Raw genomic sequence first — 140566 nt, forward strand, 5'->3', positions numbered from 1 at the left:
CTAATTTTATATGACAGTGTGCAAGTTGTTCGCAAGGGCTGTTGTTATAGTCTCCTTGCCTGAACATAAGGCAGCCGAAGTTTGATATATCAGATTTATTCTGGCAGAGAGAATCTAAAGTTTTACTCGTTGAAATAAGCATTTCCTCTGTTCACTTGTTTGAAGGCATTCTACTGATTTTACACATAAAAGTCAGCTTACTTGTCATTATTGTCTCAGCAAAAGACATCTCCTGTGGCTCTGGAAGGAGCTTTCCAAAGGCAAAATGCTTACTTTTAAAAAATGGTTCTGTACAGTCTTAGAAGCAAATCTTTATGACTCTTGATTACTCTGTGAGCACCCCATATTTCTAGGGGTTCATTTCTAGGTTGAGAGAATTCATCAGATGGGCCTGGTCTGTGAAAGACCGATCATTCTCATGTGTTATCAAAATAGGGCATTACAGCTATACCTACTTAAATGCAGTTACGTTTTTAATCTGAATTAATGTGACTGGGCCTTTCTGTGTGGAGTTTGCATGTTCTCCCCGGCTTCCTCCTACCGTCCAAAGACATGCTAGTTAGTTTCATTGGTGATTCTAAATTGGCTGTAGGTGTGCATGTGAGTGTGAATGGTTGTCTGTCTCTCTGTGTTAGCCCTGTGATTGGCGACCTGTCCAGGGTGTACCCCGCCTCTCGCCCGATGACAGCTGGGATAGGCTCCAGCAGACCCCCGCGACCCCTCACAGGAACAAGCGGTTACAGAAGATGAATGAATGAATGTTATGGGCAACTAGACTAACATTTACAACACTGCACAGTATATGTATATATATGGGTTTGCCAACTTTCACATCTTTATAAGTCACCAGCTTTCAGTCTCCATCTCATGCTCTCACTCTTGCCAAATAAAAAATAACCTCTTCATGAAAAAATAAGTTAATCTGGGTTTCTCCTCTGCAAACAGGACAAAGACTTTGCCTCACTCACTGTTGCACTGCAGGATATGCACATGCATGCTTTCCATAACGATGTGCAGAATATTAAAGTACTTTAACAACTAAAGTAGGACAACCGACAGACTAGTAGGCCCAACAATCAAAACCCATTTCATTTGTCATATGTTTTTGTATCAGACTTTCATTACACTTAGATGTTAAGTTTAGAAAATCATCAGGTACTAAGAAGATGTTGTCCAAAGATTTTGACTGCTTGGCCTTAATCATAATATGGTAAACAGGACAATTGCATCAGTGTTCATTGACTGCTACTTACTGAATGACCCAGAGAAAAATAATGAGGCATTGTGATTAGGTGAGACAGCTACGCGCCACTTTTCCAACATTATTATTGAAAGTTAACTAATTGTAATACAATTTTTTCCTTTTAAATTTTGATTAAGATAATATTCTGTTTGTAGTTCTGCATATCAGTGGTTATTGTGTTGGCTTCCTCTCTTCATTAGTGACAAAAAGTCTCCATTTATTGATGTAAAACATTATTTAAAGCTCGTGGTGGCCTGGTAACAATGACGTTAAATTATTATAGTTTTATATAGTTTTGTAGTATTAACTTTTCCAAGTGCGACCCTATGTCAGTTCAGTGTCAGGGTTGTGCACATAAGAACAGCTGGGAATGAATGAAGGGATTGAACATGGATGGAGGTTATGAGCCTCTCCTCTCCAGACCCTTTCCTCTAATCTCCAAATTAAGTGCACATGCTCATGCCGGATGAAACTCAGTGAGTTATGTGATTTTCTAAATGGTTGCTCTGCGCCTCCTGGAGATATTTCTTGCTCTGCTGATCGTACGAGACCAACTTTAAAATGAATGGTAAAACAACCAGCCATTTGATTAAGCTTTGCTTTGATGTGATGCTTTTAAGTGCAAAAGTTACGATGTGGTTTTAAGAATTAGAATTTTTGCTTTGTTCCTGAGAAAAAAAGGTCACACACATGCACACACAAACGAACCTATACAGAGAGACAGTGTGATTTGTGTATAAACTGGAAGGCTTCCTGCTGCTCTGCCAAAATTGCATTCTGCAGGTGTAAAAATTTACTCTGTGAGAACTCTCTATGCAGCTTGATTTTGCGCCTGCTTGGCTATTTTACAGGTGCTATTCATGCTAGCAAGAATGGAGGCTTCCTCTAGGGGAGGATCCCTCCCCAGTCTCAAACCAATACGTTCTGCGCCTGCCAGCATGACAGAAAGCTCATCATGTTAATTCAAAAGCTAACTGGATCGGCAGTGGAATTGTATTTCTGCCAGGCAGGAGAGCTTCATTAACTTTCTCCAGTTTGGTTGCACTGGCAGGATTCTCACTATCATTTTTGCTTTCCTTGAAATGTGGTGAATAATTAAATTGGAAGGGTGAAATATCGAGTTTGGACTTTTCCAGAGAGGCATAAATATTTCTGTAGCATCAGTGAGGAAACAAATAGCTGCTGCAGCAGCATCAATTTGCTTATTTGCTGATGTACCATCTCGGTGGTACCACTTAATGTGTGCGCAGCGCAGAGATGACCCCACAGCAGTGCTAAAAGCCGGAAGTTTTAGCGACAAGATAATTAATTGAAATCCCTAGTCTGATGAGAACAGGGGCGGCACTGGTGGTTAGCACTGATGCCTCACAGCAAGAAGGTTCGAATCCAGGTTGCGGGTTCGTTATGTTCATTGGTGATTCTAAACTGGCCGTAGGTGTGCATATGAGTGTGAATGGTTGTCTCTCTGTGTTAGCCCTGAAGTAGACTGGAGACCTGTCCAGGGTGTACCCCACCTCTCGCCTGATGACAGCTGGGATAGGCTGTAAGCCCCCCTGCCTCTCCATTTCATCATCTCCAGCAGAAGATGATGGTATCCAAATTAGACTGCAAACAACAGATTTTGTTGAGAAAGCACTTTCACTGACATATGTAGAAAGCTGAGATTCACACTTTTTTTTATTATAATTATTTTAACTTGAATTTGTTTCTACATTGCAATTTTAATTCTTTTTAGGGTCCACATACATGAATGAGAAAAGACATCCGCACTCTAAATTGGTTTGATTAAACAGAGTTAGATCAGTATAAATAAAACATGCTCAGTGTGTTTACCCACGAATGGAATGACTTGTGAGGATAAGGGGCAAAAAAAAAAAAAAAAAATCTGAAGCAAAGTGATGACAAGTTTCAAACCCGGTTGCAAATTCAGTGCAGTTTTCTTCTAGTTTACTTTTGCGGACGTGTGTGTGTCTGCCGGTCCACTCGCCTTAATTACCATTCACTCACTTTGACAGCGTTTATTTTGGGATCTGTTTAAGCATCATGCCGTCCAGGCTGCACGCAGGTTAATGCCGGTCTTTTCCGATGGCCTAATGTAAAATGCATAACACTGACTCTGCTTGGGGCTTTGCCTTTGTCTCGGGCGTCCTTGTTGGATGTCAACGTCAGGAGGAATTGTTTTTTAATGCAGTGGCTTGAAAGAGGTACCAAACACCACATTAACTAGAACAAAGACATACTTGTTTGATGGTTTCTTTCACAGACCGTGTTTTGACAGCAGTCCTATAGAATTCTTTTTAGTTTGCTGTTTTCAGTTGTGCCAGTTGAAATGAACTGCCTCTAAGACCATAGCCATGGTGCACATTCGAGCTTGGAAAACCAAGCCCAGAATTTAAATTGTGTATTGCTGTTTTCGCTGTAAGTATTTGATGTGAACCTTACACTATAATAATACTGCTGCTATCCTGGATGTATTTAAAGTGTATTTCTCCACTGTTTCTAAAGCAGCACATGCCTCCCGACCCATATGACAGTAGTCTCATCTCCAGACACTGTTTTGTAAAAGAGATGGTGACTTGAGAGGCAGAGGCTGGTGAAATGATGGAGGGAATAAATGAGAATGGCCAGAGGCTCTGGGTTGTTAGCTAGCTGAGTGAAGCTGCTTTGCCGGACTAGTTTGCAGACCCCTGGGCTGCCAGTCCATGTAAACAGAATATTTATTTAATCGTGTTCTTGGCATGTGGGACTGTTCCAACTCAAGTAAAATGCTGCACATGGATTTATTTTACTCTCTCTCTGCTCGCAGAGCTAGGCTTCCGATGGCGTGTAAAGTTTTCCCTGCCTATTGATTCGTTGGTATATTGATTTAAGGGAGCATGTCAGTGGAAGATGCTGTTGTTAGTTTGATGATGAAAACATTTTGCTACTCAACCATTCAGCATGGATGAGCAATTTGAAATGTGTTCTTTCTGAATGCCGGAAAAAATTGCATTGTTTGTGTGTATCTTTGTGCCTGGTCCTATCTCGTGACAGCACATGTCCTGCCCCATGTTGTGAGCGCTCCCACTGAGCTGTAATAACACACCTCACTGCTGCCTGAAATATTCATAGCCAGGTAAGCCCATCACTCTGACTCAGTCACATGGATTCCTTATTATCACCCCCTTCTGCTCTCACCCCAGGTCACTTTATTTCACCTGCCTTTTTGCTGCATCCCACTCACCTCTCAGCTGCCGGCTCGCACAGCCACCAGTGCAGAGCCTTGAGCTCAAAATGTCACTGTCTCCCTCTTTATTGATTTCTTCCTTTTTTCTTTTTTCTTTTTTTTACGTTGGCGTTCACACAGGGTTAGCAGGTGTGACGATGCATGTTTTAATCCGCTTCATTGTTTAACTTTAAAGGCAAATCTGCAGGAGGCCCATTAAATTGCATTGTGCAGAGTGTGCGCCTTGTAGCTGTGTGCTGTATAGAAATGTATGAATAAACCGGGTAGAAGTATTAGCAAACAAATATCGTCTCAAGTCAAGTAACATAACCACAATAATACCATAATTCTGTTTTCACGTTATGTGGATATTATAGTGCAAGGACTGTCAGAGGACATTACATACAATGCACTCAGCATCGACGTAAATAAGTGAAATGTAGAGGATGCACCAACATAGCTGACGGCATGCAGACCTGTTTAGCATGTTGCAGTGAAGTCATGAATCACAATATTTTCTCTAGCGTACACTTATATACAATTTATGCTCTGCATTTTTCCTGGTAGAAGTTATTCAATGCCCCTCCCTGTTCAGTGGCTTTCATTCAGCAGGACGTTCAGGGGGCAGGAATCAAACTGTCTAACTTAACATATTGACAATGTGAGATGATTCGGCTGTTACATTTCATTTATTATAGATATGGTTTAGCCATATTTTATTTAGCTTCTCGCTTCTGTTTACCAGTCTTATTAAATTTTAAAAAAGTATAATGCCTTTCTTTTCCATGATAAAGTGAACAACATCAGTGCATGAAATGTGGGAGATTTAGTCCCTTTTTAAGGTATTGTTATAAGTTCTTGTGATTTGACTGTGATATAGAGTGGATACAGTGGGCCGACTAAATTATAAACCCAATATATACATTTTGGAATAATGGTACTGCAACCTTGCTTTAGACTTCAACACTGGTGCCCCAGTTTCTACATAGCTTTCTGAATCTGTTAGCTATTATCTGAAGATCTGCAGTGATTTTGTGTTGCCCTTTTGTGTTGCGTTTTCTTTAAGTTTCACATTCTCTCTTTGTTTGTTAATTATTTGTAGTTGTAAGGTTTATATTAGTTTTGGGGTAATTGGATAGTTTCATTAGGTAATGACATCACTTCCTGTTGCGTCACATCCTGTTAAGTCACTTCTTGTTTTGCTGCTTCCTGTTTGACCATCTCACCTGGCTCTGAAGACATGCGCATGCTTTCGAAGCAATCTGCTACCCCCTGCTATGAACCACCATGGACGCAATTCTGTGAGTTCACTGATTTGATTTTGGACATGTTAAAGAATATATCTTAGATATTATTAGATTAGATTATTAGATGAGGAAGTGTGACAGGAACTCAATATGACTCTGTTGTCATTGGAGAGTTTTTATACAGCCTGCATGAAAACGTTACAGATCTACATTGATCTATGGACGAGTCACTGCATATATGATCCTCTTGCCTGATGAATCATTCTTGAGCACCTTAAGTCACAGTTAAATTTAAGTCACCTTCAAATCTCCTGATGTGCCTCAACTAGCCTGGAAGAGCTAATGTAAACTGACCATTACAAACAATAATGAAGCAAGTTAAATTTTTGAGGAGGAACAGTCTCAGGATTCTAAATATTTCTTTTGGCGTTTCTGAGAACAGGTAAAGTAAAACACTGATGCATTCTTAAAAACCAAGTCTTGCCAAAGTCCCATAAGGTCAGGGCTACATATCTCCAGTTCTTCCAGCAGAAGTGAGGCTGGGCAAGAACACAGCTGTTGCTCATATAAGCAGCTTTTCCTTGCCAGATAGCACTCATCATTGCTCCACACCTGAGGCCACTCGGCGAGGTCAAAGTCAAGCTGACGGCCTCAGCCAGGCACCATCGGTGAGACTCAGACATAACACAGAAAAGCTTTTTTTCTTTCATAGTATATTCTTTTAAGATTACCTTCCTTGGAAAGATGCGCTGAGCCCTGCTGTCCTTTAACAACACAAAGATTCATACGATTTCGACGATAAGACTCTCTACATATAACTGGAGAAGTATGGTTTGCTCAAGGGCACGTACAAAGACTGGCCTCTGAGGGAGTAGTTTAAACCTTGGCCACTGTGTCTCCTATTACCACTGCACAATGCCGTTGTTGTTTGCCTTCATTAATAACTTACAAGTGATCTGAGTAATGTCATGTATCCAGCAATGAGACACAAACCTCTCTTTGGACACATCAGTCCTTGGAAATGTCAGGCAGCACACTGTATTTAATCTTTAGGCTTTTGCGGAGTTTATGCCTCTGCAAGACTAGATGGTGTAAACTAGATACGTAGCCTACACACGTAGCCATTTATACTACCATAAATACTAGTCGGGTTAATTTTTGTTTCACTTTTAGCAATTGGTGACTGAAATTTTTGCTGAAATTTCACAGAAGAAGAGTCATGCAAATGTTTGTATCTCCTAACCTCCTCAGTTAACCTCCTCGATGTGTTCCATCTTTATTGATCCAATACAATCAATTTTAAACTTGTGGAGATGGAGAAGCAGCCGGAAATACTAAAGCAGAAATATGCAACTACTGCTAAGCGGACCAATCATGGCTCTTGCAGTCTGCGTTGCTGCGGCGCATAATTACATTTCTGGGGAGGTGCACGTCAGGCTACAGTGTTAGGGTCTGCGTATGGTCTGGGCAGTCGCTGTAGCTACGACGTCAAATTGCTAAATTTGCCTTTTAGAGTCAGTTATTGTTAACATTGTTTTTTATGTATTTTAAGGTGTAGAGAAAGCAAAAACCATGTATGTGATCGTTTAATATAAAAACTACCACGAGGCTGAAAACTGCAGTTTCTCTAATAACCACTTGAGGCTGGCTCCGAAAACAGCGAGTCACTCATGTTTAAATGTATAACTTTACAGTAGTTTCCTTACAGATGTTAACAGCCTGATACAATTCACAATTTTGGTTTCTATATCTAATTTTCTGGTTCATGATAACTGTACAAGATGTGAATATTTGCCATCCCAGTTTAACTCGGTTAAAGGAGTTGGTGAGGAGTTAAGGCAGCTGAACCTTTGGACACTTTTGTACAATCCTGTAGTATCACGGAGGGTCCATCAGTGATGTTCACGCATGTCACTCACTTTCGCTGTTTTATCTTGCCACTCATCCAAGTTGCTTGTTCAGTTCTAAGTGACTGGTGGAGAGTTGAGGTTATACTAGGAACATGTGTGGTTGGTACCCACCTGAAACTCAAGTGTCTAGGATATGTTAACGATATGTTAATCTTTCATCCAGATTTCTCTCCCATGAATGGTACTCCAGCAACCTTGCTAGGAGTTGGATGAGTGGCAAATTATCTTCAGAAAAACCCTATCCAGTTGCCTTTGTTTTTAGCTTCATTTGGCTTTGTTGAGTCCTCATTTAAGCAAAGATGTAGCTTCTACATCGCTGCTGCAATCAGAAGAAATATTGTCTTTAACAGTGTTTACTCTGTGGTGTTGTGAATCTTCCCATGTCACCGTCGTGAGTAGAGGACAAGTATCCACTGTGGGAGCCTGAAATAAGACACGAATACATAAAGAAAAAGGGGTCCAGAGCCAGCTTCTGTTGACTGTCACATCGAGCCTAACGCAAGGAGGCCATTAAGAATCTGAGTACTCACACAGTGAAGGAACATTAAAGGAAATAGTGAAGCATGAAACAAAATGAATGCAGCTGGCAACACCAACTACACAGCACCACTACACAGAATGAGAAATTTTCTGCCAAGATGTCACAGAATGCATTTTTCAAGAAGGTCAGATTGTGAAGTATACAGAGTAACCCATGATAAAACTGAAAACATAAAGAATTCCCTACAATGGTCGCCAGCCCTGAGCTACTGCCGCGCAGCAGCTGTTTTATAGCCTTTGGTTCTGTAGACAGTTTACATTCAGTAAGGCTGACAAAGGTGAGAGGCATGCATCTGCAGAAAGATATGGTCTATCTGTAGATGCAAAAAAACAATGCAGAAATAACCTTGTGAGAGGGAAAAAAAGCTATTAAAAAGCATGTTTGGAAAGCAATGCATGTGGAGCAGATGTGGCAAACAAAACATCCTCGACGATTAAAAAAATAAAACTGCAATTTTATATATATGTTCTATGTTACAAACACAACAACAGTACATAAAGCTTATGAAGGTTAGAGAGAGGAAACTGCAAGCACGGAGAAAACAATTCAATGAAGGTATTTGAAGAAACTGCCATAAAAATCATCATACATCAATATTTTTAGTTCAAAACTACCACAATTTCAATCATTTTCAGGATTTTAATCCTTTAAATGCCAGTCAAATGATTCGAAATATTTCATTATTTTTTACAAAAAAAAACAAACAAAAAAAACCCAACTAAATTATTTTCCATAAAATAAACAGAAGGGAGATGAGGCTATGAATTGGAGTCTTGGATGTGTCAAAGATTAGCAATAAAATTAGCAAATAAATTTGATTGCTCTAGTATTTTTTATGCAGTGTCAGATTTAAAATTTTGCACCCTCTGGCACACGCAAAAAACAGCCATAAAATACACATACATCAGTATTTTTTTCTGCTTTTTTTTTCTTCCATAAATCACTTAAACAACTTCAAACCTGCTCAAAACTACCAACATTTCAATAGTTTTTAGGATTTTAAGCCCTTAAATGTCAGTCTGATTATATGAAGTATTAATTGTTTTTTTACAAAAAACGCACACACGCACACTTGGAGTATCACTAGAGTATAAATGACATGAGAGTAAAAAACAGTGGATTTCAAAAATTTGACTAAAAAGAAAAGTTCCTGTAGAAATTCATGCCGCAAACTGTAAAACAACCAAAATTATCACCAAATCAGAAAAAAAATTGAAAATAAAAATGTACAAAAGTGCCTGAGGAGGGTTAAACATCACACAAAAGACTACTGTAGAAGTACAAGTATCTTTTAAGTGGTAGTCTGACGTACAATGTATGCTCTGGTTAAAATCACCACACTGAGAATAAATTAATGTGTAAATTAATCCGTCTAGAGGTTTTCCTTCCTCAGCAACACTACTAGACAAGATTTGTTGAAATGGCAGCTCCTGGAGAAAAAGAAGAAAACATAATACAGTGACCATCCATCCTCCCGTCTGTTATTTCAGAAACACTTCAAGGTCCTTCTATTGCCTCGGTGCAGCCTCCCGCTCGGTGCAACATGCTCCTACTACAAGACATGAGGACGACAGAGTCATCTCAAACCCCATTCCATTGAGCTTTCCAATCTCAAGCAGCTGCCTTTACTAGTCACTATTACTAAAAATATGTAGCATCATTGGATAATTTAAAAATTGTTCTTTAGAACAACGTATCTTCTCGATTCTGCAAACATTGATTTGAAAATATAAACCATGCTACGTCTAATACAGTATACAGTACACTAAGAAAGAGTTGTAATGCATTATAGTCTTTTTGTACCCATCATGTAAACATATCGAAACCATAACTATTCTGGTATAGCAGCAATGTCTCAGCTGGTTTCCATCTGCCACAGAAAGGCCTGAATAAGTTGATAAAAACACAATAGGCAACAAATGTCACAGTACATCAGCGTGGATAAGTCATATAGCTCAGAGTATAAAAATGTCCTTTACATATTGGAAGGGTTGATTTAGACTTTGTGTGTGAATAAGAGAGAGAAACTAGAAAAGCAGAGCAAGAAGCATGTTTTAGTTGGAAGGAATAAAATAAATCAAACACTGTCAGCAGAGGGGGGAAAAAACCTTTTGTGCCTTTTCATTTAAAAATGAATATACTTTTAATTGTAACCAAACTTAATGGTGACTAGAAAGGAGCAGGGAGACAAAAATATAATGAAAGGAAAATAAAATCGCCCACTGCCTCCCATTAAAGCAATTGCTAATACCTTTTGAAGAAAATAACATAACTTCCCCGTCATCTTGGTTGTCAGTTTGAGTCGGAGAGCTGAGCAGTGATTGCCGGCTACAGTCAGACAGCACCTTTATGGCTGGGAGTGGGGAAAAAAAAGCTGTTGAATTGAGGAAAAGTGAGGTGAACAGTGGGCAAAGATGAAAGCCGGAGCTAAAGTGGCAAGACTTGTGCTTCTGTGACTCAGGGCCTGCGCGGCTTAACAGGATGTCGCTGAACTCTGACGCACACGGACACGAGCGCGGAGGAGGAGGCGCTCGCATGTGTCGGCGGGGGCTGATCTGTTATCATGTGCAATCCCCCCGCCCTCATCTGCACTTAACTTCTCATTAGGGGCTCTTGTGACATAAGGCGGCAACCTGTGACCAAATAGGCATGGTATATGGCCGGTGCTGGTGGGAGGAGGGGAGCTTGGGAGGAAAGGAGGTGCAGTTGTTTGTGTGACTAGTTGTCACTTGTCAGGTAGCGCGGCCGCTAGCCTTGAGATACTTGGCTGTTGTCTGGGAGTGCTTTATCATCTTGATAAATGCAGCCTTGGAGCAGTGCACTATCAGCATGCTCAGAGGCATGAGACACACTCTGACTAATGAAAAGAGAAGGTCAAGGAGAGGGAGGGGTTTACAGCCAGGGGATGAGGAGGAATGGTGAACAGAGATGTGGATGTAAAAGTACAGGACAACATGAAAGGTTTGTGTGCACGAGAGACGGAATGCAAATTTTCTAGCTCTGTATGAGCGTGTATGCAAGGTGTCCATTCTGCCTTCGAGTGTGTGTGTGTGTTACCTTATAAATGAATGGTTGCGTGTAGTACTCTACTCTAGAAACCCGGCACTCCATTATACCATACGTATAACGTATGCCTCTGCAAAGTCAAACTGAATACTGTTATCAGGGCGAAATAGAGTTTCTCACTGCGGCAGTCATTTCTTGCTTCACCCCTCCAAAACATTCCCTCCGTCATATCTGTGCCACTGTGGTTCTAATTACATTTGACAAGAGGGGTTACATTAATTTTCTTGTACTACCGAAGACACATTCCTTCTATCTTGAATGTTATTGCAGCAGGTGTGGAGAATTTCTCGCGCGGCGTTAATTTTGGAGTCATCAAAGTGACAGCGCGGGGCTTGGGAATCCTTTCAGGCTCATTACCATAGTCTGCTGAATCTATTGGCAGGGCCCCGCATGACTGGGCAGACGCCGCTGCAGCATAGCCGTCAGATAGGAGCAATGATGAGGGGGTTAACAAATGCTGCTCAGTCTTTGGGGGTCACATCCATTCTGTTCCCAGCGTTGGGGCCCAGACAGAGCAGAGGAAGCTCGGCAACTATCCACACTGCTTGTTGTGGAAACAAGAAAAAGGGTAGCTGAGAGGAATGTTTTCTCTTTCAGGCTGTCATACTGACTGTCTCCCAGCGCTCTTGTACCCAACAGTTACAAATCCATAAAGCAGTTTGTGGAATTCATCATTTGAGGTCAAAAGGTCACATACAGCCCGATGTAAAATCTTCCCTTGTTTCCTGCAGAAAATAGATGTGTACAGAAGGCTTTGAAAAAATAAATAAATAAATCGGTCTACTGTACAGCTGACTTGCTCAGAGGGAGCTCCCTTCCAATATATGCTAATGAGCAATGTGCAATTAAGTGGGCTCTGCAAGGAGGAAGTGCACAACAAAGGGGGAGGGGGAGACGAAGGAAGACAGAACAATGCTACAAACTACACTGAACTATTTATGATACGCAGGCTCGAGCTTGTTAAGGAGAAACTCGAAATTTATGGGGAAATCGGGTCAATGCACCAGCAACGACCAGCATGCACAGTTGACAAGAGAACAAGGGAAGCAATATATTAAAGACAAAACACAAATACAGCATATTTGAGATTTAAAAAACAACAACAAAACTCTTCATCATACCAAAGATGTGGGGCCACTAGAAATACTTTACATAGTCACACCAGCATTTTAAGATTTAGGTAATTGTCGCAACATAATACAGACTTTAGGGACAAAGAGTAAGAACTGGTCCTGGGAGCAAAGTTTTTGACTAATGAGGAAATGTAGGTGAGGTGGAAGAAGACCATGGACAACTATAAAATGAGAGTACACCAGTAGTTTGGGAGTATATGGGTGGGAAAGGCATTCAACAATAGTAGTAGATAGAATGGAAATAGAAATAGTGAGAAAAGGCTTACACAAAAGGAATGCACATTCATTGTTATACACCGATCAGGCGTAACATTATGACCACTGACAGTGGAAGTGAATAACACTGACCATCTTGTGACAATACAATGTTCTGCTGGGAAACTTTTGGAGCTGGCATTCATGTGGATGTTACTTAGACATGTAGCACCCACCTAGACCAGACCAGGCACCCCCACCCCATAGCAATGACACTCCTTGATGGCAGCAGCCATCCTCAGCAGGATGCAGCCTGACATGAAGAACAGCACAAGGTGTTGACCTGGCCTCCAAATTCACTAGATCCCAAATTGATCAAGTATCTGTGGGATGATCCACAGAGGCCCCTCCCCTCAACCCATAGGACCCAAAGGCCCCCACTAACCACATTCTGTTGCCAGACACCACAGGACACCCTCAGACGGCCCATGTCCATTCTCTGATGAGTCACAACTGCTTTGGAGGCACGAGGGAGACCTACACAATATTAGGAAGGTGGTCATAATGTTCTGCCTGATTGGTGTATATTACATTATGAAATGGTTTTATTTTTAAATGTATTTGTTAGACAGTGATCTGCCCTCTTGGCCCTGTTGAACATTTTCCAGGAGTGGACGCAGGTGTAATCTGTGCAACTGCTGTCACTGCCAGCGAGAGTCTGATGAACTAGGAACATCATCTCGAGGCTTTACTTTACTCACTGGGCATCGTCATCACTTGCCAGTGTTGTCCATTAAATATGTAAAAGCTGCAGAGGAAAGCGCTTTAATCTCGAAATGTCAGTTCCAGCGGAGGTTTAAGGAGCATGACAGAGAACGGAATGAGTCAGTTGCGCTTTGGCCTGTGTTCGTTTGCTCCTTGTCAGAGAACTGGATCACGTGCTTCAAACTCACCGCTTGTTTATCCCGTTCTGTCGGTTCAAGGGTGAGGTAAAATAGACCTGAGCATGTCATTAAAATCAAATCAAAGTTGTATTCAGAGATAACATTAAACAAATGATGACTTCAAACATGCAAAACAGAGCGCATGCGTGTTACAAACTGCATTTTAAGCCAAATGAAACAATTTAGTTACATAAGGAACTGAGCAAAGTTCAGATTCCTGCCATACATTCCATAGATAGGTTGACTAGTTCCTCTGCATTATTCTGTGATGTCTTTGTGCTCGTGGTTAAATGACAAAACTATTGACAGCACTGACACAATCCTTAAAACATTCAGTGTTGTGATTTAACAATATTGACACTGAGGGAGAAAAAAAATCATTGTGTCTTTTTATATATGAAAATACTTGAAAACAATCATTTTACTGTTTTGTAAAATTGTGTAATCCATTTCTTTGAATGGTGTAGAAAATTGCTAAAAAAAAAAAAAAAAAAAAAAATTCAAAATACACGTTTCAGCGAACATAACAAAAAAACTCTTGGAGGAAATCAATACTATTAGCCGTTCATGTCCCTGACAATCTTGAGCAGACAAAATGCACAATAACAACAGCTGTTCTGTCCTCTGTGATCTTCGAATCATCTCTGAAAGTTTGCTGTAGTTAAATGACTGTTTGCGGCACTCGAGTGGTAATGATGCATTTGTTTTCTGAAAACTCCTAAAAAAAGTTAAAAATCCACCAAAACTTTAGGTGGGAGAAGAAGAAAAAAAAAGAGCAGCTGAAAACAACAAACGGGAATAATCAACCGAGGACTGAGTTGCGTCAGATAAGGAAGTATGCTGTCGGTAACTGTGCTGATTCAGGTGTATTATTTTCTACTACAAAGTCTGATATTATCCCTCAGCTTCGAGCTCTAAATCTCTCACATTTCCAGGCAGCTGAAGTCTGATTGGCGTTGCCTAGTGCAAGACAAATAGCAGTAAATAACAGTGAACAGATTTTAGGAAGGTATTCTAATTGCGATTGTTGGCTGAAAGGGGTCACGGTTCTGCACTGTGACTGTAATGCATGATGATTATCCCTGTATGCATTTGTGAGTCATGTTACTGTGATATTGTTGCTGCCCGTGACTGTAAAACGGGCTGTAATTTGGAGGATGTAATGCTGCGTGGGCAGACACTCATTGATAGCATTTGGCACGCAGCCTTGCTTGGATGAAGCACTTAGCCAAGCCAGTCAATCTAAATATCACAGACAGTGCTCTGAGTCAATATGAGTGTGTTTGTTAGCTGAACACGCAGTGTAATAATCAGAGAGCCCTTAGCAATCTAATGAACAGTCATCATAAGATGTTTTTACATAATCCTGCCATCTAAGATTACCTTAATGCTTGTAAAAGCTCGCTGCCGATGTGTGCCTCATTACCTTGGGACATTGGTCATTTCATTTCAAGGGTCTGATTTTCATTAACTGCTCGGCCCCCCTACTCATTAGCAGAATGAAAGCTCGGCTGCGACCATCTGGCTGCCAACTAGACCTCGGGGCTGCTTTATGGCTCCATCGAGCTTCACTAAAGGGAAAGTTGCACTGTTAGAGCCTTTTCTGAGTCAGGCCAGAGGGAGCACGGGAGCGATGCACGGAGAGCGTCCCATGCTCGGGGAGGTGGGAGGGGAAACGGAGATAAATTTAGAAGAAAAAGAGAGACATTGGTGCAGAGACAGAGGAGACGGGGAAAGGCAAAGGAAAGGGCAAAGTCAAATAAAACCTGAAAGAGAAGCCAACTTAAAAAAAAAAAAGGAAAACAAATGAAAGAGACAGAGACTTAACGACAGAACAAAATGAGGCTTTCTGTGATGACATACACAATATTACAGAAATAACATTTCTGCTTATACCAGGCAGTCCCAGAGGAGTGACAGAAGAATGAGTCGTGTGATGACAGCGCATTGTGTTTAGCTTATGGCAGGGTGCTGCCTGTGTAGAGCCAGGTGTACATTTTATTGCTTCCAGTGGACACATTTATTTTTAGAAGAGGTTTTGAAATAGAATCTGCTTACACATACTATTTTAGCGTCCCCAGCAAAGACCGACTTGGGTTGTCTTCCAGTGCCTTTATTCCCCTGCCTCACCCCCGCCATCTCTATTCTTGTCTTATAATTGCTTTTATTTTGATGCTGTCTTGGTGTGCCTTGCCCAACAGACAGGCTGTGAATGCGCGTCAGCCCTCTGTTTCTTCTGCTGTTCAGGTGACAGAGTGAAATACGGCCGCACAGAAAAACATTCTGAATAGTAGCACGAGCTTTGTTTCTCATCGCTCTCTGTCACATGTGAACATTTCCGATCCATTATTGCAGAAGTTCCTGAGCGGATGCACCAAATGTGGGCACATAGCAATTATTTTACTTACTAAATTAAGCCTCTTTTGATATAACAAGCTAACATGACCTAGATAACTGAAGGGGGTGTAACGATAAGCACAGCAGATATTATCTACCAATACTTCTTGAATATTTATGTGTCGCAAGAGGACGGCATTTTATTCAACGAGCTTATCTAACTAGTCATTTCGGAGTCCTCTTTTGTCAGATGGGGTAATGAGATTATTGATGAATGAAAACACAGGGTACGGCGAGTCATTTGCCGTTTGTGATGATTACGCTTCTCTTATTAACTCGGGTCACAATAACAAAGATGCAATACTTTATTGATTTCATAGCTCCAACTCCACGCAGAGGTCAAAGGCCACACATCACCAGCCTATGCTTGAAGGAGTTTGACGTCTTGCTTCTGTATGATAGATTCACATTGCGGCTCTGGCTCTAGCAGCCACAGTTTCTTTTTCTTTTTCTTTTTAAATATATAAACACAAAGACAGTTTACCCTAGGTAAGCAATTTAGGAATGACGCTTTATTCATCTAGAAGGAAAAGTCTCCTGTGAGCACTGCGCAGACAAACAATATTGGCAAATATTTACAGCCCTGAGACATAGACTGCACCTGGAAAAGGGACAAAAAAAAAGTGACCTAAGAGACTCAGACTATGCCATGGTTATTTCCAGCACCCGAGCAACGTCTCACCTCAGGGGCTTGTCATGCACAGCGGAGTCCAAGCTTTACTGGGAATAGGACGGGGGAAAAAAATCACTCGGCTGCGGTCTTGACTGCTGTGGGCACAAAAAAAAAAATAGTAAAAAAAAGTAAATGCCAAAAAAAAAAAAAATAGCTCCATGAAGGAAAAGCAGTGCAACTGAATGGCAGCGCGGATGATGGAATACAAGTACATGGCTACTCCCTTTTAAGGCCCATGTGGAACACCTGATCATCAAGTTCCAAATTGTATTTTTGCAAAAAAGGCAGGTTGTTTAATCTACCGTTCTGTGATTTATGGTGATATTGGTCAGGCCTCTCATCCTTTCTCATCCTTAAAGCAGACGAGTCTGTATCACAGTACACTGCACTTTATCTCAGGTGATAAATTCCTCACTCATGGAAAAGGTGGGCTGGTCTTCTTGAACAGAAGGGAGTTGCTTCAGGTTCAGGCTTAAGTGACTTTGAACACCATGCTCATCCAAATGAAATGATGTGCGAAGAAGTCTGAGATATAAAACATCTCTGATTTCTTTTGAGGAGTTTACAGAGAGGATGTCCGGTGCAGTTTGTGTGGTTTTGCTGTGAAAAGATTTATCTTGAACAACCAGACAGACGCATAAATAAAACACGAGGAAACAGTTTGTTGGTGCCAGTTCTGATATGAGATCTTGACTGAAATACCTAAAAATGTCCCCTTCGTTTTCTCCACTTCAATTATTATTTTTTATTTATTATTTATAATAACTGTCATTGATGAAAATATCAGTCAATTCAATAAGAAATTGTACATAAAATGACGTTAATGAACCTGCGTAAAATGCGGAGAGGACGGCATTGTAAGTCCTCCAAGTAACTTCGAGGAGGCTGTTCCATCAGCTGACGCTAGGAGCTGTCCGCGGTGCTGAAGCCTCGGCTGCCTTTTTCTCTCCATGTGCCGACAGCTCACACAGACAGGAATCCGCTTACAGGGCGTCCAAATTAAAACAGGGACCTCCGCGTTTCACTTGATCGTCCTCGCCAGTCCTCACTCTTTAAATTATTAACCAACTCCGAGAGCAACCCGTTTATAGATGTTTGTGTTTTACAGACGTTAAAATCCTCGCTTTTTTTTTTTTTTTTTTTTTTGCCCTCTCGCTGGAAGTATTCTTCTTCTTTTTTTGTAACACAAGGACGAGCTCTGCGCGAAGAGCGACCTCGACTTTAGAAGACATGTGCGTGAGACGAGACTGCCAGTTTAAGACCCTCTTCGCGGTTTTGATTTTTGCCTCCGCCGTGGCCAAGATACGTGGGCAAGGTAAGAACTTGGCTCTTTTCACGCACTTTGTGGCGCTCGCTGTTCCGTGTCAAAGTGTACAAGGCGACGGCTGAGCTCGGTGCCGGCGAATCACACCTGGGTTCACGATTCTCAGACCTGCGAGAGTGAACGCATGCGTTTATTATTTCTGTTCAGTTTAAACTGGTCGGTGTGTGCCGAGCCGGAGAGAGAGCGCAATACTGTTATGCTAAAAGTTGCAGACTTTTAATCAGGATAGATTCCTTCATTTTCTAACACACACTCCAAAGTACTGCTTTGTAAAACTTTAAGATAAGGGATGAGTCAAATAGTGCTTAGAAGCAAGCAGCAAATGGAAGAAATCAGATATCCAAATGGCTCCAAATTGCACATGGAGCAGTTAGTTACATGTCAGTTATATAGGTGAAATGTGTTTAACAGTTACATAACAATCTACTGACAACAATCCTTTAGACTGCAATACCTACACATACACACATTTGGGTAAAGACAAACTATTGTCAATTTTCTAGCCCACAGTTTATGTATTTATAAACTGTTGGAGCCCAGAGTAAACAGTCAGGAAGTGACTTGTTTGGGCACTGTGGTCTGTGTGACAGACGGTCCCCGGTAATAAGACTCTAATCCTCGGGAATTGCTGAAGATTATTGACCAAGCTGTTTGACACAGTTGAGTGCTTGTGGGAAGCGGCAACGGATTCATGCACATTGGCCTTGTCCTAATTATTTCTCCAGTGCGCGTCTGCCCCCTTCATCACTGTGCTTCCAGTCTGGACTATTTGTGTTTCGGCTCGTCTACACAGTCCCGCCGCGTTCCACAGTTCGTGGAGGTGATGTGGATCTCTTCTTTTGTCAGGCGACTGGACACAGACATTAGCCTCCCTCAAAGAAGTAGTGCAGATACAGTTTGGCCGGTATGCAGCTTGTAAATCAAACTGATGAAAGAAAGACATATTTCACATCATTTTTATGCCTGCACTAGTGCTGAGAGCATTCAGACAGCTTTCCAGTGATCACTTACTTTCAAGTATAAAATTCTTTATCATTAGGTCAGGCAGATGCCAATAAATTGAAGGCCTTTGCATTGTTCTCCTTCTTTTAATGAAACCTTTCATGAAAGCAGTCTGCCTCCAGAAAGGAATGAACATATGAGGAAAAAGTGATTACTAAACAATGCAATAAGCGAGAAAATGAATTCCTATTTCCTTGGCTGGTTCAGTCATTACACCTCAGCCCATCGAAAACCGAGCAGCAATTCTGCACCGGTGACTGAAACAATATATAACACAATCAACAAAACATCAACTGATCTAGTATCTAGTAGAGGAAAGGTGCTGCATCATTATAGAATTTCATAACCTTCTATAAGCAAAGTGCCAATCCAGTTATTCGTGTCAAAGTCTGACACATCCCGAGGACATTAATATTGTTTGAATGTTAATGAACTTGTTTGAGTATACACACACTCAAGAGGGGGGCACAGTGCCGTAGTGCTTAGAAGATGTGTTAGTGTGTTTTTTTGTTTGTTTTGTTTTTTTCTCAGTCACAATTGCACATATCCCGAGAACACACCTTCCCTGTTCACTCGCTGCTTGGAGCTCTAGGGACAGGGGGAAAAAAAGAAAAAATGCACAGCGCGTTATGTTTAAAGCGAAACAAAATTTAACAGCTTCCATTAGTGGATTCTCTCCTCTTGCTTAGCCAGTGAATGTTCACATGACTGTAAAAGCTGGGACATTTCAATTTTTAATTCTGTAACATCACCGTCAAAGGGGCTGAATGTTTACTCATCCGCAGGGAAGACTGAGGTTGTAGTTTAGAAGGGGTCTTAATCTCTCATTTATGGCATTTCTGGTCGAAGTGAACTCGCCTCAGTGGAATACAAACATCCATCCATCTATGTCGGTGACAAATTTTGGGAACCGTGTCATTATTTTTCAAAAGTGCAACGTGGACATTTATTTTTTTTTTTTAATGATGGTGTAAAAAGAATAGTACATTTCGGTTAAAAAAAAAATCTGTAAGTTTATCAGGAATATTAGATTATTCCTTAACTGCTGCGTCATTTGCATTTTTTCCCCCCTTTACCATTCAATTTGCACTGCTTCTTGCAAGCAGGCTATATTTGTTATTTTGGAATAATTCTCTTAAAATAAAAATTTTATGGCGTACAATATATTTTCTGTATGTAGGTTGCAATTGTTATTCAGGCATTGGAAGGATTTTTTCTTAAAACTTGTTCCACAACTCATAGGTGCAATAATCAAGACTGTTTTGCTCCATGCATATAAAGCCTTCAGTGTGAATGCAGCTATCCAGAGCAACTGTTCCAAATGTCTTCATTTTCTTAATTGTTTTGACTTCTAACTTTTCATGCTTGCAGTGCAAATCCCCCAGTCAGTCGTGCAAGTCATTAATGCATTACAACAGCAAACTGAATATATTAATCTCATGGCCTTGGACTAAATATTTTGAATTAGCTACCTCTCTTATATTTGAAAGTTCAAATCAAAAGCAAACCCCCCCCCCCAAAAAAAGAAAGAAATTACCACCTACTCATTAAGTTAAATGGACCGATCGGTTGTGAGGAATAATGTTACTTGCAAGCTATCTCTTTAATGATTTCCTGTTAAAAGATCTCCTAACATTCTGATCTCAGTTCTTATGCACACCTTTAACTGCAAAAACAATACGGAAGATTAACCAGAGAGCCCCTGAATCTACAGTGTGCTTTTCATGAGGCACTTCCATTAAGTTCGTCGTCGATCCTTCGCTTGCCTTTTGAGTATGTGGGCATGTGACTCAGCCACACTGTATGGAATCATCATGGTTTCCTGACACCTACATACAGTGTATTTGAATATTAATCTCCAACGCAAACAAGGACTCGTATATTCAAACCTGTTTTCCCGGTATAGAACCTGTTCCACAAGATAACTGGGCCAGCAAAATAAATGTATTCATTAATATATATTAATATAAGAAATGTAAATTTAAATATACACTTATAAACTAGGGATGTTTGTGTACGAGTAACGTAGAGAAAAGGCACTGTTAATCCAGATACAAATCATATGTAGCACTCATACTGGTGACGTACTGGATGTGGCAGAACATAACTTTTCTGATTAACATAGAGAACCTGAAGGTAACCGTTTGGCTTCTTTGAACTGGAGCTGCATAAGGTATTTATCCATATACAGGGTATTCACTATAATAGATGGTGGTCAGCATGCAATGGACTTCTGGGTCATCAACCAAATATATTTTAGCAACCCAAAACCTGTTAAATAAAAATTAAATAAAAAATCATTTTAAGTGTACTCTGTGCTCAGAATATCATCATGCTATGCTCTCTTCAAAGCCACCAGACTCCAGTGATAAAAACATTCATTTTACAAAGAATGCCGGAGTTGTTGGTGTACTGCTGCCTTGGTTGCGTTTATTTGAGTAAGTACTTGACTTCAGCGTGTTAATTTGACCTGAAGGCTATGCTTTAAAACACCAGCACAGTCGTAGACCAGTAACTCCCGTGTTCTGCCAGGTAAAAATGACTGGTTTTGTCAGGGGAGTCTGGTGGATTTGAAGCACGCGGTCCAGCAGCTTCAGCTCCCCTTTGGAAAAAGGGACAACAAGGTAAAGCAGTGAAAACATTTTAAATATAGCGTACACTAAAATATTGATTTATTTTAGGCAGGTCTAGTTTCAGGTGACTAAAATATAGTTGGGATGCTCACCCCCCATCCACAGCAGTTCATTGATTATGTGCAGATTTTCCTGTCTGCTTCTCCAAGCTGGGTACATGCCAACCACCATCTACTACCTGAATATATACCAATAATAGATATGTTCCTCATACAGCTCAGCTTCAAAGAAACCAAGCTACGCTTTTATGTAACCTCAGTGAATCAAATTTACACTCTGATGTCAAACATGTTATCTGAAGTAACTGTTAGTGCACATGTATAGAAACATGACTAACCACTTTCACTGCATCTCAATGCTTAACAAACTTATGGTCCTTACCAAACAAAAATGAATAAATAACAGAATTTTCTAAAAGTATTCCAATAAATATATATTGTAAAATCTTGACAGTCATTTATGAACTAATTGTGCATCCGTTCATTGTGAAGAGTTTTTCTTGGCCCTGGTGTGGCACTCACTGTTTTACACAATTTAATGACATTCAGCGGAGACTATTATCTTTATGCGTACACATTTTCTCTGCCTGTTAACACTGATCTGTAGTGAACTGGGATCTGGAGGAAAGGAGGTTTTATGCCCTCCAAAGTTGATTAAATGAATTGCGATCTCCCTCTCTTTGACAGCTCTCCTTGAAACGCGCTTGTTGCTTTTCAGGATATGTATTGCGAATCCTGCAAATCTTTGTTGTTTCAGGCAGAAGTAGACCAGCAATATCAAATAGAAGTCATTTCATATTGTGTTTAGACGGTGTAAGACATAACGTAGAGTTTATGAAGAGACAAATATATTTATTATCTGGTGCACGGCCCTAAAATGGATGTATGTGACCCCTAAATGAGGCCTCGATTTGACTTTAATACCGGAAGACGTGCATATTAAAACCGCACCACTTCACCGAGACACTGAACTCACAGAAAGGATGATTTCCATGAGCATGCTTTTGTATTGACACCTGTTACCACTATAGCGGAATGAAGCCCCTTTCATTTGAAATAAGCACTTTGTGTGCACTCATTCAGTTCAGCGGTTATTCTCCCTCTTTGTCTCACTAATGCTACAGGTTACAGAACAAGCTTTCTGTGTTCCGTCGATGGATGTGCCGGGCATATTCACAAATGTTCATGAAATTTGCCAGGATCATGGGTATAAGACGGCATAATTCTGCCTTTGGGTAGATTACTGCTTTGAGCAATGTGCTACAAAAACCCGAACATCCTATAATTCCAGGGGAGGTTACAGAAATCATTCAGCACCTGTTTGTTGGATTGCCAGTTATTAACTTCATCAAGGGCTATTCAGCATCTGTGTGCTGTCATAATTAGTTTAACTTTCCCAAGGCCTGTCAATGGTAAATGAGAGTCATTATGCCAGAATGCCCCTCTTCAAGGCTTGGCGCCTGCCTGCCTCAGCCCCTCTCTGTGCCTGTCTCGGTCTCTTTCACTGCCTCCTAGGTGGAGCTCACAGCTTGGCTGAATGCGACTCATTTTCAACTCTTCATGTGCAAATGCCTCTCTCGCTCCGTGAGAATGTTCTATGCATCCTAATTTGACTCATTTCCTCATATATTTACTTCCTCCAAAGTGTGGAGCTTTATTTGTCAAAGGGAGGAAAAAAAAAACAACAAAAAGGCAGAGTTTGCAAGGATCTTTTTGGATTTCATCACTGTTTTGCTTGGAATGATTATCTAACAGCTGGGTTTACCCTATAGAAAGGAACACCGTGGTGTTCTCAGCTAAATCAGGCTTTGCTTCCGCTAGTTCTCGAGGAAAACTGCAGCTCAATCTTAACATTCGGATGTGAATGTTAAGATTGCATCTTTAAAAAAAAAAATAAAAATAGGCTGTATGAAATATGTCTCACTGTTCATACAGTTAAACATTATGTTCAAAGGAACATAATGTTAAAGGCTCAGTTAAGGAAATGTGTTATAATGTCTGAATCCTTGAATATTTTCCCTGAACATGTACTCAGAAAATGTACACACAAGTTAATCACATCACTGCCTACGCAGCAATTCAAAAACAAAGCAGCAGAACTAAAACCAGAACATTATAAGGACTGTACAAAGTCACTTTTCAATTCCTGTACAAGGAAATTGCTATTTACACACCCCCATGTGAAGCAAATACACCTGCGATATTCAATGATTTCATTTTTTGCCTTTACTTCTGGAGCATTTAACCCAAAATGCTCCTATCCCAGGTAAATATGAGTCTATTCTTCCTCCTTATATTTAAAAAATATATAACAATCACACAGTTCAGAGAGTGTTTTTTTTCCTGATAGCATTTCACTTTCTGTTTGTTTAATAAGTTTGACAGTTTGAATGGAGCTGAAATGGGTCCCTGCGTTTAGATAATTATGTGAGAGGTTTCTCAAACAGCCTGTGTTGTGTCTCAACACAATCATCTCTTCGGAGATTTAAAGTAACAGGTTTACAATGAAATTGTCAACATGTATCCTTGGCAAAAGAGAGCGATTTCCTCAAGATGGGCACTCCGAGTTGCTCCAGTTGTGCAATGTCCCTCTCAAAAGTAGGTGACGGGGGCAGGACTCCCTGCAGGGAGGGCAAAAGCCTCAGAAATTGCGCCTTGCTAATTATGCAGAGGAAGGGGGATCCACATTTAATTTATATCAAGTGAAGAGCACCCCGTAGCAAAACTCTAAATGAAGAGATGTCTACCACTTTGTCAAGGCACTACATCGCAAGCTTACACTCTACCTGTTTTGCCTTTGGCCTTGTGCCTTATCGATTTCACCAGTCGTCCACTGAAAGAAAAAAAAAAAGTCAGCCACGTATAGCATCCCCCAGGCCGAGCCTCCTTTCCACACCTTTTACGCTCTGCCTGGCCGTGTACACACCTCCCTAATCAGGACTGGCGTGTTTTGCGGCTGCAGTGGGGATGGCTCTCTGAAACGATTAGGCCTGGGGACAGCTCCAGCTCTCTTCCCCTCTTCTCCACGCCAGATCCCATCTAGAAAGCATTTCATCTGTGGCAGTGGAAAGGCTTATGTAGGGTCGGAGAGTGCTGTGTGGAAAGCAGCAGGTAATAGGCTGTGTAATGTGTTTGGGGGAGTAGTTTTAGTATTCACAGTTAGTGCTGACCTCTGGCAGGCTGAGCCACCCCCACAGTAATTTCCTCTGAAAAGATGTAATTGAATTCATCAGGATGAGTAAACATATTAAAAGTAGTAGAGAAAGATAACGGCGTTGTGGATAGATCAAGGAAGGGGATAGGCGCTCCACAAGTAATTGAAAACGGTTAAAGACAAACACAAGCAAAGACAGTGAGCGGGACACTCTCAGAAAGTTGCTGCATTTATAGTTGGAGTTTGTCTGCTTTTCACTGTACTTTCACATCTTGAAAGTATTGATTTTATTTCTACCTCTCCACGTAGGATTTTATCACAAACTCAGCATAAGATCGGGGAAACATTTTCGCGGAGGAAATAACATCCCAGACTTTGAGTCCCTTGCTAAAATTAAGTGAAATATCACAGACATGCAGCCTTCTCCAAGCGTTCCGCGCAGCAGACGTCTTTAATCCAGACGGCGCAGACAGAACACAGGCCCCACCATGTGACTGTGAGCCTCATTCTCTGCGGTGAGACGCGTTGAAGGCATGTCCCAGAGGACGTTGTGTATAATTTAGAGGTTCTAACATCGACCGCAATCCTCAAAATATCGAACATTGTCAATCTTAGCGGCTGCCGGGTGGTCAGGCAATTGTATGTCAGTTACAAGGCGGTCGTCTGCCTCCACTTCTCGCTCGGTGATGGAGAGCCAGCTCATTGTGGCTGTTCTCATCTGTCAGAGCAGTGAGCAGCCTTTAAAAAGAATACTCGCCCCTTAAGAATGGATTGCTTAGCAGGGAACAGCTGCAGCTCTGTTAGAGCGCGCCATTGATTGCTGGACTATAGCTTTGAGGCGTGAATGCTGGTCTGTGCATTTCTGTTATTTCTTTCAGATGGTATGTGAAATAGATGTGAAGTGATGTTTAGAAGCCTCCTACAGCTGGAGTAAAAGACCAAACAATATCTGTGACAGAGACGTGATGTATTCTATTGATTAAAATCTGTTTATATTTCAGCTTGCACTGCAAAGAAAGTGCATCACCTCAAATACTGTATCTCAGCAACCACGCTGACATGGCTGGACACATATTCATGTTCCTGAGAGAATGAAATCTTCAGATTTTTCTAAACACAACATTTTCCTATGTGGTTGATATAAATATATATATATATATCATTTTATTGGAACGTCTGGACTGTTAAACGGATTACTATTAAATTTGGTTGTGATATCCACAGAGCTCAAAGGATGAATCTTAATGATTTTCCTCTCGTGATGAAGTCTGAACACTGTGCTTCTGAGGCAAATGCCCGAATAGAAATCAGATGGATTCCGAGACATTAATAAATGTAACCCGCAATTTATTTATTTATTTATTTTTTCTGAGAACAAACACCAAGTCAACATTTCTCCACTACTTTTTGTTAAATTTGGTACAGATACCCACAGAGCTCACAGGAGGAATCTAATGATTTTTCTCCATTGTTGTCATGAGGTGTTAAGTTGCGCTTCATGATGATATCATTCAAAAGGAATGAGATGGATTGCCATTAAATTTGGTGCAGACATTGGTAACTTAATACGAATGCATTAGTACTGAGGGCATTACTACTAACTGTAGCTTCGGTTTGTGGTTGAACAACTTTGCAAAGGTTAGCGTGCTAACACACTAAGCTAAAATGTTGACATGCTAAACGTACTAGCTAAACATTGTCATGTTAGAATTGAGAGAATTGTTCCATGCTGAATATATCATTTTGCTCAAAGCTCCTCTTTGTATTTCTGTCCTCGAGGGTGATTTAACCAAGCTCCAGGATCTTTCATTTTTGTTTGTTTCCTTGATTATATTATTATTATTTGGTGGCAGCTGTTCATCGAAAATCACAAACTCACTCTTTTTATATTCAGAGCAATACATGATGTCTTTGCCGGACTAAAGAGTTCAACAAATGCAACCTTTCTGAAGTGCCTCAAACTTGTTATTGTTAATAACGTAGTGGAATTATAGTATTTGTATTGTGAGAAATATCTATACTCAAATGTCTGGCATTAGGAGGTAGATATTTTTCGTTTAACTGCCTGTGGTTCATGCTTTTGATTTTGGTTTTAGTTTGAGGCTTCTATGTCACATAGAAACTGGTGTGTATTTTATTCTCTTCTAGTTTTTTAGTCACTAAAGCCTGTACACCCATGCTTTCATGGAATCTGATATACTACACACTACCAAATGTATTTCAATAATTTTAGTTTCCTTTGTGGTTTTGTATTAGGCGTAAATGCCAATATAATATTATTATTAATGCAGTGCATTTGGAAATTCTTTTTTTTATTATTATTATTCTGATTTAACCTAGGGATCAGTCTTTAAACATAGATCAGAAGCGTTGGGGGAGGAGTGCGTATTCAATCCGCGAAGCTTGACTGTGTATACTTTGCAGGATTAAATGTGAATTATAAAGGCAAACAGAGAAAAGGAATTCTGACAGCAGGGGATCATCACTGCAGATACTGGACAAGGCCTTTTTCACTGTATTTACACTGAAAAACTGAAGGGCTTAGGAACTGATTGGGTTTGCATAGGCCAAAGGATTTTTGTAATTTAATATTCATAGTGCTAACCCATAATAAAACCAAGTTCAGAATTTCTGGACATAAGAAAACAGTCAACAACTGTAATCCAAATAACATAAACCCATGTAAATGCCATTCTCTTACAAATGTAATAACAGCACATCATCTGCTTGAAAAGACACACCAAAAATGATCAACTCCTCTTCAAATAGTGAGCTACTGAAATATTCTGATCAAAAGAGAATTATCAATCCAGCAGTGCTAGAATATTATGAGAATGTATTTACTTCTTAATAGCCTGGCAGTTACCAGGATCATATCCTGTTCTCAGCTCTTCTAGGATTTAATCCTTCATCACTGTGTGCTCACCAACATTTAGGCTACTGGAGAATAGATAAAAGGAATCTAGAGTTTAAGTGAGGTGCCCACATGAACATTTGGCCCACTTAATCCTCTTCATACATGATTCAGTATTAATGATGCAAGTATATGTAGGCTCGGGCCTTGAAGGTGAAATCACTCGAGTGCTCTGTGGAATCAACACTGCATCTTTCAGACACTGAGCTGCACAACCGCGGTAGAGAACTCACTATGATTGTATTTACTGTAAACAGGGAAGGAGGAAAATTCACAGGCAGTCAACAGGCAACAACAGGAATCAAACAGGCAAGCAGGCAGCTAGACAAAACAAGATAAAGGAAGTACAAAAAGTAAGGAGGTGAAAGAGGCAGCAGGTCACACTAGGTAAGAGATAAACTTGCCTTTTGCTGCATTTTTTTCATGAGCACGGTTGCCCCGCGTGTCCTCAACAATTACAGACACATAACACGTAATACACACATAAAATGTCTTTGTGATGTTTGACGGTGTCAAGGAGTCTACAGTAGCTGGTGAGAGGTCAGCGCTATTCTAGAAGTCGACGTGGAAACCGGTAAAAATACATGGGAGGAAAAGAGAAAAAAACCTTACTTCCATGCATGGTGGAAAATGCTGGAGAAATGGACTGGAGAACGGTGCAGATGGTGTGCTTTGTTCCCCAGTCATCAGAGCTGGCTAAGCAATTTTGCCAATCACGGGTCCACTGGGAACAATTTTCTGCAAAATAATCTGAATAATAGCGACGCTTTATACAGTCTGAATCCTTGTGTCATTCATTTCCTGAGCGCATGGGCAAGACGATGAATGAACACAATAACAAACAGTATGTTTACAACACAGTCGGTTGCCTTAGCGAGCATGTGGCTAATCTTGGCCACAAGACTGATGAGGGGAGGAGCCACTGGCGCGCACATCACAGGAACACGGCGAGGACACCTGGTTGACAGGAATATGTTTTTTTTTTTTTTTATCCTTGGCGAAGCATATATATATAAATAATCTCATGATGACAGAATCGTAGTTTAGCTACTCCAGGATGGGATCACTGTCATGCAAGGCAAACTGGGACGGAAAATTCTCGAGCAGAGTCATTGTTAATGTTATGAGTAGCAGCGCTTTTGTGTCACGTTCCACAGATGGTGGCAAATCGCACTGTGGATTTATAGGTTTGTGATTTATCTGAAAGCATCTTCAATCCTATAACCCCGTCAGGTATTTATTCTCTTTCTTGGGAAGATTACAAGACAACAATAAATCCAGTCCACTTTGGTCCAGCTGGAGTGAGTACAATGTGTCTGTCTCTTTCCTGCACCAGCACATAATGAGCTGTAACAAGCCAATTCTATAGCATAGCTCGGGCTCTCAGTATCTCAGTACACGTACTCTAGGGCAGAACCTGCAAAGGGAAATAAACTCGATCCTACTTGCTGTGAGGCAACAATAACCACTGTGTCATGCTGTGCTGCCCATAAATGCATCAGCTCTAAAGAATTGATGATTTTCTCCCCATCCTTGCATTTAGAAATATTGGACAGCACATAAATAGTGCAATTTTCTTGCCTAGAAAATCTCCATGTGTCTGCCCTTAATAGTCTTCATATTGTAAACATAACTGACAAAGAGGCGGCAATGTTTATAATAGAGGCAGCCCGGACCAAACCAAGGAAAAAACCCTCTGAACTGGCCTTCTATTTTCTTCCCGCTATCAACATGAGTAGCATCATAAACACAAAATTCTGTGGGGCCAGTTCCGCAGGAACAAAAAAAAAAAAACCTAGATGTTTATCAGCAAGCAGCCTTGGGAAAATATTCTATGAAAGATCATCTGTCCATGTGGCTACCAACCACTCTCACCCATCTCGAGGTTTTCCTCGTTTCTGTCGCTGCGTTTTGCACAAAATGTTCCGCTACATCCTGCGTCTTTCATCAGGACAAAAGGAACAAACCTGGATATACTACACGTGAGGACAGCTGCTGAAATAATGACTGGGTTAGACTCTCCGGTACACGGTGTCTGTCTCTTATTATCTTCGCAACACATGGTGACACAGATTTATTTATTTGTTTGGCATAGGGTGTCTTCAAAACTCATTTTTCTTACTCTGAATTCAAAGCAGGACTAAATATTAAGTAAAATAAAAATTGCATATTTGACATTGAGAGAAACGGAGCATCTTCAGTGATCACAGCTGTGAGGGCGTATACTGTGTTTTCACACCTACAATTGTGCCTTGGCTCGACTAAGGTAGCAGGTTATAAACAATTTGACAAGGAGGGTGCAAAGCTGGGAGCAGACTTACGGAGATATGGGGGGAAAATAGGGCACGGTAGTGGGGAATCTTGTCTGTTCAGTTTGATAGAAAGCATCAGATACACCGTTTGGTCAACGTTTTTATCTAGAGTGGCAGAGCACACAGGACCCAACATGTCTCAAAACACTAACCCCGCAAATGTTAATATTTTTCTGTGTTTTCATCCAGAGCCCGTTAAGTGATCCCTGCCAGACAAGTGTCATGTTATTTCATGTCTAGGTGTACACCGTGAGCAGGGCAGTTGGCAAATAGCCCGTCAGTGTCAGTGACCACTCCTGCTTGAAGGTGACATGTTTGTGTTCGGCTGAACTTATTATATGTGTCCCTGTCATAGTAGTTTCCTTCGGCGAGTAAACAAATCCAGAGGGTCTAGAAGGTTTTAGCAAAGCTGGAAAAAAAAAAATCTCATCACAAAAGTGCACCACTTGGCTCCAGTGCAATTACCTTCTGTAAATGAAGCTCAGTCTGTCCTGTGAGTTGCTCACCCTCTGTGCAGGCGGTTTGCACATACACTGTGTCAACAAAGCAGCACGGGCCCATGCTTGGAAGGTGTGAGGCTGTTTACCTTTGTTGCTGTGTGGATTGATGAGGTGGCAGAGGCAGAGGCAGGGGCATGATGTGAATAGTTGGAGTATTACTGTGGAAAGAGGTGTTTCCCCTCGGAGGCGGCTAACTGAGTTTGACAAAGCTGTTTCTGCTGAGAGGCTGTTGGGACGCTCCCTGGCCCTGCTCCAGGAGCTCCTGCTCCGCATGTGGATGCGCATTTGAGGTAGTGATGAAAGGTGATGCAGAAGCAGGAGCGAGGAGGCACATCCCAGTAACATTGTTTAAGTAGTGTAAGTCAGCCTGCAGCGTATTTAATGTTTTAGCAGCGTGGATAGAACACAAGAATCAGTCTGTCATGCCTGTCATAGTTTCATTTTGTCTATGGCAGATTTACTTTTTGACATGATTTGGAGATTTTTTTCTTAAATACTAAACATCTGATAAATACTGTCTGATAATGACAATCTACAATGTATTTAAAATACACATGAGAACTGAGCTTTAAATTAGCTTTATTCCTTACATGCCTTGAACATCCTCCTTGATCCTGTTCAGACCTCTCTCTTCCTGCTGCAGATTCTCTTCAAAACTGTCTTTTTCTTGTTAAATTTAGATTTATTCTGCTTTTGGTGTTGTGGGATCGCCTATTTGGATGGCATATAGCCATTCCTGTGACTTTTATTGGGGACAAACCACTATGCGATTTTTGCACAGCTCTGGCTGCCAAAGAAAATTGGATTTAACGTCTGCTGTGATTTTGGAGTCATTTTCCTCTGCAGCCTTTTTTCCTTTTATTGTCTGCATGTGAATTATCTGTCTCTGTGTCCGTTGCCATTTGTGCGGGTTGCTCTGCTGCACCCCCCACACCCCCACACCCCACCTCCTCCACGTTTTAACCCCTTAGACTCTCAGCAAAGTTAGACATATTTACCACATTTACCAATGAGCTGTAAATGAGAGCAGAGATGAGTGAGGCCAGCTGGATTTGTCACCCTGTAAGCCAACGCGATTTGTGAGCGCACGTTTTATTTTACTGCACAATCCAGCCTGTCCAAACTGATTAAGAAGCCAAATACGCAGATAAATCTGAAGGCCATTCTAAAAGTTTGGCATGTTTTTTCCTGTTTATTTGCTTTTACACGCCACTACTTGTAAAATGGACTGGTTTACAAGCAAGATCTTCACATCAATTTCAGAGACAATTTAAAATGATCACTTCAGTGTGTGAAGAAAGCCTCGCAACGACCACTATTCTGAGTAGCCGTTTATTATTTGCTCTAGATAATAAACATTATTTCAGTCTACAAAAAATACTTATTTGGAGCTAAGCTCACTTTATGTAGGACTGTTTCACTGACTCTCACTGATGGTTCCCTTTTGCACGGAGGAACATAAGAACTTTGTGTTTGCTACCATTTAAATATAGGCAGGTTTGCTCCAATGAAGGCACGTCAGTAAATAAAAGAGCTGTAAGTTGCTTTATGTCAGGCTTTTACATTTTCTCTCATATTTGTTTTTCTCTTTTGCGGGAAGAAAGAAAAGCCATCGCAACAAAACACGCAGCAGTACCAACAACAGAAAAACACATAACACATTCTCTGGTTACCCATTACACATCCTGTATGGAGATGTAAACCTTCTAACACCACAGCACACACACAAACTTGAATGATTCGCACTGTTTTATAAATTCCAAACATATAAATATATTTTATATATATATATATATATATATATATATATATATATATATATATATATTACGACCAAAACAAGCCATCTATCTTTTGTTACAGCCCAGCCAAACATTATTGACCGAGAGGCACAAAGCAGACAAAGCACAGGTGTCATATTCACCCCTTTCATTGACTCATGAATACATTCTCAGAATAGAAGTGTTTTAATAGATCCTCAGGGAAAAAACGTTCTGTTGTTTCCATGGTAATATGTGTGAGGACAGACTATGAAACTTTACTTAAAATGAGGCGAATGCAGACAATGGCAAAAGCAGTTGGGCACACTTAATCCTTCGATTGAAACGTAATATTAATATTAATAATAGTAAATACAATCTGTAATAATTGTTGCAGAAGAGGTTACAACAAAAAAGAAATAGTCAATGCATGAACATAAGGGAAAGCTCTGCCATTACGCAAATGGATCTGGAAAGGCACTTCAGCATGTTTGCTCTTTATCACAGGCCGTCTGAGGTTTCGGTGAGCTTCAAGACAAACAGCCCCTTGATCTGAAAGCTCCGAATCATGGAGAAGATACATCAAAGCCCGCTCCTGCTCTCTAAGATGCTTCCGTTAGAGTTGGGAAGATTGAGCGTAGGAAGGGGAGATAAAGGAGGAGAATGGAGGGCAAAGTTTGCGCTTGTGTGCCTGTGTACTCGCTGTGTGTAATTAGGGTGGATTTTTTATTTTCATTTATTTTTTTTTGCAAAAGCACAAGGTGGGAAATGGCTCGGCGGAGAAGAGCCGCAGGAGAAGACTCTTCTATCTGGGTCTCGCGAGCAGCGTGGCGCACGCGTCAGGCGTTGCGAGACACCACAAGGCCTGTTAAATGATGTGAGCAAGTCAGGACCTGCAGCTGCTTCTCAAACCATGCAAGGGTTTGTGCAATTACTTTGTTCATTGCTCAGTTGGCGGCTGAATTGCACACACTGAGAATAAAGTTTAAGATGATACATTTGATATGTTTAGCTGTATCAACTGAACCAATAGAAAAGTTGCAGCCCATTTTTTGCAGATCGGCCCAAAAATTGGCACATGCTAAGTTCATATTCAATAAAGCATTTAGACCCTCACAGGTTCCTGGCTGTGTCTGTGCAGAGTTAATGATTAAGCAGAAAGCTGTCCTTCTGGCCTTTATTTGAAACACTTCCTGTGAGGGAAGCTCCTTAAATTAATTATGTTTGCCTAATGAATAATTAAGCCCAGGGAAAGATAATTTGGTGTTATGCAGCGAGCCAGGCTATTGTGCATGTAAAGGAACCAGTGCTCTGTGCGTCTGGCTGATTTCACATTGGGAGTGTGAAATGAGAATTAGCAAACAATTTGCCTCCCGTTTCATCCTTCACCATGACTAAAACATCACCGCTGATCATGTCCTGACAAGTGTCAATACTGCACGCCTGTTTGTTAACTGTACCAGAGACAGGTTATTTATGAGCCTCCATTATTGTGGCTGTGAACTGGATACGCTATTGATTCCCAGTTTGAATGAAAGCAGACAAATGCGTCACTTTAGTTGACGCGCTTTTTTTTAACGACGGCAGACATAAATGAACATTAATAGCTTCTTTCCCGTGGAGGTGAGACGGCGATGACGGAGATCAACCCATGAGAGAAGACACTTTAATTATCAGTTGTGCCAATTGTAACAGCTGAATAATACATGGGAGCCACTGGTGCATGATTATAAAAGTTAACAAGAAATCCTATAAGGCAATAAGGTTTATAATTAGGTTTCTTTCAAGACTTAATTGTAAACAATCCTATTTATTTAATACGTTCATTGGAGGAAATTACATTGCATTTTTTTCCCAGTTTAATCCACTTGAAGGCGTCTTTAGGGATATTCCTTCACACTCATTTTGCTCTGCTTTTTATCGACAAAATGTAACTAATACATCCAATTCCTGCAAAGACTAGAACAATTTTCCAGAGATTAACCCATACTTTCATGATGATTTTCTAAGTTGCGTTGTCTGTTTTAGATAATTCTGAGAAAACAGAGTTGCGTATTTGTGTTTGTTCTTCGTAGTAATGCACACACCTAGCTTAGATACAATATAACAAAGCAAACACCACTGACAGTTTCAATTTTGCTGCCCCAAGTGATTTATAGGCTCTATGAGTCACACGGAGAAAGAAAAAGAAAGAAAGAGACAGAAAGACACACACACTCATACACACGTTCTATCTCCTTGTCTCCTTCCTCCCCCTCTTTGTCCCTCCCTGGTTATAAAGACTTGCCAAGAAATCATTGGCTCAACAGAGAAAGGGCAAATCCTCTTCAGCCAATTTAAATTCTCCTGAGCACATGGTGCCGACTATTCCAAACTAATTAATAGACATGTCATGAATAAAAACACTTTGATTATGAAAAGAGGTTGCCCTCTGCCTCCTTTTAGGCTTGTCATTAGTATGAGGACACATGTGGAGAATAGCTGGAGTGTTAGTACCAGCAGCCAGAGACAACCACAGATGCCCTCTCTTGATTAAATTCTTTTTTTTTTTTTTTTGGCTCCATGTTTTATTCAGTGGCGACTGCATGGACCCCAATGCCACAGTCTGTGATTAGCTCTACCTGTACCAACAGGAGAGCCGGGGCCAGCAGGACCAGGAGGGCGAGACTTATTCAAAGGGCAGGACACAAAGACATGTGACCCTGGAGCCCTCCCTCACGCAAATGCACTTCATCACCCATTACCCTCCTGCTCTCTCAGTCAAAGTGACATACAGCGCAGATCTTCCCGTTCTATAGCACCACTATAAATTGCGCCTGCCTGGTTTTATTTAAATGGCAACCCTGCACTGGGGACTGGAGGCAGTCATTTGTCAGTCAGGATCTTCTTTCTCTTCTTGTGGTGGTAGCTTGGCTGTATGCACCAAAAATATGATTTTGTTCATAATATTAACAAAAAGTTTTGTTGGGTTAGTTTTGACTGCAGGTAAATCAGATTTGTTTCTTCTTTAGGACATGCTGTCTTGATGGGATATTACCAGCAATCTGCGTGGGTTGCTCTGGTAACAATGTAATGTCATTAACTAATTGGCTACTCTACATTGCCGATGCAGCCTATAATTGTCTTGTTCCTCTAGATTCTCCCTTTCAGCTTTGCCTGCACAAAAAAAACTCCACCCAAAAGTGTCATCAGGCAGTTTATGCCGGCATCTTTCCGCAAACTGTCGTCCTCCCTTGTGCTCCACTGTGAGCAGCGTGGATTCTGCTCAGCTCTTCAGTCACTCTGGATTTGACAAAATCTGTCAGTCTTCAGACACATCGGTAGAAATCTGACTAGAATCCCAATTCAGACCATCTCCAAATGGTCTGATTTGCAAAACAATAATTATTATTATGATTTTCTTTGCTGAGTTTATTATGATTCCTGCAATGGGAAAGAAAAAAATTGGACTGGATGTTTGCTGGTTATATGTTAGTGATGGGTGACTAGTAAATGAGATGGAGAGGAAAATTACATACCAACTGGAAAATTACCTGCAGATATTTTATTTTTCTTAAATGTTATAACTGTGGCACAGTAGATTATAAGATAGAAGGAGTAGTAAAGTAGGATATTTTTTTTTTGCCAGAAGGGAAACACATCATACATGCACACACAGAATGACTAACATGCATGTTGGAGCTGTTAGTGTTCCGCTCGGCTGCTTTATTGATCGTGTTGTATTTGTGTAACATCTGAGACATGCATGGTCTCCAAGCTGTTATAGATGACTGTGGTGCCTTATGTTACGCTGCAAAGAGGTTCTGGCTGTCAACATGTGGTCTTCAGCCCAGCCGCCTCGTCCCAAAGGGGAACCGGCCCCCCTGCAGGAGCCATCTGTATCTCGGACAAGGCTATCCATCATCCTCGCTGCAGCGCTCAATTTGGGGTTTTTCTGCAGACAGCTTCAGGCAGCTTTACATGTACGTGTTGGTAATGAGAGCCCTTGAAACCTGCCTAGTGGCTCTCAAAGCCAGCCTCGAGGGCTGAAGGGAATCAATGAGTCAATCCCTGAGGCTGAATCCACACCCATCTCCCGGGGCTTCTCCAGTTGTGAGTTTCTTCACGCCAGGCATCTCATTGTGAACATGGCAACACTAAATTAAGAGCAGAAAGTGTGATTAGTGTGTTCAGTAACATGCAGCTGAGGCATCTGGGTCAGTAATTACCAAACAGTGAGTGCTACAGTGTATGTTCACTGGAAGAGTAATTCCACCAGCCCTCCTTTCAGTAGTTTTCTTTATTATTGGCTAATAATACTCACAGTCCCATGAAAGCTCATCATGCAGTCTCAGAATGTTTGTCTTATATCAAACTGGAATTTTACCTGGATCTATATTCCACAGTACGACCAGGAAACTGTAAACTCCTCCTTTAAGCAACTCTGCATGCATAACCTTCTTTGAATGTACCAAATGACCCAAACATCCATTAATGCTCTTGAATATTTTGATCTTTGACAGTGCAGCTCTTCTTGGGGCACCCCGGCATCATATTTACAGAACCGGTGCTTGATGTTGTTGAGGATTTCAGAGAACACTTAGATTTATTTTTGCAGGTATGTTGACTTACAGCTCACGTTCATTTGCATCCCTGGGGCCAAAGTTGGAGGGAAAGGAGGATTATATGCAGTTCATGGAATTGTGTTAACTCATGCTTGAGGGCTGCCTGCTGCAACCACGGGAAAGTGCTTCTCATTAATTTCTACAACCCACAATTTTCAAGTAACCTCCAGTCACGAGCGTGCTTCTTTAAACTTAGGACAACACTGGCCCATTGCTAGGAAACAAATAAATACACGTCACACACTGAACCCTTTTCCTTTGATGCAGTTCAGAAACAAGAAAGCTTTCTCCAAGCCACAGAAAACCCATGCTGGAGTTAAGGGTTGTTATCTTTTACACTCATCCCAGTTGTATTTGATGTAGCCCTGAGAATGTGTTTATCCTAATGGTTGTCTGAGCCACTAGATCCTGTCGAAAGCTTGTATCAGACACACACTCACGTTGCTTGGATTCAAAGCCTGTCACTGATGCATTCATCTGTCCAGCAGGTTGAGCAAGCAGAATCCATTTTGTGTCAGTAAATTCAATCACCCTCAGCTGACTGCTGCATGCTGATGGTACTCTCGGAGGCCACAGGGGGCTTTAGAGAGAGAAGATAGAAGAAGGATCCTTTTGGCAAGCGGGGTGAAATGTCACAGCCCACTGCCCTGGCTAGATGAGGCTGTGTTACACACCAACTTGGCAGCTCAAGACAAGATAGTTGCAGCTTATCATATGTAAGCTCGGGGAACGAGGCCAGTGGGCATCCGCACATTTTGTGCTGTTGCACTGAGTCCACATCTCTGCATTACAAATCTCATTCTTCATGGTAGTGCACTGAGCTCTCACGCGGTTTCTCAATAATCGCATAGGCCCGGTTGTGTGACACATCTAAATCCTTCTCCTACAGGTTCCCAACTCCACGTGCGTTTCTTGAACCAAATGAGAAAAGCAGTAAACAGCCTCAAGAGCACTATGCTGAAGGCATAGACCGGCAGGTATGATTATCTGTCTATGCCGGAGATCAGTCCAGGTTGCACATTACTGCAGCTACGAGTTTCCACCAAGGGAACTTACACTGTAAAATGTAATGTAAGGGTCAAGACTGGTACCTTGAAAAAATGTAAAGCATTCAGGTGCATAACATTAGCTTACTTTGCACAAATTCTTCAATTTAACCTAACTGTATGGCCTGGTCGTTACCGTCCTACGTTTCCGCCCAAAATTTGATTTCGGTCTCGCACGGAGTCTGGCCCAATTGCACTTCCGCGGTTCGCGTGTAACCGCGCCAATCAGCGAACAGTTGAGTGATGACGCGGAACTCGCCTGCCGAGTTGCTTGTAGTCCAGCGAAGCTTGTAGTTCAACAGCATAGCAACAATGGCGACGGAGGAAGAGACGCTAGAAGCCATCCGCGAAGTTGTCTCAACTCTCGAGAGCATCACGGAATTAAAACCAGAACAAGAGGCTTGTCTTGTCAATTTTATAAATGGCAAGGACGTCGTAGCTCTCCTTCCAACTGGCTTTGGGAAAAGTTTGATTTATTTAACTGGAAGCGGAAGTGGTAAGCGTAAGAGCCTGAACTCCGGCGCACAATATACGTCATTACCAAACGTTGCTGATTGGTTAAGGGAACTCCAATGATTTTAAACCTCAAAATAAGCATCCGCCCATTACGGAGACAGATTCCTATTACATTGTGCCAGACTACGTGCGAGACCGAAATCAAATTTTGGGCGGAAGTACGTAGGATGGTAACGACCAGGCTAGGTGTGGGTAACCTGCCAGAAAGTAAATCTCTTGGCAGTCTTTGCATAAACACAAAAACATCACTTCTGGTAATAAACTATATATATATATATATATATATATATATTGAAAATAAACCATTAAAAGTCAGGATAGTGTCCATATCTCTCCATTGGTGCTTTGAATCAAAGAGTGTATTTGTGTGTTTGTCTGCATTTGAATAAACCACAGCACCCTTATCATTTCACTTCGCTTTTGCAAGCTGTACTTTGACGGATGCAAATCTGCACAGAGGCACATGGTTTAAATTGAATAAATTTTAGAGAAAATAACTCAAGGCTTTGTGGATCCAAAATATCAGTTTGCCTTAATCGGCATTACTGGAAAGCTTCAGGTTTGCTGCATGTGCCACAGTGGCAGATACAGTGGGACGGTTAACTGCAGAATGCTTTGAAACTGGTTCAATTGAATTTCTATCACCGCGTTTAGTTCACAAGGACTGTGAGCTGATGTTGTGTTTCTATTCTTAGTCAGACAGTTATCCAGTGGGGCTCTTGCTTTTATTTTGATCACACAAGAATATATCCTGATTTTTCCAGTAATGATCCCCGTTCTCCACATCTGTGAGATTGACAGCAAGACTCTCTGTAGACAAACAGCTAGTCACAGTGTCAGGAATTAAAGGGTATATCTCAACAATATAAATATACTGAACACTTTACTTCAAGGATTAATCATATTTTAAAAGTCCTGCTTCAATCCAACAGATTTCCTTTAAAAGAAATTACCAGAAGTTATGCACTCAGCTGTATCAGTTCTGCCATATGTTAAGCTAACCCATGTAACTGCTCAACACAAACCCACAGTATCCCTTTTATTGCTTATTTTTGTAAAGTCATCAGTGTCATCTTTATGAGAAATCATTCTTCTTCACGTTGCAGTTTACTACATCCGCAGTAATGAATGCATTCAGGATGAATATTGTTTCTTCTGAATAGATGACATTTGTTTGGTCTCATGCTGAAACCTTGCGGGTGTATGTGTGTTCTCTCAGGGTATGTCAGGAGATGTGTGTGTCTTGTTCGAGGCATGTGTGTGATCACTTGAGCATGCGGCCAAAGGACTGTCACTAATAACAGAAATTACATTTCTGAAGATAAACATATGGAGATTGCAGGCTGTGAAATTGACTCCAGGCTGTGAAATTAAAGAAGAAGAAAAAAGCCACTGAGGTGAAAGCGCTGGTTGTTCAGGGGCGGGGCGTGCCGCCCTGTACTTGTGCGTATACTGCAATTCAATTAGCACCCTTGATCGTGTTCTTTTGCAAGTCTGATGTGGTGAGACTTTGGGGTCTGGGCAGAGGGACGCAGACTCCATCTCAGAGATGTTTGATTTATTTGTTCATTAGGACTCTCCCTGCAGGCTCACACCTCTCATCAATCCCTTTGCACAATCAACAAACACAATCAAGAGACGTCCAATTTCTTAGCCAAAGTGAAACACAAGGAAAAAAACAGCAACGCATCATAAGCACTGTTAAGCCTGTACCATGACGAAATTTTAACCCATAGCATGATAATACCATCCCAAATAGATTAAACATTAAGTAGTATGGCATCTGTGAAGAAGGACAGCAGGGTAGTGAAATGCCAGGAGGATTAAGTCGGAGTGGATGTAGTGCAGCAGCAGTAGCATGCCATCCGAGAGTTGCTGTTTCTCAATAATAGAAATGTCAGGAAGGAGAGGAAAGGGAAGGAGGGGTGAGGGGGATGTCCTAACTCACACTCACATAGGCTTTCAAATAGCATTAACCTTTGCTACTGATAAAATTCATACTTGTGGTGTAAAAATCATGGTGATTCAGTTTGGAAGAACACTGCTTGATAACTTGTGTAACAGTATAATAAAAAAAAAATTCCTCCAAGCCGAAGCCGTTTTTTTATTAACTCCTCCCTTTTATTTTTTACAAAATGATAGTAATCCATGTGCATCTCTTAATAAGCAGCTCGGTTTAGAGAAGCAAACATCAAAGCAACCTTGCCTTATGGAGGAAGTGTTATTCACAAGCATTTGTACGCTTTATTTTGAAATGTTATAGCTCTCCCTGAGCGATCACTTTGTCAGCATCAGTAATGCCTTTAAATCCTTCTGTGGAGGAGATTAGTCGGCGAGAAGTGCTGCAGCCTGCAGTAATTAAAATTCTGCTGGATGGCCAGGGTTTCTCCAGCCATCATCTCTTCCAAACATCACTAGGTGTCTGTCTTACTCACTTTTTTGTCCTTTCGTCCCTCTCAGTAGTTTTAATCAGCTACAATGCATTTCAGCGCCGATAGCAGTATTCTTTTCGTGGTGATGATGAGCAGGAAGAACAAATGGCCTTTTCAAGGAATAAAACCAGAGATTGCCAGTGAGAGCCATCTACTTTAGCAGCTTTAAATCTTATCTCAGGGATCATGGTTATGCTGGTGTGCAGTACTATATAAAAATGAAATATATTTTCCATATATAGCAAGCTGTAAAGGGGTGGCAGAGAACCCTGACATGAAGGCCATGAAAGATATACTTAAATTGACAGTGTGAGAAGTTCAGACAGGGAGAGGTGCATTTGAAATTCAGATCTAGTCATCGACATGTCATCATGCTGATGATCGTTGCATGTGAGATGCCTGGCGAACTTTATTCATTTCCAGTTCCAGTTTTTGATTTTTAAATTTATTTATTTTTTTTTTATAAAAGAGCCATGAGGCCTGTGGATGCTTTCTAGCAATAAATTACTGCTTTGTTGCTTGAGACTGGTTGTCTAGCTCAATAAACAAGTATTTTATGACACTACCACTCACAGCCTTGCAACCGTACTCTATCACATGCGGAATGAAATGCAATTGTGCAGGTGTTTGCACCATCAGAAGCATGTAAGTCACTGCAGATTCTCTTCTGAGTGTCTGACAAACACCTCAGTAAATGAGAGAGATGGAGATCTTTGCATGATCCATTGGTCACCTCCATCGATCCGTCATTACGGTCATACGGAGGCAACGTGTGCCTTCATCTGATGAACATCTGCTTCAGTACAAATCTTCTGCTGATACATTTATTAGTGGTAATAATACTCCTCTGTATCATTTTGATTCAGTGCTGTCTGTGAACAAAACAATATAAATTTCTTCAGGGTTCTCGTGACAGCATCTCTTGACTGCTGTGTCAATCTGGGAACCCGTCAGCTATTATCTGATAACTTGGCCACAGGGGGCAACAGCCAAGGTGTCGGGGCTCCCGGTGAATTTCTGGATAACAGATAATGGATATTAGGGGCCAAGTCTTCCCATTTCATCTGCTTGTCAGTGTTCACAGCGTTCACAGTCATACTAGCAAATAGAGACGTTGGTATGAAGATGCAGAGCGTATAGTTTATACACCGTTAACGGTTTAAAACACTACATTAGCTTTGTTTAAGGTTTTTGCTTGACTAACATGGCATGACGCCACCTTCCATCTGTTTTGCTCTCCATGTGGACTGTTCATCTGCATGCAACCAAATCCCGCTCAAATGTCAATGCTAATCAAATGGAAATGGAAACCAGAATACTTCTGGTACCAAAATCTTGCTTGAGGGATCTCAACCCCCTTGCCTTCAGGTTCTGCATATTCATATGCAGATAAGTTAATACTGTGTATAGATTAAGCTTAATTCTGACATGCTACTGTAGGTCTTATATTGTAAATATACTTTTTCTGCAAACAGACTGGATCAGTAGCAAAAGGGCTTAGTGAGATAAAAGTATTTCTGCTGCTTACCTCCATTAGATCCATTTGCTGCCTGAAACCTCTGGATGAGGAACACAAGCTCTCTGGACTGACAAACATGTTTAATTCCTTTTAGTTACGCCCTCACAACCAAAGTGACAATGTTTTGTTGCAAGATTTTTTTTTATTTTCATGTCCTGAGAATGACAGCAGCTGAAGCAACAGACATAGAAATACTGTAAAGCAATCAGTTTCTTATCTAAATCTGTCAGGAGGCCAAGCTGCCAACTCAGTGAAGCTCAGCAGTCTGCACTCTGAAAGATCTTTGATGACAGTAATCTGCCCTGTTTTGCAAGCTGTGCGACGGACCGGTTTTCAGACCGTATGAAATGGCATTCCTGTTCATTTTATTTATTCTCGCCCCATTTTTGCCACCTGTTGCCCCAAATGTCAGCCGTTTATTTGCTTTATCACCTTACTGAACTCCCCTTTGTCCCCGAGATATACTGGTGCTGCGATTGGTCGATGAGCCTGCGTCTCATCAGTTCACCGCAGAGTTATGAGCAAAAGTCTGGAGTTTTAATCAACAACCTTGTCCTACCTGATTTTGTTTATGGCTTCAGTGACCTTTTCGGTGCCATAAAGCTCTGTCTGTGCCAATCTCGGCAACATCGGAGGGTCATCGCTTCATCAGTTATCTCTCCACTATATAACAGCAACACGACCTACACTCGCTCTGTCCTCAGCCACGAGGCTGAGGGAGATAGATGGTTTTATCTGTAAATGTAGCCATTGCGCTACACATGCTGACATAAATTCTCAGCTGATAAGAGGAGCACTTTAGTCGGCAGGTCATGGCTGCTGCTGTGCTCGCTGTGCAGCACGGACAAGAGTGCAAATGAGAACATCTGGCTACCCAGGATTTAAAATAATAATTATTGCTTTAATTAAATGTTTAAATGTGAAGAGAAAAGCAGCTGTAACAAAAATAATACCTGATGACATAATAAAACACCAGTGCTAAACAAAAAATAACATTAAACTAGAGATTACATTGAACATACACTATATTACCAAAAGTATTCGCTCACCTGCCTTTACTCATTCTATGAACTGAAGTGCCATCCCATTCCTAACTCATAGAATTCAATATGATGTCGGTCCACCTTTTGCAGCTATTACAGCTTCAACTCTTCTGGGAAGACTGTCCACAAGGTTGAGGAGAGTGTTTATAGGAATTTTTGACCATTCTTCCAAAAGCGCATTGGTGAGGTCACACACTGATGTTGGTCGAGAAGGCCTGGCTCTCAGTCTCCGCTCTAATTCATCCCAAAGGTGTTCTATCGGGTTCAGGTCAGGACTCTGTGCAGGCCAGTCAAGTTCATCCACACCAGACTCTGTCATCCACGTCTTTATGGACCTTGCTTTGTGCACTGGTGCACAGTCATGTTGGAAGAGGAAGGGGCCCGCTCCAAACTGTTCCCACAAGGTTGGGAGCATGGAATTGTCCAAAATGTTTTGGTATCCTGAAGCATTCAATGTTCCTTTCACTGGAACTAAGGGGCCAAGCCCAGCTCCTGAAAAACAACCCCATACCATAATTCCTCCTCCACCAAATTTCACAGTTGGCACAATGCAATCTGAAATGTACCGTTCTCCTGGCAACCTCCAAACCCAGACTCGTCCATCAGATTGCCAGATGGTAAAGCGTGATTCATCACTCCAGAGAACGCGTCTCCACTGCTCTAGAGGCCAGTGGCGGCGTGCTTTACACCATTGCATCCGACGCCTTGCATTGCACTTGGTGATGTGTGGCTTGGCTGCAGCTGCTCGGCCATGGAAACCCATTCCATGAAGCTCTCTGCGTACTGTACTTGGGCTAATCTGAAGGTCACATGAAGTTTGTAGCTCTGTAGCAATTGACTGTGCAGAAAGTCGGCGACCTCTTTGCACTATGCGCTTCAGCATCCGCTGACCCCTCTCCGTCACTTTACGTGGCCTACCACTTCGTGGCTGAGTTGCTGTTTTTCCCAAACGCTTCCATTTTGTTATAATAGAGCTGACAGTTGACTGTGGAATATTTAGGAGCGAGGAAATTTCACGACTGGATTTGTTGCACAAGTGGCATCCTATGACAGTTCCACGCTGGAATTCACTGAGCTCCTGAGAGCGGCCCATTCTTTCACAAATGTCTTGTTTCACAGTCTGCATGCCTGAGTGCTTGAATTTATACACCTGGGGCCAGGCCAAGTGATTAGAACACCTGATTCTGATCATTTGAATGGGTGAGCGAATACTTTTGGTAATATAGTGTATGTGTTTTATATTAAATATCCCACTTAAGTCCTCTTATCCCTAGATGATACTTTTCACAAGTTGTGAGTTGATCACTTTGTCTCTCTGTGGCCCAGTCCTCATTCCCAGACCTCAGTCCAGCGAGTAAGCCGTCAGTGCCGTTGATGCTAAACTGGACTGATACGGGACGGTACAGAGCATCAACTGAAGAAACCACGGTGTAGTGGAGGGAGCAGCTGGCTGTCTAGATTAGAAGAGTGCCACAGCAAATTCTTAAAATCCCAAAGCAAGCACACCGCAACATCAACTTTTAACAAGAAAGCGTTTCATAAAGGGAAAGAAAAATATGTCATATATGACATCTTTATTTATTAATAAAACCCAGAAGACCTCAGGGTTATCAAACTTAGTTTTTGTCCAAACACTTTTTGGTAAAAAATGTTTAAGAATTCATCATTCTTTCAGTCATTTGCATGCTCATGACTGACTCTCTTCTTGTTTTTTTTTTTACATCTCCAACCATGGCCTCGAGGGCAGAGGAATGTGTTCATGTTTTAGCTTCAGAATATTAAAATGCAGGTAACATGGGTTCAGTCTCCATGTCATCTGTAAATCAAGTTTGGGTTTACCTTCTTTTTCCCCAGGGTAAGGGATGATAATATGATATGTGCTACAAAATGGGAACACTCTTTCAGACTCACTTAAGATCAGATTTAAACTGGTACAGCCGCACCCATAGGTTACTGTCCATTTAACCTTGTGGCGGGCACAGCTCGCAGCGCTGACACTCCAATGTGTCGGACCGCTTGCTTATTCACCTCCCTACACGACAGAGCTGACAGGTCTCTCGGGCTGTGTGAGGCTGGCTGGCTGGCTGGCTGGCTGACTCGGTGGGGATGACAACTGATGCTGTAACAAACCCTAAACTCTGAGTATCTATTATTTAAATATTTAAGTCACATGCTGCTGGTGTCACTAAGACCTCAGGCCTTTTTGAAGACTGGCCATAAACTTGACAGCAAGGTTACTTGTCAACAGCAAACTAGGACTCTCAACAACATGATGGATTACGTAAATACATCAGTTTACGTGGAATTCGTCAACGTGATGCAGCGTTTATGTTCATGCCAAATTTTGCCGGCTATTGCTTTTAAAACATGTTGAAAATTAGACTTTACCTGAAAAACATTAAAGGGGAACTACAGTTTTTTACAACCTGGACCTTATTTCTAGCATAAAATACGATCATTTACTCACCCATATAACTTTTGTGTAATTTGTAGTCAATTGGGAGATATTTAGATCTGCGTATATCCATATAGTGGGAGTGACTGGGGCACCGAAACACAGCCTCTAAATAACACATTATCTGCCATGAAACTCGTTCATTTCACCAGTATTTTGTTATCGTACGCTAGTGCTATTCCCCGTTGAGTCCAGAGTTACCTGTTATCATCATCCGATGTCTGATGTCTTCTGACCTGGATGATGTCATCTCTAAGCGCCGTGCGCACCTGCAACGGTCGGCTAGTTTACCTGTAATTTGCTACTGCTATGGTTCGTCCACAACCTCTGAATCGGAAAAATATTCAGCCATGTTGCAAAAAAATAATTTCGCGGCAGATAATGCGTTATTTAGAGAATGCGTTTCGGTGCCCCAGTCACTCCCACTATATGGATATACGCAGATCTAAATATCTCCCAATTGACTACAAATTACACAAAAGTTATATGGGGGAGTAAACGATCGTAATTTATGCCAGAAATAAGGTCCAGGTTGTAAAAAAACAGTAGTTCCCCTTTAAACAAAAGTGTTCTTTAAACAGAGACCACACAATAGGGATGATTTGTAAAAAAAACAACAAAACAAAAAAACGCATACCACAGCAGCGCCACCGGTACACAAGAGCACCTCAACAGAGAAGCTGATAACTACATGACAGCAGTGCAAGTTTCTGGTCTATTACAGTGAGTTACCTTTTGTCCGGCTCTCGGTTGGTGGTCAGTGCCTGGGAGTCGCTGTCCATCTGCTGTGCTTGAGACAAAAACTCAACAAAGACTCTCAAGTGCAGACGCTAATGGACAGTGAGGTGACGCTGCCCTCCAACGCATTGGCAAGTTGTGAGCAGTTTGTTTATGCTCCTGCACATCAAATTAATGCTGCAGATTTCCATTAATGTGGGTGTGAGCAACCATTTGCAGATAAATAACAGCTGCATTTTCACTTTACAATCAGCCGCTGACGTTAAATCATGCTCATTGCTATTAATGTAATTAATGGCAAGATATAATAAACAACACCTTTCCTAATTAGATGTGCACTGCATAAATCTTAACTTAACGTGATTAATAGTATCATTAGGTAAATGTTCTAAATGGTTGCTCAATTCATAGATTTCCTATTAATGTATGGTATTATGAGAAAATATCTAAATAAAAAAGGTAGTAAAATGAATGATAGATATAAGTAAACCTTGTGGATTCAAACCATATTTTGTTGATTCCTTACAGTGAAAACTCAAAACAAACAGTAAAAATAATTTAAATAATTCAGTAGGATCAGTTCAAAATGTTACTGTTTGTCCACAAAAGGGAAAAACTCAGGACAACATGGTGATTTAATGTTCGCCGCTTCCGTCCATTCATTCATTTCTGCCAACTCTCTTTACACAGGGGGCTCGGCTAATCAAACATTTAACAACGAGACAATGTGTATCACATAGTATGGTTTTCCAGTAATGCTGGCTACCGCTATGCTGGTAGTTCTGCCAAGAATTAAGGGATTAGAACTGGATTGTATTTTCCATGGTGCCACAGACGGCTTAACCTTGTGCTACTGTGACAACCGCTTTCCCCTCAGATTAAATGTGCACATTCACCAGATTTACTTTGGGACAGTCAGCTTGCGGCCCCATTGCTTGCTAAATGTATGCACAAACAGTACTGATAAATGCGCATTTTATACACACACACACACACACACACACACACACACATCTACTTAGAGAACGAATGTATTATATTCCACTGCAATAAGGTGTGATAAAGTGTGACCTGAGTAATTTCAGGTCAGTATAAAAATTAGGTATAGGGACATACATCAGATTAATTGTCTTATAATTCAACTAGATTACATAAAGTAAGGAGTGGTGTCACCGCTAATTGAATGAATCTGAAGGGTTTTTGATCTTCAAGATAATAGCTTTTTCATAACCCCAGCTCTGGAGATGACTACTTACTTAATTAGCACCTCATGTACTAATGGGCTCCATTTCATGCCAGGAATAATTTTATAACACTAGGTGTTTTTCCATTCAAATGTTTCATTTCTAGTCGTGGCATTTTGATGTTAATAACATGAATTGTTACCTGCTGGGCTCTGGCTCTCCGCGTTTCTTGGAGAACTATTGCGTGGCAGTCGCAGAGCTTTGAACCCACATACAACTCAATCTATAAGGCGCTGGCGTTGAATATGTCGTTGCACACATATCCGGATTTATCTACTTATATATGTGAATTAAAAATATCTAGCTGCAACACAGAAATGTATGATTTCTTTTACCCTTTTAACTGTAAAGGTCAGCGAACTAAGATATGGTAAAAAAATAAAAAAATAAATACATAATAGACCCCTGAAGGAAGAAACAGTCAGATTGAAAAAAAAAAAAGTGCCCGTGTTCTTAAGCTTTAGCACAAAAATAGAGAATCACATATTACTTTGTTTATGTCTCTCATATGGCCTTGTTTCGATGATGACAGTTTATATTGGGTTGAATTTTCATTGAGGAAGGAAAAACTCTGAATGGTCATAATAAATAAATACACCATATATACAAAAATTGCATTTTCTATTTGATGGTTGTAATAATGTAAGCAATGAATGTGAAATGCATTTAAAATTTGTACTAAAAAATAAAACATATGCCATTTTGATCAAGGCCTCTCTCACACAATGCCTTTTCTCCTTGTACCAAACAGCCAATGTGAGATTTTTTATTATTATTATTATTATTATTTTTATATAACCTCTTTGGAATAAGAGGTTTTCAACTGCATGTATTGCACAGACATATTCTTGCTACTAGAGTGAATGCCCCTCCTGCACATAGCCACGCAATTACTAAATCTGCATTCAAAATAACATCATATTTCATTTCCAGCACTTTCCGTTTCGCTGATGCCTGTATCCAAACCTGTACCGTATATTTCACATACACAGGCTGTGTGGTCGAGTTCAGAAATGATGAAGAATGACATTTGTGATAAATGCACTGACCATAAACTGTCAAATCATAGCAGAACCTGGCTCCCGGCCGCTCCCTTAGTTACGCTCTTCACCCTTTCTCTCCTGTCTTGTCTGCGCAACTTCCCCTCAGCCCTGTGCTGCCGTGTTGGATGCACTTGGTCAGAGTTCAGTTTGACGGGAGCTGGAGTGAGTCACATTGTGGCCAAAGGCATTAGCAGCCAACGCTAGTCACCATTAAACATCTATTCACCTCTCTCCCCGGTGACCCCTTTTGAACTAGAAATCACGGCCTTGGTCTTGGTAAAGAAAATGTTAGGATGAAACCTGGCAGTCCTTTTAAAAGATATAAATAAATAAATAAATAAATAAATAAATAAAAGAGAAAAAGTGGAAGGGTAAAAAAGATAAATACACATAAAAGGACAGTGCAGATAAGTGGATGGCACCGGGTTACCTACATCTGCTGGCACACTTTTATTTTCTTCATCTCTTATTCATTCCCCGGGTTTATCTCCTCTGACGACTTGTCACTCTCCCCTAGTCTTTTGTCCTTTTAAAAAATACATGGAATTATTCAGCCTGCTTCATGCATGATATTGCCACTGTCAGTCCACATCACTTTGAAACCAGATAAGAGAGAAGTTTTTGGGTCATGTTTGTGAAACCTGCCAGTGGATACTGATCAACGCTGATGGTTTTGGTGAAGGCTTTTTTCTCGGTTTCGTGGCACCGATGTGTGAAGTCATATTTATTTTTTTATTTTTTTATTTTTTTAGCTGAATCTTTCTTTACAGCTTAAAATGTGACCAGGTCTGCTTTGAGATGCTTCTTGTCAAATGGCCGTGAACTTCCGGGAGATGCGGCTCTCCAGTCAAATCTTTCAGAGCTTAAACTGAGTGGAGGTTCTTCAGGATTTTAAAAAATCACTAAACCCCAGGTCGGCAAGGTGACACTGCAGGTAAACTACAGGAGGAAGCAAACAAATACAAGAACAGGTCATGTATCAGAGCATCTCGAGCGAAGAGTAAGGTTGATTGACGATCTTAAAAAGAAACCACAGCTAAATCTAATGTGTGTATGCTGCGGTGTAAGAAATTCACGAAAGGCCTCCCAGTTGACAAAATGAGATTACGTGAACAATGTCTTATGGCAAATCAGAGCTTACTGTTGTGTCTGCTTTGCATTTTTCTAGCCCTCAGGTTTGTTGTAGCGTCGCAACAAGAGCAAAACGCGAATGATCACGGCACCGAAGTTGAAAGTAGGACTTGTGTGTGTTTATGTAAAAGAGAATGCAAAAAAATCAAGAGCTGTTCACCTCCTATGCTGCTGCGTTGCTACAGAATAAACAGACAGCTGCAGATGCAAGCTTTGATGTGGGTCTCTTGCATGTGCGAGAGCAGAAGGGTTAGCGCTGGCGTGGGTGTGGGGACCACTTGCTGTATCTAAAGACCTTGAGGAGCTGCGCTAGAATCTCAAGAGGGTTCAAAGAGGAGCACGCAAAAAGACATGAAAGAGGCAGATGAGAGAAGATTTCCCTCACTGTTACAGCATTGTCAGCCGTGTCGCCAGTCGCCAGCCAATTAATGCTCCTCTGGGTTCTTTTAATTCAGTTTAGTCCAGATGGCACATAATCCCATGCTAATAATATAGTGTAGATTTACATCAAAGTACCTATACAAGTTTCAGAATGCACGATTCTTCCTATTTACTAACAGGAATTACTTGCTAATTCAGGATATGATCCCGCTGAGACTCTGCAGGCAGTCCATGCAGGGAGACATTCTGGAAATGGTTCAGTTTAGTTAGACTGCTAAAACGGTTGCAGTATCATTTATTATTATTAAGTGGAGGTACACAGTGTTGCAAGCTGTTGGCTATAGTCTCGATGCACTAAATCACACATTTGTGTAAGCCTCAGTTTGGAATACAAATAAAGACACCAGTGATTCTTTTTTTATTTTTTGCATCAGTGACAGGGGCAAACAACATCCTATATGTGGTTTTGCACATAAACTTGACTTGATTATATGTTGTGAAGTTTTTTGTCCTTTTTGTAAAAATTATTTTTGAAAGCAAAAGTTGAAATCACATGTATTAACATTTACAGATAAGCTTTATATACATTCATTTTTATACTACTGCAGTTATGCTTGCAGGAGTACAATTCACTTTACAAATCATGTTTCATTTCATATCTATCCTAATCTAAATAAGTAATGATACTATTTATGCAGGTTCTGGAAGACAAAATATAGTGATGTTATTTAGTGTTCTTTATTTTAAGAATGTGACTCTTTTCGGCCTATAGGCAGTCTGTGATATATATGAATGCACATGTTGTTCGCCTTCTAACAAAGCAGCTGCTGAAGATGTATCTGCTGCTCTCAGTGGTCGATAAATATGTTCAGAGTCAGAGTGATCTCTCGGACCTTCATTATTAAGGCGCCCTTGTTGTTCCAACCGAGCCCAACAAACCAGGGGTGAAATCTTCAAGGCCCTGTAAACCTGCTTTTCTCAGTCAGCTTCTTATTGTGTGTGATACGTCGTGATACGTGCAGTGCTGCTCATATGACATTTCCGAATTATCTGGCTTAGGATTTATAAACAATAAGACTCCAAGTTATAACTTATATTTAGATTTTAAACCAGATTTTTCCGGCTTTTAAGGAATGTTAGATGAGGTTGCTGAGTAACTTTAGCCATTTATGTAACATTGTCATCACACTGGAAAGGAAATGCATGCAAAAAAGGTTTAGCACGCTTTAACTTGGTAGAAAAATGGCTTCACAACAAGAACTTTGAGATTCTAAAAGTGTTTCTGCTTCTTCCAAATGCACATGTAGGGGGCATGAGAAGCCTGCCATCATAGACGAGGAGACTTGATGAATTGCCCGTGAAATCATATGTGTAGTGTGCTCATCTTGGTTATTGGATTACCGGCAACCTCCAACCCCGTGACATGCGTTTTTTTGTGACATGCTTGAACCTCACGTTTGTCTCCAGTGTAATGCTTTTGATTGGTAAACCACTCATTGCTATCAAGCATTGTCGCTTGCAGGGATTTATAATTAATAGAATTGGATTAATGATGCAACAATTTAATGCCACCCACACAGCACTTCAGTTGCTTGAAACAAGGTGAGAGCGAAACACCCCCTGGTGAACGCTTTTGTTTTTGTTGAGACCGAAACAGAAAAACCATTAAATTGTATATTAAAAGTGTTGTGACATGGATAAAAGACTGGGCACCAACATTTATTTTCTGGCCCTTAAATCCAGTCAGGCTAAACCACTTTAATTTTCACTCTTATTTATTTTTATATTTTATATATTTTTTTTCACTCAGTGCTCTTCCACACAGATTTGCTCTTGCACCACATGTGTTTGTAGATCCTCTTAGGGTAGCCAGGCTTGAAATCCAATTTTGGTGAAGCTATAAAGCACGGGAAAAAAATAAAAAGTTTACAAACTGTGATGATTCTTTTCATTACTCAAGAGCCCTGTTGAGAACAACTTTTCAACTTTGGTGCAGTGATACGTATTTTTATTTATTTTTTTATTATTGTATACATGAATGCTAATGTAAAATTTGTCTCTCAAGAGTAACAGCTGCTTGCCAAGAAACATGTTCATCAACTGGGCTTTGTTTTTACCATCTGGCAGAGCTTCAACTTTAATACTTTTACTGATGTATTACCTGGTATGGTTATTTACAGCATTTCATAATAACATGCCCTTGCACTGTCAAGCGGGGGCCCTCATTTTCTGTGAAAAGTTTAAACAAGATTATAAATGAATATCTGGAGTCTCTCAATTATACGTGAGTGTCCTGCTCAGTAACAGTTTATTAAAGCACTAAGCTACAAGAGGCTGTGATTTGCAGTTATTTAAAGCCATCAAAGGAAGCTATTCTTACGGTAACATCCCTGCCACTGTAAGAGGATGATTGCTTTAATAATGCAAGTCTATTAATATAGTGTGAACACTGAATGTTTTTCTTTTTAATTGGTCAAACCACTGAAAACTGTTATCTGTTTGCTTGTTTTTCTTCTTTGCAGTCTTTAAATTAAAGACAATAGTAATTCCAAGTTTTACAAACAGCCCATAATACATAAATCACAGAGGGATTAAGGAACTGCAGCAGATTGGCAGTACTATAGAGCCTCCAAGGAGTCAACTCACCATGGACAAATGGATTGTACGTCAAATAATGAAAAAAAAAAAACCTACAGCTGTTTCAGAAATGTGTATAAAACTACACAATGCTACGGCGACAAACACATGACAAAAATACTGAAATGTAAAAGCACATGGTCACTATTTCTATGCGCTTTTCATTCTCCCTACCTACAAGAGCCATCATTATCTGTTGACATGACAATGTCATGATTTATTTTGGACCTTATCTCCTTTTATACCTTTCCTTTGCTATAAAAACAAAAAACAGTAGCACTGTCTGCAGGCAACAATTAATGAATGAATCTGTCTAAAGTTAAATTATGTGCCTTTCTGGTGTATATAATAGGACACCAGACCATAGAACCAACATCAATTTTAGCTCCAGCGTGCAGCAGATGGAGACAATATATTGCTTTTGGAGAGGAGGCTGTTGACCTTTTGCTAGTCTTTCTCTTGCCAGCAACCTGATCTAGACTCCATTTGGATCTATTGTTTGAACTCTAGATGTGACATTATCGAGCTTTGGAAAGCCAATACTAGAGAGCACCATGTAGACATGAACGTACCTGATACACCGGAACATCATTAATGTGCCATTGTATTATGACAGATGCTGCAGGCACTTGTGCAGTTTTCTGTAACCAAAGTAGCAAAATAGGCTACAGATTGCAGTATTAACTGTAAACCACCAGCCTGGAAGCCAGTCCTAATTTTCCTCACCTGCAAATTGTTTGTCTGGGAAGATAGTCTGAAGTCTCTCTTTTGGGAACTGATTATGCCCTGGCAAAGATCAGCGTTTGGGTGGGCTTCATGCAGTGATAGACAGAGGAGTAACAGCAACACATCATATACGTTATCTGAACACCGTGGAGTTGAATCTTTTAGAGAGTGCAGGGGGTCTGGAGCCTATGCCACCTGTCATTGGGCAAAAGGCAGCGTACACCCTGGAAAGGCCACCAGCTAACACCAAACAACCATTCACACTTACATGCATGCCTACGGCTAATTTAGAATCCCCAATTAACCTGGAGAAAACCCAAGCAGGCACAGGGAGAATGTGCAAACAAACAGGAAGGCCCCAGCAGGCCAGCAAGTTCGAATCCAGAACCTTCTTGCTGACCACTATACCACCATGCCACCTTTAATTGGTTGTAGGATTAAATTCTTTTCTTTTCTGGTTGAAACCTGCTGCTTAATAAAATATTATGTATATCCTACATTTAATTTTTAGAAACCTAACGGAAAGTATTCATTACTGACATCCATATTCATTAGAGATGTGATGTTCGCAAATGAACCGAATCTATTGAGCGGCTCTTTAAAACGAACAATGAGAACCGAGTCACAGTTGCAAGCCGCTGATTCTGATCCAACTCTTACCTTACCATTCCTACCAGTGATTATTTCCTTGATAAAATTAGTTACCACAAGGCTGGCATCTTAAATACAAATAAATATCAAAATGAGCCAGTCTTTTGAGCGGCTCTTAGAAAGGAACGGATCCACAAGATCTGTCTCCCTTCAAAGAGCCATAAATCCCATCTCTAATATCTATGCAAAAAAAGCACATTGATACCATTTACCTATTCCTTGCGAATGTTGTTTTTACTTGTGTATGTGAGACACACACGGAATGCACCTTTTAGTCAAAAACATGGTGCTTTCTCAGCTCTAAAGGGTCCTGTATCTATCAGACCTCTACAGAAAGCGGCACCATCCATCACTGTCAGTGTTAATATTGTTTCCCCTCACCTCCCAACAGGCAGCTTGTGTTTTGGTTTACAGCAGTTATGTTTTCAGACTTGTGTACTCACAGGCCCTCACCTGGTTTTGCTCTCTGGCATCCCCCTGCCAAATCACATTAAACTAATTTCAACATTACATGCAGCCAGCATGCTAAAACGCCTCTGGTTAAGACATCTTTCTTTCAAATTTCGAATCACGCACTCCACAGCTCATTGTTCTTTTGCTTTATTTTGTTATACTAGCTTTAAGGTCGCAGTTGCTGAGATTTGATGCAGGTAGACAACGGAAAATTTTGTAAGTTTTTTCATTTTTTTCTTTCATTTTTTTCAACTGACATAGCTATAACTATTCCAAATCTAATACCTACCCTGCCACATTATTTAGTTTTAAAAAATGCTAAATACAAATTCAAGCATACAACTGAAAAAATATTTTCAAACCATCACCAAGAATGTTGCACACACTAACACAGGACACTAAAGTGTATGGAATAACCCTGTAGTTCTGATCAAAGCCAAAATCATAAATGCTGTCCAGCCTGTTTACGTTGTCACTACACTTAGAGGCCATTTTCCAGTATGTCCGTCATGTTCAGAAGGCAGAAAATAACATCACTCTCAAATAATATTAGAGCGTAATTGTAGGCCTTTCTATCCAGCTCAGTGGCTATCTTTCCATAAAAGAGATTTAACCACCATATGTCAGAAACGTACATCCATTTCAAGCCAATTGTGTCCATGCTCCTTCTGGCTTTTCTCTTCATTTCTAGACCCTTTGACCAATTCGACTTTATTTTGCTTGCTCGCTTGCTTCAGCAGAGTGCACCAAAAATACTCACTCTGCCTTGATTCTGGCAGATCTAAGTGCAAAAACTCCTTCCAACCAATTCTGTAAATACTTCAAGGTCGAGGTTCACTCTTGGATATGGTCTTTATTCCTTTAGACTCTTCAGCATTATTAAACCCAACTTCTCCCTCTCCTCCATAGACGCAATGTTTTTTTATTTTTTTTTAACATGAACACCTGAAGGATAGTGCTTCTGTTATAGATGTGCTCTCTGACTCGCATGTTCAGACATATCAGAAATCACTGACAAAATAAAATATTCAAGTCATGATTACCTAACAAGCACCTCATGGCAGCATGTGGAAATGAGCCTCACTTGCCGGAAGCGAGAGATCAGAACCCTAAGACCACAATTTGTGCTATCACACCGAATGCTCAGGCTGATTTTCAAAGAACGTGTCCGATTAAGAACTGTCATTAATACCACCCCGAAACATGACGCAGCATGATCATTTTAATGATTTGCTTTCGCCACTTTTGGGTTCTCACTGCTGCTGAGTAATGAGACACAATATTGTCTAATGTGCTGATGACCGTGGGTTTGGATTGTGCGTCTATGTGCCATCCAGCTGTGTGTGTGTATTGTGCGTGCGTACAGATCACAGTATCAAACTATAAAGTCATAGACAAATGGAACAGCTGGTCAGGTGAGAAACAAGATGCAAGCCAGGATCTTAAGTCTGGACTTAATTAGACTCAAAGCCCGCATCTGTTTCTTGGTAAATGCCAGGAAATTTTACTTTAGTGGAAGGTGACTCTGCAGGAGGAGGTTCCCACAGAGTCTATGAAAGAGACTCCAGACTTCACATTTGCATGAGTGTTTGCGAGATATTTTGAATTGCTGGATTTGTTCTACATTAAAATATGCAGCTGAAGATATTTAAAACAGGCTGTTTGATGAGCTTTTCTTCCTTCTTATCGTTCGCCGCAATGAACGCCTAAACAAACTAAAACAGCAGATTGCTAAGCAGGGCCACCTTATCGACTTTCTCTGTGGCCTAGCCAAATCCTGTCATGCTTGCACAAGCCATTGACAATACTATCTTTTTTTTCTTCTTTTTTTCTTTAAGTGAACACAAAAGAGCTGTGTTTGTTGCCAAAAGCAAGATAGCTATCTTGTTGGGGCTTCAATTTTCGGATGCTCTTCTCTGTCCGATAAAGATTTGGAGGAGTTCTTCAGGCTGAAATGAGACTTTCTTGTTTTGGTGTCTGGTCCGTGACTAATTCGGTTTTATAACAAGAACCTCCCCATGAGATACAGAGTATTGACAAGTGTAATGGCCTATATAGGAATGTCAATCTATGACAAGTACACTGATAAGGTTGAAAATCGCCAGTGTGGTCCTTTTCCTTGAGCTGATGGATTTGTTATGGGGCTGGGAAATCATTTGAAGAGGGGTGGAGAGTGTGACATCAATCAAGGAGCTTTTAAATTCGCCGCTAATGTCTGCCCTGTCTGGGGGAGAGCCAGATGTACAGGCTGCCCCTCTCAGAGAACACCCTTTAGGGAATGACTGTGTATACATTACATATTTTTGCTTCTATGTACAGTTTAAAAATAATTGGCAGCAATGGAAAACAATGCACGCCCTAGTCAAATGGGAGCGACATCCTCATTAAAAGTTTCCCTTGTTAATCCAGAGCTTCCTTTACTTCTTTAAATCTCATTCTGATCCACCACCACAGATTTGAAAGTTGTAGGTGTTTTTTCATCCACAGCTCTCTTCTTAATTGACTCCACCATGGAGTAAATGAGAAGAAAATGAAAAGATAAATTACTCTAATGGAAGGAAATGGAGTGTGAAAAGAGGCATTCCTCCCAGTATATTTTCTAGGATGCAGAGCATTGGTAAATTGAAATACAGCGAAGGATTCGGCTTCAACATTAGACAGATTCTGCCTTGATTACGGAAGATGATGTAATTTTAATGCCAAGCATTTGTACAACACGACGCACAATCATTTATTCCTTAGTTCTCGGGGAGGAGAAAATAAATTGAAGAAAAATGCAAAGAAGAAGTCAAAATAAGGACAGCTGTGATTTAGAGAATTCAAATGACTTCAGCTAACAATAGGATAGATTCTAAAACAATTTATTACCAATTAAAATACATTCAACTGTTCACCACAGAGTTTAGATTTGTTTAACTGTGGCCCGTTTACCCCCTGCAGATTAAGTGCTTCACAGTAGATTTCATGCAAATAGTGGTGCCGGGTAGCTCTGCTTTCGCTCTGCTCCAGCTTAAAGGTCAGGTCTTATGAGCTTCCTAGCACCATTAAGACACAGTTTGTTTAAAGCCTGTCTGAAGGACAATGCTCAATGAACCGGAACACAGACAGCCCGTAATAAATGAAAGGGAAAAGTTATGGTTCCGCTCAATGAAGTCAAAGGGCAGATGGAGGATAAGATTGTATCTCATCTCAACATGCCGTTATCCTTGTGACTAAAAAAAAAAAAAAAAAAAATCAGAGTGAAAGGAAATTTAGATGCTTTGAAATTGGAAAATGTGCACATTCGTGGTTATATTGTTCTGTTCTTAGGCTGTAAATCACTGTATGAGGAATGTAATTGTGACCTTTTGCTTTTTTTTTTTGTTTGTTTCTGAAAGGCTACACCCAGTGCTCACTTAATTAAATTTTCTCCATTTACCTCCTGCTACCTTTTTTTTTAGATGTTTATTCATTTCCACTTTCATGCACCTGTCACACCCACAAGCAACTTTAAATGATCAATTCATTAAGTTGACTAATGGAATCATTTATCAGTTTCACCCCATTATTTCCCATAGTCTTTCCTCACTGCTTTATGCAAACTAGCACAGAATCTGCGCATGGTGCAGGAAACGCGGGAGAAGTCACGAACAGGAAATGTTCACCTTAGGTGTTAGAATGAATGAATGAATTCATGAGCGCGAGCCTCCACTGAGAACCCTAGAAGGAGTCATGTAGAGTGATCTGAAGGCCTCGTATCTGAGCCCAGCGGAAGTTGCTTATTGATTTGCTTGTCTAGTGGGCTCTCTGTAATAATAAGGAAATAAAGCCCCTGGATATTAGGAGATTGATGTCAATCAGCAGCCAGCCTCAAGTGTGGCTTGTCCCATCTTATTAGCACTCTCTCCATGCACCGAGTGTTCACTGATGACTCCATTGATATGCAACTGAAGAGAGGAGGCTGTCTGTTGCTATCTTGAGGAGCATTCCCCTATGATTGCTCACTCTGTCGTCCTCCATCAGTGTAGACTGAGGACCTGTCATGGATCCATGGAATATTAGAGGCAGAGCATGAGCTTTTGCCTCCACTGTAAATGTTATACACAATCAGAATGTCTGGACAGCCTTCATTAGAATCAAGTCTATAATTTGTAGACCGCAAGCAGGCTACATGACATATTTGCTTTCTCTGAAGCTTTCATTAGAGAAAAATAGGCGGGCAGTCCAGCTGACACTGTGGTGACCCTCCCAGAAGGTTATCTAACAGTGAATTATAGTGGTGCTACACAGTTTGTTATAATCATTTGTAAATATATCAGAGTGCCATGAACATTTTTTTAAGATTTACAAATAGAAAGCAGCAGAAGAAAGCAGCAATAATTGTGTATTTATTTTCACCATGAGTCAGTGCACTTGATCCCAGTACACACAGAGGCGTGTGTACCGAATCCGCTTGGCTTGTTTGCATGATTTTGTATTATTAAATCAGACTTTTCCGTGTCTTGACATTGTTAAATTTTCACAGCAGGTTTGGTGTGACTCAGCATAAGGACTCAGTAGGTCTCTTTAGGAGCTGGTGAGAATTTTCCACACTGTTCTGTTCCTCAGATCCATCTACCGAATGTACTCACAAGAAAAAAAAAAAAAAACACCAACTGAATTTCCCCCGAGACAATATATGGTATTATATTGTACTTATGCCACTGCTTAGAATAAGATAACAGTAATCTCACTCCTTGTCATGGCAATTACCACCTTTCATTTATGAATTAGCTCTAATTAACCAGCCACAGTGTTGCGTGATGTGATGCAGTTATGTGCGTCTTGAGTGTGCTGCACTGTTTCTACTTTTAGGAGCGGGATGTGCAGAGCAACAACAGCTTACTCAATTGCTAACATCTGTCACCTCCTTGTGATTTATCACAGGTCTTCTCGCAGAACGACTCGCAACTTGCTTTGTGTCACAACTATGATAGCATGACACACATTTTGTCAACCTGACAGGGAACATCAAGATCATTTTGCTCTGAAACTACGCTGGTTGTGCCAGAATATTACAGTACATCAATACCTGATTGGAGACCTTCCAGAACAATACATTTAAATCGGTTGGTTCTTAGGGGGCGATGTTTTTCTAAGAAGACGGATTGCCTGTGTTTTTATAAAGACTCCCGGCCTGGCAGATGTTGTAATATTTGTCATTCTGACGAAAGGTTTGGATAACAAGGGAAAGTGACATGATTTTGGCATTTGCATAATATTTAGAATATGTTCTTGCTGCACAAATATTTGACTTAATTGGTTATAACTAGAGGCGGCACGGTGGTGCGGTGAGCACTCTCACCTCATGGCAAGAAGGTTCTGATCAGAGATGCGATGTTCGCAAACGAACCGAATCTATTGACCGGCTCTTTAAAATGAACAAAGGGAACGGAGTCGCAGTTGCGAGACGTTCATTTTTTTGGTCTTTTTAACACAGATGCACACAGAAGCTCCTGCTTTGCTTTGAGACAGTGTTTTTGACGGAGAGGGTATGGTGGTGAGCATAGCAGAGGACCGAGCTTTGATTCCCAGTCAGCGCAAAGGTGTTTACAGAATTTTAATAAATAAAGCATCTGTCTATCTAGAATCTATATTTTAGATATAGATAGACTCAGATATCCCACCAAGAGAATATGTATTGGTGGGATATCTAAGTTTGAATGATTCAGATCCAAATCTTACCCTATCAAAGTGCTTATTATGAGGATAAATGAGCCACTCCTTTGAACGGCTCTTTGAAAAGGAACAAATCCACAAGATCCGGCTCCCTTCAAAGAGCCTTAAATCCCATCTCTAGTTCTGAGTTCAGTTGGGATAGCTTCCAGCCCCCTGTGACCCTCTACAAGATAAGCAGTTATAGAAGTTAAATGATAAGAATGGTTGAATGGTTGTAATGGTTGGACGTCTAGATGGTGGACTGTAGAAATTGCCCTTTGGGGATTAATAAAGCTTTCTGTATTCTGTATAAGTGCTGCAGTGGTAGAGGATATTTTATGATCATTTACTTAAGTAAAATCATTAATACTTCTCCATTACAAGTAAAAGTCCTGATATAATCTGGAAAATGATTTTCAAGTATCAAAAGTAAATAGCACTCATTGCTGAAATACACCCACTGTGAGTGCTATAGTATAATATATTATTATATCGTCATTACTGATGCATCAGTATGCTGACATCATTTTAATGCTGTAACTGCTTTAGGTGAAACTCGTCATTATGGATTAATCTCATAGTTATTTCTTGATTTATAGCTGAGTTTGTAAAAAATAAATAAATCTGAAAGTAAAGAGAAATTCCCTGACGATGCAAAGCCTGAAGTCACACATTTGAGAAGCTTGTATTTGGACAACGAATAAGCAATTAGTTGATTAATTAGTTAAAATAAAAAATAAAAATCATTAAAGCACCAAAACAAAAATATCTGCCCACAATTTAAATTACTCAAACGACACTTAAAATTCAGCACTTCGCTCTGAAACCTCAACAGTAAACGGCCAATTAAGGTTTAGAGATCAGCGCAGTGGTAGCAGTACTTCTCTTCTCTGTAATCACCACCGCGAGGGCTCCAACCTGTACACATTGATCTCGTATTGATCTGTGTATGAGAAACTCTGCTTTAACTCAGTTCTCTGTTCTTACTCTCCACATTCACTCGATATTCAGACTGAAGGGCAGCGACTGGATGATCAAAATCTGCCCAACATGGATCGAGACAGAGAGAGGGACGAAGATAAGAGAACAGGAGGCTGGGTCTCCTTACTTGTGTGGTGCAGCAATAAACATAATCTTGGCAGAAGATAATTCCCTATACAGTAATGTGTTTGAGATTCCTCCGTGCTTCGCTGCTCTAAGCAGGGAGGCCAGTCTTATATTCTTCAATCATTTATTAAGACCTCCCTTAACATTCTTTATTCTCTCTGGTAGCGAGACATGTCAAATGTGCTTAGTTTGCCTTTATAGCGCAGTTTTGGCTGCTCTTGTTGTGACAGAATAAGGCTACAAGGAAATGTTTCTCCTCCATCTCAGAACATCAAAAGGTCTTTTGAATTGCTTCTGTCGCCGAGAAGGATGAATGTGGTGTTGTCGCGTTTGTCAGTAAAATGTAAAACCACGTGTCAATTCTGTCAGCCTGGGAGAGGCTTTGTAACAAAACTGTTTACTCTTGCTCTTGTACGGCCTGATCAAACTTTTATTAGCGTGCTCGGTGGTGGTAAAATCACTCCGCATCAGCGAAAATGTTACAGAGGCTTACAACTACTTTCCAAGTTTTATGAGCGGAGCAGATCTTCGGCAAGGTTAATTCACATTTATTCATTTCTTGTTTAAAACATCAATGTATATTTTCTGTTATAGGAATCCATATAGAATTCATAATGTCATTTTTTCAGGGTATTATAACTGGGGATTTAAAAATATGTAGAAAATAGACTGAATAGCCTGGACACTGACCATGAACTGTTAACCAAAGGATGCAGGATGAGATTCTGAAGTTTAACATATTATTGATGGAGGCTGTCTCACCCAATACTGAGCAACTTTTTTAAAATGAAGCTCCCAACGATTTTGATTTCCAACTGAGGCTCCTTCATCCTCTCGCAGCGGCGTATTAGAAACACTCGCATAGGGATATCTCACTCATTTGCAGCCTGTGTCAACAACATCCTTTCATCTAGAAGCGTGAAAAGTGTGCTGGCAGCTATTCTGCCTCATTAAGACAAACTGTCACCCCGAATGCAAGCTAATTACCGTGTCAAAGCTGACAGTACTGTTTCATGTAGACACATGTACGCAGACGCTCCTTCATTGTTTTCAGCATTTAGCCGCTGTGCGTTTTCTACTTTGGAAAACATTGTGTTTGATGTTCATATATCGTCTCATCATCTTTAAATTTGCAAATTAGCTTTTGCACTGCGCTGAATAAAGATTAACGGCGTATATGTCGGGAGGTGGTGAAGCTGGTAAGGACTTAAAATTACAGAAAAGAGGAGGATGGAGATTGCATTGAGGCTAATATGAAATCATAAATTCACAGTAATCAGCAGTATTTTTTGTCAGCTTATTTCGCCTTCCTGCAGGACAGCGAGTTTCAGATATGCTTTATTTATCTGCATGATGCTGAAATGGATTCATGCTTTCATTACTTGCAGGTTGGTATATACCCTAATGCCCTCTTTGCCGGCAAGCCACAGAATCTGATTGGAAAACTTCAGCTAGTTTATTTAGAACTCTGGTGCCAAACTTTTAACAAAAACTTGGAAAATAGAGCACATTACTCCTGCTTTAATATAGCTACCCTGCTCTGGCTCCTCTTTTCATAAGATCCGTTAACTCAAAGCTCTTAATGCTAAGGCACCTTCTTGGGTCCTCTGATGCTGGTATTTTAACTGTCCCTAAAGTGGCCCACAAAGTCAGTAGGGAAACTTCTTTTAGCTATTGAACTCTAAGACTGTGGAACACCCTGGGCAGTTATATTAGATATGCAAGCTCAGTTGACATTTTTTTTTAGAAAAAATCTACTGAAGACCTACTTATTCAGGCTGGAATTTAGCTTGTGCAGTGTGAATTTATCTCACTCCACTACCACTTTTACAATTTAATAGTGGGTATTTTTTTTAATCAACATATTTGTTTTTATATTTTTAATGCTATATTATAAAGCCCTGTGTTGTATATTGTGTATGAAAGGTGCCATATAAATGAAGTTATTATACTTTGCACAAAAGCGGAGCATCTGTCTGCCTATACCTGTCTATTAATGAAGAAACAGCAAGTCAGCAGTAGAGTTTCAAAACCTGAAGAGAAACTTCACTATGCAAAAGCTTCAGAAATGAGGCAAAAATCTTTTAGGTAGTCTAAGTATGTGTAGGAAGCACTGGGAGTTGATAATTTGAGCTTAACTGTCCCATCAAAGACACAAAGGACTTATACTGAGGTTCATCTTTGATAATGTTTATACTATACGGAGCGATTAAGGATGTGAAGTGGTGAAAAACGTCCATTTATCAGATTTCCCCAAACAACTGAAATGAGGAAATGTAACAGATAATGGGGAAAATATGGCCCTTTTGGGCATGCAGTGCAATTATCTGGCTTCAAAAAAACACTTACACAACATGAGTTGATTGGCTTCTCTGTCCTTCTGCAGATGTTAAAAGCTATGCTGGTGTTAAAATGACATAAATGTCAGATGTGACCTTCAGTAGTTGCTTTTTTCTGTCTCCCCACCGCAAGTGAGAATCACTGTCTCGTTTTTGGGCAAATAAGCGTCTTGCTGGGAGTATTTTTACTGTTGAGTGATGGATGCTGAGAAGACAGGTGTCACCAGACTAAAAACAACTAACATGTGGAGCTTTAATTCCTCTGGTAATTTATGGTGATAATCAGATATGTGTTGCTCACTTCATCATTGAATAAAATGAGTTTCGTGTTTATTTCATTAAAACTAGAGCTCATTCTGCTTCTGAAATGGATGAACAGACATGTTAGCAAAGTCGCCAGAGAGAATATAATTTTTTGAGGTTTAAAGAAATCAAATGTTAAATGAAGACATTCCCCGCATGGAAATATTTTGTCTAAACTTGACTTATTGAATTGAGACGAGTGGATACATGTGTTTTACATAGAAAAGTCGCCGTGACGGGTCTGAAGGATGTAAAAGGAAACAATCAGAAGTCTAGACCAAAACTCTTTATTTCACAATGCTAACAAATAATTAACAAAGAAAGCTAAACTACTGAAATGCCAAGTGACTTCACTGTGAAGTGGAACACCCACGGATAAGTATATAGCACCCAGTAGCAATTAAGTAGACAGGGTACTTGATGTTTGCAGATTCTAGCACAGATCTCAGCTGAAAACCCCACATGTGCACACTGATCAAGGTTAGAAAAAAAAAGAAGAGGGAATAAGAATACTAGAGTGTGAAAGCCAACCTTGGAAAAATATATGCTTTTAAACATTTTTATCCAACAAGTAACTAGACTTCTATTCAGTATTTCTCTGCTAAGGTTTTACTGCCTGCGGGGTGTGATTTTGGAATTCGTCTTTGATAAACTGACTTCCTGCAAGCTGCTACTCCCCGCTGTTGGTTTTATTCATTGACAGGACACTTGAAACAATATCATTTATCAGTTAAGATAGGCAACAGAATATGGCAAGTACCAACACACACCAAATGTATTAACTGCATGTTCTTATATCAATATCATATAATATCATCATACGTGTTAACCCATTAGAGGTGTTTCCTATTATTAAATGTTCTATAATGAATAGTACAAAGGCCTACACTACAGCATGTCACCATTCCTCCCCCCAAGGTGTCTCTCATTCTTTTTCCCTCTCACACACGCATAATGAACTGATTGAAATGGCAACAAAAGACTCTATGTGTGGAAGAATTATACACGAGGACAGCCTCTCACCTCATTAGGCATTATTTTGGTAGATTATAAACTGTCAGAGTTGATGGTTCTATAATGAAACTGTCAAAAAGACGTACGGCTCTTTTGCACTGTGTGTTGCTTTAGTAGTTCACTGAACTGTTTTATATTTTGCTTAATACTGTGTAACAATTTTTATATTTTTTTTCATTTACTTTCAGGTCCAAAGGAAAGCAACAGCATTAGTAAGAGGACACTGGACCAAGACAGGGGGCTCTTCACACACTTGTCAACACAGGACACGGAAAGCGAAGTTCATCCAGTCACCACCGTCTCACCGATGAACCTCCCCAACCACCAGCGTGTCTATAAGGGCCTGCTGCTTCATGAGCACTTACTTACGAGGGATTTCCAGGGGGACCAGCATTTTTTTAGGAAGGATGGTTCCCTTGCTGCATATCCCACAATGCCAGGCTCTGTGTCTGCTTCAAATGCAGGAGACCCTGTCACTCAAATCGTGCCCCATGAGGATGCCCCGGCCTTCTCAGACATTGCCACTACGGCCACTGCGGCTGCAACCTCCCCACTGACCACATTTTCTCCCACAACACCGGGGTCGCCCATGTCTCTCCCTCAAAGGAAGTCATCTAAGGAGAGGACAAGGGGGGCCGACAAAGTAGAGCCGACTACAGACACCCTCACCACTCAAGTAACACCAAATAATAGAGGTTCAGGCAGTGAAAACAAGCCAGTGGCTTCCTTATCCTCACGGGAAAGTCAGCCTCAAAGTTGGAGTGCTTTTCCCGTAGGGTCCACCGTTGCACCCTCCTCAGTCTGGATAGAGAAAGGGGAAGCCAGGGAAACAGCAGTGAAAAACAAAACCAGCCCTGATCATCTACTCCCCAAGTCTCAAGAAGAACGCACCATCACGACGTCCACAACCATTATCACAACTACCACCATCACCGCCCTGCAAACATCAGGTACGCATGTTAGTTATTCTTTCAATGATGTACGGCTCAGACTGTTCAAATGACATTGTACAAAGTGGCACCAATTTTGCATAAATTTATCCCCAGTGGAAATTAAAAAAATTGAGTCTTCAAACTGAAACTTAACAGCTGCATCCCAGAGGACAAGAAAATTAGGCATCAGGTCATCAGCATCATTGCTGTTCATTTCACATTCAGCACACAGCTATTCATCCCTCCACCAGGGATGACACAGTTGCTCATGTGTCAAAAACAATCTGATTTTTCCTGATGTGTCCTGCCCGTCCTTTCCACTGGCCACAGAGGGCTGAAAGCCCTGATGAGTAGTGTCGGACAGGATATCTGCAGAGATAGTTAGAGGGTTATGGGGCCAGGGAGACACAGGTGGGCTGTCAGAGAGATCAGTGGTCCGGGAAAAAGGGAATCACTTGTCTTTTCACTGTCTCCCCCAGAGCCCTGCAGTCTGAATTTCACTGACCCTGAGGGTAGCATCGAAATCCTACAGCAAGTTGACTCTGGAGTGGAGTGCAACTACTTGATTACGGTCTACCTGGGATATGGCATTGAGGTTCAGGTCAGTACTACAATTCTTTTTGATAAAATGTCTGCATCTTAAACCTGCATTAATTTGCCACTTATGGGGAAGCTATAGCAGGCTGTAAACACGCAACACTGAGGTTCAGTGCCTTTGTAGAACACTGGCATATAGACTTAGACAGACTTTATATATCCACAAGGGAAATTGCTTGGTCACAGTGCCTCAATTAATAAAATAAATACAATAAACTGTAATAAAATATAATAGTATAAGCAAAACTAATGTAAAAGACAGATGTACAAATTGACAAGAAGTAGGAGTAAATATACACATATACGAAAGGATGATGGTAAGGTGCAATGATATGGATGAAGGTATCTTTTAAAGACAGGTGAGTTGTTAGACTGAGTGTTGTAAGAGAGAATAGCTGGAATACTGTTGGAGTTACTGTATGTGAATCCAACATTTAATCATCTATATATTTATTTATTCAGTGGTGTATTGGGTTTCATTTCTGAAAACAGCTGTCTGCTTCTCAAATGAAACTGACACAAGCAGAGAGGCTAAACCAATATAGTAAACGAGTAGGCTGTTAAACTATAACACTTAGCTGAAAAATACTATAACGCTCCCTGTCACTGGGGTAAAGTGCATAATTGTCTCTGTTTGTCAAATACAACGATTCATTGGAAACGTAAAAATATCGACTGCAGACATTTTAACTTGAAATAGACTGTGGGATGCTTTATAAAACACTTCTTAAAGCTACAAATGCTGCAACAAAGGCTTTTTATTCAACCCGGGAAGAGTGCTGACATATTTTGGCTTAGCTTCAGCTGTAAGAGTATTTACTCGTCTTGTGTGTGGGTTGATAGAGACAGACAGGCAGTGAATTACTGTGAGTGGGTGGATGAGGGCACAAGTGGCGGGGTCTGTCTCAGGTTGAATGTTTGCTTGGTAAGTCTTTTCACTGAAGGTTATAAAAATTAACTGTCAGTGTGTGCGTTCCCTGCCATTTGCAATTCCTCAAACGCCTCATTTACCAGTGGAGACTTTAAAATGTGTGAGCTTTGTCTTGGTGCCTCTGGAGGGCCAAGATAAGTCTTGACAGAGTATATGTTCTGAGAGTGTGCTTTTCTTCTTCTGGGTAACTTAAGTAAACCTTGAACCACTTATAAGCAGACACACACTTACCTGCGCATGTGCATGCAAACACACATGGGCATTTGATGTATCAGCTCTTGGCTTTCACAGCTTCTCCAGAGAATGTGGTAGAAAAAAAATATATATTTGCAGACTCTGAAAACTGCAAGGCTTTAAAGGAAAAACAGAGAAACTCACACATCAAGCAGGCCTGCTACAGAAACAGGAGGTGTGTCTCAGCACCACCATGTGAACAGATGGGGGCCACTGTCTCGCTCCCTCAACTAAACTGATAGTGATCCAGTGGCAGACTACACAGACAATTGCTTGGCATGGCTGAGGTGAATGAGAAGCCAAGGTTTCTTCCCTGGGAAACGCATAAAGTGACTGAAGATGGAGAGGCAGAAATTAAAATCAAACATGTGTCACGCCTTCTCATCAGAAGTGTGTAAAAGGTTCTGGAGTTCATCCAGGTTTCGAGGTTTTAAAGGCGCAGGGATGACCACAAGCAGACTTGTGGGGCACCAGTGCTCAGAAAATGTTATGCAACGTTCTCAACAGTTCACAGTTTGTAATCTCCTCACTCAACTGAGGGTAATCCTTAAAGCAAGCGGGAAGAGATGAACGCACATTCAGGAATGCATCTGTACCTGTTTTCTGAGATTAACCGCTGGCAGTGAGGTGCCACGCTTCCCTTTTCTGCAGATGGGGAATCACAGAATACATTTGACCGCAGATCAGTTGTAAGATTCACGCTTTGCAGAGCAACATAATCCTTTCAGTGAATGGCAGACTGACACCATACCCAATAGTTCAATTAAAAGTTTTTCATTTACTGTGGCGAGAGTCCTCCTGATTTTGAAGATGCTAAACCTCTGACAGCATCCAATAAGCAACAAGAGCTGAAATTAGCTGTTATTGTTGAGAAGAAAGTGATGGCTTCCACTTTGCTGATGAGCTTATTTGTCATAAGCACACAACAATCTCTGGAGGGATCACACCTTCCCCTGACACTTCTCTGGTCGAATTATAATGATTTTTTGGTTTGTGACCATATTTTTATTTTCCTGCTACACACACACAGAACACCTGGGTTTAAAACTCTTCATACTCATTTTGATTGATTGATTCAATGTGTGCTAATAGACCAAATACACCATCTTTAGACTGGAGGAGCTGCAAGAGGGACATCATGGTTGAAGTGCGTGTTTTGTTTTGGCAGCCAGCCTTCCTCATGAAAATGAGTTATCATCATATCAGACAGACCAGCAGTTTTCAAGGGCAAAGGAGAGAAAATTAGATGAAAGAAATGCTCTGAAGGACGGACGTGGCGGTTGTGATAAATATTTACTACATGTTTATATTGTGGGCCTATCATTCAGTAAAGCATAATGTATAAATAGGCACGATGTCATTTCCAAGACTCAGACTTCCCTGAATCCTACCAGCATTCAAAAAAATATAAAAATAAAATATCACAGAGATTGGTGGGGAATAAATAAGCAAGATCAGACCTTTTCTCTATTTAGTCAATACTCCTTTCAGCAGTCTGGCAGCTTGTGTGAGAGGGAAGATGAAAAATGTATCAGGAGAATTTACTGGCCTCAGCCTGCCTGTTCAACCCCTCTGCCACAGCTAACAGCATATAATGCATTGCCCCATCTGGTGATTCTGACCACATCATGATTTATTTCCAGAATAATTGTACAAATATTAGGAGGCTGATATAACACCGCTTTCAGCACCGAGATTATCTAAATGGTGTAATAAACGCTGAAAGTGATTTTTAAAGAGGCATCGCACTTATTAGCTGTAACGCTAGCTTGATCCAGTGCATTTAGTCAATTATGCAAAATACTGTATGTACAAGACGTTTTTACAAGTAGAGCGCACAACTATGAAAAATATAAAATAAAAAAGTATTGACTCTAGCAACAGTTTTTTATGATTGTACAGCGCAAAGACATTATTTGTCTTTAAAAACCTGAATAAGCTGAAACAAAGGCAAATGGACTTGTGGAGTTTTCTTGAAGACATTTCACCACTCATCCAAGATGATACTTCAGTTCTTAATGACTGGTGGGGGAGTTTTTTTTCATTTTATTAGAAACGTCTGTGGCTGCTGTCCACCTGAAACTTACGACCTGTAATTAAAGGAAACTGTTAATGATCAGGTTTTCTTTCCCCAATAAATGGTGCTCTAATGGCCATCCATTAATGGCCAGAGGCTCCACTCTCAAGGTGTGAACGGGGATGAAAGATTTTAGTGACATAAATCTTAACGTGTGTCTTTAAGAAAACTCAACAAGACTCTAGTTTCAGCTTGGTTTTATTGGGTATGTCGTGACCTGGATGACTGAGAACCTTCACGGACCTAAAGGAAGTTTTAATGTAAACATATAAGGAATTAACATTCATTTAAGTGGATTTTAATAAAGACATTCACTTGCTGTGATTTCATTTGTCAAAATCATGCATGGGATCTATCAACACTGACCAAGTTAGCCCTTGTACTTGTCATGTTTTCTGTCATGTTAGTGTTTAGTTTTTCTGTTCTGTTTCCTGTTTTATTTTGTTAGGTTCTGGACTTCCTGTTTTTGTTACTCCATGTCTTTTTTCCTTTTGATCAGGTTATTGGTTTCACCTTGTCTCGTTTCTTGATTTGCTTCACCTGTTTCTCGTCACCCCTGCTCCTCGTGTGTGTGTATATATATAGCCCTGCCTTCCCCTTTGTTCTTTGTCGCGTCATACTGCTTGGTTCCATGTCATAGTGTTTCACGTTGTCCATGTATCATGCCATAGTTTTTGTTCATTTGTAGTTTTTCATGCCACGTCGTAGTTCCATTGATGAGGAGGAAGACAAAAGGCAAGTTGTTGCCTATTATCGGGAATAGGACAAAAGGCGAGTTGTTGCCTATTATCGGGAAAAACGTGACAGAAAATATGACAGAAAACATGACAGTACTAGTGTATACATACATTTAAGAGATATTTTTTTCTTTTTACTGTTAATTTATGTCTTAAGGACATCTTATTTCGACATCAGTGCCCTCTCCCCCCACCCCACAGTCACTTTTGCAATACGGTTTTAGCGGAGGACAGATGGAGGCTTTCCAGAACTGGACTGTGGCATTAAAGTGCTCAAAATCTGTTTTAGAGTTTTCTTTTATTTGATCAAATAAATCTAGTGGGTTCGCTAGCTATCAGCTCTTTCCAGGCCATCTGTCCTGCTCTGATTTCTCAGTCTCCTCCTCTCACTGATCTACCTGCCTGGGTGTCTCGGAGTCGCCATCCAAGGTTCTGCACAGGTTGTCACAGCTCTGTTTCATGCCACATCCTGCACTCTTTCACTCTAAAAGAGAATATACTGTGTGGGAGGCACTGGTTAATACATTTCCACAGTTTGAAGCTTAGACATGGCCAATTTCTCCCACTGTCACAAAGGGTTATTACAGTAGTGTTTCCATTCCTTGAAAGGCTTAAAGCGGCATCATTCGAGACAATGTTGGGAGGGGATCTGAGGTCAGTATGATTTTTTATTTTTTTTTCACTTTTCCTCCCTCGTCCAAACTTGTCATAGTCCCATACTTTTTCCCCTTTTCCTTCTTGCTCCCGTTTATTGGCTTTTCCATTTGTCTCGCTTCCCAGCCCTCTCTCAATCAGTTTAAATTGTTGCGGTGAACTTGGGAATAAATTAACAGAACACAGACGCGAATTAGCACGACGCTAGCTTGACTTGGTGTGATTGCTTTTTCTCATTAACTCCTTTAATTTCATTCTCCTGATTATGTTGGTTAACACAAGACAAATTATATCAACGTTTCCATAAGTAAAACAGATCACAAAGATGGTAACATGTTGATCCCAGTTAGGGCCAAACTAATATAAGTTAACTGTAAATGGAAAAGTGGCCATCAAATGAAAGAAAACACATTTTTCTTTCTTTGTTTTGTTAATTAAAGCTTATAAATAAAATGCCCTACGTCTCAGTGGGGAAAATTATAGCTTCCCTGTTTTTCCTCCTTTCAATGAATATTGTTTCAGGCAATTAAAAACGAAGCAAGATAAAACCAAACATCTAATGAGCGCATGGCTAGATGGGAAATAAACTTAACCTAAGGTGAGACTGTCGAGGAGTATCATCAATGAAGCTCTCCTTTAAGGATTGAGACGTAACAGTGCATGCCAAGTGTTTACAGCTAACCCTGACTTGAGGGTTAACGATTGGTATTTGATGCTGCCTCTGCGACCATGCTCCTCTGACTCCAATCAATAGTCATGTTAATAAGCGGCACCAATACTTGACACACAGCCCCCTCTCAGTGCTGGGTGAATTGCCGTATTGATCCTTGCACTCTCATTTTAATTCCAGTATTTCTTACAAAAGAAGCAAAATGCACACTGCATTGACCCTGGCTGATGAGGGAGGGAATTAAATTTGTTTTGTTGGTGTTCAGCAACCAGCAAAGCACTCATGGGATGAACAGACTGCAAGAAAGGGCTTCCAACAAAGGCAAGTCGTGATGCCATGTAAAAAGAAAAAGTCCACTTTAAAATTCACTGATGAATGCAATCTGTCTTTCTCTCCTTTGACATACCAAAAGGGGGACTTTTACATGGTAATGTTTGGCCCATTCAGTGACTCGTGTACCCAACAGCACAAACGGCACAGGATGTAGCAGATGTGTCGCAGGGAAACGGACTGGGTAACGGAAGCCAAGACAGGCTTGCAGCCTTTAATCAAGTTGAAATGAAGCAAGAGGAAACCTTCATCATGCTGTGCCGTGGGCGAGTAAGCCAGGACATAAAGAAGGCCAGTTTGATCTTGATGAGCTTTTTAGTGTGTCAGGACTTTGCTGAGATGAGTTTTCATGGGGCCTAGCAATCTCTAGAGGAATGCTTTCAGGTGACACTAATTGCCCCTCCACCCAGCTAGCTGTCATAAATGGAGAAGTCTGTCTGGCAGAAGGCTAAGTTCTCTCAGACTCTTTCAGAGTCATGATGAGGACGGGAGAGTAAAGATGCATGCTTGGAAATACGAATAGCAATCAGCAATGCATGAATTTAAATCTATGCAAAGATGCACACTGCAGCAAATAAACTGAGCCGTCTGGGCCCGAGAGGCACCTCCTCAGAATGTGAGGCTGATTTATCAGAAAGCAAGAATCTCATCTCATGAAAAGATTTCTAATGTGGAGGGCCTTTATATCGGCTTTACGGTATGCATCTGGGAAAAAAAAGAATATTTGAGAACAGAGTTAATGTATGGTGGATGCATTTCGTTGATCTCAGGAGCATAATGTGTACAATCTCAACTGGGAAATAAGAGACAATGAGAAAGTTAGTATTGTATTCAGCTGCTGGATACAGCATGTTCTCATTAACATTCAGCTTTTGCTGATTGGTAAGAATCCATTGTTTTAGACAGCGGGGCAAACAGGAAATGGCCTTGGCCGTTTTATATAGAGGTGAATGTTCAATTAAGATAATGTTTTTCACATAATGAGCCCTGGAAGCAGTCTTTTTTTTTTTTTTTGCATTAAAATTATCAGGAGATGCACAAAAAACACCAACTGGATGTGGCGTACCAAGATTATTCAAACGTAAGCCTGACATAGCATGGGCAATGAGGTAGGCACATTACCACTATGTTCCACTGTATAAGCCGGTGGGTTTTTATCATAGTAATGATGACACTGCAGCTGGCGAGACCAGTGGCTGTTGATTTATTGCCCCCAGCAGCAGGGTCATTTAATTTTCATGTGTAGTAGTATCATTTTGATTACATACTGCTCATTTCTGCATCAGCAATGGCTCCTTTGAGTCTGTCTAAATGTTCACTGCAGAGCACCACCAGATGTTTTTTAACAGTAAAATCTCAACGAGAGACGGTCTCGGCGGACAGTTAACTCATCTTGCGTACTTATGGATAGATGAATAAATAAGCACAGATTACATAACATGTGTAAAAAGTCAGATTACTTTGACATATCGTTTACTTCAAGGCCCCGGGATAAACGGGTCCTGTCTCGATTTAGAATTTTTATTAGTCTTTTTATTTGAAATTATTAGTAAAGCAGACAATAACTCATAATTTCATGATACAGATGATGTAGTTTATCTTTTATGTGGGATTAAATGTATGATAGTCTCAGATTAAACACTGTGCCAGGCTGCTTTCTGTTTGGATGTGATAAGATGGATCTTCAACCCCCTCTCACTGTTCACTCTCATATTTACACTTAGTGGAAGCTCCCTGTTCTACAAAGGTTGTGGGTAGCACAGAAGCAAGATCAAGATATGCAATAATGTTATCCTTTGAAACATTTCAGATATTTTCTTTCATGGTTTATACTCCAAGTGCAGTTCCAGGCGTCTTTGTTGTCATGTGGCCTTAGAGGATGGTGTGTTCACTACAGTGGTTTGATTGAAAAGACCGTAGCTAGAAGGCAGATGACCTTCTCCTCTCTAGTTCGCTCATCTTGAATAAGGAAAAAAAATAAAAATCATTGCAAGAGTATGGAAAGACGAGAATGCTTAAAGTGAAACAGCACCTACTCGGAGGACAGTCTTTAATTTTTTCCATATTTTATTTTTTTATTTTTTCATGAGCTGGAATCCAAAACATTCTTTCTTCTCTCAACACAGTTCTCAAAATGGCAGCATACTGTAGATGGCATCCTCTGATAATGTTGTGGTTGGTGCAGATCTGTGCTTGGTCAGCCAAATCCCCGGTTCCACAAATGTGTCTGCTGAGGCAGAGATTCCAGCTAGGACTGTTATTACAGTCCAGAGCAACATGCATGCGTGTGTACATATGTGCACACATATACACATACTGTAGTGTGTGTGTGTGGGTGTGTTTGTGCATATGTGTGTGAGAGCGAGAGAGGGAGAGAGACAGTGAGAAAGAAGAAGTCCCTCTGGACATTTGGCTGCAGCACTGGTGAAGATAAGATAGTCTGATGTCTCCTGACATGGCCAATGATTCATAATTGAGGCTGGACAGCTGTTGCTGGCTGCACTGACAGGTCCCAGGGTGGATGACAGATGATAGGGCCCTCTGGGGCCGAACTATCTATCAGTCCAAATGTTCACTGTCCACTATCTGCTCACCTATCCTTCACTAGTCTCCCCAGTATATGTAAACCAAGCAGTCACAGATTCGCTCACTGAATATGATAAGCTGTTGCAGTTGCGTTGACTGCATGACACACACGAGGGGGGCACCAAATAATGAACACAGGCACCAGTACATATAAGAAGTGAGTGTATATTCTACTGATATTGTGAAACTCTGTAATCATGTGTAATTGTATCTGTTTTACCTCCACTATTCATTCATATGAATGCTGGTATTCATTTAAGCCTCAATGAATATCACTGCAAGCGTATGATTGATGGAAAAGTATGCACGTGTCCTTCTATCACCTACAGGAAACATGTTTAGAAGATGTAATGCGTAAATCCATACCATTCTCAATTTCATTTTTATATTGAGAAATATGGATCGATATCATTATATGTAATCAACATGTTTGCTAGACCTTAAGGGGAAAACTACAAAAGCTACTTTTTAGTACTTTAAAGAATATTTTTGACTCAGTAGCTTCATTCTCTTTAGTACCAGCAAAGTCTGATACCTCAACAAGGCAACAGCAATGATGATTTTGAATAAACATCACACAAAAGAGCACCCTGTTATGTAATGCACTTTTCCACTGCACACTGGTAACGGTAAATGCATTTACTTTGGTGTTACATAAACTCAAATAAAATATATACCTTTATAAAAATGTGACACATATAAAAAAATTACAAAAAAAAAAAAGTCAGATCAAAGAAAGACTCAGTAATGACTGAAGAGGCAGGCACGATTCACTGCCGCTGGAATCTGAGCTAACATCCCCTCAAGAGGAGGCTTGCCTGTGATCTTGGGTGATAGTGCTTGCAGCAGGGACGGCAGACCTTGGCCTTCTGTTTACTCCTTGGGATGGAAACCAACCCCGGTGGAATAGCGGCCATATCTCATCGACCACCAGCTTTAAAAATACACAATAGTGGCGACAACCAAAAACACATCACTATAAAATGAATGATTTCCAATGGGAATTGAGAGATGAAGGGAGCCTCATACTCTTTCAGTTTTTTGGGTTTTTTTTTTTAACCTTTTTTTTTACCTTATCCAAATTCTTAAATGGATCACTTAAAAGCAAAGACGTCACGATACAGTAAGATTAAAATGTTGTCAGCTGTTTCAAACTTAAGGCACTTCTGCAGACTGCAATTAAAACAACTCTTTTTTTTTTTTTTAAAAATGTCCACCTTAAAACACACTAATGTAGTCAGTAACATCACAGCTGATAAAATGAACTATCTTAGTATCTATGGATAAGTGACAAATGATATAATTTTCTTCCCCTTTTCCTCCCCCCACTATTGCAATTTCCCCATTGCGGGACTAATAAAGGTTTTCTCAATTCTCAATTCTCAATTTGCATTTTGACTTCCAAATAATCAAAACTGAATTAGAGAAGGAGTACACAGCAGCGTATTTAGCAGATGAACCACATTTTTCAACCTTTGAAAAACGACCCAGATTGAGTTTTTATTACAGGTGTGATATGTACAGGGACGAAAAAATCACCCGGTACACTTAAAAATGACACTGCTGATTCTCCATGGCTCTTTTTCGCTAAATTTGTTTGACTAAATTGCAGCTCCACATTGTCTGAATGCCAGTCTAATTTGTTGAATATATGAGTGTGAATGTTAAATTGAAGGAGAATTAGCGTTGCGGTACTGCGGTGGGGAAATCCTGAAGTTATAAGACAAGCAAGTAGCCGAAGTAACCTGATTTGCAAAACATCCAATCCCTCCATATTAACTCAAAGAAAAAAGGCAGAAGTGGGGGAAAAAAAGGAACAGTGCCTAAGGCTTTGTCATTGCCATTACCCTTGAGGAATGGTGAATCTGGGATTCTAAACTCATGTGACATTCCTTTATTGCTCAGTGTGCCACTATTATCTGAGGGTTGTTCAACATTTGAAAGCCGTAGCTGCAAAGGTTTTTGTTTTTGAATTAAAACATACAGAAATCATTCTTTCACACACAAATAACATAGGAGTATATACTTTTTGATTGTTTCATCAGCTGTTGGGCTGCTTTCTCTTTGTGTTCTCAGTTTGTCTAGAAAGTGTAGTGTTGTGTTTAATTCTGGCAATGATTAAAAAAAAAAATAATCAAATCAATCAAAGTGGCTGACCTCATGGATCATTCTGGAAGAAGTCACCTCTAAGCTCGGTCTCACAGTGTCCATTAGCCTCTCTGCACTCATTGTCAGCCCCCGTTCGACTGAGTGACAGTTAAGTCTACGTGACCAAATTCATTTCGCTGCCATCATTGTAAATAGCGTTCATCCTGCCCACTGTCTCAGCTTTTCTGGGCTGCTGCACTAACACTCCTGAACACATATTGCCTCGGGGACATCGGCCTATAGAGGGTAACATTTTTTCTGCCTGATGGCATACCTGAGGCCTGAGCCCACTGCCTATGACAGCATTAGCTTTCAGAACATGTCATGAATTCCACTACAGGCTTGAAATAGAGGTGGTTGAAAATGCTTTGATGGGGCACTTGTCTTTCAAGACAGGTTTGATCCATTTTGCATTTGGTGGAAAGCTGGTCTTAAATCGGATTTACTGAGCTGTGAGCCGTTAGATTAGCTTTTTGCACTTTACAAATTCCTTCTACTTCTCAGTTGTATTTGCACAGATCATGTTATAGTGTGTACAAGTTCATTGTTTAGTTGCATGGCCTACAGCATTTTGTTCTAGTTTGCTTCTTTTTTGGATGCAATAGGCATAGAGCGATAACCCACTGTACCCTACATGCTCAGTACCTGAGGGCAGAAGAGCAGTCAGCAACTAGCTGGTGAAACATAATAGAGAACACCATACAAATACAAGGATAGCGTAACTACGTAACTGTAAGATGCGCAAATGAGCAACTCTTCGACAACAAGTTAACAAAAAAAAAATGAAGTGATTCAAATGAAAATATTTAAGAAGAAGAATTTCGTATGATCTGGAATCTGAATGGGGTGCCAAGACTAAAAAAAATTAAATCTGAAGAATTAAACCCAAATGCTACAAGAAAATGCAAGGTGAAAGCATTTTCTTCTATCATGCAGGGAAAAAAAAATAGTCGTGACCTGCAGTTGGATTAACATTCCTCTTTTATAGCTCTGTGGGGAATTAATCAAACATTGCTCCAAAAGGTGTCAGTACTCCATTATCTTGACAGTTTAACTACATGCAGTACTCCTGAGATTCCTCCGCCAGATTTAGCTGCAGATGCTGCTCAAACCTGTTGAGGACATAAAGCACTGCTGGCAGAGCTGCTTACAGGCATGAGGAGAAGGGAAGAGGATGAATCAATCGTACAACCAACAACTATGTGTTGAATGACCTGCAATTACTCAAAACCCTGTCTACAATCCAGCAGCAGGCTAACAAAGACATGGCTAAACCAACAGATCCTTCTTTATCTGTGCTGGTAGACAACTGAGCAAAGTCAAAACAGACCCATTTTTCAGAGCAACATTAGACTAAACTTGGCTTTCAGTTGAAACGCAACAGTACTGGTGGAGATTTAAGTTCCCATCTGGTGTGAAGTGAAGCCTCATATTGCAAGTCAACAATCACCAGATTTGTGTGAAATTAGATTTTGTTTTTTATGTTTTGCGTTGGCGTAAAAGTCTAGAAATAACTTCTATTTGTATTTGCAAAAGGAAAACGGTGAGGGATAATAAATATGCTAAAGTGCTGAAAATAAGTCATGCTCCTGCTGTTAGCTTTGAATATTCTTTTTGTAATGTGTTGGGCTTAAAAGATCCTTCGCAAAAGATTAGCTAGTGAACCGTTACACGGTGTGCAGATGTGCATCAAACAGGCCTCTGTGTAACCTTATGACATGGTCTTTTGTTTTTTTAGGTGCTGAATGTGAGCGTGTTGGAGGGAGAGCAGGTGACTGTGGAGGATACAGGTGGTCAAGAACCCTTCATCCTTGCCAATGAGTCGGTCTTGATGAGGGGTCTTGTGCTCCGCAGCTGGAGCAACCAGATCTCCATCCGCTTTCGTAGCAACCAACGGCACGATTCAGGCCTCCTCCTGCTGCATTACCAAGGTGAGTCAGCACCATGTTAGCTTTGTTGATGCGTTATTCACACAAACGTCTCAGCTCATACTTGTTCATAATGGACTGAAGATTTAGGAACTTAAAGCTGAAAACTATGACACAGTAAAATAAAAATAAAAAGGTAGCCATGGGCCAATAAATGAAACTGCACAGGGTTTGTTTTGTCACTTTTCCCTTTTCAGTTAGCCATTCTGTTTTGTGAGCACTGCATTGCCATTTTTCACTGCACAGATCAAATCTGTAAAGAATAAATCCCTACATGTGAACAAACAGTACAGTAACTAGTAGGTGGCGGTAGCAAACGCCGTTGGTAGAAATAGTTACGATGTGCTGTTGATAAACATGATGGTCCGTAATCCCCTCACTCCCCCTTGCTTGTGCTGTGCGTGACATTGATCTTCCATGTCCCTAACAATGTCTGTTTATCTAAGCAATCCCACAAAGTGGCCACCAATTACATGCCCCATCGATTTGAGTTGATGGTGGAAGCCGGTGGACAAAACATTCATTCCACCACATTACTGTGGCACTTTCATCAGCTAGAAAATGAAAGGGACCGTCAAAACGGTGCTGCTGATTGTGAGATAAATCAGCTCATCGCTGTCGGATGTATGAGCATCACTGTGTGGTCAGGCTGAAGGGTGACAGCGAGGGGTCTGTCCAGATAATACGGAGTGATGCAGAGCCGGGGACAGATTGTGACACATTGCTGAAATATTGCAGCATAATATTACATCAGTAGATGTACTTTTCTCCTTCGCCTGTCTTGTTTGCAGTTGAGTAATCAGTGTAATTATGTGAAATGTGTTTTTCCAGGTTTACTGATTATTGTAGATGGACACCTCGTTCTACTTATTTGAGTCTTTTGCATCGTTAAAATATCTCAAACCCTACTGCGCTGATCACCGGATGCTGAGAGGACTCCGCAGGCTAACTCAGTGGGGACACTACGTATATGTGGTGCAGATCCTCCTTGTTATTAATTGAAACGGCTGACTACAGCATATTTTGTGACCCACAGAGCATATGCTCACACCTCCTCATAAAGAACACGAATAACCGAGTGGTTTTTTGTGTAGGGCATCCTATCCTAATTAGATAAAAACCCAGATGAGGCTCATAACCAAGTGTGTTGTTCACACCTGATTTAGCTGAGGAAAAGAAATAATCCTTATTAAAGCGGTACTCTCTGAAACTGAAGAGAGGACACCCTGAGCTGATCAAGACACATGATTGGGACTTGCAGAGATTTGAATGGGACACATAAGCCAGATGTTTGCTCTTGTAATGTTAACCGGCACTCTATTAAAATACATCTTTGCAAGACTGTGAGAGCCACAGAAGAGCCACCTAAAAATAAATGCTTTTTTTTTTTTTTTTTTTTTAAATTAGCTAATTTTAAAAACATGTTGATTAATACTGCATGACCCGGACACAGTGGTAATACCTTCACCTTGGTGGAGAATTTGCACTCACTGCCTTTTGTTGATTTATAGTTAGACACTTGTTTCTGGACTATTAGAAACAAGGATAATTGTAGAATTATACAGAGATATGAATAGTCTGGTTCCCTTTGTGCCACATCACAACCGACAAATGACTAAAGCAAGTCTCAGTGGAGACGGTGGGCATGCAAATGCAGTATGTTTGAAAATACACCACAGATGTTGCAACTTAAACTATATAAATGATTTGGCTGTGAAGATCACAGTCCTTACCGGGGAGCCAGTAGATGCCTGAACTAAGGCTCCAACATAGCCAACCAAAGCCATTCTTAGTGTCTGACTTCCTTTTCAGATTTCTCATGCATGTGGAGCACTTTCACATAAACCACTTTCCGTATTGTAATCCTTGCCAGCAATTTTCATTTAAAAAACAATCAGATGTGCGGTGTTTGGAAGTTGACGTGACAAGTTCAGCTACACCGAGAAAAGACAAACAAACAAAATAACAATAAGCAGATTTCTTGAAGATTAGACATGTTGGAGCCGGGGAAGATATTTCAATTTGTGTTCCCCTGCTTGGTAAGCAGAGTATCCCCTTGTCCTTTATAATGGTCTGTGAGTAATGCGATTGGACAAGCGTGGAAAAGGAGACAGCACTGTGCAGAGACGCATCTCGGCTCGGGGTAATTAATATCTGCTACAACGTTAGCTCTGCCCGCGATGGCAGACTGATGGATGCCTCTATAACATCAGCAGTGTGCCTGACACTTCGAACATGATTAAAGGTGTGTTTTACTGTTTATGTTGAGAGAGTGGGAGGTGGGAGTGTGGGGAATGAAGAGAAGCTTTCATGCATGCACACACGGACGCACGTCCTCATTTAGAACAGAACATTCAATCTCAATTGACCATCTATTTTTAAATTTTATGCATGCAGCAATGTCCTTACAAAACATGAAGTTGTGCATGTAGAGTGTAAACTGGCCTGTATGTGCACAATTAGTATTTATGGTGAATCCATTCTGAATAGCCACTCGTAATCACATATTATTTAACCACAGAAAATAGCATTCCTGGGTATTTCTGGGTTGTACTTCTGGATCTTATTTTATGTTAACCAAAAAGTCGTCATTACTCCATAACTGACGTTTTATGTAAACATCAACCTGCACATTAAAAGTCTATGACGGTTTGCAACTCAGAATCAGTGTGTTTTAGTATAATGCATGCATGCATTTTGAGAGAATACTTCCTTAAATTAAACCTAATTTTTCTGAAAGCATATCTATGGGTTTATTACAGGACTGACATGCAGAAGTGTGGTTTGAATGAATAAATAATTCCAGTGTACATATATCTGTAAAAACATATATTTTTTTAAACAGACAGTTGGTAAATGTATTCATTTCAAATACATCTTTTGCAGGTTTGACGACGTACATGCAGTTAAATAGAACACATGCACATGGGAATATTGATGATCAAAGGTTTAACTTATGGTAGGATTCAATCACAGCCTCTTTGTCATGCAGCTGATGAAATAATTGCCTTCACATCTGACCTCTTAATGTCAACAGATGATCTTAAACTGTCATGCCAGGATTTTGTGAGCTATATAGAGTATAATCAATGGCATTTCCAATGGTGGTGATGTCTTACAGGGATTATTGATTGGCATTAACTAATAAGCTGCATTGACAATGAGGGGGAATTGCTAAAGAACCATGCCGTGTGTTCCGCTGCTTGCCACGTGTTCTGGGTAGCATTCGTGAGATTCCGCCTCTAGTCCAAAGTTATTTCTCTTTAATTGCCTTCATTGAGTAAATGACCATTAACATCGAGCTTAACCCAGCCACATAAATACCAACGGACCATATCACAGTAAGAAGTATGGCCTGACTTTCTACAACTGAATCACTTTCCTAGAGACAACAGTATTGATCTTTGTGTAAAAAGGAAATGCTTTGATGCACAGCCGGGGCATGATGCTTTGGTACTGTGACCGTCGCACTCCCCCACAAGTCGCCTATTGACTGAGGGACTGCTGTTACATCTGTATATCAAAACAGTAACTGAGTCTACATGACGAGTCACTGGCACACAGTTGCCTCTCCATGGAAAGACATTTTACTCTAAATGTCAGCGTGACACGCAATAGATAATTTTATCCAAATATACCGCCATTAACAATAATAACAATCTACATTCATTATTTGTGTTCGGTTTTCCTGTTACCCCATTTCATTATCTCCTGCCCTCGCCGTGCCGTGTTTGATCCTATTCCAGCTCTCTACCTGAAGGGATTCAGGCAACACATACAACAGCGCAACAGTTTATTAGAACTAAATTGAAATGCATTTTATCTGTTTGTCCAAAGCACACTGGAAAACTTACTATTACTGGCTTCTTCAGCTCATCTATTGTGTCGAGTCAAGAACATTTGTCCATTATTGGTTGAAGAGCGGCATTCTCAAATTGAAGTGCTCACGCAAATGAAAAATGTGCATGAAGCCAAACAAGGCTCATTAATGGCAGGGATGTGCGAGTGAATGCAGGTTTCGCTCCAAGCGTTCTCTCGGGCGATGTTTACTTTCCTTTAAGGGTTCACCTTAAGCAACCACAGGCAGAGGGCTGAAGAAACTGTAGCTCATTACTGGATCCAAGATACACATTAATGGTTCCCATTTTGTTGACGCGGGATACTTGAATTTCACATAAGTGGGAAAGGGCAGAAAGCAAAACAGAAATACTTTAGATTCAGAAAAGCCAGTGCAAACAATTGCCTGTGCATAAATAAGAAAGACAGGAGTCGTTTCTCTTGACGTTTTATGAAGATGTACTGGGAAATGACAGAAATGAAGTGAAAATAACATTTAGTCTTTTCTATTTTTTTTTTAGATGCCTTATGATTTTATATTGGTTATGACAAGATACATACAAAACAACTTGCTTATGACTGTGTCATTTAAATCCCAAAGGCTTTCAGCTACTTTTCCCTCATTCCAATAGTGTTTTAAGGTAACACTTTTTAACCAGATATTAAACAAAGTGATACTATTTCATCACTTGGAAGACATTCCTTCAGTAAAGAGTTTGTTTTCACCTGTGGAACGTTGAATTATAGCACTGCAGCTGTTTGGAAACTATATTGTCAAAAATCTTATCTGAAATACTTGAGGGTTTACCTGAATGTCACCAACATGACAATTTCCTCACCTCCGAAAGAAAACAATAACTAAAGACATAAGCTCCACATCTGTTTCCCGTGGCTGCACAGTACCATCAGCTAATCTTCCTGGCTGCCTGCACTCTGGATCTATTATTTCTAATGGCAAAACAATCAGACTTTATGGCCCAGCACCACATCTAGTGGAATGGAGGCAGCACGTAATTTAATACTTCAGGAATTGGCCCCGCAATTTTTGCCTCTGGCTCTCCCACTGCATGCTCAATAGGGATGTAAATGCTGCTATGATAATGGCAATAACTAGGTTCATTGGAGCTAGTGATAAACTATGAATGGAATGGATGACCCAGGGGCAGTGTACTTCGTCCCTGTGGCTCACTGATTTACTGCAAACAAAAGGCCTGTTTCATTATGGAGGAAACTAGTGGCTTGTGTAAAAGAAAAACATAAGTCAGTAGTTTCACAAACCTTTATGGCCATTATGCATTTAGGGCTGTTTTCTTCTGGGTTCAAGTTCAAAGATTGATAGAATTGCATTTCTGAATAGACAATTTAGTTTCAAGGTAATGGTAGAAAACATCACTAAAGAGTTTTTCATCTACAACAGACTGGCTGGAATGAAAGCCCTTCAAATCCAACCTGCTGCACGGCGTCTAATCTTTTTTGTGCCGTTTAACCTCCACTTGCTCAGTGAACACCGACCCTGTCTATCAAGCGTCTGGTGCCTCAGCTCTGAACCTACGTTTGGAGGCCGTCTGCTTTCATTAAAATCTATGAGTCAACATCTATCTAACAAATTTTCAGTTGGTGGAGTTTATTAAGACTATTTAAACTGGGTCAAACATGTCAGAGTACACATGAACAAATTTTTGTTTCGATTTCTGGATTAAATATTAACTTTAAATTATAGCAATATTTTTTAAAGCAGTTAAAGTAGATAAATTAAGAATTGAGCAACAGAAGTTATATGTAAAAAATACAGTTTTAGTTTCAGTAAACAGCCTTACCTCAAGACCCCTTGACTAAGCAACTAAAAAGTGCCCCCATCTATATTTTGTAAATGCCAAATAATCATATTAACATAAGTAGATTGAGGTGTTTACACTACATGGGCCTGCCGGATTATTATCATAATTGCTTTTAAGGCTGCAAATATTATTTCAACACAGACAGGTCTTCAAGCTGCCCTCTTCTTAATTGTTCTTCTATTAGCAGTTGTTTGGTGTTTGCATTCATTCCATTAAGCTGAAACATGACTTGCAACTTGAAAGGTTTCTGTAGCTTTTTAAAAGTTTCAGTTTTTTGCTTTTTTTTTTTTGCGTAGTGGTTCCAATTACGTTGCTTGTCCTGTTGTTCACACATTTCCAGAAGTTTAAAAGTTGGTCTGGTCATTAAATTGCCTGCACTAATGAGGTAGAACAGTGTGGTTATTAGACAGGAAGAGAAAGGCTGTTTAATAGCTTCCATTAAAGACCTGGTAAGCTTACTTCATTATCCATGTGAACTCCATCCCCATCCTACACCATTTATTTAAAAGCAGGAACGGGACAACAATGTGAAGCGAGCCCGGGAACATTGATCTTACCCCGCTGCAATTGCGACTCTTTGACAACCACTATAGAGACTATTCCTCCTCCATCCGTCGCGTCACACACCCACTATGATGTTAAACTGATCAGCAATACTTCCATTTGTCAAAGTCTTTGCAGTGGCTCCACACCAAACCGCACAGTGATGATAATTAGGGCTGCAAATATGTCTCTGTGCATTTGCATACTACTGGTAAACTGCAATTAACAGATGAAGTGTATAAAAACACAGCTGAAGGTTGGTAAATTGTGTGTGTTTGAGGGAGAAACAAGAAGACAGAAGGACGGACGGAAAATTGTACTTGATTTATTTGCACAAATAATGGAAAAACACTCCCCACCCGCCGCATTATATGTACTGTAAATATGTATGGGTGTCCAGCAGTGGTTTGTAAGAGAGACAGCCTGGTCAACAATGAAACAAAACAGCAGCGAAAGAGCAAAACACAATGCAGGACACGGAGGATTATGTTGTAGAGCCAGTTAACATTGCCGGCAGTTTTGGCCAGAATTGTCCTGGACTGGATTATGCTTAGACAAATAAAACATTCAGCCCTGGGAAATTATGAATCTAAACACTTCCTCTCAAATAACTACTGTGTGACATATTGGACATAACAGAACAAATCGCAGGAAAAATGCATTATTCTAACTTCCCTAACAACCCCAAATGTCTTGTATTCAGAGAGATGCCAGCCAGAAATAGCGCAGGACAAAAACAACAATCTTACTTAAATTACAGTTCGATGAAGTAGCTCTTTTGTTCTCTACTTTTCTCTCTTTTTACTCTCCAGCCTTCGTGCTGAGCTGTACATTTCCCAAGGAGCCTGCCGGCGGAGAAGCTTCGGTGACGCACCTCCATGCCGGCGGAGAGGCCTACTTCCGTTGTTTCACTGGATACAGGCTGCAAGGCCCCAAAATGCTCAGCTGCCGCAACGCGACGACGCCTTACTGGAGTGGAAAGGAACCACGATGTGTGGGTAAGATGGACTCTCCAAAATAGTTCACACTCCATTGATTAAGCTAATCAGCAACTGCTAAATCCCTCCGAGTTATACTCCTGTTGGATGCGTCTGTTACGTTCCTGTGCACCGGTAGTCATGTTGACCAGCAATTATTGATATGCCTGAGGTGAAGAGGAGCAACCAGAGAGAGAGAGAGAGAGAGAGACTGAGTTGCCTACAGCAACCAGGACTATGAATGAAAAACCTGGGAAGCTTCCAACAAAAGTTGGATGCTTCAGATAAAGAAACTGAACGTTCACAGGAGGGATTACGGCCTAAGACAGAAAGGGATTAACAGCAGTTGGTGTGGCTTTTACTTGTAGGAGGACGCCAACAATAGAGAACGAACTGAGGTTCTGCAGACTTTAGGCATACACCACGTGTCAATGTTCGTGTCATCACTCTCAGTGTCACAGGGGATGGAAGTTCCATGATGAAGCTTTAATGAACATTTAGAATATGACAAATAAATCATCTAAAATTGAAAAAAAATATATAAATGAAGTAAGACTTTTTTTCTTTCCCTAAGAAAACAGGTGATTTTGATTAACGAAAGCTTTCACTAGCTTGTCTCCTGCTGAGTTGATTAGTCGCACTCAGGGGCCAAATGAATGTGTTTGCATGTGATTAGCAGCACAGGGAGCTATTCTTTGGAGACGGGGCAAAACAAGGCCATTGGACCTGGCTTCCTTAATTAGAACTGGGCCACATGACTATCCTTTCCCTGCTGGTAAAAGCTCATCTGCCTGTTCCAGCCTTTCACTGTGCATGCCTGCAGCTGCTCTGAACTGATAGTGTTACTGCTGCCGTTTTGCTGTTCTGTTCACAAACAATCAGACACTCTCAGACCCAGGAGAGCCGCCTAGTGTAGCCCAGCCACAGTCCACTGGATATTGATGCAATCTATGCTCAGACAGGGACTTTTCTCTAAAATCCCCCTACCATTGTTGCCATCATTACTTTTCTCATCCAGTTTTACCCTCCAACTCTTTGTCCTCTCCTTCTCTTTTCTCACCACTTCTTCTCATACAGCATCCTGCGGGGGGATGATAAAAAATGCTACCTACGGCCGCATCGTCTCTCCCGGTTTCCCTGGCAATTACAGCAACAATCTGACCTGCCACTGGGTCCTGGAAGCCCCTGAAGGCCACCGGCTTCACATTCACTTTGAGAAGGTGGCACTGGCAGAGGATGATGACAGGTGGGTTATACAGACTGCTAAAATCAAACAAACACGGGGAGAAAAAGTGAGCATACAGTAGGAAAGTGTGAACATTATAGTGTCTTCAGCTAAGGCGTCAAGTTTTAAAACTCACTTCATGAACAGTATTCCTGCAGAGAGGACATTAAAACTCTCGAGTGCTATAAATGGGCAAAATCTTTAAGGAGTGACAGATGAAATTGAAAGGACCTTTTATCATTATAATCCTTTAAGACCGTTCTGTCAGGAAAATGAATGGAAAGCACTAGAAGGTAGTGAGACGTAGGAAACGGCAAATGCACTGCATTTTCTTCTCTAACTACTCCACATGACTATCGTCATGCATGGCCATTCACCTCATTACAGAGTGTAGAACGTTATCACAAAGTTATTACAGCCACGACTGGAACAGTGAGCAGCTCTCCGTTTGCTTGTAACTTCTTTTTTTTCTTGTTCTCCTCTTTCCTTTCAAGGCTCACTTACATCTTTTTTTTAATCTGTTTCTTCCGTGCTTTATTTTTTTCTTTTAGATTGCTAATTAAAAACGGCAACAACATAGACTCCCCCCCTGTGTACGACTCCTACGAGGTGGAGTACCTGCCCAATGAAGGTGTGCTCAGTACCGGACGTTACCTGTTTGTGGAGTTCACCACAGACGGGACGATGACTTCCACCGGTGCAGCCATCAGATACGAAGGCAGGCAGATGATTCGGCATCACAGCGTTTTCTGATAATGTGTTCCCTATCGTGTGTGTTTAATGTAAAATGTTGTGTACGCAGCTTTCGCAAAAGGGATGTGCTATGAGCCGTTTGTGAAGTACGGCAACTTCAGCAGCAGCGACTCTACCTACAGCGTGGGCACAGTGGTTGAGTTCTCGTGTGACCCTGGCTACACGCTGGAGCAAGGTTCTGTAGTGATTGAGTGCATGGATGCACAAAACCCTCAGTGGAATGAGACTGAGCCAGCCTGCAGGGGTGAGTGAAGAGATTTCGGCTCAAGTAATTGCGGGGTTTTAAAACCTTTTTTTCAAAAAAAGTGCTTCTACTAGAGAAGAACTTAAAGGCAGCTATAACTGACCCAAGGACCCAAGGCTTTCATTGTATGCTTGATCACTGCCAGAGTCAGTGAAGTCCTTTTGTTCAAATATTAAAAACCACCAGCAGTTAACTATATCTTCCTAAGCTGCTTTCCTCTGATCCATGATAAAATTTCTCTTAAAACTGTAACAATGATTTACTTGGATATGTGTGCTTACAGGGCAGATTTTAGAAGTGCTCAAGATTAAAGGCATACAATTGCCGGGCTAAGATGAAGCCTGCCACAGCCCACAGACTATGCACCATATTTAATAGCGGCGTAACCCTGAGCTCTTCCCTCCTCCTCTCAGTCACACTCTTGCCGCACACACACACATAAGCAGCTGACCTTACTCTTGGTCTGCAAGTTCATTCTACCACAAAGTGAAATTGAAAAGCTCTCTGGTAAGACTAGATAGATCAGAAAATTTAATTTCTGGTCTTATGGGTCATGGTCACCGAGCAGTTTAGTGATAGTATGCAGTTTTTCGAGGACCATACCAAGGAGCTTGTGCAGTTGTGTTTGTTTTAATAATGTTTTATTCTAATAAGTCACAAAGGAATTCATGTATCAACACATATTTGTTTTAGTTGCTGTGTAATCCGCACTCACTTGCCAGTTAAATAGGTACACTAGTGAAAACAAATGTATTCTAATATAACAGTATCTCTTAGCTACATTAAAGGGGAACTACTGTTTTTTACAACCTGGACCTTATTTCTGGCATAAAATATGATAATTTACTGAGTCCGGAGTTAGCTGTTATCATCATCCAGGGTCTGTAGATTGACCTACAGACCCTGGATGATGTCTTCTGACCTGGATGATGTCGTCTCTGAGCGCTGCTTGCACTCGCGATGGTCGGCTTGTTTACCTGTAATTTGCAACAGCTAGTTTTTTTAATCATGGCTGAATATTTTTCCGATTCTGAGGTTGTGGACGAACTATAGCAGTAGCAAATTACAGGTAAACAAGCTGACCGTCGCGGCGCACTCAGAGACGACATCATCCGGGGTCTGTATGTCAATCTACAGTTTTCATTCATGTTTCTATTATTTTGACAATCCCATATTAGTCAGTGGGCTAGGTGAAATTACAGAAACACTTTAATGTTTAATTCAATCCAGTTTAACAGCACCACAAACTACATCCTCCACAATGGTCATGCAGTTTAATCAGCACCTTTTTTTACACTTATTAATCATAAACTAGACGTTAGAACAGTCATAAAGGGGACTTCAGTGCAGGAATGTTACATTAGAATACATTTGTTATCACTGGTGTACTTAAAGATTTGGCAAATGTGCGTATATTAAATTGATTTTCGTATTTGTTTTCACAAAAGCTGTTACTGCTTGTTTCCTGGTGTCAACCTGCAGCGTTTGTGTGTTACAGCTGTGTGCAGCGGAGAGATCACAGACTCTGCTGGTGTGGTGTTGTCTCCTAATTGGCCTGAGGCCTATGACAAGGGGCAGGACTGCATCTGGGGTATTCATGTGGAAGAGGACAAGAGGATCATGCTCGACATCCAAGTGTAAGAGTCTGCACCCAGGTGTAAGAGGAGAAATCACACGGGGAGGTTAGGGAGGAGGTCAGATTGACCTCGGGATGTTAAACACTCCATTTCCAGACATAAACACACACGCTCTTTGCGACTTTCTCTTTCCCCTTATCCACGCAGACACTATGACATGCTCATGGGGAAGTGTTTCTGTGGCTGCAGTCACTAATTAGATTTTTTTTTTTTTTTTTTTTTTACATCCACTACATTAAGAATTCTGTGTCGCTTCCAGCTCGCTCTCTGACCAGATTAGCCAGTAAGCCTCCTTGCTCTCACTTCCCTGGTGTCTGCCTCAGAGTTGGCTTTGAAATGAATATGCTCTGGCAGTGAACTACTCTGAGCCACTTATCCAGCCTACCCAACAGTAATTCTGCACACATGCACACAGATGTTAAAATAGATGCACGCACACACAAATACTGACGCCCCATTTCGCCTTTGCCCATCACTCTTACATGAGCGTCCCCATACCGTACACACACACCAGCAGTCTGCACCAGTTATTGGTCTTAAATGAAGCGAAAACAATCACATCACCTTGTTTCTTTTTATGGAACACTTCTTTAAAGAGAAAAAGATTAAATGTGAGAATTCGCCTTGTTATCTTACATGGATTTATCCGTTTGCCTCGGTAGAGTGATTACCACAATGTTACCACGCACATGCATCCTATAGTGAGCACAAAAACTACCGCATAAGTGATTTGTGTTATTGCCTGAAGCACTTGCAGAGAAGAGGGCACAGAGAGGTTAAAATTAAACCAGTGGGAATACTGCCCGAGGTCGTAGAAAAACAGAGTCACTGCCGAAGCTCAAACACAAGCTATTGTAAGCTATTGGTCACAGTGATCATTAATGCATGCAGGCATTTGCTCCCTTCAGTTGTGATATCTTCCATACCCAGGATTCTTTCTGAACAGTCTATTGGTATTAAAAGGATTTAATTATGACATAATCACCTACCTTTGTCGGACCACTTTCAGAACAAATCAGTCATCACTAATATACACAGGCACAGGTATCAGGCACAAGATTATGACCACCTTCCTAATATAGCTGCACACATACGAGAATGGACATGGGCCTTCTGTGTGGTGTCTGTTGCCAGACACCACTGTTAGTGGGGGCCTTTGGTTCCTATGGGTTGAGGGGAGGCGCCTCTGTGGATCATCTCACAGATACTTGATCAGTTTCCTAAAGCGTTTTTGTGTGTGTGCCTGTGTCAGGCTGCATCCTGCTGGGAATGGCTGCTGCCATCAAGGAGTGTCATTGCTATGGGGTGGGGGTGCCTGGTCTGGTCTTGGTGGGTGGTACTGTACCACCCACTTAGACGTGTACCACTGGTAACCAAAGGTTTTCCAGCAGTCACAAAATTTGTATTGTCACAAAATGGTCAATATTATTCACTTCTCCTGTCAGTGATCATAATGTCATGCCTGATCTCTTGCGGACAAAACAATTCAGAGTTACTGACTATGACAAATTCTTTTCAATACACAATGAGTGAATTACCGTTCAGTATTAATCCCAATGTTCAACACTAATTCAGCATTTCCGCATCAATGCCCTGATTATACAATTTTAACAAACATACAGTATTTTTACTTTGTTTCTATCTGGTTTTACATTATGCTGAATCATATTGATGAATTTCTCCTAGATGTGATATAATTATGATTTGTGGAAGTGTGTTTTTTTTTTTTTTCTGTATAGACTCGGCTTTAACATAATTCGACATAATTCCCCAAACGACATCTCTCAGACTTACGGGCACCGAGATGTGAGCCATCACTCAAATATGATCCACAGATCAAAAGGGAATAATAGCATCAGAGGATACCAATAAAACACAATGTCTGAATACCACACAGGGGTTTGTGTGACCCTGCGTGGCTCTCTGTTCTTTAGATGGAGCTTAAGACTTAGTGATTAATGTCTGACGCTGAAAGCCAGCCAGTGCACCTAGGGTAAAAAAGATCAGAGGGGATTTTTTTTTTTTTTCCCGTGCAGCAGTAAACAAGTTTGATTTGAGGTAAACTGATTTTCATTCAGAGACCTCTTTAAATTGCACAAGTTTGTTTTAATCTGAGCCACATGAGGATGCAGTAGCCGGCCTTAGTTGATCTCAAGGTTGGTCATGCGTGGCGTTCGTGGCAGTACAAACCCACAGCTTGTCTGATCAAAGCAGACCCTACCATTACCTTCTTGTCTGGTCCAATCAGCTCGAGAATAAAATTCCTAAAGGCCTGGTCAACATGTAATTTGTGTCAAAGAGTGTTTGTGTCCATGCATTTTGCATGTTGAAGTAACAAAAGGCTCTTGTGGTTAAGAGCTGCCTCATTATAAGGGTGGGCACACACTTTTCCACATTAATGAGAATGTTTTCTGTATTATCATTCATCACTGTGCCTTGCTGGCAATTACAGAGGAGCAGTGTGCATAATGAGGACTGATTAATTAATTTAGGCCAAACAGGAGGGCTGGCTCCTTGCTAATTAGCATGGAGCACGGCTGGAGCAAGAGCCAGAGACAAGAGGTTACAGCTGATATCCCCACCTGTGGAACACAGCCAGGTAAATGGCTCACATGTGGATGTCAGCATTCAGAGTATGTTGTTTCGCAGTGCAACGTGATAAGGAAGTCTCTTTAACAGTGCTAATGTTTGTGTCAGTTTACAAACCAGGAATGGGGACTTTTTAAGATGGGACATATTGGGTTTATAGAGTCCTCTTGTGGAGACTCCAAGCATTACATGGCATCTGCAAGTCAGCCTGTGCTGAGCCTGTGTTGGTGCCAAGAAGCTAAATTGTTGTTTTTATTATATTTTATTTGAACAATTCAAATGTCAAATGTGTGTATGGAAAGGTGTAGAAGGTTGCCTTTGAAAGCATGGCACTGAAAGCAATTTCCATTTCAGTCAGAGATACTGGAAATTTGCTGGATTCTTTAAACTTGACAGGTCAGTGAAGGTGATAAAAAGCTTGAGGCTTGTTGGGAAAAAAAAAAAAAAAACTGTCATCCCCTCATCTACACAAGTGAGCCTGTGCCATTTATATGCAAAAGGGGTTTTTCAGAACTTCTCGCAAAGGACCCTTTGCATGCACACCCCGCAACTTTGCAAAGCCATGTTGAAGGCACGGTGAAGGAGATATTTAATCGAATAAGACAACGCTTTGATACACTCTGCTGTCCTCAAGTTGAGTGGACGAGCATGACGGCAGTTGTAAGGTCTGCATGGATCAGACAGACTGTGGGCTGCTGCAGCTGTGAAAGCCATACATGACCACCCTTGACATAAAGTAATGTTTTTAGAATTGCCAACAAACTAATCCGTGATGTGCCTGCTGGCAACACCCCTCCTTGTGTAGTTCTCTTAAAGCAGAGAAGCATTAGAGAGAAGAAGGCATGGTGGATAGCCTTTATGCATGAGCAACAGGTAAAGGGGAGCTACAACAATTTGGCTGGGTACTCTTCTGTGTGCTGCGCAGATGGGCAAATGGGACTGTTTAGCAGATGGTTATGAACCTGCAGTCCAGAAGCAGCACTACTGAAAAAAATATCCACATTGACTGTCATTCTCTAAGCTTATGCATCTTTTCCCCGAAATATGCATCAAATCAGGTGAAACTGTACACTAAAGCCTTTAGTTGAAAACCCAATTTATTTCTCCTGCTGACATCCTCTTAAAAGACACAAGTTCTATATGTGCATGTTGGCAAGTGTTGGCATGGAGATTTAGAAGTGACATTTCTATCACTTCTGTCCACGGACGCTGGTTGTTAGAGAACACGGAGGTGTAAACTGTCAATACAGTGCTCCAACTAACCAGAGAAGAGTGCCTTGTCCCTCAGCACCTCATTTCACTCTTCATTATTGCTGTCTGGCTCATCTATATATCTGTGGTACATAATGAGATCGCTATGTTCATGGTCGGTTACGATCTTCTGCTTTTTGAACCAGATTGCTGTGCCTGAATATACACCTTCAGGTATATATTCAGTGGAAATGTTTGTTAATACTGGGAGTCAGCGAGGCAACAAACACAAAATGGAAAGATCACAGATCACACACTCTAATTGCAATGTGCAATACTAGACCATGCCATGTGAACGAACAGTTCTGTTTATCTTATCTTTAAAATATATTTTGCAGCTGACACATCCATCCTGCATTGTTTGATTTCACTGTAGTGTTAGCATGGTTTTATTCATATACATATTCATATCAGATCCAAATGTTTTTACATTGCAGATTGTGCTGTGTGACTGGATTACATTCGTATTTATATTTTTACAGTAGTTAAATGTAAATTAAGTAAATTAGTGCTCTTTAAATTATGCATGCTTTTTTGTTCTTTACTCTTTCTGTGAGTGGCATATGGAAGATTGAAGGCGTTGACACAGTGCGATGTCTCTGTGCAGACAGCTTCTATGTAACCTCACTGATCTGTACCACCTGTCTTCCATTCTATATATTTCTTTCAGGTGCTGCGAGATCAACCTGTTACACAACTATCTGCAAATACACATTTACACATCGAAGTGTGCGAAGAATGGCACTGTGCTACAAGCTACCGTTGGGTTCTAATCAGCACAGTTTAGTGAATATTAACATAACCCAATACAGCCAATCTGCTCTGCTATTTTGACACCCGCCGTAAGGCACGCAAAGAGCAACTGCTTTCCCCCGCTTATTATATCAGCAGGGAATGGCAACTTCTGTGGCTTATTATTATTTTTTTTCCCCCACAATTCTCCATCCCCTGTGTATGAATAAATGTCAAGCTTTGCTGATGCTCTATAAAGACAGCAAGGACATACAAATCTCCAAATGGAAAAGGTTAATGCATTCTTAAGTTAAACATGACAGCAGAGACAACCCCTCTCTTGACAACCTTATATTCAGTCATGTACAAATATTAGCTTGTGTATAAGGTAACGTTCAGATTACTATTATTAAATATTTATTTAATAATATCCACATATTGCAGCTTTTGTGAAGGGCTGGTAAAGGATAATTAATGTTTTTTTGGATTATTATGCCCATATATGCACATTAGTACATATTCATGAGGGCGATGTGGGGAGCGAAGAGACATACACCATGAATTATTTAGTGTTTACTTCACATCCGATCCGTCCAATATAAACAGAATTAAAATTTTCCAAGTTATGCTGACTTCCCCTATCATCATTTTTTGCTTTCATCAGCTTAACCTCGCCGTAAACAGAAAAAGCTCCGAGCACAATACTCAGCGAATACACCACCAGAGAAATGGAACACTGTGTGCAGCTGGAAACCTTTAAAAAATATTTTTTATGTCGATCCTAGTCTCCATGTGGGTAAGAATGACCTGCTGACCTTCTATGATGGGGATGACCTGACAGCCAACATCCTGGGCCAATACAGCGGCACAAGGCCTCACTTCAAGCTCTACACCTCCATGGCTGATGTCACCATTCAGTTTCAGTCCGATCCTGCCACAAACATCTACGGCTACAACAATGGCTTTGTGGTTCACTTCTTTGGTAAGACTATGTTTTAGTTTTATTGTTTTATTAAGCTTAGAAAAATAATATTGAAAGTGTAATATAGGATTAGGGCTGATACAGGTGAGTATTTGTTCAGCTGATTAATCTATATTTTTTTTTTTGTCAAGAGAATCAATTTGTTAACATTAAATAACAAAAACAACTTCTGACATTTAACTTTTAAACCTTTATTCAAATATATTAGTAGATAACATGACTTCTGTGAATGAAGAAAATGTTTCATCCCAGAAGTTAATGTATACTGAGTGTAAATGTGTCGAGTATGATTTCATGTTAATGGGAATCCATATGAATTGATTATCTACACCTGCTAAAAATGTAACATTAATGGAAATCTGGTTTAGTTTTATAGGTTTATATGTGCACATACAGAGTGCTTATAACACATTCCCTGAAAAACAGCGTAGACATACAGTATTAGCCAATAGCCTCTGTCCTGGGAAATTCTTCGTTGAGTTCTTGTCTGAAATGCAACAGATATGGACAGAACAGCGCCACCCTTCAGCACTGACCACCAGCAAAGAATCCGACTAAACTCACTGTAAAACTTTAGATACTCACTAACACTTGCTGTCCTGTTGTTTTAAAGTCATCCAAGTTGAGGTTGTCTTGCGTAGCAGTTGTGCTGTCCTAGTATGCAGTGACATTTTTACAAAGTATTTATTTCATTAGGTCTTTGTTTAAAAATGAGCGCACAATAGGGTTGAGGCTGAGGCTGAGGTCAGAAAGCCAGCAGACCTACTCTGCTGAGGTGCTCGTGCGTGGCAGTTGTGCATGGCTGTGGTATGCAGTTTAATTTATTTTTATTTTATTAGGAATTTGTTTAAAGAATTCACGCACACAATAGGACTTTGTTCTTGAACTTGTTCTTGAACTTTGAGCATGGCTGCACTGGACCAGCGGCATGATTCCACACAAAGCGATGTAATAGTACCAACGGTTTTATTTATTGGTATATTATTACTAATATTTATTTATTAGTACATCATTGCAGCCTTATATATGATAGACTTTCAGTTTAAAATTTAGACTGAAAAGGAAGCAAAATGTGGTAACAAGTGTGGAATATAAAATGGCACACACATATTTAGCATTTTTGTTCCTCTTTCTCTTTGCCTCTGTCTTCAGTCTTATCCCAGGTGCGCAGGATTAGGTAACAACAAACACAGAGACACAATAATAGGGTACACTTCAACATCAGCTGGTTTTGCCCAATGCTTTGTGTTCTTGGCTGTGTTTGCTGCAGTTAGGGAGGCACAGATTGACTGGTGCCAAACCCCATGCTGTGTTCCTCCCAGCAAACATCACAAGCCTCTATTTACATTTTCCACCCAAACCGTCGCTGAAAGAACAGAACATTTTGCATTTTCCTATTCCTTCCCCGCAGAGGTTGTTGCATATTAATGCTTTGGTTTCCTTGAGGATCCCCGTCGTCCCTTGATGATTTATATCCCGTATGAAGAATGAAATTTTTATTTGTTTATCATACTAGAAAGTTAAATGTTACAAGAATAATTCCCAGCCAGTAGCATTATCTTTCCCCATTGTGCTCTCATTTCTCTAATTCTTAATTTACCGTTTGCCTTTCTGTTTCTTCTCTTCCCTCCTGACAAAAGAGGTGCCAAGGAATGACACCTGTTCCGAGCTGCCGGAGATCACCAACGGCTGGAAGAGCACCTCCCACCCTGACCTCATTCACGGCACCGTCATCACATACCAGTGCTACCCTGGATACGAACTGGTGGGCTCAGAAATCCTCATGTGCCAGTGGGATCTCTCTTGGAGCGGCGATGTGCCAAAATGCGAGGAAGGTAAGAAAGCGAAGTCACACAGGAAGAGTGAGTGAGATTAAAACCTCATTGGTTATACAGTATACTCAGAATCCTTTGGCATAAGTGGCATGGTAAAATGACTTGATTATGTAATAATATTTTGGACTTAGACAAACTTTATTGATCCACATGGGAAATTACATGGTCACAGTAGTTTAGTTGCACACAAAAAACACTCTTAAGAACCGCAAGTAAAAGAAAGATAAAATAAAATAAAACAAAACTTAAGTAAAATCTAGTGGAATAAAATAAAAATAGTATAAGCAAAAATGTACAAATTAGCATATGAACAAATATACAAGAAATAGAGATGGAAGAATATATATTATATACATAGGGATGATAGTAAGGTGTAATAGTGTCCATTAAGATGAATAACATAGAGTTATCTGTTACAGAAAGGTGAGTTGTTGTACAGCTGGACTGAAAATGGTATGAATGACGTCCTGTAGCGATCACTGTGAGAGCGGAGCTGGATCAATCTGTTGCAGAATGATCTCCGCTGCTCCTCTATTGTCTGGTGTAGTGGATGAGATGGATTGTCCATGATGGAGAGCAGTTTGTCCAGCGTCCTCCTGTCCCTCATTGAGACAAATGTCTCCAAGTCACTGCCAATAGCGTGACCAGCCTTTCGGATCAATTTGTCGATCCTACTTACGTCCTTTTTGCTGGTGCTGCTCCCCCAATAAACCACAGCAAAGTACAGGACGCCCGCAACAACAGACTAGTAGAAAGTCTCCAGCAACTTGCTGCATACATTGAAAGACCTGAGCTTCCTCAGAAAGTAGAGTCTACTCAGGCGCTTCAGCATCGCTGTTGTCTCTCCAGACCAGTCTGTTGTTCATGTGGCTTCCCTGGTACTTATAGTGGTCCTCCAACTAAAGTGGCCCTGACTGAATTATCATGCATTTGTTGCCAGTTATGACGTGTCGAGATCCTGGAAATGTGGAGCACAGTCGTAAAGTGATCGCAGGCAGCCGCTTCACCGTAGGGTCCACTGTGCAGTTTATCTGCAACAAAGGCTACGTCCTGTCCGGCTCCAGCCTCCTCACCTGCTACAACAGGGATTCAGCCGCTCCGAAGTGGAGCGAGAGGCTGCCCAAATGTGTCCGTAAGTCCCAAAAGGCACAGCACATTGACGTACTGAAAAATATGCACAAAAGCATGTTTATAATATAAGATTCTGTCCTGATTCCCAGCTGAAAAGTACGAACCATGCAGGAACCCTGGCGCTGCCTCCACCAGTGTGCAGAGCTCTGAAAAGGCTTTTTACCAAGCAGGAGAGATGCTGACCTTCTCCTGCCACGCTGGCTATGAGCTGCAGGGTGGAGCCACCATCTACTGTATTCCTGGACACCCGTCACAGTGGAATAGCACTCCTCCGGCCTGCAAGGGTAAACCATGCCAACACAAAGTAGCAAACATTTCGTTGTTGCATATGGACATATAGTGAAACCTAGACTATATAAGTTGTTATTGATTTTATTTGTCGTTGTGAATGTATTGTCTTATTTTTTACATCAGAGTGTTACATGCACTGTGCTTCCAAGTTGCTATAGCTTTGTATTATTCATTCATTTTTGCTTCTGCTTCATTTTCCTTTTTGTTTTTCAGTTCAGTTTCGCTTGTAGGTTTTTCCCAATTGAGTTTAATTTTTAATGTTTAACCTCTATCTTTTTTATTACGATGCAAGGGTATTCGTCAAGGGCAAGATTTAAGAAGTCCACCGTGAAAAGAAAACACTCGTTTTTGTTTTTATTTTGCTTAACTAAAATCTTTGTATTCCACAGTCACTTGTATTAAGCTTGCTTTGTTTGCTGCAAATCTCCGGTCCAAATACTGACCAAAAATTGTCTTTGTAGAATCCTCAAAACAGTATGTGAATGAACGCAGGCTAGATGGTGAGTCAAGCTTCGAAGCACTGCAGCATCAATGTACTGGTATTTCTCTGTTGTGAATATTTTTTGCAGAAATAATACATGTTTTATGTGTGTTTTTTTTTTTTCTTTTCCCTCAAGTTGTTAATATGGATTATGGCATGGAGGGAACCAATATTGCCCTTGCAGTTTTTATTCCAACTGCAATCATCTTGGTGGTCGTCCTTGGGATTTATGTCTACTTTGCAAAGTGAGTAACAACTCAAACTTTCTGTATTTCATTTGCAATCAAATGAACCTTCACATGTTGCTCTCTTGTCGCTCCCCTCTTCGCTCAGACTCCAAGGCAAGTCTATCAGAATGCCCACATCCTCGCCGCCGTATGACAACATGACAGAAGAGTCAGCTTTCGACAACCCTGTGTATGAGAGCGGAGTAAGTACAGACGATGTGAGCATGCAAGACGTGGATTCTCAGAACACCAGCGTGCTGTCCTGATCCCTTCCCATCTGGCTGCCATCCTGTCGTCATCTCATGTCTTACCAGCAGAGGGCACTCTCCACCTCATCTTTCATCACCATACCAATCATCAGTAAGAGTTGTGATCCTAAACTGATGATGTGGCTCATACAGTTACGACAAAAGGACCCCACTCTGATTTTAGATGCCACTTGCATCATGGATTTCCATACTTCATCCACATGGACGAATGACTGTGACACTCATTGTCATCTCAATTCTCATTGTGGTATCTCTCGCCCATGTTGCATACTGTTTAGTGTCATGCTGCATCCTGCAACCCCCTGTGGTGTAAATGTATGAAAATTGCTCCAGTCTGTAGAAGTGAGATTGTTCAGCGATGCTCATTATTTTAACATCAGTAGCCTCTGAAGATGTGATGGCGTCATAAAAGACTGCACTTTATCCAACTTTATTAATCAATCATGCAAAGCGCTATTTTGCTTTGAAAAACCTCTACAGTATTTTTTAGGCATTTGCTGTATTATCCTGTGCTCCCCAGCTGACTCATAAGTCTCTTAAGATGCTGTACGTGCAGTATATGCACAGCAGAGCCAATTACCACATAGCCATAGGCCTATATGTGACTAGCCACTCTAAGTACGTCTTCTCTTGTTTATTATATATATATATCTTTTTTTCTCTGCTCCTTCAGCACTGGCAGGCTCATTCTAGATACTAAATCCTGCCAGTATGTCACTCTGACTGAACCGCAGAACAACTATGAGGTGAGAACTCCTTGTGATGCTGACAGCACATCTTACCGACCCTCCGCCAGGTGTTTTTCACTACCTGTTCTAACCTGCCACACATTCTGATCTGTTTAAAACATTCATGACAATACAGAAGTACTTGTTGGAAAGATTTTTGAAACGCAGCACTGAAGCAGTCATGATACATGATGAGAAAACCTACTGAGAAATGCAAAAAAATAATAACATAAAGTGAGGGTTTTATCTTGGGTTTTGTCACTTGGACACACTCCTCTCCCTCCCTGCATCTCTATCAACATAATATTTCTGTAAAGTTGGCAATGTTGTGCTGTCATGGTACAATAAAAATGTTATGTGTGAATGTCTGAAACAATATTTATTCACATGTATACATGTACATATATTGCACTCAAACTATTGTCTTATTTCAGGTTTAATAGAATTCCTAAGACTGATAAATAGTACTTATAAATAAATTATGTAAAAACTGCAAACATGTATAGGTAGATGTAAACTTACACTGGTCATTTTTTGTGTATATGCAGTATGGCTTATCAGAAAGATGCAAAGTAGAAAAGATCCTGTAATATTGTTTCAATATACTTCTCTTGTACTATAAGTGAGAAGCGTTTTAGTTTTGTATTAAAATCCTTATTTGTGTTCACAAACTGTATCATTCTTTATCAATACCATGCAACTTTTAATTGACTGTTTGTCTGGTCTTCACAGGACAAATGAAAAAGATTAAGAGGGGTCCGTTTAAAGACCTTAATGCAGGAATTGCTCGAGTTTTGCCTTTTGGGACCCTCTCTGCACTGCTCATCTTTTCCTCCAGCTCCTTTCTGTTTCCGCAATTTCATTTTACTTTCCCCTCTATGTGTATTCCTGTAAATATGTCTTACATCTTTCTTCCCGCGGTCAAACCTGTGACTCTGTGGAACACCATGGTGATATTTTTATAAAGTAAATTGTTGATGACCGTTGGTGATTGTACGTTTTTGAGTATTTCTTTTTTCAATTAGAGACGGAGGGAAATGGTGCTTTGATTGTCGAGATCTGTTGGATACAAAATATCCCATCACCCCCTTATTCTTTGGAAAATTTGCCATCCTTACTTTCTTTCCTGTGTGGATCTGCTACTTGTAAATAAACTGCCTGTCCAATATGAGTGCCTCACGACTGACTATAACCTGAGAAAACACTTGTGAAAATGTTTGTAAAACTGAACTTTTCGTTTAATTTTCATTTTGTATTTGTGCGCCTGGCATTATTAGCACTGCACAATATGTTCACCCTTTTCCATCATGCAGTTACCCCTCAAGAAACAAATGATGCCGGATATTTTCCTACTCGCTGATGTGTGTTTCCGACTGCAGTTGGCCTCAGAGGATTTTCTCAGATATACTGTACAGGTACACATTTTCATATGGAACCCATCAGCTATGCATACCACTGTTCTTACTGTATGTCACACTGTAAAGTCTGCTTCAAAGGATAAGTAGCACCTAGTTTACTTGTATATATTCCAGAATGTGGTTGCACCTCAGCATTAGCATAACCTGATATTACACCAATATACTGTACATCAATGGATCTGGCTAATATACTGGTCATGCAGTGTGCAAAATAAATTCCTGTAAATGATGGGAGTTTACTTGAGGTCACCTTGTGGAGCATCTGCTTACATGTGTACATAGACCACATGTCCTATGTGCACATCATATACATGTTAACAAATCTTTCTTTCAGCATCACTGCGGGTGCAGCCACACCCAGGAAAACCCATAATCAGCTATCTATAATCTTCTGATTAATAATAAAATAAACTGTTGTTTAAAGTATTGTCACTGACTCTTTAATGAGATTCTTTAACATCATCTCTCTATAACTGAAGCATCCATTTATATTCAATTGATATATATACACAATAGTTACAAGAATAATAAAATAAATGAGTATTAAAAATAAAATTGCAGTGAAATTAAATGAATGCACAACCAACCTGTCCTTGTTGTACAGTTGTTCACCTCTAGATGGCAGCATGGTACCAAGAAGGACACAGTTATTATAATCCAGTTAAAATCTGCTCTTATGTGTTTTAGAACAATTCTCAGTCTGTAATATCTACTGGAGGCAAATGCAAAAGGTTAAATATACATAGAGAAGAGAAAGGCTCAGAGATGGTGAATAGGGTGTGACCGACTTGAGCTTGAGCGATAACGTGGATCTCAAATTCAAATGGAAAAGAGCTTTGGCGGCCTCTTCTGAAAGTTTGGCTGCAGACAATGAATGAACTTCCACAAGGTTACATGGCATTTCTTATACACCTTTCCGTTTGCTCTGTGAACACATTGGTGTTTGTCCATGTTCAGAGTCAAGCCTCTCCACTAATTAGCCCAGCGGTTCTGTAAATGCTGATGAGTGGTCTCACTCAGCATTTACACAATTGATTGAGGTTCATTGATTTTAGCATGCTAGTTGTAAAAGAGGACGTACAGTTAACCGTTTCAAATGACCGGAGATCATGTGGATTCATTTACATAAAGTTTGTCCGTCAGGAAAATGAGGTATGAAAAGGGAACCAGTCTCTACATTACCATATTACGTATTAGTTGTAATCCACATTCTACTGTGTTTGTATGAACATTCATTTTGGCAGTACAAAGAAATAACCTGTGCTGTCACATTATTATTAGACTCACTTCTCTTCCCGGTTCTCTGGTTTGATTTACATTATGGTAAATAATAGTATATCTACTAGAATGTTTTGTGTTTTTTTTTGGTTTCTGTGCCTGTGTTTATGTGAGAGCTGGCCTGTTTCACTTGGAGGCAGTCACCCAGGATTTCAGCTGAGCTTTCACTCCGATGCAGAGGACACCGAGCAGCTTGAGCCATTAAAATGTAAATTTCCTGCGCGGTCTGAGGAAGACGGGTACAACTGGGAATCTACTCATGTATTCGCTTGTTCTCTTTATTTCACCTGTCAGACGCATGAAGATCATCACTGGGGGCAATTAATGCAATGCACTCACTTCTCCATGCACACAAAGATTCCAAAAACGGCTGGTTACCACCCACTTCTTAGTAGTAATTAGGTTTGATTTAAGTAGAAAAAGGACTTTTTCAGCGATATTTGCCACTCCACATGATGAAGAAGGATGATTATTTGCAGGAGGTGAGGATAAGGAGACCACTCTTAACTTATAGTTAACTATAGCTATAGTTTGCAGGAAAGCTAGTTGGTTTTAAATAACTTCAGAGGGAAAAAATATTATTATTGTGACAGTAATCGAGCTAGCATTATTACACCAAACAGTTTGTTGTGTCATGCATCTACAAGGTTAGTGGAAGTGGGATGTTTAGAGGAGATTTTAATCACTACAGGGATTTATTCTTGATAAATTATCTATTCTGGACACTACATACCGACCTGCTGCCCTGAGTGTTCTGGAGTAGTATAACCATAATCATAGCAGCAGTAGTAATGTATTTATGATGGTCAGGAGTTGGGAGTTATGGATAGACAAGTGGCTGAGGAACTGTGATAAGCTTTGTCTACCAGAGAAACCAGGATTCTTTTCCAGCATCTGAGCACTTAGCTGTGTAGTTTCTGCATACAAATATCACACATTCTGACAGCAAAAAATAATAATAAAACAACAGCATGCCAACGCTAACAAAATCAGGAAAAATCCAAATGACTCTTGTTTTCACAAATGAGTCATTACGTCATCAGTTCAGATATTCAAAGTTGACAGCGCACCATTGTAATACTCATTATTGTAACACTGGAACGAACAGGATCACCAGGGAGATGGAATGTGGACTGGACATGTTACTCAACGTTTTTTCCTCATTACTGCAGATTTTTAAATACCTTTTGCCTCTGGAAATACATGTGGAACATTTGCACCTCTTCTTATCAGTGACCTTTAGGAAGATTATTCCAAACAAGGGGTTATGGTGCATGACCACTGATAACAACTGGATGATTTTATGTTTAACAGATCTGCTTTGTTTGCACAAAATTAAAATGTGGACTGGAGAAACAGAAGTGAATTCCTTAGTGGTTGTAGGTTACAATCACCAAATACTGCGGAACTCCGAACAGCTTAATAGATTCTGTAGACTTCCAGATATTTTTTCCGTAGGAGACGGAGCTTTTAGTGACAAATTGATGTTAAAGTCACCACCTATTTTGATTGGGGAATGGAACAAGTTTGAGAGAGATTTAAAAGAGTTCTTAAAAAAACAAAAACATTTGTCATTTAAATTTGGGTCATTAATATTTGCAGCTGTTACTTTTATGGATATGTTATCATAAGTTGTCCGTCAGTCTGCCTTTTTGTTTTTTAAAAGTAACTCTTCTTGCATACCCCTGTTTTCTTGGTGTTATAATTTACTGAAAATACTTCTTTAAACTAGCTTAATCCAACTTGATGCATTAACTGAAAACAACTCCATCTTTTTTTAAGATAGATAACACTGTTGGTGAATTAGGGACCACTGTGGGAAATTTAAAACAGCTGACAAATGTATAAAATTGCTTGAATTTGGTCCAAAATGTCATCTTGTAGCTCAGCAATGCATCCAAGTTGAATGTTTAGTTGCTCTGAATACTGAATGGGTTATTTCTTAATGATGCCAGCAGGTGGCAATCTACCACCAAATCATCTGACCGAGGAGCTAGCCATGTATCAAGTGCATCATGAAGACCATCTTCAACACTTAATACTCCCACAGTGCACTATGGGAAGGCTATGAATGGTTCACAATTAAACTAAAATGCTCTGCTCACAATCCAATGGAGACCGGGACATGGCAATTAACCCACTAATACAGCAGACCATTAGACCTCCCTCTCTGTGCCGGCAGTCCCAGGGCATACGCTACACTTACTGCTGGGCTGAGGGGTGCATATTATGAAAGATAGTTTAATGTAATGACCCATTCAAAGAGTCTAGTGTACAGTATGCACTGAGCTGTGTCAGGACAATTCAGCAGCAGCCCAGTAAAACACACAAGAGGGTGCAGTGGATTGTCATTTATAGCAAGGAATGCAAAAAAATGAATCAATTTCAACATTAGTTTATGTATTAATGTTTTATTAGGTGTGGCTGCCAAGATGCACTGACACAATGACTAGCACATGGAAGTCTGTTATAACTAGATGTTCCTTTCTTCTGATTTAACCACATAACAGATTAGTCACGTTGCTTTTATGACTTAAGCTAAGGAATAATGGTAAATATTCCCTTCTCTTGGGTACTGCTTTACATTTGAAGTTTAATCGGATTTATTAGAGCTTTGATGGTTTACCTTGAGGCTCCTTTCATTTTTATTCCTGTGTTTTAGCGGAGATTGACAGGCAGTTTTTCTCCCCTAAAGCATGATTCTATTAATCTGACGAATGTGTTATCAAGACAGCGTAGAAGGAGAAATAGCAGCTCAGTGATGGAACCGGGGCATGTTTACGTGATCTCACCTTTAAGTGGAGGAGAATTGAAGGTTGGTGCCAAGGTTGGTCGCTCAACCGAGGTGACCCTCGCGATACTGACCTCATCCTGCCTTTTGTCTTTTAAACCCTCAAACTTTGTGCAGCCTGTTCTTGGGATTTCGTTTCATTCACTGGACGTATTTTATTGATCAAACAGCAAAATTCAATTAGAAGAAAATGCATGGCGCTGATGCTGAAATGTAGAAACACAGCTTAACATAATATATATAATAAAAAAAGGTATATCGTACATATTTACTCTGTGTCTTGTGCATTTGTACATGTGCAAAGTTTGTAATTTTGTTTTTACTTATTTTATTTCACTTAATTTTTTTATATTTATTTTATTTTTGTTTTTACTATCCTACACCTATTTTTCCTTTTACTAGTGGTTCTCAAGACTGTTTTTTATGTGCAACTGAGTTATTGTGACCAAGCAATTTCCCTTGTGGATCAATAAAGTCTGTCTAAGTCTAAAAGGACACCACAGTACTATTGGCAATTTTAGGTTCAGGACATTTAGGTTTCTTTTTTACATTTCAGGTCACTTTACAACCTGGCAAATTATTCTGTTCCTCAAAAATTAAAGGAAAAGGCTTACATTGGGTGCACTTCAGAGCTAGTTTTAAAGCATGTCTTTGCTCCAGTCCCCAGTGAGCAATGACTGATGAAGGAGGCAGCCATGTCATATTGCGCAGACAGCGCTCACTGTCTTTGTTATTCCAAACTGCAGCCTCAGGAAGCCATTTTGCACAAAACAAAGGGTAAACCCTCTGCACGCCTCTGGTGTTGCTTGATGTGGCAGGATGCCAAATCTCGCTCTCCAGCATACGTAGGGGGTCTGGGTTTCCCTAATGCCCTCAGATCACTGAGACTCGTGAAAACAAAGAAGAGTTTGAATTAGTCCTACAGAGTCTGGACCCACTAATGGCAAACACCCACTTAAAAGAGACTAAGTAGAAATTCTAAATTGAAGTCAGTAGTTAAATCGTCTCTGATAAACACAGATTCATGGTTTTTGGAAAATTATGACAATGTTTGACAACTTTTTGCATGCACACTGCTTATGCTTTAAGTAAATTCCACCTTATTCGCAAGCGTTATTCACTGCCACTCTTGGGGAAAGGATGTTTGAAGATATTTATCTGCAAGTAACTGGTGGCGTCTGGGATTTCGCAGAAGGAACACAAGTCTTGCCCTTTTTTACTTGCACAGTGGAGGTGGTTTGTTTACTTGCAAGGATCACTTGATGATTGAAGTTTAATGATGTAAAGCTAGCATAAAGGTCCCGATGATGAATGGATGTACAGGGGTGACAAACGATGCAGCAGGAGGTGGTTTAATGTCTGCAAACTGATATGTGTTCGAAGGTTTTGGTAGCAGAAGGTGTCTGGTTTGTGGTCCAAGTCGTATTGACCACTCCTGTTTGAGCAAAAGAGGCGAAACACTGTCATACCCTGTGGGCAAGTGAGCTAACATGTAGTTACTGGCAGTGAAGTGTTGCTTAACCGTTGATGCATCAGTAAACAATAACTGGCACGTGACACAGGCCGCCTTGATATCTATTGTCTGTTATCCGGACATCCACTGGCTACAGCTGAAGCCTAAAAACATTGGGCAAAGTAATCAGACAATAGCCGAGATTCCCAAATTGTAGGCTGTTAGACTGGGAAACATGACAGCTCAGTGTCATGGATCTCCTCAGGCACTAGCTGCCTAACAGCTCCAGATGGTACACCTGAAGCATGAAGGAGGCAATGCACGAAGCTTAATGTAGGAAGGAATGCGTGGATGACTGCATGGCTGAATGGATGTTTAGAAGACTCCAAAGGAGGCGTGATGGTGGTAATGATGGACGAGGTAGGTTGAGAAGTTGAGACAAACAACGTAAGATGGATGAATCATAGAAACGTGAGCCTGATACCATCACAAGTACAGTTTTATGTTTTGTGGCCATTAAACAGAACAGAAACGACAAATGGAGCAGATTTGAAAGTGTAATTTTTGTCCTCAGTGTGGACTGGAAAGCTGATTAAAAGGTAAACACAACCTTTCAGACACTGGCTGGGAATGCCGCGTGTTAGTCTGTTTGAGTAGGCTTTTGGAAATGTGTAACAGCCCACAAAAGTGTGCTTTTTCGTGAGGACGGTCTCTCCTGTATACTCTGTGTGGAGTACGTGTGCATGTGTAGGCGCGCGCCTAGGTGTCTGCGTGTGTCTCAGGCGGAGGAATCACATCGACGCATTATCTCAGAGCAAGATAGAAGATGTTTTCCTTCCAGGATGCTGGGCAGGTTTGAGATTGAGGGGTCTGAACAGAGAGGGGACAAAAGCGAGCGAGCCAGAGGGCGGAGGGGAGTGGATGAGCTGGTGAGATGATAATGCAGCATGACACTTCTGAAATGAATCCCTGGTTACCATGGCGAAGAAGCAGAACGGGACAGTCTCTCAGGAGCCTCAAATAAAGCCAGCTGTAAATGATGTTTGATTAGTATTTAGATCATGTTCCCGCTCAGCAGAAACATTTTGTCAGCTGTTTGTGCTCCAGCACCTCCGCTTTTGCTCAGTCTTCACCAGTATACACGTATCCTCACGAGTAGATACATGGATCCTATACGGATGGGTGTAATCTATACAAATTCATCGATTAGCTTAGCATCGCTACGATATGTTGAGAGAGATTCTGTAGTTATTAAGGAGGGCACTCATTAGCGGTGAAATGCTGCACTGTTGTTTTTTAATGTAATCCACCACTAAACACGACCAAGCAGTCTTTAATGTTTACTAAATCTTAGCAGTTTAAATGCTTTTGAAAACTTAAATGTGAACAAAAATGTATTGCCATTTCTTCCATTGTTATATTTAAGTGTGTTTGAACGTGTTTCATGTTATATTCCTATTTCTAGAAAGTTAATCCTTAAATCCCATGTGGACTTCCTTGAATCTTTTCTGCATAGCACACAAATGCATCGGGACATCACAGGTAATCTGTCCTATATGCAAATTTGCAGCAGACACACTCTTGTTTGCTTGAAGCTTAAGAGAGCGGAAGGCCGTTGTGTACCACACAGCTGTATGGAGCTGGGTGTCCAGGGCTGTCTTGTTTACTGATGCAACTAAGCATATTAAGTAGATTATGTTGAATTTATTTGACAATCAGCTGGGACATTTTATATGTAAATGCACTGTTGTGAAAGGGAAAAAAAACAAAAGCTTATCTAAATATAGAAATTTGACTATTTGCATATTCGAGAGGGTGCATTGGAGGTCATATAAAGCAGTCAGCATGGAGCAGAGAGACTGCTATTTTTGCATGTCCAAAACTATCACAAGAAATATAAAATCTGTTTTAGGCATACAGCAATATCTCAGTATTTTTAAGTGTAGTAAATGAGTTGATTTTTCTTATCTTCCTTAGGGTAAGTAGAATATACTCTATAGACAGTTTGACCCATGTCCAGACAGCTTGGTTCCTTTGCTCTGCTGCCTTTGCACTTCTCTGTTTTCTTCTGTCAGCCATGCCAGCGATGGACTGCTTACCACGCTGGAACTAATCACATCTGACTGCTATCTGTCTCCATCAATTACACACTAGGTGCCTCGTGCCCTCCTGCCACCACGCAGTGAAAAAGATCCTACGATGCATCTGCGGGCAGCTTTTTTTTCTTTTTTTTTGGAGAAGTGTTGACTTTAAGATACAACCGTGGTTTAATTTATTTACTTTACCTGCTTAGTCCCATTGAATGCAGCTGGAAAGGGGGGTGGGCGTGGGAGCAGAGGTGTCAGGCTGCCAGGTCCGCCTCTGGGAGCGCCGGGAAGGTCGGTAACCGGGCTAACACAGATTGACTATCACTCACTCACACTTCGGTCAGTCAGTACAAGAGTTATCAGCTTTCTTGACCTGCTTCGGACTGCTGGAGGAAACACAAATTGAGAAAATGCAAATTGGAAGAGCATGCAAACACAGGTCAGGAAGGCCCGGGTGATCACGGGACATAGCTCCCATGTAGCTCCCATGTGTGAAAGGCATTTCTGTGTAATATCACTATTTATTATGTGTGCTAATCACGACTGAGTTTAATACTAATTCTCACTGATAACCACATAATTTCTGTAATGAATGAAGCTGATAATCCAGAAGTCAATACTTATTCAACTCAAAAACAATGATTCATGCAGTCCCATTCTTTTTAACATAATTTACTTGTGATTGTTCTTCTCAATTCTTTCTTTCTGTCTTTTTTTCTTATAGTAAATTTGATCTTCTCCTGTCCCCTATCCATCCTGGACATCATTCCTCTTCTTCATCGTCACCTCTTTTTCTTGTTCACTGTCTCTCCCGTGTATGGGCGACGCCTGACGGAGACGGATTGCTCAGCCACAGCTTAAAGGTGACTGCCTCGCTCCATGTTCCCAAACGCACTGGATCATTGAGATCCATCATGGGCAGTGGCAACCGGCCTCCACATGGACAGATCACACGGAAGAGACAACAACAGATGGGGTAGACAACAGAGGAGACGCCTGGGCTGGATATGGTGAGAAGGGAACACACCAGACTGGACAAGGCTGCAATAGAGTGAAATGCAAAGACTCGCTGAAGATCTTCACCTCTGGTCACACAGGAGTGTTTAGTAGGGGGGTGGGGCAGGAATGTGCACGAGGGGCATTTATCATTATTGGCTCGTACCCCCATCCCTTGCTGAGCCTGACATCCCTCCTGCCGTTGACATAAATCATGATTTCTCCATAATAGCTCCCCTTTCTGCCATGGTGGAGAAGAATGTGCAGCTCATATCGATTTCAGCCTCTCGTCGCCGTTCCTCTACATTTCGGCGCTGTATAGTGATGCATGATCATTATCAACCATTATTGATTTGGAATTTGCGGCATGCCAGGTAAAGTTTGTTTTTACACAGCTTAATTTGGATGCATGAGGCACTAAGAGGAGTAAACAATACTGAGTTAGCAGAGCCAGTGGACCGTCATCTTTTTGGTTCTTTTTGTTGGGGTCACTGGAGGGAATAATACCATATTAAATAAATACGTATATTAAAAAAGTGAAACAGGATTACAAATCTTGAATTTCAGCAACGCAAAAAGTTAACAGAACAGCACCAGAACGGAGGAAATTACTTACAGCAGGTGGATGAAAAACAAAATATGAACAAAGAGGAGACTTGACCGAACAAGGCAGGCATTAAAAGATTAATAATCCATTGTTGGTTTGAAGTTCAAGTTCATTTGTAAAGTGCTCTACCTTTGAACAGTAAGCATAAAGCACACATGCATAAGGTCCTCATATTTTTCAGGATTTCAAGATGCCTGAGCTACAAAGGAAGAGCTATAGTCACAAATAAGAATCAAAATCCGCACCTGGATCATTAAAAGTCATGCATATTTCATTTGGGATCTTTTTATAATTAAACATTAAACTTTAATACGTTTTTTAATATGTTAACCAGGAGGGACTACAAGACTATATTTTAACAGTGTCTTGATTAATCACTCAGCAAATGCATTTTGAAATTATCCTATAATTAGTCATTTTATGATTCAGTTATGCCTGAATATACATGAGCAAGAGCTGGAAGGAATTTTCCATGGAAAGATTGTGATTCTTTATCAACAAATGTGTCATATATAAAAAAAAAAAAAACATAAACGAAAGGCTGCGCTCGCTTGTTTCTGTTTTGGAGACGCAACACTCCCTCTGTATACGGTCAGACGAGCCAACTGCTATCTCATGCTCGGCTGTGTTTTACTAGACATCCTGTTAATGAGCCATTCATAATGCCTGAAGAACTTAACAGAGGCCTGATTTGTGAATACTCATTCATCCCCCGTGCCAGTTTCACACTGTGTATATGCAATTCCAAAGCCATTTGTAAAACAGCAATGTAATATAAGCGTGTCAGCCTATTAGGCAAAAAGTCTACCAGCGTCCATTTGGAAAGCAATGTCTAAATATTAATTAACTCTGGTTATGGATTCCTCTTTACTTCCTTAATGACAGTGTTATTTTTGTGTTGGCTGGTAAAGTAATTTCCTGTCCATTCTCCTTCTTTTTCCTCCCTTGCTGCACACGTCTAAGCCTGTACACTTTACACACATTGTAAGATGACTGATGTTAAACAGTGCGTATTAATATTTTCTATATATAGATGAGACAACTTGCAGCATGTCGGCATAAAAAAAAAAACAGCTAATTTTTCAAATAATGGGAAGTAACGTACTGTGGTGGAAAGTAAATTCATATACTAAACACCCCTAGATTTCAGAGGGAAATATAATACCATTTGCTCCGCCACATCTATTTATTTAGGATTGGGTAAGCTGTGGAATAGTGGTTCGAGAAGCAGCTTTAAGACTGTGAGGTCACTGGTTTGATCCCCCCATGTCCCTTTGTCTGCTGCTGAGGTGACTTAACCGCACTGCTCCCCAAGTGCCTTGCATGGCTATACTCTGCTCCGAGGGTGCTCGCTTTAAAGGGTTAAATTTAGAGAACCAATTGTATGTGTGCATGTGCAGTGTATATGTATAAAATAAAACTGATTGGATTTAATTTGACGGCCTATGACTCCTTTGCAATAGAGTTTTGTCTCTTTGCAGCCCCTTGTAATTCAAACCTAAGAGCTATCAGATTTGGTCAGATAGTCAGATTTAGTTCAAATAACTAATGGAAAAGGTAAAACTCTGAACATATTAACTTTTGTATTACTTTCAACATATAAAAAAGGAAAAACTTAAAAAAATGGAGTACATAAATGAATAGATCTGTGCCTCAGAACTTCTTTTTTTCTTCACAATCTGGACTAAAACACCTGTAAAGCTATACTGTGTTGAAAGTCTATTAACAGTCTGTTAACATCATTCACAATATGTCTGAGACTGCAGCTGATTCTCTGCTGTGGTGATCAACCTAAAGATGTAGAAGATGAGCCATGACAGGCTTAGTTGATGATGCCCAGCCTATATGAGTGGATTAAGTATGAAGCCCATACATATAGAGCCTAAATAAATGATTGCAGGGTTAATTGCAGTCTTCTAGGCTTTGGTTAATGGACTGTATAGCACTAATGATAAAGCATGAGTTCCGCACTGAGCTCCCTTCAAGTGCCTTTAGGTTTGGTATCCCAGATCGCCACACTGCTCTAGCTGCCACAATCAAGAGGAAAATTCTCTTTCTTTGATAATTAGCATAGTTATTAGACATCCTGCCAGGAATATTATTATAACAGCGGAGTGTATCCAAAGCTTTGAGCACCCCCGTCGTGGGACGATTCCAGTGCTTCAGGAAGTCCATCATTTTCACTGCAGTGTTAACTGCTGGAGGAAAATGAAAAAGAAAGGGAGAGTGTTTTCTTAAACATACACTCAGTCCTATGTCCGAGGCCTATGGTGTTTTCTTCTTATAATGAAGTAAAATAATAAACAGCTCATCCTCCAATGGCCCATGTTCAGATGCAAATGCAAATGTCTGTCATTAATCAATCTCTTAAAGAGCAACAAAATAACACCAGCATATGCGTAGGGTTTCACATACAGAGGTAATCACAGTAGATGTGTGCATACATTAAATGCTTCATAAGTATGATAAAGCTTCAGGAAACTCTTGTCATGCATAGATCACAATGTGGTCACTGGTAAAAGCTAATTATTGATAAATACATGTGGACCTTAACACATTAAACACATGTCATTGCTGCAATACCAGATCATGTCATGAAGAATGAGACCAGGACTTTGATCCCGCAGCATGATATTTGCGTGAAACTTAAAAGAGGTAGGTTTTGAAAAGGTTTATTGAATAATCAATGTGAGGATGCATATAAAAGAAGAAAAAATAAAGGGAACAATGCAATTCAGTGTGTGCAGCGTAACGACAAAGGGATAATGGAGATTTTTTTTTAGAAAAAATTCATATAATCATTATGTATAAGGAAAGGAAGACACACACGTACAGCTTTGTCAGAAGATACTGGATAAAGAGATGTTAGAAACCAGGCATGCGCTACTTGTGAATCAAGTCTGTGTCTTAGACAAAAGCTACTGGAGGGAGGCGAGGTGAGGTTAAGCCCAGAGATGAATGATGGGGGGGCACGGACCCAGCAAGCTTGGCTTCTTATCCCACACAGATATACATGATCACTACAAAGTGATTCAGTGCAAATAAATAATGCTTTGCACACACTGTGCAGTGTTCTCATATATGATTTAAACCCCTGATGTTATACATACACTGGCCAATTTGTGAGAAACATTTTAATTAGTGAAACAATCACGATTAATCACAAAAAATCATGTGATTAATCGCGATTTAAAAAATGTAATCGTTGCCCAGCACTAATTCTAATATAACAGTCCTGCACTAAAACACCCCTTCAAGACTGGTCTAATGTTCAGTTTATGTTGAAACAGTGTCAGAAAGGTGGTAAATTCAGCTAGATGAAGTGTTGTTGAACTGGATTAAATTAAAAGTGTTTTTGTTATCTAGCCTAGCCCACTGACTAAAATGGGGGCACAATATATTCAGCAGTGCTACAAACCACAGACTCCAAAATGAAAACACAGTTGAATCAACACCGCTCTCGGGGGCTGAATACCATAACCTTGATGAAGACAAGATTTAGTGCGGGACTGTTATATTAGAATGAATTTGATTTCACCACTGTCCCTAATGAACTGGCAAGCGAGTGCATAATCAACATGCACTACTGAAAATCTCGAGTAGCATTTACATGTATGTACACTTTACGTGACGATTAGGAGGAGGGCTTCCCTTGGCAGACAGAAGTGGATCATTATCACATCAGAGAATATCAACAGAGTGATGAATACCATTACATCAGAAGTCCAGCCAGAGTACGTGACCTCAGGAAGCCCCGCACTCCGCTCTCATTATGGCTGCAGTGTTTAGTGGGAATGGTAATCAGCCGGACGTTCACATTGCACACGTTTCCTCACTGAGGGCCGAGAGCCACTTTGCAAGTGTAATTGTTGTAATTGTACCACACCTGAGTGGAGTGCCACTAATATCTGAGACTCTTGAAATGAAGAGCTCTCACTAATGGGGAGAAAGTTCCCCTATGATTCTGTACAGCGCACAACATGCACACTCACCAACCAGAAATGAATAGTAAAGTGGAAAAATCTGGAAAATACAGTTTTGGGGAGACAATTAAAAGTTTGGAAAAACTGTTGTCATTCAGTAATTATTTAAGTCAACTCTGATAGCTAAATGTGATGCTTTTGAACAGGTCTTTATAATACTGCATGGCAAAGTTTGAACACAAATCCAAAACGTGGCTGATACAGATAAGAAAGTAAGCAGAGCATCTAACTACTGAAACTGTCAAAGTACTTCAATCACACAGAAGAATGGGAGATGGGAGGTGTTAGCACAGTAAATGGAGGGGTTATTATGGCCGATTGTGGAGGCTAAAGCCTGTTGCCGCTCCACCTGCTCCATGTGCTGTTTTATAGCACCCAGAAAGCCTCCTCACCTCTAATGGCAGTTTACAGAACGTTTACCCACAACCGCAAGTGTTATAATTTGCTCTAACTACTACAATTATGCCATTTCTTTTTCTTTCTTTTTTTTGTGGGGGGGTGACTGGGGGGGGGGCGCATACAGTACATTAAAAGGGAACAACAATATCTCTCATTATAACTTCTATTCGCTGCTGAACAAAGCCCCGTGGTTGAATTGTTGCCCGACTTGCCAGTAAATTTCACCCCTTAAAGCAAAAGGTGTCTCCAATTTGGTGTGTGTAAACAAAAAAGCGGGGCAAATCTTTCGCTCCTCCCGACAAAAGCTGCACACAAGGAACGAAAAAATTGATTACCACGAGTATGTTGTCAACAGTCGCGCAAAAGGTCATTTTTAAAGGGTTAAAGTCTCAAATGCTTGTTCGGAAAAGGTAGGAATGTGTTATTTTCACACATTTTAACTTGGGGAAATAATCGCAATTCACCATGAAATTAAGTCGACAATTATACATTATTTTTTATTATTATTTACATGGACACATGTTTGTATTTTTTGTAAAGTATCACTGACTGGTTGAAGTTGCACATGCTCTGTGCAAAAATGCACGCTTTACTACTTGCTATTGGAGGGTTTCCATCCAGATCAATTTACAAAACACCGGGTTCAAAGTCCCTTTTCTGTTCTTCTCTGGCTCATATGGTAAGTTTCGTTTCTCACTGACAGCAGGGAAGCTCTCAGCCTCTAATAACGGATAAACAAACAAGCAATGAGGGGCCCGATCGCTTCATGATTTAATTACATTTTGATGGTTAGCTGCAAGCACAAGAATAACCAACAGGGTACGTTGCTCTCTGTGTCATGCACATGAATTGGATTTGATTTAATAAATACTCTGGTGCTGCTTCTTCCATTATAGTACTACCCATAAAAATTATCCCTTATCTTCCAGCAAAAATTGAGAGACGGGAATTCTTGATGCTTTTAAGCTTAATATAGAGAAATATCTAGAATTTGATGGATAAAATTGTGTCTTCTTGCCATTGTTTAGAATTTAAACATAGACCTGAATTGCTTTTTATGTGAGCGGCGCCGCATGCATTAGTTCTGATGCTGACCTTTGGGCTGTGAATATGAGTCCCACATGGTCCCTGTGCACTGGTGTGAATGAATGGACAATACGGAGCTGCTCTGGCAGGCTTGTTTCTGATAAACCGCTGGTCTCCCAAAGGCACTTGAAATGAGCCTGACTTCATTTACATGATAGTATTGCCACAACGTCTCTGCGAGCATGCCGGGGTCAAAGCAGCGCGCTGTGGCATTAGGCGGGGGCACACGGCGGTGGTGGGAGAACGTGGGTGGGGGAAAAACTTGCACACCCTGAAGAATACAAAACAACGTGGAACATTCACAATGCCCCGCGTCTGAGAGGAGAAGATATGGTGCAGAGTGCTTTACAAAGACAAGGCTGCAGTATGGATAATGCTGTATCACACTGGTTACATTTACATACACAATGTTCAGCTGTTTAGAGGACATTATAATAAATGATCTGATCAGATATATGTGTTTACATGGCCCAAAACCTCAATCTGAATGTATCTTATTTAACATGAACATAGCACTGCACTGTGGAGTGTTGAATCTTCCGGAAATATAACATAAGTTATAACTTACTGACAACATTTGACTCAGACATTGTGCAGAAAGAATGTGTTCATTCTGTGTTTATTAGGCACTAACATTTTCCTATCCTTGAAAGACTCTCACTCCAACTGGGGCAGACTGTTCTAACTGAAGTGGTTCTATGAGACATTTTTAAATTATTAATGGAATACTGTTCTGGTTATTAGTGGAATACCAGTATTGAAGTAAATGTAGCCATTGACAGACAAGTGTGTGATTGCAGGAACCCATATAAACATATAAACACATAAGTGCCATCAGTGTAGAAACAAATTACACCATTACAACACGAAATATACTACCCTCTTCCTTCATCTGCAAATCGATCACAGCAGCCTGATCTGTCCGGACAGGGCCTGAAATCAAAGGCCTCCATTTTCTGAATCTAATCAGTTTTTCGTGATGAAAATTATACTGGTGTTCCAATAGTGCTCGCTGTTTTTCCTCTATAGATCTGCATTTAATTTGCAGATTTGTGTGTGCGAGCACATGTGCGATACATCTCGTGTCACACGCTGGGAGCCATGCGACTCTGCGCTGCACTTCATACTTAACAGCACAGAGGATCAGGCCTCCGACAGATTGAGTAACACCCATGACGAGCGGGGGGCCTTTATGGACTTTCCTGATCCCTCATTCTCTTTCCATTTGCCTTCCCCTCCTCCTGCCATGACAGCACAATTAACCATCAGACACACAATGGGGGCACATGTCCCCACAGCCGCGACTACTCCCTCAGACCTGTACGTCCTAATAAGGATTAGGCAAGAAGTTAACAATGAATGAAGAAGTCCTTCAGGAGCCTCTAATTCTATTCTGCTCTGTGTCACTTTTCATCCGAGGCCATTCACAACTCTGTGTTCGAACATAAGGTATAATCCTCTTACATATCAAAGGTGGACAAATCATATTCATTTAGATGTTGCTTCCCAGCGCCCAAGGGCACACTATGCACTCGACACAGAGCCTCAACGTGACCATCTGCTCCTCTTTCTCACCTGCTTCTGACTGACGACCCAATGCTGCTTCACTAATGCTTCTCCATCATTTCGTTTTGTGGATTTATATTTCGTATTTTCAGCACTGTGCAAAAAATAAAAAATAAATGAAATACATTGGGGGAGGAGGAACAACAAATAAAACAGATTTTTGTTGTTGTTTAAATCTCTTGAAATAGCTTTCCATGGCTGTTCTGATGATGTAGGATTCCCATTGTTTAAAACTACACTGGGAAAAATTATGATAGGCCGTAAACGGTGAGTTGCAAAACTGTATTGTTTCACTTTTAGTGAGTATTTCTTTGTGTTTTAAAAAAAGAAAAAGGACGTAACTTAGTTATTGGTCATGAGGTTCAATGTATCATTTCAACTGGGCCTTTCAGGAAGTTGTAGTTTTGTTCTGCAAATGATGGTGAAGCTAAAATTTATCTTATGAAGCAATACAGGATGTTGTATTTTAAATGTGTAAATGGGCTTTAGATTTTTTGTTCTGCTGTTTAACAACTCTAAGTATATTATTTTATACTTATATATTATATATAGATTGGCTGTTCCAATAATATAAAAATCCAGGACAAAAATCATGGGTTTTGACATCAGAGGAATATCTATGAAAGTCAGAATATAGGCAAAATACCTCTTTCTTCAGTCTTGTTATATCTGTCCACTTGTGCATCTAACTTCAATTCCACTTGAATTTTATCAACCTTCTGCCGGCCTCTCAAGGAGATAGCATACACACTCTGACATGAATTAGCCCCAGATTGACTGATACTGGCTCACCCAGGGGAATTCACGTTCAAAGGAGTCCCTCGCTTCTCTCATCCTTCGCTCTTTTCCACCCTCTTCTCTTTTCTGTCTCATTGCTGCCTCTGGTTGGTTTTCCCGTCCTTGTCACTCACCTGTCCGCGAGGCATCACGCTCCCCCTTTGTCGGACGGACAGGTGCTCGCAGTGTCTGATGGAGTAATTTGCAACGAATGTACAAAACATGACTGATGAGAAAAATGTCGTCCAAGGTGGTGGAAAATACAAGGAGCGCTTTGTGATGGAGAAGGTCCATTTCCATTCATCACGAGTACTGACAGATGGTCCCAGTTCTCATTTTCCATCTTTCTGTACTATGTCCCTCAGCTCATTAATGCTCTACATCCTCTACAGGTTGATTTATTCTCAACTTGAAGTCAGTGTAAGTGTTGCTACCACTTGAGAAAGCGACCAGTGCATTAGTGTTGGACCAATCCTGAATGTGATTGGCGAGGGAGCACCATAGTATACTATGTAAACAATCAATATGTGTAATGTGTAGACCCCTTGTTAAGTAACATGCAACCAATGATTTTCATGACATCCAACAATGTGAGGTAAAAAAAAAAAAATGTTCATTCACCTTCTTATCTGCTCATTCAAAAGAGAAAAATATATATTAAACTGACAAAATGCAGTCAGCGGTGAAGGCCAAGAGCTACCAAAGACTGCCTGTCCTTAAATGCCTTACATTAAATCACATTGACACCAAACCTCCATGTTAAAATGTCCCACTTTACAGAGTGAGTAGTTTACAGCCTGGTACAAAAATTGTCTCCATAGGTAAATTATACATTCTTGATAGCTGTACAGGGGGAATTATATCAGTGCTTAAAGTTATGCATAATTGTGACCATGAACACTGTGAGTGGCAGGTCACTACCTCTCTGCCGCGGCGTCACTCGTCCACCTCCACCAAGAATCGTATGGGAGACGCGGTTCATCCGTAGTTGTAGTGGTTAGGAAGAATGTTCTACTGGTTTGACCACAGTGCTCATAGGAAAAAAAAAAAAAAGACATCTTTAATTGAGAGGTACACAAAATGATAAGAGGACGATTTCGGTTAGCACTTATTGTCTGCCACAAATGGAAAATAGATTTTCCCTTTAAATGACACTTCAGCGATGGAGCCAGCATTTATTATGTGATCATAATGTCATACTGTATGATACCTTGTCTGCCAATGCATTTGCACCATCCAACGTCATTTGTACAACTGAATGCACTGGTGCAAAGCTTCCAAAGCTGCAATTTGTGAGAATAAAACTGGCACACTTTGAACCTCTTGTTCGCTTTATATTAATATCCTAGAGGATCGCACCATGCCAATCAGGGATTATGTTCAAAAAGAAAGACTTTGATTGTTGGTTATCGGTCTTGGGTTGCAGGCAGGCTAAAGTGTATCAAATTAAATGAGGTAAACAACAGATGTAGTGGAATAAAGCAGCCTAATCCTCTGGGTGACAAATAGAATTAAGAATTATTTTAGGAGATTAATAGAAATTAAAATGGAAATCTTCTTACATACAAACGTCACCAAGGCAACATTTATACTCTTTGGTGATCATGAAACTGTACATTGTTTTGTTTAATATTAATCTTTTTCTGCGTCTTTTCTTCTTTTCTGTTGCCATAGATCTTATTTGCATACATTTTTTTTTAAATCTGAACGACAGAATATGCAGATTAGAAGATTTTGATTTAAAGATTCTTACAGGAGCACTTCAAAATGGAAAAGTGACACGTTATGTGTTTTTGTGGGGGAGAACATTCTTGACGGTATCAGAAAAAAAAAGAGAGAGCAGAACAGGTTTAAATATCCTCAGACACAAAGCCGGGCAGCCACAAATGAGTGATTTGTCTCCTGAAAGATGGCATGTTTTTGGAGCGACAGTGGAAGAGGAAAAAAAAAAATCAATACACAACACAAACACCTCAACCAAAAGGTTTCTCTCCAAATCTGCTGTGACCCTGAAATGGCCGTATTCTGTGATTGTTCCTTCGTCTCCATTGAGGGGACAAGAGTCACACGCAATTGATTGTGTCTTCACAAACTGGAGGTAGTAATTGATCTTGCTTCTTCTTTTCAAAAAGCAGGAAGGCTTTGTTCAACTGATAGATATGTCTACTTTTTCCTCCCGTGGCAGGGATACCCTAAAGCACTCTGGGTAAGCAGGAATGCAGCGAGCTGCTTGATCACCTGCTGCATGCTTGAGAAGAAACACAAAGAGACGTAATCCCACGCACTACTGTTTGCGGGGAACTTGCCAAAGAGTGGATCAAACTCTCTATCGACCCTGCAACATTCAGAAAGTGGTCCCTTCCTTCCCTACACGGTGGCCTTGATGCTGATTTCTGACAACTCCTGATAGAGGACAGCGGTACAATGTCATGCTTCTTTTACCTCTCACTCTCTCCAGAGTAGAGCTGATAGTCGCGCTTCAGGAAGGCGCTGGGAGGAGCTGGCCACAGGTTCCATGTTATTATCTGAGGTCAGATGTATAGAGTCAGCGATTCTCACTCCTTCTTTCTGTCTGACTCTTTAATTCTCACTCAACCCTCATGGGAACCCGGAGGTTGCAGCTGATCAATTGCCTGCAAATAGCTTTATTGACATGACAAATGTTACATCTGCATTGATGAGTCTGTTTGGACAAGTAGTTGGATAGTTGTCATGGCAATGTAAGAGTGGCGGCCATGTGAGGTGTCAGGTACAGCACAATGACCAGCATGGATGTGAAATCACTGTGACATAAGATCATTTTATTGTTAATGGCCAAAGAAAACTTGACGAGGGATCCACATCTAGTGTTTTCCTTTGAAATTGGATAAAAAAAAAAATCTTATTGCACAAAATTGCTTTAAAACTGGAGTTTTTTGGAAAACTCAGAAAAAAAAGGATGTCTTGTCGTGGTTTGCTGTTATGGTTCTGTTTTTTTTTATTCCTGTGTTCATGTTTTGAGTTTCATTCATGTTTCGTGTTTTTCAGTTTCCTGTTTTGTTAAGTTCTTGATTTCCTGTTATGTGTTACTCCCTGTGTTTTTCCTTTTGATTAGGTCATTGCTTTCTCCTTGTGTTATGTCTTGATTTGTTTCACCTGTGTCTCGTCACCCCTCTGTTCCTCGTGTGTATATATAGCCCTGCCTTCCCCTTTGTTCCTTGCCGTGTCACACTGTTTCTATGCCTACTTCATGTCTTTCCATGTCATAGATTTTCCATGTCTTGTTCATGTATTCATAGTTTTGATTTTAGTTTTTTTGATATCCTGCCACGCCAGCAGTGCTTTTGGTTTTTGTCAGCTTTGTCTTTCTTTTATTTTTATTTTTTTAATTAAATTCCTTTTCTCCTACTCCTGCCTCAGTCCTGCATTTGGGTCCTAACCTCCTTACCCCGCTACCCTTCTTGACATGTCTAAGTTCGCACTCATGCAAAGGCAGGCATTTAGACTTGTCAGATGTCACAATATTTCGTCAGCCCAATTGAAATCTTCCTGATTGCAGATTCCAATTTAACCATTTACGTGGATGCTAAATAAAATGGACCGAAAAGATATTTGCGTTTACATGTCCCAGTGTATCAATTGGAATGTAACTTTTTTAATATCTGCAAAGTGGCTTTGCTCACTGAAGTATTACAGGAGATATTTTCCCTCCAAACTTTTACTGACAAGACTGAATTGATTGAATAGAACAAGGCGACCAAAGACGAGACATCCCAGAATTATTCGACCATTTTTGTCATTTCAAACAATACCGATGTGTCTGTCCGTCCTGAAAACTTCTTGCTTGTTTACCCCACATAGTTAACAGGCGCTAATATTTTCCACTTAATGGATTCCAACTGTGGTGGTTACATGAGGCTATTTTGTTCTGATGGAGCTATTATTTCAATTATTTGTAGATTTCCGGCGTCCACGTAAACTTATCCACAGAAAGCACAGGTGGAATTAGCAATGTCTTGGTCCTGTTAAGTGTCCCAGTGAACCTTGATAGTGAACTGTGCACAACAGAAGCATGTCCTTGAAATGTCAAAATGTCTTTTATGAAGAAGGTGTATTAACTAAATTATCTAGAGCAGTTCTCACCTTGTCTGGGGAAAATCTTTTAGGAAAACACAAACTCTACCTTGTGCCCTCAGCCGAGGAGTGAGCCCTATAGCCTCCAAATCCAACAAATCCAGTTACTGTAAAAGAGATGGTTCCCTCCAACAACTTGTAATTGCAACTCTGTCTTGTTTTAAGTGTTAGACGGTGAGTTGAAATGACCTCCATTTACACTAGTTGATATTTTATTAGTAGAATTAGATTATTTATTTCTGTAAACGACTGCTGAGGCCCGACACTGGAAGTGGTTTCAATAAAGAGTAGTGAGAGCGTCACATCAGGCCCTGCATCCCCACCGAACATTCCTTCGACATCCCATCCAGTGTCTCCTCAAGCTTCTTTTTCTGATTCCTTGTGTGTCGTGTGCCTGAGAGTAGAGGCAAATGTGCTGGAGTCAGAGCAGAGCCCTACCAGTTGTAACCAGTTTCATAATCAAGTCCTCCTTGCCACTTCCACCCTAGCAGATTGTGTGCTACCCTCTGGCCCTTGCTCCCTACTTCTCATCTACTCACCCTTGGACCCCTGCCCAAGAACTGGGCTCTGCTTCAAATTGCCCCTGCCTCTCAGCCCTGGAACCCACCTCTCCTCTTCAGCCCAGCTTCCTCTGATCAGCTCTGAATTCCGCTCTCCCCTGCTCCGTTAGCCCTGGCTTCCAGATCAACGTCTCCTCATCTCTCCACGTACCAGCTTGAGCTGTTCCACCCAATCTTCTTTCCATCATTCCCTTTTTATTATAGATTTCACTTTGTACCAGCTTCCATTGGTCTGCATTTGGTTTTATTAGCCACCCAAGTCAAGAGGCATGAAGTGCAGGTCTGTTCAGACGCTAAGACCTGTGATCAGATGTTCTTCTCTGTCAGCACATTAGCACTTTTCTCTGTGCTCTCCCCTGACTCTCACCACCTACACTGCCCCTCTCAGTCTGGCAGGCCAAAGGGTGACCAAGTGTGATATGAATAATATATAGTTTGAAGTACTCTGTCTCTTTGATATTATAAGGAGGCCTCCCTGCCCCTCCCTATCGTGCGACCAATTAACCAATTTAAAGGAAGGACTATTTTGTGACCTTAAAGCAATGCAAACTCCAAAGGCATTAGCACATTAGAACTGTACAGGGTGAATGAAGACTTCTGGCTTTGCCTTAAGACTTCCTGGTGATTAAAGCAGCTGATGCTCACCTACATCAACAGACTTTCAACCAGTTGTTGTGCATCTGACTTTATTTACATGTTAATTCACACGGCATACAGGATCTTTCTTGTTTTCTGGACCTTATTTGACAAAATTAAATGTAAAAACCGCAAAAACAACCCATACAGCTTACCTGACCACCCTGTCTGCTGTCTCATTCCAGTATTACGAGAATTAACAGAGAGCCTTCTTCCTCTCTGTAACCTGTGCCTTTCTGCAGCCACAAATGGGAACCCTCAAATGCACCACATCTTTAAAGTACTCCTCTCTTGCTCTCTAGGGATATTGACCTTGCCAGTTACGTTGTGGTTGGCTGCTCTCCGCAGAGATGTTGGGACTGTCAGAGGAAATATACAGTCCTCGTCTGGAACCCAGGTGTGCCGAGGCAAACTGTTAAATTTGGTCATTACTCTTGTAATAGTGCTTTTATGGTTTGTTCACAAGGGTCATGTGCGCGACCGCCGCAGCAGAGCTTTGCAGAAAGGTCTGCAGACAGAGACATATGCATCAGTTGTCAGGAGGATCACATTAAAGCAGCTTCTTGTTCCTCAATAATGGTGGGTGTCAGACAGACATCTACGGATGCTGCAGCGGGACTGAAAGGTTCCAACGTACACAGAAGAAAAGACTGGTAAAAAAAGAAAAGAAAGAAATGCTGATTAAAAATAATCCTAGATGTGAAAATGTGAAAAAATACACATCTTTTTAGGCTTGTCAGACAAATTGTTAGCGCTTTTTGGATATGTGTTTGCCTGCTCGCAGCAACATATGTATGCCCACGTTGATTTGTATGTGTGGGCTTGAGGCAGGGCCAGGGGGAGGAGAAGGCAATTCTAACGGCTTTTTGATGTAGATAAATGGCTTACAGATGGCCCACTCAATATATTCAAATGAGACATAAAAATAGGGGAGGTGCTATTAGTACAGGGACGTTCCAGTTGCAGCACCATGTGACTAGAATGCAGTGATCAGCCATGCCACATACTTCTGCTACTTATTTAGATGTCCTTACTGTTTGGAAAATGCAAATCTTAAACAGTCTCAAATGTCTTTTATTATTTTATTCGGACACTTTATTCTAACAGTTATTTCAAAATAGCACCAAAACAGTGTCAACATGCACCGCCGAAACATACGCGAAGGTAGTCTAATTCATGTAGTAATTAGGGATTTTCCACTGACAGTTACACTGTAGGAGATCAATTGCATGAATATAAAAATGAATATGAAGCCCTCCAAACACAAGGGATAATGCAAGGAAATCCACCGCTGAACACAGCCTTGGGTGGTGGTATTACAACTCTCTAAGATCCAGCAGCCTGGACAGTTTATGACAGAAGAGATAATCCTTCTCATTCAGCCATCTCCCTCTGCACACAATATCCTGGAGGTAAGAGGCGCTAACACATTCCAAACAATAACGTCCGACCAATGTAAATTGTATTTACCCATGTTTCACCTTTAACACTGGGCTGGCAAAGGAGCCCAAATGCGATTATGCACATGAAGAATTAATCTGGAGATGAGCACGGGGTAATGTATGGTAATTAGCCAACAGGATATTCTTACATAGCGATTAGCATATCTAGGAGGCCAGACAGGGATGGGAGGGCAGTCTGAGAGGAAGGAAAGGACACAGCTGCTGATAAGGAGCCCAGATTTTTTTTTCTTTTCTCTCTCTTCATGTTGATGAAAAATGTGGATAGTCTGGCTACAGGCATGTACTCACTCCCCTCTGTCTGCTCGTCTCTATCTTATGTGCACATACACGGCATTAGATGAGAATGGACACGCTGATGTATGCAGAAACACACACAAGCACACACAGTGACACAAAGAAGGGGGTAAATTTAGAAAGGATTTGAGAAATAAAAAAAATTCACTATGCTGGCGCTTCATTTAGAGGAATAATCAGTTCAATTAATAATCAATGGAAGTCAGACCACAGTGCATGGGTTCTTATTCAACACATGCTTTAATCAGGTAGATATAACATGAAAGGTGGTGGTACTGTGGAGTAACCCGTGCAAAGCAGTGCTGTGACAATGCCGATGTCACTTCTGACAGTGTGAATGCAGAGTGGCCGATGATTGATTAGGTTCTCTCTGAATTTAAAGGACAAGCCCCTGTACTTCGCATGTTTCGGTTAATGTTCCAGCACTGTGGGATATGAGGTGGAAGACATGAATCTGTCTTGAAGCGAAAAAAGAGAACTAATGCTCAACATAAAATAATAAGAACATGATCTTTGTCTCTGTAGTCTAGTCCAGTGCATGTTGCATGTTGCAAATCGTATGTGATACATTGCATGGCCTCTCTCAGTCCCTAAACCCCTCCTTTATCAAATGTAAGAATGGAATTAGAATTTTAAACAATACAGACGGGTTTCAGCCTATATCATCTTTTTATTTTTTTTATTTTTTTGTGTGTCTGTCCTGCCACCCCATTGCATAATGTGCCCACGAGCCACTGTATCAATTCTGGGTTCAGTATTTAGGTGTAATCAGCCATGTAGGACACCAGCTTGCCAAGAAGCAGGGCCCTTTGTGAGACGCCCATCTGTTTAGTGCATTGGGACGATCCTAGTCCCTCAGAGCTACTGGAATGAAAGGGCAAGTATGAGAAGGCCCAGCTGAAAAGACAAGGGTGGGCGGCCGCATCAGGACGCAGTCTGTCTACGGCACTCTTACAGTCCGCTCTTATTCTAATGCAGAATCTATAGCTCCCCCTGCTTGCATACGACTCAGAGATCAGAGACTGACAGATGCACCCGGGGAAGCAGACTGGGATGTCTGACACATGCATCTATCCTTTCATGCATGCAGTGTTTGTGTTCTCTCCCTCTCTGTTAAGCTGTTTAGCTAATATTTTCCTATTGACTTGACAGTGTACACATTACCCAGCCTTGGTGACCTCTTAGCGGGATGTATCTGCGTGAGCGCAGATCGATTCATACAGTGGACGCCCCCCCCCCCCCCCCCTCAGTTCTTGTAGTCAGTATTCAGTGGTTGGGCTGGGCGGCGTGGGAGCAGGTGATAAGCTGCTATAGGCCAGTCAAGCCATTCCAGCAAGAGTCGTGACCCTACTGCAGTAAGGCTGATTATATCTGACGCTGGACTGCTAGGTCTGGGAATCAAGCCTCTTTACTGCAGCCTGAAACATATCACCCCTGACTGAGCTCGCAGCAGCCATATAGGAGATAATATGAACCAGGGAGCAAAAGTAGGAATGAAAATACTGTCATTTTTCAAAAATTTCTTCTGCATTAAAAATCTGATTTTAATAAGTTTGAAATTTCCAACTTTTGAATTCTGTCTTCTATTTGTTCCTCTGATATAATTTTATTTTCTGTTGTTATAAATTGTCATAGATGTAATAATTGCACAGTGGTCGTTGACAGTCCTGCACCTTTAGAATATTTATTTCAGATTTTTAAGACTAAATAATAATGGGACATAGTAAAATGTCAGACGTGAGGAGCCTAGTGGAGCAGGTGACCTGCTTGTGAGAGATCTGGCATGTGTTGCGTGGAAAAGAGTCATTTTCCTCTTGTAGGGCCATATGCCTCCAAGCTCCAACAATACCCCCCTTCCACTTCCCCTAAACTTCCACACAGGCACGGCCCTTTCTGTCAAAGCCGCCCGCACACCCCGCACCCCCACCCCTGGCCTGCACTCCTGATAACTGACAGCAGCTGCATTGATGAGCACAATGCGTGGGCCCAGGCTGCTCAGCTGGCCTCACTCCCCACTTGACACCGGTTTGACCTCTGCCGCGTGAGTCGTCCTCCCCGATGGCTGCTCTACCTATAGCCTGATGCAGTCTGTCAGTCTATCTCCTCTCCCCACACACACCGCTCCCAGGCAGGACGCCACGGGTGCATCCTGAGGTCGGCTGGGTCAATTAAATTCAGACTGAGGATGAATGATTTGTAAATCATGTACAGATAAGGAACGAATGCACAGTTGGCCGACTGTGGCTTTCACTTTTATCAGTTGAGAACATCCACAGGTACACTTACCAATGGATGCTTCATCAATATTGCTACTTGACTTTAATCTGCTGATCAATAGTAAGCTAGAAAACTCTATTTTTATTTCCCCTTGCAAAACAAAAGTTCCACAGGGCTGCACAGTTTCACAGAAATACAATACCATGAAAAATGGAAAGAACTTTGAGGAGAAATTAAGGAATGAATTAACATTTAAAGAGCAACACACTATGCAGAAAATACATTCAGCACTGAGAAATAAAACAGCGGTTTAAGGAGTGGTCTTTCACCCTCCTGCCACACACTCGTACACACTCCCATATGTGCACAAGCAGCATCGGCGGTGTATCCAGTATGAGTGAGCATGAAAGGCTTGTAATAGCCCTCCTCCCTCAGGGACTTGATGACACCAAGGAAACCAAACAGAAGCTGATGGTATGACAGAGAAGCTGGGAGGGAGTGAGACGGGGGGCTCATCTCTCCCCTCTGCCATTCTGCTCCTTTACAACTTTACAAAATAGCCTTTTAATTTGCTGCACTGTCTGGGGTGTCTGAATTGTGTCCGCATCAATCACCATCATCACCAGGGCCGCGGGCACTCTGTCCCCTGGGCCCTCTCGCTGAACGGCCCCTCAGGCAGATCACTCTCGCTTCCCGTTCGGATGGGGCAGGTTTTCTTGTCTGTGCGCCCGCATACGCCGCCTCACAGGCGTATTCGTTCATGCAAACTGCGTGACACTGCTTGATCCCCACCACTCGCTGCACTCGACGCCTCTATCATGCGGCCAACTCTTCACGTTCAAGTATTGTGCATGCAGCAACTATCTCAGTTTAATTTAATAGTGTTCTGCAGTGTTCTGTTTACACACATGGGGCTTTTTATCTCTCTCAGATACTTTAGGATGTAGTTTGATGGGAGGCTTATCCCCACTTCCTCTGACTCACTATGGAAATTACTATAAGCAAACAATCGGTCACATAAATTTGTAGTTTTTAGACTGAAGCTGAGTGTCTGAACGAGACCAAATCCCTGATATGATTTGAGGTCAGTGTAAAGATGGTCGATAAGGATTACTCTTCTCTTTTCGGCCCTCACCCGTCGCAAGGATGGGTTTTCCTGCTCTTGTAAATGTATTATTTTGAGTGCGGAGGTGCAGCCTTTCCAGCGCAGAGTCCACGTTGTTACCCTCCGGATCTTTACCGCCATATTCACCTTTTGTTGCTGTCGTCAAATGGGTAATGGCCAGTAATTGCACTTGATTGAAGGGACTGTTCATTCGAGCACAGGCTGCTCACAGACAGTAGATGTGTGTTGTGTAGCGGGTGCTGCCAAACTGTTCCACTTCTCAGCTTTAAAAAATATTGAGGATTTAAGGTCAGTGAGGGCAAAGCAGAGGAAACGCAAATAGTGTTTTCATTTCTCAGACATGCATAATCAACTTTAATTAAAACCAGTTTCAGTTATCATATAAACCCAGTTTACAGAGGAGTCTGACTAAAAATGAAAAAAATCGGATTCAACTCATTCAGCCCTGCAACAAATCCTACTTTCATTAATATTACAATTCAGTTCATGTGGAAAGTATTTTAAAGACTTACTGAATGAATATTAAGGTTAGTTTGCAGGAGCTTGCAGTGTAGTGTTATACCGAGTGGTCTGAGGAATTAACCCTTTAACATTCACACCCAGAAGACATATTGTCAGTTGTGTTGTTGTGTTTTTGCATTTTTTTACACATGTTATTTTCACTTATTGAAAATTGTGTCTATTTTTAAAATTTGTGTGAAAAAAATATCTGTTAATCAACACCACATAACATGCGGTGCAATCTCTGTGCATAACATGCGGTGCAATCTCATATCACACCTGCTTGTCTGTGGGTTTGATTTATACGATACTCTGACGTGACGTTGTTGGGAACTAAAGTAAATTTAAATCGATTATACACCGAGCAGCCACAACATTATGACCACTGACAGGGGAAGTAAATAACATTGACCATCTTGTGGTGAAGGAAACTTTTGGACCTGGCATTCATGTGGATGTTACTTAGACATGTACCACCCACCTAGACCAGACCAGGCACCCCCACCCCATAGCAATGACACTCCTTGATGGCAGCAGCCATCCCCAGCAGGATGCAGCCTGACACAGACACACACACAAAAACGCTTTAGGAACAACTAAAAAAAACATGAAGAACAGCACAAGGTGTTGACCTGTCCTCCAAATTCACTAGATCCCAAACTGATCAAGTATCTGTGGGATGATCCACAGAGGCCCCTCCCCTCAACCCATAGGACCCAAAGGCCCCCACTAACAACATTGTGTTGCCAGACACCACAGGACACCCTCAGGAGGCCCATGTCCATTCTCTGATGAGTCACAACTGCTTTGGAGACACGAGGGAGATCTACACAATATTAGGAAGGTGGTCATAATGTTATGCCTGATTGGTGTATGTCTAAGGCAAAGAGAATGATTTATTTTACATATATAAATTTTATGGAAAGACACCTGTTAAAATATCTATTATAGCCATTATGTTAATACTGTTCACTTGAGTGTTTGAGAAGTTTAATCAGGCTATTGAGCTAAGCTAATGTTTCCATTGACAGCTCAAATGTGCTCTAGCAGAGGAAGGAACATTAAAGGAGGTAAAAGTGGGGTTTCATTGTGTAAAGGAAAAGTTTGCTTTGGAAAGAGTCTAAGTCTTTTTGTCTGAACCTTTGTAAGTAATCCTCATCATAGCAGGCCATGTGGTTATCATGTCACTTCTATTAAATCCTGTTCCATTTGAACAATGGGAATGGACTATTAAAATGCATTTGGCATACGGGGACAAAGGAGGAAAGGTCTTCCTGTGTCGCAGCGGGAAGCTCTTTAAGCTGCCAAATATACTCGTCCCTTCGTATTGTGACTTGCCGCTGTCTCCAACTTTACCCTTCCACTACTGCCTAATCAGTTTTAATTGGCTTTAATTAGCATCTAGTAATTAATTTTGTTTTCTCCAAATTATTTGTATGAATGGTCCCGGTGGGTGGCCTTGTTCATCTCGTTAGGGCCAATTAGCTGCAATTAACAAACACTAATGACATGCTTTTTTCATTCCAAAACAAACAGTGCGCACCCTGCCAGATTCCAGTGCTGCACAGAGGCCTCTTGTGTGTGAGTGTGTGAGTGGTGCTGGGGGCCAGCTCGCTGGGCCTGGCTTCCAATCAACACCTCTCATGGAGAAACACAACCTCACTGAGGAGAGGCTTATCCAACTTGCCTTTAATGCACCTCTGGGATAATTGTTCTCCCTTCTGGCCTTTTCATTGTCGTGCATGGTTACATCTAGACATCTGAGATCAGGTTTACAAATAGAATAGAGGTACAAGAAGTCTTTATTCTGATTTTTAGTAGTAGTTTATGGCCTGAGGTCTATGCTGAGAGCAGTACATGTATTGGTGCATCAGTTTCCCTTGGATTTTGCAGTAATCCATTCACACTTTTCACTTTTCCAATAAATAATAAAGGGGGAATCAGACACATCTGACTTATCATTTATTATTCTTCTTTTAGCAAAGATTATCTTAGCATATTTGTCATGCTGTTTCTTTCCGAGCCAGAACCACTCTGCCCATAAGGCAGCGCGTTCACTGTGGCATTATGGGGCATGTATTGCTCTCTCTGACTGCAAGTCTTCCTTATAATCTTTATACATATATCATTTCATATAAAGTGGCTGTTTATGAATGGATGAATGAACTTCCTGCAGACTGCAAGTCCTTAAAAGTTTGTTTTCTGCATCATCACTGGTTATAGGTCACGTAAAGTGATGCTTTATGAAGGAATGAACAGTTTAAAATGCACCATCTTATCCTCGTTGCATTTACAGTGGCAGGATGGTCTAATTCTTATCCAGCAGTAAAGGTTGAATCATTCACCAGAGGAGTTACAGCTTCTATGCTCTTTAAAAATATAATATATGAGCCCACCTGAAGCACAGTAATTTGTGTGCAATAACATCTGGAAGCGCAGGATGAGTCTGGGTAAAAACTCTCACCCCAGATGAGGACAGCTGTGTGCAAAAACCAAGATAATTCCTAAATTCACATTCAGCAGCAAAGTTCTTGCAGTTAGGAAAATGTTTACAGAGACTGGGGCACAGGAGGTTCAATAAATCCATAACGTCTTATCACCCTACCCTGACCCAGTTGAAGGTACCCATTGATTTACTCACTGCCAAACTGAAATCCACTGTCCAAAAAAAAAAAAAAAAGAAAAAACGACAAAAAAATTGGAATTTGTTGTAAAGAAAAAAAATGATATGCTGACATTGAATTTTAATCGTGCTTGTCATCATTTTTCCTGACAAAAAACGTGCAAAGGAGATAAACCTTTCTTTTTTCTTTCTTTCTTTTTAAAAAAAAAAAAAAATAAAAAATACAAATTTAAATAAAGATTTTACTGCTCAACCCACATTTAATTCCACACTTTCGGGACCTTACGTATCAGGGGCCCACAGAGCAGGGAGCCTGCATGGGGGAAACGCGCTATCTCTCCTTCCCCAGCGCACCAGCGCTGCCAGATAGCATCTATGAGAGGCGGCCTATCGCCAGAGATTAGAACCATTAGTGATCCTTGTCCTTTCACTGGAATGAAGAATAATGCCGGGCCACGACATTCATCTGTGTGAAAAGCCTGTGTTCAGCGCGTTCATCTGTCCTCTCGCCACACTGCGGGGGAAAGACCTGCTGATAATCTGTCACCTGCCACTGGTTCAGTCTTATTCTCCGGCCTTTTCCGAGGGACATCATTTATTCATATGACATCATCATTGGCTCTCAGCTGGCAAGTCTTGAGAGAGAAGTGAATACATCCTTTTATTATTATTATTATTATTATTATTAGTAGTAGTAGTAGTAGTAGTAATACCAATAGTAGCAGCAGTCGTAGTAATATTGGTATTATTATTAATACGTTTTATTATATAAAATCCTACATAAAATAGTGTTTTATGTAGGATTTTTTCAATGATCTCTCACTAAACTCTGGTTTTACTTTTCCTATATATTTTCCTATATATTTATATTTGTTTGTTTTTATTTATCTGTCACTTACATACCTCTCTTTTGTCGCTGTCTTCGCATAATAAAAACCTTTATTTCTAATTTTAATTTAACATTCCGAGGTTTAAAAGTACCTTTAAAGAGTCCTGTTTATTTTATTTTATTTTTATTTTATTTGAACACCGAGGCGTTGTAGTGAACGGAAGCGGCCGCTCATTGGTTTTCGCTGGGCTGACATCGCAGCTTTCTGAATGGCTAATAGGCTGACTCTGACAAGGTGCGCTCATTACAGCTCTACTCTCAGACTGGGGGCTCATCAGAGGAGCGAGTGGGACGCAAATGACAATGCTGAGCGCGCTCATGGCGTTTTGATGTCATTTTTTTTTCTCTACCTTAGACGTAACAGCAAGGAATATTGATCTAAGAGCCACTATGCTTGTTTTAACCCACTGTGCTTTACTGTAAATACGCGCAGCCCGGATCGTCTTGACGGGCCCGCTGTGATCTCCACTCTGTAATTTTGTTTCGGAAATGCTGTCTGATAGTTTCATTCAACAGTCAGTCTGTCGTTTGGAGCGGGTCGGCCGGATGTGGATTGTTGTCGGAATACCTTTTTAAACTCAGCGGATGGTGATGTAGCCTGAGCATCCTGAAGAATTTGGACGCAGTGGATCGTCTTGGCTGGACTATATAAAAACTCCAGTCAACATCGAGGACGTTGGCGAAAGAAAGAGTTATTTCTCTCTCTCACACACACACACACACACACTCACACACTGGACTGGAAATAGGTCCAGACGATGCTTCACTGTGCCAACTGTGAAAAGCCTATTCTTGATAGGTTCCTGCTGAAAGTTTTGGACAGACCGTGGCACATCAAATGTGTCCAGTGCTGCGAGTGCAAATGCAGTTTGACAGAGAAGTGCTTTTCACGAGAGGGGAGGCTGTATTGTAAGAATGACTTCTTTAGGTAAGCATGCAACTTGTTTGTGGGTTTTTTTTAGAAAAGAAAAAGGAAGGCTCTTGTCACATTTGTCACATGTTTTAGAGCCTACTTGGAATTTGACTCCAGGATGAGTTCCTAAAAATGAGACAAATGCGTTTAAAATATGGATGCTGATCCACTCTGGTGGTAGCCTTTATTAAAACCACTATCCCATGTTTATGCCGAGGGTCCGAATATTTGGGACTCCTTTTTTATATTTATTTTTGCTTAATGTTTTTGTGTGTTTTAGTTAAATTGATTGCAAGAAAATAAATATTCAATTAGAATTAGTTGAAAAGGAAAATCTTTTTTTGCCCATATCATATTAACAGTTCCAACCAGCTGACCCTTGCGTCCATGCGTCCATGTGATTGCCACAAATATAATTACGCCTTGTATTGTTTTTGCAGGTTTCATTCAATAACGTTTCATAGAAGTTATTTTTAACGTTGCAGTTTCTTTAGAAAAAAAATAATGTTTTTTTTATTAATAAACCAAGGCCCCAGTCTCTTTGACCACTGTGGTAGAATTGTAGTATTAAACATCAAAGTCCTCTTCCCCTGCACTGAAACTGTCCTCCCTCTCGAACAGGAGATTTGGGACCAAGTGTGGAGGGTGCGCACAAGGGATTTTACCCAGCGATCTTGTCCGCAGAGCCAAGAGCAAAGTGTTCCACCTGAACTGTTTCACCTGTGTGATGTGTAACAAGCAGCTGTCCACCGGAGAGGAACTCTACATCCTGGACGAATTCAAGTTTGTTTGCAAAGAGGACTACCAGAACAACAACGGGAAAGACACAGTCCTCCTTTCTGGTAATTTCATATCCACTAGCTCGTAATAATTCGTTTAAATCATTCCCTGAAAATACAATCTAAATTGTTTTTTTTAAAGCTGACACCTATTTGTCCTATTTGTCCTAAATATTCAGCCCAGAATATTCTGCCATACATGTTACAGCAGGCCTATATCTTATCTCGTGTTGACAGTGACGACGTGCAGCGACCCAAGTCTGTCCCCGGACTCCCAGGACCCGCAGGACGACGGGAAGGACTCGGAAAACGGACATATGTCTGACAAAGACGCGTGCGGCAACGAGAACGACGAGCAGGGCGCGGTGGGGAAACGACGCGGGCCTCGGACCACCATAAAAGCCAAGCAGCTGGAGACCCTGAAAGCGGCTTTCGCGGCCACACCGAAGCCCACCAGACACATCAGGGAGCAGCTGTCACGGGAGACCGGTCTCAACATGAGGGTCATCCAGGTAAAGAACAAAAAAAAAAAAGAAAGAAAAAAACAACATACCACCTCCTGCATGCACATACACGTCGCCTGCACAATGCAAAATAATAAAGGCATGTGCGTAAACAACACGCAGACTCAAACTCCACGACAATCTATCCAGGCTGCACTATAAGGATTTGTATGGTGGCTGTTAGAAATAGTAAAGCCGTTGGAAAAGCCTTCGAGAATTCGTCCGCTGTGCTGATTTCCTCTTTTTTTACGGGTGAGGATTTCTGGATTCTCCCTTAATCTTTACTCCCATCGCGCCCCCAAAACCCACTTACGTCCATGAACATTTTTTAAAAGCTCCCTCGGTAAATTCTAGGTGGATTAACGAATCTCTCGTGACTTAGAAATGCATTGAGGTTGAATTGTTTTTCAGCGTTCCACAGAATCAATTTATGCTCGAAATTAGCTTTTACGCACGCCTTTTTACACAAACCAAACCCTTGAATTTATTTTTGACACAATTGCCTGTCTAATTTCAGCAAATATTGCAATAAAGCCCGATTATTATTAAACAAGGAAGTCAGAGATGGCCCGGGCCTACAGGAGGATGTATTGTGCTGTTGTTACGCCTCTGTAAGATATCCATGTGGTGTCCTCCACTCTGCTTATTTTTGCCAACGTTGCTATTTTTCTTTCGCCTTTGTCCTAAAGGTTTGGTTCCAGAATCGGAGGTCTAAAGAGAGACGTATGAAGCAGCTGAGCGCTCTGGGCTCACGGAGACACGTGTTTTTCCGCAGCCCGAGGAGGATGAGAGCCCTGGGAGAGAGACTGGAACCAGGAGAGCTTGGACATTTCTCTTATTATGGAGGTGAAATATGTTATCATATAGGTTTCAGATTTTAAATTGCCCATTTGAAAAAAAATAAAAATAAATCTGATTTCCCAGTTAAATATACCAATTTCATTGTTTAGTTTTTCTTTAAATCCTTGCAGAATTCTAACCCTAATGTTTATATGCATGCAGATTATCCTGGAGAATATTATGGCTCAGGAGGGAATTATGAGTACTTCCAAGGACCACCACCATCCCAGGCTCAGACCCCAGCAGACCTGGGCTTCGTGCCCTCCACAGTCCCTGCTGGCACCCCATTAGGAGCCATGGACCACCACCACCACCACGCAGGCCACCACTGTCCCGGAGAGGTGCAGTGTTTCTCTGACACGGTGTCCCATCATCCCGCGGACTCACCCAGTCCGGAGCCTAACGGGCCGGGTTCCATTCACAGCATGTCCAGTGAAATGTGCGGCCCCGGCACCCCCTTCACCTCTGTGTCTCTCAGCGACAACGGATACACCAACCAGCTCTCTCAGCCCTCCTCAGAAATGAGCGAGGGCACCGTCTGGTAAAGCAGTCAACACAGACTACAGGGCACACCTGGATTATGAAGGCAAATTGATTTTCACTTTTATTTATTTATTTATTTATTTATGTGCATTACCGCTCTATTTAACTATTTATAAATCTCTATATTTGTATGTAAATTGTTTATTGACCAACCGATCAATAGATAGTTTTGAATAATCCAATATGACTCACTGATATGTGCACACTGCTGGGCCTCACAGATCAAGCAATAAACAAATATATTTTTAGGCTGTAGAATATGATCCTTTCTTTTTTTTTTTTTTAATGTTTACAAAATGTATTGCCACTTACGGTACCGTGCAAAAGTTTTAGGCACTTTAGACTTCATGCTTTTACCCCCCCACCCAACATGAAAACAAGCCCAACCATACAGCCAGAGTCGTAAAGATCCATCTTCAGAGACAGGAGGATTTCTGCAACAGATGCTATGGCCTCCACAGAGTCCCGATCATTAAGGGATTACATAAAGAGACAGAAGAAGCTGAGGCAGACAAAAGCAGCACGATTCATTCAAAATGACTGGGGCAAAGTACCTGCTATACGTGAAACAGTCCTCAAGTGTACTAAGAAAACTATGTGATTAGATTTCTCTATTTCTGTTCAGAGCACTTTTTATGTTGAACAAATCACGGCATTGTTTTCGACAGCATCCTCGCTTTACGTTCAGTGATTAAAATTTTTGCACAGCACTGTGAATATGACTCAGAACTCAGAATTCCAACATGAACGTGCATGGCAGTATTTTTTAATACCTTTCAGTGTTTTACACGTACGGCCAACGGCACCCTCCCTCCATCCACCCATCCATGAGTCCGAGTGTGACACAAGAGTTTATCATTTGATAACAGATCATGATCAACACATCCGACCAAAAACGTCTCTCAGGACCGTGGAAACAGGATTTTAGTTCTTAACCGTCACGCCTTTTCTCTTTTATTTTGCCGCCCCAACGCGTTTGCCTTCGAAACAATATCTTTATAAGTCTGAAAATTTTTATATGTAACAGAAAACAATTAGACTTTAACACGAGTCCGACCTTCTATGTAAAACGATGGACAATACTGTACAGAACAGTCGACTGTTTACTCAAAGCTCCAAGTTTTCAGGGGGTTGTATTTCAGCTGTGTAAAACCTCTTCATCCACACGGACAGACCATTTAAATGCAGACAAACCAAATTTTTGTAGGTGTTCTATTTATGTGGTCGCTCACTGTGCTAGTTTGTATGATGTCCTCATTAAAAAAAAAAAAAAGAAGAAAAGAAAAGAAAAGAAAATGCTAATAAACTGTTGCCAAATCAAAGCACAGCTCGAGTCCTTGCCCCTTCAGTTGTGTGCAGCATTGTGCTGGGTTCATTTCTGTTCGTTTCCTCTAAATCTGTGGGTGTGTCAGGTGTGTAATCTCGTAATCTGTGCAACCACGACTGGAAAGTCAGATTATTTACACAGCTTGTCCAGAAACAGCCTTTAAGCAGCAGATATTTTCAGATAACAGGCTTTCACTGTAAAATAAAATACGTATTGATGGTTGTTATTTGCTGGGGAGTTATCTCCTTTGGGGAAAAATATAGCAATTGTTCTTTTAGTGTTTCTTGATTTTGTAAATGTATCATGAACGGGTACTCTTAATCTTTTGACATGAGTTTTAAATGGACCAAAAAGATTGCTTGAGGTGAACCAGGCTTAGCATCTTCAGAGGGGTCTGGATAACTGTCAATAAGCTCTAATTAATAACAAGTAGAACAACTCAATAGTGCTTATAATTAGGCTAAACTTAGTATTGATTGTGAGCAGCTATTAGTTATCTTTAATTTACTGCATTTAGAGTGAGAGGAGGCCCCATGACTCTAAATGGAATCCTCTGGAGAGGTTTTCAGGTTCAGTTTAAAGACATTTTTCTGTTTTCTGCAGCATCAGTGAAAACTAATGCTGACAGCATTGGTTAATATAACAGACATCCAGACATATAGGCCTAAACTTGTACAGATTAAAATGTTTCTGCAGTGACAAGCCTATGAGACATTTCAGAGACAATTGCAAAGTTACCAGTGCATATGACATGTTGTATATGTGTTTTTGCGTGTGTGTGTTAATTTTGTGCAAAAGGGTCTTCATAATCTGCCTGAAAAGGATCCCATATTCAGACGTGCAAATATCGCCCTTTCCTGTGAGGTGAGCCATATGCTGAGGCATGTCTGCGTTTAGTGGGGAAGAGGCTAATGACAGAGTGCCTGTTTTATAGTCAGGGGAAGGTGAGAGCAGCAGCAGCAGCAGCAGCAGCCGCGGAGGCAGCGGCATGAAGGAGGAGACAGAACAAATGCAGAATATAGGATCACTGAGCAGTGAAGCAGGAGACGGAAGGAGCAGATCAGTGGAGCTGATTGGGGGGAGCGGGAGAGGAGACAAGGAGGGTCACGACCCATAAAATGCACAAAAACATAATTCTGCTCTGCTATTGTGAATGCCTTTACGATTCAGTTTGGATTTGCCCTCTCATCAGCCGGTTACTAAATCTAAACCGGGCGAAAGAGAGGCGAGCGGTTGGAAAAGCATACTGCAGACCGAAAAACCAACAAGAATAGAGTTTGCCTCTCGTTGCTTTACGACTTCCTGAGCTTGACTGTAAAACTGACAGGTCGGTGCTTCATTTCCCAGAGGAACAGTTTAGCTCGCGGCCAACTTTTGTTCTGGAGTCGGTCCTAAAAAGAGTGGGATGGGTAAATTGTAAACTTTGTCTACAGTCTAGACCAGAGAGGTGCATATGAAGGACAGAACTTATGGCTGTCTTATTTAAATATACAACACCTTGGCATGGTTAGTGTTTTTGACCAGTGATTTGGCCATTTGCTGGTCAGCGTGGTAAATAGCTGATTTATTTTCCCATGCTGTCACTTACTTATCCACATAATTAAAATGAAAACAACTAAAAACATAATCAATTCAATATTAGGAGTCTTGGAATAATACTGGATACTGAATTTATCATTTAAACAACTGATAAAAATCCCACCAATAAAGTATAAAATATAATATAGAATACATCTATGACATTTCGATGAACTCTTGATTCTGTGGATTAACTGAAGCCTACAATGGTCAAACATTCCCCTTCTCTGCAGGAGCCGATGCAGCGCTGCTAATCTAATCCCTGTTTATCTGAGCAAGATGCCATGATGAAGAGAGAGATTTGCAAGTCAAACACGAGGCCAGTAAATCAATTTAAAACAAGATGACAGTGATTACGGCAACTGCTGGATAAACGAGGAAAAATAAATGTCTTTTTTTTTTTCTTCCTCCGAGGAGTGATTTAGTTTCACCGCATAATTCTAAAAAACTGCTTCCAAAAGTGCCTATCCTGAAACACAGAGGCAAAGAAGAGGGGCAAATCTGGGTTTATATCCAAACAGGAGACGATTTTCAGACCACCACTGGCCTGCTGGTTGAGTTGGGAAACAGCTTAGTTACACATACAAGAAGCTCTTTATTGTGATTCATGAAACAA

General features: G+C 40.8%; 2 protein-coding genes across 2 annotated transcripts; both read left to right on the forward strand.

The window, feature by feature from the left end:
* The first annotated feature begins 17608 nt into the window (after positions 1-17608).
* Positions 17609-100048, forward strand: LOC311502645 (seizure protein 6 homolog). Its single transcript, XM_084564970.1, has 16 exons — positions 17609-17869; positions 65399-66160; positions 66622-66743; positions 78845-79037; positions 86065-86250; positions 87307-87475; positions 88006-88172; positions 88257-88451; positions 89950-90088; positions 95446-95642; positions 97283-97477; positions 98418-98609; positions 98698-98892; positions 99361-99399; positions 99517-99625; positions 99714-100048. Exons 1-16 carry the CDS (start codon positions 17785-17787, stop codon positions 99871-99873), a joined length of 3105 nt encoding a protein of 1034 aa, XP_084421096.1. The 5' UTR covers positions 17609-17784; the 3' UTR covers positions 99874-100048.
* A 34177-nt stretch (positions 100049-134225) lies between these two features.
* On the forward strand, positions 134226-137047 carry LOC311503000 (LIM/homeobox protein Lhx1-like; the record flags this gene model as incomplete). Its single annotated transcript, XM_084565483.1, has 5 exons — positions 134226-134395; positions 135002-135222; positions 135397-135671; positions 136352-136508; positions 136665-137047. 5 exons carry the CDS (start codon positions 134226-134228, stop codon positions 137045-137047), a joined length of 1206 nt encoding a protein of 401 aa, XP_084421609.1.
* Positions 137048-140566: the final 3519 nt, after the last annotated feature.

This window comes from Chelon labrosus (assembly GCF_963514085.1).
Source record: "Chelon labrosus genome assembly, chromosome: 17".
NCBI classification, from domain to species: Eukaryota; Metazoa; Chordata; class Actinopteri; order Mugiliformes; family Mugilidae; genus Chelon; species Chelon labrosus.

Bases quoted from the DNA above. Each gene is read 5' to 3' on its own strand.
- LOC311502645 (XM_084564970.1), top strand. From the start codon at position 17,785: ATGTGCGTGAGACGAGACTGCCAGTTTAAGACCCTCTTCGCGGTTTTG. The intron at 87,476-88,005 runs GTGGGTTATACA...TTTTTCTTTTAG, and splicing joins CTGGCAGAGGATGATGACAG to ATTGCTAATTAAAAACGGCA. The intron at 99,400-99,516 runs GTGAGTCAAGCT...TTTTCCCTCAAG, and splicing joins GAATGAACGCAGGCTAGATG to TTGTTAATATGGATTATGGC.